The sequence below is a fragment of the Adiantum capillus-veneris genome, chromosome 26 (assembly GCF_014529385.1).
Source record: "Adiantum capillus-veneris isolate H3 chromosome 26, ASM1452938v2, whole genome shotgun sequence".
NCBI classification, from domain to species: domain Eukaryota; kingdom Viridiplantae; phylum Streptophyta; class Polypodiopsida; order Polypodiales; family Pteridaceae; genus Adiantum; species Adiantum capillus-veneris.
Window position 1 is genome coordinate 80,729,691 of NC_140956.1, and position 139,435 is coordinate 80,869,125.

At 42.9% G+C, this 139,435-nt stretch overlaps 3 protein-coding genes and 2 pseudogenes across 7 annotated transcripts; 3 read left to right on the forward strand and 2 right to left on the reverse strand.

The window, feature by feature from the left end:
- The first annotated feature begins 5,757 nt into the window (after nt 1-5,757).
- Nucleotides 5,758-68,607, forward strand: LOC147423720 (putative 3-hydroxyisobutyrate dehydrogenase-like 1, mitochondrial pseudogene; annotated as a pseudogene). Of its 4 annotated transcripts, none has more exons than XR_015186522.1 (3): nt 5,758-6,727; nt 7,249-7,320; nt 68,259-68,607. The product of XR_015186522.1 is annotated as a putative 3-hydroxyisobutyrate dehydrogenase-like 1, mitochondrial pseudogene, transcript variant X3 (transcript). The 4 variants fall into 4 exon arrangements; XR_015186523.1 differs by having other exon boundaries at nt 7,252-7,320; XR_015186521.1 differs by lacking the exons at nt 7,249-7,320; nt 68,259-68,607 and adding an exon at nt 68,026-68,252.
- LOC147423721 (uncharacterized) lies at nt 39,468-40,511 on the forward strand. The gene is made up of 6 exons (XM_086501717.1): nt 39,468-39,764; nt 39,840-39,926; nt 40,018-40,039; nt 40,123-40,198; nt 40,273-40,391; nt 40,474-40,511. The coding sequence occupies exons 1-6, from the start codon at nt 39,468-39,470 to the stop codon at nt 40,509-40,511; spliced, it is 639 nt and encodes a 212-aa protein (XP_086357843.1).
- On the forward strand, nt 40,246-41,777 carry LOC147423722 (uncharacterized). The gene has a single exon (XM_086501716.1). The coding sequence runs from the start codon at nt 40,587-40,589 to the stop codon at nt 41,490-41,492; it is 906 nt and encodes a 301-aa protein (XP_086357842.1). The 5' UTR covers nt 40,246-40,586; the 3' UTR covers nt 41,493-41,777.
- LOC147423723 (uncharacterized) lies at nt 43,768-46,748 on the reverse strand (annotated as a pseudogene).
- A 15,851-nt stretch (nt 68,608-84,458) lies between the features above and the next one.
- LOC147423724 (uncharacterized) lies at nt 84,459-90,089 on the reverse strand. The gene is made up of 17 exons (XM_086501337.1): nt 89,739-90,089; nt 89,243-89,599; nt 88,306-88,524; nt 88,093-88,185; nt 87,787-87,986; nt 87,385-87,464; nt 87,155-87,268; nt 87,016-87,059; nt 86,885-86,940; nt 86,743-86,801; nt 86,506-86,655; nt 86,371-86,424; nt 86,190-86,280; nt 86,021-86,098; nt 85,781-85,861; nt 85,596-85,674; nt 84,459-85,121 (listed from the first exon to the last, which is right to left on the reverse strand). Exons 1-17 carry the CDS (start codon nt 89,755-89,757, stop codon nt 85,036-85,038), a joined length of 1,860 nt encoding a protein of 619 aa, XP_086357463.1. The 5' UTR covers nt 89,758-90,089; the 3' UTR covers nt 84,459-85,035.
- Between the last annotated feature and the right edge of the window lie 49,346 nt (nt 90,090-139,435).

The following is a 139,435-nucleotide window of genomic DNA, read 5'->3' on the forward strand; positions in this document are numbered from 1 at the left end:
CAATCAATTTTTGTATTGGTTTGTTTCTAAAAAATCCACCTTTCTTCGCCTCATCTATGTACCAAAAATAAGGCAAACAAGAGGTTAATAGTTTATGTAAGAGCCAATCAATTCTACGGCCCCATATATATTTTTTGCCACATAGGAATCGAGACTTTAATGTAGCATGATACGATTCTATGGCTCCATTTGTGTCTTGATAAGCATGGGGAAGCATCCTCACACCTCTAGCCCACATCTTCACACAAGCAAAGAAAATGATTTCACATAAGTACCAAAGAACAATAGTACTGTTTGGTAGATATCAAGTGCTTAAGTTAGAAATCAAACTTACCAACTTTTCCCACCCAATAAGTACGAAAATATTCGATGAAGGCATTCTCATGTGCAAAATCCCTTAAGAAACCTACAACACTATCTCTTATGTTATCTAGTGCAATAGCCTCTGCAACATCACAACTGGAAAATAGTGGCTTGATTATACTTCAGAAGGAGCATACAAAGTTTGCACTACCATCGAAATGCCCATGTTCATGAGAAAATACAAAGGGGATTGACAAGCACTCTCCTCTGCCAAAAAAACTCCACTCTGCAAGCTTCAAACGACACAAAAAAGCCCCTAATTTGATTTAAAAATAGCTTTTAGAGTAGGGGACCTTCAACTTTGGAAACTGCATTTTAGTTGACGCATTTGGCATCTCAATTCGGCATCATCATCGTTATCATCATCCATGCCCGAGGTTGCTCGACATCGGGCATTGTCCAAGAAAGTATTGCATTGATCGTTGAAGAGCTTTGTCAATGTCCGCCTCTTTAGATAGTCCTATTGGGCGTCTCCCATGTCATGCTAGAATACTCCTAATCCTTTGATGGTGCATTCATCGATGTCGTGGTTGCCCTCGTAGACGTGGGCGTCTAGCTCTCCTGAGCTTAATGGCAACGAGGATAGACATTGAGCATGCTCATCTTACTGTTGAGTCCTTGCTCTAAAGAAGTTAGTAATCTCCCACTTCTCGATCTCCTCAAGATCAGACTCTCCCTATGTATGCGCAACTCTAGCAAAAACAACCCGAGGCATCTATGATTCTGATATCTCATGAATCTAGCCAATGGTCCAAAGCCCTCTTTGAATCCAATGAAAGCAGCCTCATATCTTATAGTATATTCGGCAATGACAAATGTGATGTAACTCTATCTCTGGCTCTATATGACATAAATGGCATATCCTGGCCTCTGTTAGTACTCTCCTAAATCTGTGAGTCTCAATCTCTAGCAAATGCGATGATGTGCCCATATGATCAAAACCTATCCTCAAATGTGCCTACATCTAGCTTCATTGATCCATTACAATTCCATGTTGCTATTTTAAGGTTGGCCCCATAGGTCTCACACCATCATGTGGTGCGTTTTTCCAACACCACTACTCTCCCTTCTCCGCAGAAAGGAATTTTCCCTTTCTCTCTCACCGCCTTGATATCTAGCATCAACTCTTGCATGTGTGCTACTTGTGTTAGAGCGAGATCATCATCCAAAAATATCCTAGTTTGCTTGAGTGTTGGTCTCTTCTTCAAGAATTCCTTCCTAGCTTCCAACATAGGGAAACATATAGTGAGTTCCCTTGTTGCCAACTCTCCAAGCACCTATGGCTTTATGGCTTGGGCCTAGTGTATTTTAATTGGCTAAAATTGCAAAATCATGGCTAGGTTATGAGCTTGCCTTTAAGAAAACTAGGAAAAATTTAGAAGTTGTAGTATAACATGCTTCAAATTTTGACCTAAAACTATAAAAAGGAAAAATATATTTTGCAAGCCCTTTGTCAGCTTAGCATCGAGCCAGTTGAAAAACGAAATCAACCAGTTGAAGTGAGGGGAAAATGAGAAAATGTGCTTGGAAAATTTAAGAAAATAGAGTTAAGTCAGTTGAAAAATGAAGTCGGCTTGTTGAAGGGAGGGGGAGAAGGAGAAAATTTTCTTGGAAGGGAGAAGGAGAAAATCCGCTTGGAAAAGTTAAGAAAATAGAGTTAAATAGCCTTGATCCAGTTGAAAGAGAAAATCGGTCGTTTGAAGGGACGGGGAGAAGGAGAAAATCCACTTGGAAAATTTAAGAAAATAGAGTTAAATAGCCTTGAGCCAATTGAAAAATGAAATCAACTGGTTGAAGAAAGGGGGAAAAACCAGAAAATCCGCTTGGAAAATTTAGTTAAATAGCCTTGAACCAGATGAAAAGTGAAATCGAGCGGAGGGAGAAGGAGATAATCCACTTGGAAAATCTAAGAAAATAGAGTTAAAATTGCTGAAAATGACCATTATTTTGCAAAATTTCCTCCCTTAATAGCCTTAAGGGAATTTTGTACGTTGAACACTAGCAGGCCCGCTTCAAATTATTTTGGCCTTAAAACCCGAAAGGATTGAAGGCTAAGGAAGGATGAGCCCTGTTTTGCAGGCTTTTCGAGGTCGCACGTGTTACGAAGCTGAAAGCGCCCGTTTTAGGAGGTCGTACGAAACAACACACGCATAGCGCTCCAGCCAGCGCTTTTAGCCATGCTAGCAAGGCTGCTGAGGTGGCCACGGGTGCTCTCCTGCCACGTTGGAGGAGCGCTGGAAATCTACCTTCAATCGATTTTCTGCACCATCCACTTATCTTCAAAGCACGCCCTCCCCTCCCACAATTCAACGCACGCGATATTGACAACCTATTACAGAGGCAAGGTGTTGGTGATCGAAGACGTAGGCAGTCAGGAAGGCTTACGATTAGACAGGACAGAGATAGCTCCTTTGATGCAGGCAGCCACTGATTTTGAAAGGTGCACTCTCCTTTTTAGCACTACGTCCATCGGCTTGAGAGTTTTCTCCACCATCCACTTATCTGCAGAGCATGCCCTCTTTTCCCACAATTCAACGCACGTGGTATTGACAGCCTATTACAGAGGCAAGGTGTTCATGATCGAAGACGTAGGCAGTTAGGAGGGGCTTCCGATTAGACAGGACTCATACTGCTCTTGTAAGTATCTACATATTGATTGGATGGGGTCGGTACAACAAGATACCTGGTGCAAGTATTGTGAAACAGGCCGTAGAATCTGGTATGCTATCTATTGGTGCTCCTTTCCATGTAGCTAAATCCAATAAAGGTAGGCTTGTTTCCATGGGCCCTGCTGTTGGAGGGTGGATTTCAGAAGACATCACTTTAGAAAATATCATTCTCCATGATGCAAGTGTGAATGTGGAAGGAAAAAAAGGTTTGTGTGATGAGCTGAAGCTTCTGCCATGTTCATGGGATGGGACTGCTTGAAACCCTGAAAACAAAGGTAACTGGAAGTGGAAGAGCAGTAGGAAATTTCATAATCTAGGTGTATAGTAGGGGCTATTGCTACATTTGGCTTCTTGATAATGTTAGAAAGATTTTGAAGTGATTTGGAGATGTTGTTTGATTTGTTGGGAGGGATTGCTTTATTGCCTTTTTTTGACTTACAAAGAACATAAGCATTGGTTATAGGTCCTTATCTGAAGAGAAAAGATGATGGCTAAGGGCTCAATAGTGCTATAGGAAAATGCTTCTAACTGCCCACATTCTTTGATTTTCCTTTGATCGAGCCAAAGTAGAGCCATTCCTCAAACTTACCAAGAGCAATTCCTATAATAAAAGGAAAATAAAAAATTCAGAGCAATTTGAAGCAATCCTAGTTATGGAGATAGATAGGTATAATCAAAAGCATGTGGGCAGGCATGTTCAAAGAAGTTGGCTTGGAATGTGCCTCTCCAGTCTTACGACATAAGAATTTTCACAACTGAAGGTTGGACTGAAGGCAAGTGTGGGAGATTTCCAGGTTGATGCTTAGTGGAAAAGGGAGGGATCATCTTCACACAATCATTTGACAAAGATTTGCATCCAACACCTACTTCAATGTACGACATCGATCGGAGCTTGTGGTATGTACCTCCCTTAGGGCTAGAGGAGGGATGTGGTAAGCCTAATGTCGTTTTTTGAAATGCGGCCAAAAGATTGAGCCAAGGATCCATGGATTGTCCTTAGAAGATACGAAGTGAGGGCATATCTCTAGATGCAATCACCTACACTTTCGCCTTGAAGGCATGTGGCACTGCCTTGATTGACATGTATGTTTGGAATGTCGTCTCTTGAAATGCATTTATTGCGGAATATGTCACAAAAGGACTGAGCCACGAAGCTCTGGCTTGTTTTTCTAGGATGTGAAGCGAGGGCACTTCTTGCACTACGTAAGACTCCAATACGTCTATCATGTAGAACATAAAGTTGGCTCTGCTTCTTTTTGAGTTTAATCTATATCATGCATCTTTTGTATTTGTCTTAATGTGTGTTTTGTGTCTGACAGAGAGGACATATATTCACGACAATACACGTTTTGATTGCACAAGCACGACTCTATCTCAACAACACTGCAAGGTCCGTTATCTGCATCCAATTCTCCATGCCTATGCGTTTGCTTGGCGCAACACATGAATGCTATGGAGCAGGGCACGACTTCCGTTTCTTATAATTTTGGAGAGACCACAAAGCCAACACTCCACCATACTTTTGTATGGCACTTCTGCATAACATGCACTGTATATTTAGCATTTTCACTCTGTGGCGCTTTATTGCAAGATGACATGTTTAACTATTCACATTGCATTGCTTTTATGTAGCTTGACTCAAATATTGTCCTCTGGCTTGCACAATTGGACGACACCATTACATTAGGTTGGTAGTGCAATTTAATTTTCATAGTCTGTTGATGCTTTTTGTTTGAGTTTGTCAATGCTTCCTTAAGTTTAGTTTAGCTACATGTTTTTATCAATAGTCCATGTGCAATCTTGATCATCATATCTATATATCAAATAGCCGTACGTACTTCTTTTCTCATACTTGGACAATTCAACTTATGTACTGCAATACTCTATGCACTCTTTATAGGTTTGCTTTATTCCTAGGTTGTTGATATCAATCTACGTATGTCCTTGTTTGACAATGCATCTTATGTATTGTTAGCTAATGTTCTCCTCTGCATAACCATTCTATAGCATGAAGACAATTTTTTATTCCAATGTTTTTCTCCCCAGATTTGTTTTGGACCAGGTTTTGTAATCGACGGCCACCAAGACCATCCAACTATGACAACATCTCTCTCTCTCTCTCTCTCTCTCAGCTTCTACGAGAAATAAGAGAAAATTTACTACACTTGATTCAGAATAAAAATATGGGTGCCTCAAAGATGGGTCCCCGGTCTAGAGACTAAATGGTCGATTATATTACCATGTTGAATGAAAATCTACAAATAAACTATCAAAGTAGGTTAAGGAGTAAGGTTTAAGCATAATGATTAAGCTCGAACCCTTTGTACGGTTTAATTATCCCCTTTATTGGCCCTCTGTCATATAGTGAGCCCTATGAGACACAATTTGCTTCTTCCCAACGGTCACATCAAGTCCCAATCTAAGCCATTGTTGTTGCCTATCAATTGGCTCTTGTTCCACAACAAAAGTCGAGACGACAACAATCACAACCAACCAAGTAATCAACTGCCCTCCAAAATCTATTAAAACATGTATGGTAATGAGCATTGCCTTGGTCTCACTATTCAAACCGTTGTAGAGAAAGCCATGAAATTAAAATTTTCCTGTGCGTTAGATGCTTGATGGCAATTTGTGTATGTCTTCTTACGTTCTATAGCAATGCCCACCACAGGTTGGCTATAAAAAAATAAAAATAAAAACACTTCATCACGTCGTGCAAAAAATAATTTGTCGAAATAAAGAAAAAAGGTAAGCTCTGCCAGCACCAACAATGGAAATGGCAAAGCCGCGGGTTGGATGGATAGGCACAGGGCTTATGGGCCTTCCCATGTGTCTGCACCTGCGTCGGGCGGGATATCCAGTTACAGTGTTCAACCGCACACGCATCAAGGCACAGCCCTTGTGCGAGGAGGGCGCCACCTTTGCCCCATCACCGTTGGCTGTGGCACAGCGATCCGATGTGGTTTTCACCATGCTTACAAGTGCGCGTGACGTTCGGCAAGTGATGCTTGGACCTGAGGGTGTATTGGAGGGCCTCCGTCCAGGGAGCATTGTGGTGGACAGCACTAGCAGTGAACCCTCCTTGGCCCGCGAACTCTTCGAACTTGGCCTCTCCAAAGACATCCACTGTGTAGATGCGCCTGTCTCGGGTGGAGATGTGGGTGCCAAAGAAGGAACCCTAGCTTTCATGGCGGGGGGAGCTGCGGAGACTGTGAAGGCGTTGGAGCCATTGTTCAATTGCATGGGGAAAGTCACCCATTTGGGCCCGGCAGGCTCAGGACAAACTTGCAAGCTTGCAAATCAGATCATGGTCGGTGCGAATTTGACTGGCTTGTCTGAGGGTCTGATCTATGCAGAGAAGGCTGGCCTTGAGCCCAACCTGTTTTTGAAGGCAGTTTCGGGAGGTGCTGCTGGATCCAAATCAATGGAGATTTTTGGCTCCAAGCTTGTGAACCGAGACTTTACACCTGGAGGCTTTGCAGAGAACATGGTTAAGGACCTTGGTACTGCTATCCAGGAGTCTCAAAGCATGAGAGCTTCATTCCCTGGCTTGGCTTTGGTGCAACAATTGTACCTTTCTTTGGTAGCTCATGGTGATGGCCAGCTTGGAGGCCAAGCAGTGTTCCTCTCATTGCAGCGCCTTAACAATTTGGCCTCTTCAAATGATTCTAAATGAGCAGTTTACGAAATTTCAGGTAGTTTCTACACTTCATGATAACTATGTGGATTAGGAAGCTCTGATTTTGTGCTATAATTGCATAAAGAGATTGGCGCAAGTCTCCTTAACTGCCCCCTTGATTGGTGTTCCTACCATCCTCAGGCTTAAATATTGTTTGCACCTATTGCAAGCACAGTCTGCAAGAAAAATTCACTCTTAAGTGTTTTTACCAAACTCTGGAGACACTCTTACAAGTTAATATTGCCAGCTTCCCATGTCAATAGTGAGCAAAGATTCCATAAGAATTTACCTACACTCTTCTGAGTGAATTTTTTTGTTTTATATAGAGTTATTGGAGATCGCACTTATCAAAATGTGGGAATTGATAAATGCCTCAAGTAGTGTTGTCTGATGAGGTTCTTTCACAAAGGATTATTTGTTGATGAGGGTCAATGATGCCTTTTTAGGAGGAGGGTGTGAGTTGTTTTGTTTAGGTTCGAATTGTGTATTTCACCTTCAATACATATTGAAGGGCACAATTTTTTTGTTTGTTTGAAGAAGGAGATTGCTCAATGTCCACTCTACTTTGGCCAAGTCTAGACAAGGATGCACACACCAAATGAACCTCAGGTGTATTCTTCCTTGTACTTCAAGACCCCACAAAGCTAAGGAGGATAGATATAATGTGAAGATATATTCATGTTAAATTTTGTGAGTTATAATTTCTCTGGTTTTGGTTCCTATTGTAACATCATTGTATTCACAATTGGGCAACATGTTTTAAGGGTGAATCTGGGCTAAAGAAGAGAAGAAGAAGAAGAAGAAGAGAGTTTTAACGTAGGAAACTATGCCACGAGACCACAAAGATCTATCCAATGAGGAGAGTTGAACTCAAGACCTCTTATATGAATGTGAGAGAGAGAGAGAGAGAGAGAGAGAGAGAGAGAGAGAGAGAGAGAGAGAGAGAGAGAGAGAGAGATGACTATATCCTTGTTGTGTGGATATTGCCATGCAGGTGTCTTGCATAAAGCGTCCTTGTTTGCAGTGTCACCAGGGTTTCATTGCCCCCTACCCTGCACTTTGGATGCTTACTTTTGGCAGACCATGTGGTGCTATTGCCTTTGTTCCTTTCTGCGGAGCCAGTTTCGCTTCTGGGTCTTTCTTCATTATTTTATGTTGCTTACTTTTGGCAGACCATGTGGTGCTGTTGCCTTTGTTCCTTTCTGCGGAGCCAGTTTCGCTTCTGGGTCTTTCTTCATTATTTTATGTTGCTTACTTTTGGCAGACCATGTGGTGCTGTTGCCTTTGTTCCTTTCTGCGGAGCCAGTTTCGCTTCTGGGTCTTTCTTCATTATTTTACTTTGGATGCTTACTTTTGGCAGACCATGTGGTGCTGTTGCCTTTGTTCCTTTCTGCGGAGCTAGTTTCGCTTCTGGGTCTTTCTTCATTATTTTATGTTGCTTTTCTTCATTTCTCCGTTTTTTGTTTTTTTCTTAATAATGTTGCTTTTCTTCCTTTCTTTGTTTTTCTTTTTCTCCTTGGGGATCGGTTGGTGGATCTATGAGCGGAACTCCCTTGGATATCCCCATGACCCAATAAATGGAGGGAGGTGAAAAATCATGTACCCGACCGGAACCACTTGCCAATGAGATGATTTAACTTCAAAATAACTGAAGGGGAATAAAAAGCACTTCACTGTTTAATTTTGGCTTGACGTCTAAGAGGTGGAGTCCTCGTCAGAGAGTATTGGCGTGCAAGTTGGGCGTTCCTCATTGTATTTCTTTATTATTAATCAATAGAGTTTATATGTGTCGTGAGAGACCACTCTCCATAATTGATTTACAAATGGCACACGTGCCTTCAATTTATAGGTCCTTGGGACTCAAAGAGTTGAAACGCACTATTTGTGGCAGTTTGTGTGTTAGGATTTGGGGGCTTCTATGACCAAATGATGATCTCTAATCACTTAGTTCTGCTCTCTTGTATCCCTCTGGTTTGGGTATGTGGTTATACCACATCACGAGCTCGTCACAAACCCTCCTCTTAATTAGAGAAGTGTAATAGTCTGCGATTGCATTGTGAACATAGTTTTTTCATACGACAACCTTACGGAAAATGGATATAGGTGTGGAAGTATGGAAAAAGTACAATTCACACCCCCATGAAATTCCATACGTGACATCATACGACACCCTAAATTCAACAAAAAAACATGCTACATATGACGTAAAAGTAATTGATAAGAGTCGAGATTATATAGACTAGGTAGTAAGCAGTTAAAGAAAATGGACAGCTTTTGAGAACAAGAATCCATATGGACCACTCATTTAGGGCAAAGTATGAACAATCATTTCATACTCTTCCATATGTGGACTAGCATGCAGAGAAGTTTCCAAGTAGAATATGGTCAACCTACAGTATTCGACTAAAAAAAAGACAATCATAACTTCTCTTTCCAACCGTGTCGATTTGCTATGGCGAGTTGTGCTGCTTCCCTCATGCACCAAACACAGCACTAGACGTGACTCTTGAATACCTAAGAGCTCTACACAAAGAAGCTCCTCACATTTGAAGATTGCAAGACAAGATCTTTCTCCTTAGGGAGTTATTTACCAAGTTGACCGCCTCCAAATCCAAACTTCCAAGAGCTTCACAACTCCACTCATTAGTAGAAGTATAGAAGATAGCTCTATGGATCTTTTTGAAAAGTGATGGCAATGCAAAAAACTTCCAATAGATTCAACCAATCTCGTGAAAAGTCATGTAGCTCACTATCCAAACTTGCATCTCTTGCACACATCAACATATGTATCGTGTCCAATTCCTGATTCATACCTTTTCGGTAATTCTTTGCCAACTTCAATTTTTCTACTTACACCAACCAATGTGAGTGGACTTAGAGTGCTTACTCATTGATCCACACCATAATATGTAACGAGCTGAGCACTTCACAATTAGAGAGACTGGTTTATTGTAGAGCTAATATGAAATCTTGTGCGAGTCTACCACGCTAGCCACGTCTCCTTTGAAGAGGTCGATTTCTTCTTGCGTTGCTTGCTTCGTGGCCATCATATTGCTTTGCATAGACTTTTTCTCTTTCTTCCATGAGTTCCTCCTTTTCTTGGTGCCATTGATCCATCTTGTTCTCAATCTATGAGAGCCTTGTGAAGATGGGGTGTTGACAATGCTATGCATAAGCTTCTTTTTGTGGTTGATGGTGCTAATAAATTTATCTTCCAACTTGGCTATGTCGGATGCTTTAAACTCCATGTCACGTTTTGCGATTGGCGAAGTTGAATGTGAGGTAAGGCTAGTTTCTATGGGAGAAACGATATGCAGGGGGATTGTGTGTACATGTACACGCACACCGGCGTTTGTGTGTTTTTGTGTGTATGCGTGTGTGGGTGTCACAAAGTGATGACGTGGCTACGGACAAACCCTAATTTCAGGCTGAAACCCTAAAATCCCTGCAAACCCTAAAAACTGCCCGAAACCCTATTTTGCAGCAAACCCAAAATTCTGGCTGAAACCCTAATTTTTGTCTGCAAACCCTAATTTCTACCGGGGGTGCCACGTGGCAGCAGCAGTACGGAATTCCGTGATTTGCGGCGGAATCTGCGCTGAAGAAAAGCAGCTTTCGAGCCTACGCAATTGAGAAAGAGAGAGGATGCTTTTGCTTTCAGTGAAACTCTCAAAAAGAGAGAAAAAGCCTTTTTGCTTTTTCTTTGGGACTCTTAGAGAGAGAGAGAGAGAAAGAGCAGATGCTTTTGGGCTTTCAGAGCTTTTGATTTTGAAGCTTTTTGGGGCTCTGCTTTTGGGCATCCCTTGTAACCTTTAAATAAGTGGTGAGGGCTTCACTTCTCAGGGCATCTGGGCGCTGAGTCTGAGAGTGAAACCCTAGCCACTCTCTTGTACTTTGATCTGATTAATATAAAAAGAAATACCGAAAGGGCTGCCAGTCTTCAGGGCCAATATCTCTATGCACGGAACTCCGCCGGGCCAGTGCAAATCTATTGTGATCTGTGAATTGTTTTGAAGTGGTTATTTGGTGCTGTCGCGGTTGATTCTTGACTTGGAGTGTCCAAGTCTGTTACAGTGGTATCAGAGCACGACCGATTTCTCTTCTACGGGAAATCCGATCCCCGAATTTTTTTCCCGCGGCACCTATTGCTTCAGGCAATGATCAGTCGACTCCCTCTGCATCTGGAGATGCGGACAGGGATCACAACGAAGATTCCTGCATGGAGTATGGCCCGCCTAGGCCTACTCCGGCGGAGCAGCGACAGATAGAGCGTCGTCAATTGATTGGCGATGCAACAAAGATGATGCTCAATTTTGCGAAGGACCCAAAATTTGCAAAATATATGAGCGAGATTTCTTTTCAGGCAGTGCATGAGCAGTGGCAGAAAACCACTACACCCACTCTCAAGAAACCTTCTGCTCACAAGAAATATTCAGAGAAGGAATTAGAAGAGGTGGTTGATGCACGGATCGCCCAGCTTTTTGACGCGCAAAAGAAAGCCAAAAAACGCACGGCAAAAAGCAGAAGAAAAGCACTGACTTCCCGGGATATTTGGGTCGTCAGTCAACTTTTGACAAGGCAAAGAAACGGAAGAAGCGTGTTCAATTTGAAGGAGTACTCAGTTCTTCTTCTTCATCTGACAGTTCTTCTAGCTCTTCATATTCGAGCGAAGAAGACAGAAAAGGTAAAAAGCGAAGCAAGAAACAAAGCTTCGAAAAGGGCGAGAAAAAGGCAAAGAGGGCTACATCTCGCCGAGAGACTGACAGTTCTACTGAGGACTCGTCTACAGACAGCTCAGATTCTGATGATGGAGACTTCTATGCGAACAAGAAGAATTTTTACAAAGCCAACCAGTATGACTTTCTCGAAGATAAAAGCAAGAAAGTCCGAGAGTTTAAGGAAGGTGGCCACTCTATCAAGTTTGATACTTTTTTAGGATACTCAGATGCTTCGAAGGCTTTGTCTTTTATACAACAGTTTGACATTGCTTTCGCGGGAGGACGCTATTGAGAGCACTCCAAGATTCGGAGAGCTACCTCTTACTTTAAGGGGAATGCTCGTACTTGGTGGTCCACGCTTCTTTTAAACAAGACCGCGCCAGTTAAATGGCTGAAATTTAAGAAGCTTTTTATTTCTTCTTGGTTGACGCAAGAATATGAACGAGATGTGTGAGCTGCTTGGAACCATCTTCGGATGACCAAGAAAGATACAATCAATGCTTACTGTGAAAGATTCGGGAGCTCTTTTCTACCTGCCTCTTCATTCAAGAAGATCTCGTTCAGAGAACAGATTGAGCGGTTTACCTGGGTCTACCTACAGAGATCCGAGATCATTGCTTGGAACAGAAGTCAGCTTCTATTCAGGAGTTGATGAGTCATGCGAAGCGGGGCTTTGCCATTCACTCTGGCAGTCTGACCTACCCCACAGATGAGGCCATGACACAACGAGCCGAACAAACTTCTGGGAATGAAAGTAGAAAGAAAAAGAGCAACCCAGAGAAAAAGGATGCACGACCCAAGCTTACTCCTAAGGAGAGAGCTCGCTTCATGAGAGGGGAAGTGCTTTGGATGCGAGGAACATGGACATATCTCCGCGAAGTGCCCTACAAAGGCACAAAAAGAACAGAATGATAAAGACGACGATAGGCCTGAGAGTTCGAGAGTAGGTGAGGAACGTGGCAGAATAGGCAGATAGAAAAGTAGAACTGGTACCACATGGCGTGGGACCTGCACCGAATCTAATGAATGAAAGTACAAACTTTGCCGCTTTTGGGACAAAGTGAAGGATCAAGAAGCTCTTTTGAAGGAGCCAAGGCCAACTTCTTTTCACTTGGAATTGGCGGCTCGATTTGGAATTACGACCCGACAAACTAATGCCACAGGCGGAGGTAGTTCGTCTGGCACCCGGATGGGATGTTGCCATTACACCGAGCATTGGCAAACTTCGTTTGCAATGACAGGAGTGTTCAGGGCACGCGAGTGACGTTCTACTCAGGATCCCTTGGTACCACAAGAACTACGCCGTGGTTGACTACCGGGCCGAGAAAGCGACTTTGATAAATGAAGGGCTTAGAGATTGTACTTGATGAACTTTAGTTTCTTACTCATTCTTTTGGGAGAGAATTGAACGATGGATAAAGGTTGAATATGTTGTGACCTGATCAAAAGAACGGCAAGATTTTTTTCTCTATACTCATGTCGATTGCTTTTCAGAGGGCCTGAGGATCATACTATTGATCTGATACCTGGAAGTACACCATCGAACCGGCCACCCTACCGTGTGAGCCGAGCACACAATGAAGAGATTATGAACCAAGTGAAAGACCTCTTGGAAAAGGGTCTTGTCCAGCCTAGTACTTCACCGTATTGCTCTCCAGTGTTGTTGGTTTTGAAGAAAGACGGATCTTGGAGAATGTGCATCGATTATAGAGCTCTCAACAAAATCACCATCAAGAACAAATTTCCAATTCCTAGGATCGATGATATACTCGACAGGTTACAGGGATCCTCGTGCTTTAGCAGGATTGACTTGAAGAGTGGATATCATTAGATCAGGATAGCGTCGGGAGACGTCTACAAGACAGCTTTTCGGACGACTTTTGGGTTATTTGAGTTTTTGGTGATGCCTTTTGGCTTAACCAATGCTCCTGCGACATTTAACCGGATGATGGACATGATTTTTCGAGAGTACAGGCTATTTGTTGGCACTTTCTTTGACGACATCATTGTTTTCATCAAGAATGAGGCAGAACACAGAGATCATCTGCTTCAGGTCTTTCAGGCATTACGAGATCACAAGTTAGTGATTAATGCAAAGAAAAGTGAATTTTTCCTACCAGAGATACACTTTTTGGGACACATTGTGTCAGCAGCAGGAGTGCAAATGGATCCGGCCAAGATAGAGACTATCCGTGATTGGACCGACTTGAGGAATGTCCATGAAGTTAGAAGCTTCTTGGGACTGTGTTCGTACTACGGGCGGTTCATACAAAAGTTTGCAGAGGTTGCTTCCCCTTTGCATATCTTGACACAAAAAGGAGTATCTTTCTCGTGGGGACCCACAGAGGTGACTGCCTTTTAGACATTGAAAGAGAAATTGACTACGGGACCAATTTTGACTTTGTTGGACTTGCATAAGTTATTTGAAGTATATTGTGATGCTTGTGGTCGTAGTTTGGGTGCGGTCTTGATGCAAGAAGACCATGTCATAGCTTACGAGAGCCGTTTGTTCTCTAGGCCGGAGATAACAGCACAGATTTATTAGAAAGAGCTTTTGGCGGTTATCCATGCTCTTACTTCGTGGCGGCATTACCTACTCGGAGCGGATTTTACTGTCTTTACAGACCATCAGAGTTTGCGCTACTTCTTGCCCCACAGAAGCAGCTTTTGGAAAAGCAGATGCGGTGGGCGAACATCTTGTCACAGTTTCACTTCCAGATTGTCCATGTGCAGGGACAGAAGAATGTGGTGGCATATACTTTGTCTCGGAAGCCGTTGGTTCTGGCTATTTCCGTGATACATCATAGGAGCTTTGAGGATATGGTCGATCAATATGCCACATATACAGATTTTGCAGATATTTTCTCACGGATACGGGATGGGGAGACAGTAGCTGGATACTCCCTTCGGGAAGGCTACTTGATGAGAAAGACTATGTTGTGCGTTACACAGCCGTTGCGAGAAAAGGTTATGATTGAATGCCACTGTCCACCTTTTACGGGTCACCGCGACATTGCTACCACCATGAAAGGGGTAGAGAGATACTTCTTTTGCCTGAGACTCAAGAAGGATGTGGAAGAATTTGTGCGCAGTTGCTTAGTATGCTTGAAGGTCAAGTTTGACAGGCATAAGGCACAAGAATTGTTACAGCCTTTACCCATACCCACCCGCCCCTGGGAAAATATTGAAATGGATTTCATTTTTGATCTCCCGAGAACACAAAATGATCACGATGATTTTCCGATTACATGGCACGTCTGAGACGATTGTCTCCGACAGAGACCCCAGATTTATGAGTTTGTTTTGGAAGGCAATTTGGGAGAACATTGGCACGTGGTTGCAGTTCTCGTCATCGTTCCACTTGCAGACTGACGGCAATCTGAGATTGCCAATTCAGTGGTTTTCGATTTAGTGAAGTCTTGTATCTCGGATCAAAAGACTCATTAGGAAAAGAACTTACCTTTGGTGGAATTTGCCTACAATAACAAGATACACTCTTCGACGGGGAAGACGCCATTTGAGATTGTTGAAAGTGCTGCGAAGGTTCCATCCTTCCCGAGAACAAAAGATTAGATATTTGAAGCGGATGAATATTCGCGAGATTTGGATACGGCTTTTGCCAAGGTTCGCGAGACTTTGTGGAAGTCTCAAGAATGACAGAAAAAGGCAGCGGATCGCCATCGTCGCGACTTGAAACTGAAGGAGGATGATTGGGTGCTCTTACGTTTTGAGAAGGCATGCCTAAAAAAGAAAAAGGGAAAGGAGAGGCTTTTTCCAAAGCTTAGTATGCGATACTATGGAGCTTTCCAGATTACTGAAAAGATAAATGATGTCTCCTTCCGATTGAAACTGCCAGATACTTGGAGGATTCACAATGCATTGCATGTGAGTCTCTTGAAACCTGTTAAGGGTGATGTGCCTAATGATGGGGAGCCTGATGAGCAACCCGCATTGGAAGAAAACGAGGAGACCCTTGTTCCTGAACAGATTTTGGCACATACGGATACGAAGAAAGGTAAAGTCCGAAGGCAGTTCTTGGTTAAGTTCAAGAACTTTCTTGCATTTGATGCGAATGGATGGAGGAGGAGGACCTAGCAGATTCTCCTCGGATTGTGAAACTTTACCTCGATGTTTTGGTTTAGCATAGTCTACTCCAAACGCAACTCCAAACGCAACCCAAAAATTCAGCTTGGCCGAAGATCTGGTGCAGTGGGATGCACAAGAGGGGAGTTACTCCACTCCTTTGTCAACAGATGCCTTGATTTTGATACTAAAGTCACTGATGTCTCTTTGAGCTTCAGGGATGCTGAGAGCTAATAGTATTCTGCTCGATGACTTTATGAAATGGAATTCCTGATAATGACTCTGATTTGTTCTTGACTTCTTTTTAGTGCAAGAACTGATAGACGAAATGTAAGGTGCAGCGGAATGAATGTTGTATTTTCTCAAGATTAGTGATCTTTAGTTGCTCAAGGTTCCTTTTGGTTCTTAGGGAAGGAGAGAGCCTTCCGTCTTTATGGAGAGTGCTATGATCACGAACAAAGTGAGTGGATATTGTGCGTGCAAGTGTGTGAGACTAAGAGAAGGAGAGAGAAGAGATACGACACCCGAGAGGTTGTAAAACCCTCCTCCGAAGGCCCCACTCTCGTCGGCGAGAGTGGTCTACTTTTGATTCCACAAAGGTGTACAATGATGATGCATGGACTGATGCAAACAGGGACTATGTCGATGACGATGATGATGACTTTAGGGCTGAATTTGGTTCTCTTCTATCTGCTGTCCACAAAGGGGTAATCGCTGAGAATCTGGACCACTTTGGGGGCTGAAAATGACTGGTTTTTACTGCTGTTTTTATGGCTGAAAATCACTGATTTGTCGAGGCTTGTAGGGATGGTAAAAAAGCTGAGGATAAGCAGGACAATGCTGCATTTTTTTGGCTTGAAGTCGGAGGCTGAAAACGCTAACTGGATCAGGCCTTAGGCTGCGTTTTTGTGGCTGAAAACGCTGCTGCTTGGCAGGGGATGCTGGCGTTAGCAAAACGATAGGTATGGCTGCCGGTAGGGGATGAAAACGCCAAGGGGAAAGGCTTTTCTGGCTAAGAAGGTTTAGTGGGTATTTTCAAATTGGGATTGCATATGAAGATCAAAAGAAGACCAGCTTTTTGACCCCATGGGGAGTGTTTTGCTATAGGGTGATGCCCTTTGGCTTGATGAATTCTTATGCGAGCTTCCAAAGTTGGATGGACAAAGTATTGGGGCCTTACCTTGAAAGCTTTGTAAAAGTTTTTATGGATGATTTTTGTGTTTACAGTGATAGAATGCTTCATGTGAAAAATCTTGATATGGCGTTTAAAAGGATTGATGATGATGGGGGTCAACTCAATCCTTTGAAATGTAAAATTGCAAGAGCTAGAGTGATACTTCTTGGCCATGAGGTAAGTGAGAATGGGATAGCTCCAGATCCTACAAAAGTGGAATGTTTGCTTATGATGGAGAGTCCTAAAAGTACAAAGGAATTGATGAGTTTTGTACAAAAGCTAAGGTACTTGTCAAGGTCTTTTTGTATGCTTGCTGAATATGTGCACCCTTTGCAAGAAGCCACACAAAAAAGACCCTTTTCTTTGGGCTGAGCATGAGCAAACAGCTTTTGAGGACGTCAAGGAAAAGCTATCTACATTACCTTTGATGATGCCTCCTTGTTGGGATGAAATGTTTTACTTGAGCTTGAGCGTGGGTGAGCATGCTATTGGTGCAGTATTGATGCAAAAAGGAAAAAAGCAATCTTATATGAGGCCGGTTTACTACATAAGCAAAGTGAAGAATGATGCACAAAAATCTTGGCATGAGATCGAGCAATTGGTTTGGGCATTGGTATATGCAACAAAAAGGCTGAAATCCTATCTTATTTGTAAGCCTTTTGTGGTGTTGACATCATGTAGTTTATTGCCTCGTGCACTAAGGTATCTTGGGGATAGTCCTAAATTGCAAAAGTGGATACTTAGCTTGCAACAATTTGACATGAGCTTTACTAAGGAGGATAGTGTGAGAGCAAATATGGCGGATATGCTCACTTTTAAAGAGATTCATGCAAGGAGTGAGTTGAAGAAAGATTTGGAAAAGAAGATAGCACCAAGCCCAACTATGCATGCGGAGCTTCAGGATGTAGAGGGCACCTTATACTTTGACGGGGCTTTCAAGAGGAGCATTAATAAGGGCACTATTGGTTATGTATTTGTGGATAAAAATGGCATTGAGTGCTGGTTTGGAAGCCAAGAAGTGGATGTAAAGAGTAATAATGAGGCTGAGTATGCAAGCCTTTGTTTAGGCTTGGAAGAATGTGTCAGAAGACATGTAAGGAGGCTTTTAATCAAAGGTGATTCTATGTTGATTGTGCGGCAAGTTCAAGGTACCTGGAAGGTAAATCAAGAAGGCATTAAGGGCTGGTTTTTCAAAGTGAGGAAGTTGTTAAAGTCTTTTACTTCCTTTCAAATATGGCATGTACCACGAAATATGGGCTCATGAGTTGGCGGAACAGGTGTTCACAAAGGATGTGCACGCGGTGATAATTAGAGAGCCAAGGTATCTTGGAAGGGAATCCCTCCATGAGGAAGAACATGTGTTGCAAACGGGTTTTGCAAGAAAGCGATTGGCTTCTCAACAAAGGCATGCAATCACACGAAGAGCTATGAGGTATGTCTTGGTTGGAGAGCAAATGTATCACAAGGGAGATGATGGTGTCATGAGAAGAGTTCTCTACCATGATGAAATTTTTGATTGCTTAAAAGCATGTCATGAGGAAGGATGTGGAGGCCATTTTGGAGTGGAAATTACAAGAAGGAAAGTATTGAATGCTCAACTTATGTGGCCAAGTATGAATAGGGATGTTGTGCATTGGTGTAGAAGCTGTCACGAGTGCCAAATATATCACAAGAGAAAGTTGATGTCCGAGCCTTTGATACACATTGTAAGCTATGGACCTTTTGAGAAGTGGGGTGTGGATGTAATTGGTCCTCTTCCAGGCACTAGAAATGGGAAGCACTACATACTTAGTGCAGTGGATTATATGACAAGATGGCCAGAAGCAAAGTCTAGTAGAGGGGCTACAAGCAAAGATGTATGCAGCTTTATCTTTGATTGCATATGTTGTAGATTTGGAGTGCCGTTGGAGCTTGTAAGTGATCAAGGGAAAGAGTTTCGGAATGGAGAAATTGGAGATCAAACATAGGTATGCTACTCCTTATCATCCACAATGCAATGGGTTGGTGGAGGCATTCAATGGAGTTTTACAAAAGATATTGTTCAAGGTTGTGGAAGAAGATCCAAAAGATTGGGATATGTATTTGGAGAGGGCACTGTGGGCATGTAGAGTGACTCAAAAATCATCCACGGGCTTCACTGCATTTCATTTGGTATATGGAGAAGAGTGTGTTATGCCGATTAATGTGATGCTTCCTTTATTGGAGTTCATTTTGAAGCATAGTTTGGTTGAGGAGGAGCATGTAAAAGAGAGACTGGCATCTATTGCCTCTTGTTGGATAGAGAAAGTGCCATTAGATACTATGAAGACTTGGGAAGAAGAAGGGCTGATGTATTCAATGAAAAGATAAAGGCAAAAGAGCTATGTGAAGGCATGTTGGTTATGAGGTATAATAGTGCTTTGGACAATACCTTTCAAACAAAGTTCAAGGCAAAGTGGGAAGGTCCTTTTGTGGTGCATAAGGTGTATGATAATGGAAGCTATCAGCTCAAGGACTTGGATGGAAAGATGCATAAGGCAAGAGTCAATGGGATCCGAATCAGGCCTTATGTGAGCAGAATCATGTGATGAAGCAAGAAATGCGTATGGAACACTTGAAAGTGTTCCATGCTTGTTGGGTGGGCAGTATGTGACATGTTTTGCCGAAATGGTGCGGACCACCCCAAAGCCTTTGAGATATTGTTTTTTAATGCTTTTGGGGGCCTTATATGTAAATAAAGAATGCTTGTACAAAGTGTAGAAAGGCGGTGTGTGCCAGCTGTCTCTACGCATGCGGGCCAGTTGTGCGGGGTACATAGTTTTGCTGTTTTTGTACATAGAAGTGTGGAGACTTTAAAGTGTGAGTTAGTGCTTTAAAAATAGGAATAAAAACTGAACTTTTATCAGCTTGGGGTGGTGAGTGAGGAGGGATATTCAGGTGTGAATAAGAAACTATGTGTTGCTGCAGCGTGCGGTGAAGGGTGGGGGTTTTGGTGTAGAGGTGTCCCTCTTCCCTTGCGAGAGCCTGGTGTGGTGAGTTGAGAGTGTGTCTCTCCTCAATGGGCTGATGAAAGTGGGTGCTTAGCTCTGCATATTGACCTGTCTTCATCTTGGTTTGAGATATGGCAGCCATGTTGTTTGTGGTTCCCTTTGGTGCAGCTAGTCGAGGGTAGATTATGCGTTGCAATTCCTTGCTTGTACATACGCAAAAGGGCAAGGTTTTCCCCAAGTTTTCAATCACTTTTTCTGAGTTTTTTTGCTGAACTTTGTAGGCTTTCAAAGTGAGCTTGATTTGGATGGGTTTTGGTCAAGTTGTGTATATATAAGAGCGCCTATGAAGTCTACTAGCACATGGAAGGGCGTTTGAAAAGAAGTGAAGCTCTTGGTTTTATGAGGAAAAGTGCAGAGATTTCTTTACTTTACTTTTTTTCTTGGTTTTTCTTTGTTCCTTTGGTGCATTCAAGTATAGTGGGAGTTGTAGCGGTGTAGAGGGAAGCTAGTTGAAGCTAGTGGGGTTGGGTGCGAGTGAGGCTATCAAAATTCGTGAGAGAAGATCAGCCCATATTATCTGTTGAGAGCTATACTCTTCATCCTCTTTTCTTGGTGTTGGTTTGAGGTGTTGTAGAGGCCAGCCCCCCAATCCTTCACATAAACTGGTGCCCCCACTGAGGAGAAGAGAATCCTTCTAACAGGGTTTTGATCTACAGAGTGGCATCCATTTGAAGATCAACTCAAGGCCTATGGCGGGAGATGGGTATGAAGTCTTCAAGGGTGGGAAAGGAGAATATGTGGACAAGTTCATCCGAAGGATCGAATTGATTGAATTGAAGAGCAATAGGGACGATGGTGCATTCAAGGTACGCTTGGTGAGTTTGCTACTTGAAGGTGAAGCACGTGAATGGTATGAAGATAGGCTTGAAGGTGATGTAAAGGGAGATTGGAATCTTCTTTCTCATGCCTTGAGAGAAGAGTTTGAGAAGGAGGATGATCCTGAGTATTTGTGGAGAGAGCTAAGCAAGCTGCAACAAGGAGAACATGAAGACATCAATGTGCACATAAACAGGTTTGAAGCTTGTTGGAGAAACATCATAAAGGGAGTTGAAGAGAATCAAATGTCCCCTGATTTCTTGAAGAAAGATAGGTTTGTGGTTGTCTTACATCAAAGCATTAGAGACAAGGTGGAGCTCAAGGACCCAGGGAGCTACAATGAGGCAGTAAAGGTTGCTAGAGAGCAATGGAGAAAGAAGGTGAGAAGGCATGAAATGGCAAATAGGGAAAGAGAAGCAAATGTACATCAAAGGGATGGTTATGTATCAACAAATAGTGTGGTTGAGCCTTTGCCTTTGGATATGCATGTTGAAAGGGAAATCCATGTAGAAGCTCCAAGAGTGGACAATATAGGACAAGAATCCTTTCACCAAGACATTCAAAGATTGACAGAGCAAATAGGAAACCTCAACCTTGCTATGCAAGCTATCCAACAACAAGTAAGAAGACCTCAAGGAGAACGGCCTCAAAGGAATAGAGGTGATAATATGATGTGTTACAATTGTGGGGAGATGCAATCAACCAAGGAGAGAGCCAGGAGGTATATATCCTATCCTACAAAGACAAATAGGTAATGAAGGCAATGTAAATGGAAATGTGCAACCTCTCCAAGGTCAAGGACTTGCACAACAACAGGGACAAAATCAAGCTCAAGCACCTCCACAATTTAACGTAGGAATTTTGGAGGCAGTTGAGGAGGGAGATGAAGATGATGAGGTTGATGTCTTTGCAAATAAGAGAACAAGGGCACAAAAATTAGGGAGTGAAGGCTTTTTCAAAGAGGAAAGAGCAAGGACAAAGCCAAGGAGAGATGTAGATAAAGGCAAGGCACCTATGGAAGAGGCTGAAAGTAGTAAGCAGGCAAAGGTAAGGGCAAGAAGAAGGAAGATAGGCATGGATGATTTTCAGCTTGGGAAGGGTCAATCAGCATACAATCTCTTAGAAGACTTGAAGAACAAGAGGGCAGACGTATCATATGGGCAACTCTTGCATTTGAGCTCAAGTATGAGAAGGCACTGGCATAAACTAGCTAGTGTTAGAAGGGTGAAGGTAAAGACACGCGATGCACACGTAGTGCAACTTCATAAAGTTACTGATGTTTTGCCTGTGGGGTTGATGCTTGGATACATGGAAGGAGGGTGAATAAGGCGTACATGGATGGTGGAGCCCAAGTGTGCGTTATGACAGAGGAAACAATGCAGCAATTGGGATCTCAGCTCACACGCAAATCCTTGTTCAGTGTGAAGATGGCAAATAGTAGTAGAGTGAAATGCTTGGGAGTTATTCATACTTGGAGCTTAATGTTTTGGGTCAAAGGGCTGTCATGGACATTCATGTGATGCCTGCAAAGCTTGGGGCATATCCAGTTATATTGGGTAGACCTTGGTTGATTGCTATGAGGTCACGGCAGGACTGGTACAGGGGATGTATTGACCTCTTTGTGGACAGGCCTAAAGAAAAAAGGATTAGATATGATATGAAAACATGTAAGGTGCTGGAAATTGATGATGAACCAGCTATGCATCAAGATTTATCGCCATCCACTTATGACATGTGTGACAGTTCTTCTAGTGCATCCTCTACATGTACTGACGATGAGGTTTATGATCAAAGTCTTCTTGATCTTGATGTAGATCTTTGTGGGATACATGTATATGATGAAAATTGTGATAAAGGGGATGCTATGAGATCAGAAAATGACCACGGGGCTGATCATGAGGCGAATGTACCAAAAGCTGAATTAATGGATATGCTTGCAGGTGACGTGTCTAGTCGAGAGAGAGAAGCATATAATGCATTGTTTGATAAGTATCCCAAGTTGTTTGCCAAAGATTATGCTCAAATGAGGGGAACAAAGAGTGTTGTTCATGAAATAAAGCTTAAAGAAGGTGCAAAGCCTGTTGCTCAAAAGCTAAGGAGATTGGGCACCATTCAACGAAAGATATTGGAGATAGAGGTGAGTAAGCTTTTGGAAGCTGGTTTTATCTACCTTGTGGATGATGCAGAATGGGTTTCTCCTGTGGTTATAGTTCCAAAAAAGGGAAATAAATGGAGAATATGTGTGGACTATAAGCCATTGAATGCGGCAACAAAGTGGCATCACTATCCCCTTCCCTTTCAGGATGAGATTTTGGACACTGTTTTGCAGGTCATGAGAGATATTCGGTATGTGATGGGTTTAGTGGGTATTTTCAAATTGGGATTGCATATGAAGATCAAAAGAAGACCAGCTTTTTGACCCCATGGGGAGTGTTTTGCTATAGGGTGATGCCCTTTGGCTTGATGAATTCTTATGCGAGCTTCAAAAGTTGGATGGACAAAGTATTGGGGCCTTACCTTGGAAGCTTTGTAAAAGTTTTTATGGATGATTTTTGTGTTTACAGTGATAGAATGCTTCATGTGAAAAATCTTGATATGGCGTTTAAAAGGATTGATGATGATGGGGGTCAACTCAATCCTTTGAAATGTAAAATTACAAGAGCTAGAGTGATACTTCTTGGCCATGAGGTAAGTGAGAATGGGATAGCTCCAAATCCTGCAAAAGTGGCTATGATGGAGAGTCCTAAAAGTACAAAGGAATTGATGAGTTTTGTACAAAAGCTAAGATACTTGTCAAGGTCTTTTTGTATGCTTGCTGAATATGTGCACCCTTTGCAAGAAGCCACACAAAAAAGACCCTTTTCTTTGGGCTGAGCATGAGCAAACAGCTTTTGAGGACGTCAAGGAAAAGCTATCTACATTACCTTTGATGATGCCTCCTTGTTGGGATGAAATGTTTTACTTGAGCTTGAGCGTGGGTGAGCATGCTATTGGTGCAGTATTGATGCAAAAAGGAAAAAAGCAATCTTATATGAGGCCGGTTTACTACATAAGCAAAGTGAAGAATGATGCACAAAACTCTTGGCATGAGATCGAGCAATTGGTTTGGGCATTGGTATATGCAACAAAAAGGCTGAAATCCTATCTTATTTGTAAGCCTTTTGTGGTGTTGACATCATGTAGTTTATTGCCTCGTGCACTAAGGTATCCTGGGGATAGTCCTAAATTGCAAAAGTGGATACTGAGCTTGCAACAATTTGACGTGAGCTTTACTAAGGAGGATACTGTGAGAGCAAATATGGCGGATATGCTCACTTTTAAAGAGATTCATGCAAGGAGTGAGTTGAAGAAAGATTTGGAAAAGAAGATAGCACCAAGCCCAACTATGCATGCGGAGCTTCAGGATGTAGAGGGCACCTTATACTTTGACGGGGCTTTCAAGAGGAGCATTAATAAGGGCACTATTGGTTATGTATTTGTGGATAAAAATGGCATTGAGTGCTGGTTTGGAAGCCAAGAAGTGGATGTAAAGAGTAATAATGTCACAAAAATACGGAAGCGTAAACTGACGTTTAATTGCACTTCAAATACTCAAGAGAATTAGAGGGAGCGAGAAAACTTGACACTTCATTGGGGACCAGAAGATGGGCTGGTCCCCCCCCATAAAGAGAATATCTTTATTACTAAGGGAGAATCTTTACAAGCACAGGAACGGGGCATACGCCCGTCCTCTATTCTTTCTTCTGTTCTGTTCTGACTACTGACTGAGAAAGTGTTTCCACTTTCTTACTGCTTAGGGGATTTCCCCTCTTCTGCGAGACTGGTTGGAAGCTCTCGAAAAGAGAGTCTATCTTCCGAAACAGCTCATCGGAAGCTCTCGCAGAGGAGAGTCCATCTTCCGTTATGTGTGGCCTTCATGCTCATTCATTCATGCATCGAACACAAAAGAGAAACAAGCAAAATGCACACGCACATGCTTGTTGTAATTTTCTGCACATAACCTGAAATTCTTACTTGTGCACACCCCTACACCGAAACAGAGGTCTTCTTCGCGATGGAATCGCGCCAAACTTGATGTAGACTTAGGATAAGGAGAGAGAAGAGAATTTCTATGGCTGATCTGCTGAAAACAGCCCTAATCGAGGTGATTAGGGGCTGAAAACAGAGAATTTCAGCAGCCGCACTCTGCTAAGAGAGCGTCTACAGCAGCTTCTCGCGATGAAATTTCACCAGAAGGTGTCTATGACTGTGAGATCCTTTGTTCTTGACAATGGGAGCACAAGGCTACCACATATGTCGCAAGGGGCTGCTCTCAAGCTTCAATGGAGGGCTCCACCGCGTAGAGCACGCTCACATTAGGGGGGGTAGGTGCACTGCCAGCCCTGAAAATGGGGGAGGGGGGGCTCCTAAATAGCCATCAGGGAGAGGGGGCGCTAGGAAGAGAGAGAGGGTGAGAGTGAGAGTGAGAGAGTTAGTTTGCATTGCTAAGTGTGCCACTTGGCACACTTACTTTAAAAACTTAAAAACCATTCAACTTTTGATTTTAAAAACTTCTAGCTCATTAAAAAAAAAAGTGCAACTAACTAACAACTGCTACCAATGATTCTTTTATGAGAACACCAAAGGTCTGCCGGCCCAATGCCGCACGGGTACTGCACCGCCTTTACCTGTTCACACTTGTCCGGCCGCCCGCCCGGGCACGTACCGTTGAATTTAATTTCACGAAACTTACCCTAAGGCTTTATTAGCTTTATTAGCCTTAGGGTCACTGTTCTAAGGACCCCATCTCATTCATGTGCTTGTACTGACGCGCGTATTTTTCTGAGCCTAAAATCTGAGGCTATTGCTTACCCCTTTCTGAAGACCCGATTTCCCAATCACTAGGGCTTCAGGGTAATTTCTGCTAAGGTCCCTCTGAGGTGTTCTAGCCCGCATTTAGGCTCACCTGAGGCCTTAGAACTGCTAGGTCTATTCTAGTGTGCACACAACTAATTAGATAATTCTTTTCTCGTAAATAAATTAATTATTTACAAAGTCTGACTTAGTTACATCCCTCTTGGTTCTAAACAGTTGACCTCAATTGTAGAGCGTCAACATAACTGTGCAAGATGTCAGGGTAGTCCTTAAGATCGGACTCAGTCATCCACTTTGCATCTAAAGGAGTGTAATTTTTGAACTTGACTAAATACTTTCGATGTAGACTCCCCGTCTTGAGTTGTCTCTCCGAGTGGTGTATTATCTGTTCAAGTTGAAGGATTTCCTCAGTCTCTTCGACTTCTGGAGGATCTTCTTGTACGGGCGCCACTGGAGGAGGTCCAACATATGGTCGGAGGAGACTGACATGAAAAACATTGTGGATGCGCCAGCTAGAAGGCAAATCCAATCTGAAAGTCACATCATTGACTTTATCTGTAATTTTGAAAGGGCCGTAGAATCTATGGGAAAGTTTGACAACTTTCCCTTTGCCGACCCGCTTTTTCAATCTAGCTTTCTCAAACCGAAGCAGGACATATTGTCCTTTTTCAAGATTGAGATTCCTTCTGTGCTTGTCTGCTTTTCTCTTCTGTTGCTCTTGAGTACGAAGAATTGCTTGCTTTACTTGTTGATGGGCAATATCAATATTGCGCACAAATTCATTTACGGCGAAGATGTTTTCTTTGGTCACCATAATAGGAAGTAAGAGTGGCTTCCTGTAAATAATTTCAAAGGGAGCTTTACCAGTTGAGGAATGTATGGTATTATTATACGCAAACTCAACTATTGGTAAGTACTGTTCCCATTCGGATTGTCGTTCCGAAACATAGCACTTGAGGAGATCTAAAACAGTGGCATTAGCGATTTCGCTTTGACCATCTGTTTGAGGATGATAAGCTGATGAAAAATCAAGCGTAATTCCCAAGTTTTCGAACAATGCCTGCCAAAATAGACTAGTCATGTGGGGATCTCTGTCGCTCACAATAGTCTTTGGCAATCCATGGTGTTTAAAAATCTGAGCTAGAAATATTCTAGCCATGTGATCAGCTTTGATCGTCTTTTTTACTGGAAGAAAATGTGCTTGCTTACTGAACCTGTCTACTATAGTCCAGATTGCATCATTTCCATTCTTGGATCTAGGAAGATCCATAATAAAATCCATGGCAATACTTTCCCATGGCGTGTTAGGCACAGGGAGCGGCTGAAGCTTGCCATAAACTTTATGTCTGTCATATTTTACTTTTTGGCATACTAAACACTCACGTACATGTTTTTCAATGTCCGCACGGAGTGTTGGCCAAAAGAAATACCTTTCGAGGGCACTAGTGGTGGAAGCAATTCCCCGATGCCCGGCATAAGGAGAATTATGTGCTTCATCCATCACCTTTTGTCGTAAGGGCTGAGCTATGCATATTGCTTGTTGACGATAGAGTGTATTATCCCTGATACAATAAGGTGGCTTTGAATGACCAGCTTTTCTGATAACTTTCTCTGTGTGAGAAAGTAGCGAAGACTTTGATGATCTGTCTTGATAATAAAATCAGCTCCTAATAGATAGTGTTTCCAAATGAAAAGAGCATGAATTACTGCGATTAGCTCTTTTTCGTATATGGAGGCATGCAACTCTGCGCCGACTTTCATAGGCTATCGCGTGACCCTCTTGGTTCAAAACTGCTCCTACACAATCTCCAGATGCATCGCAGTATACCTCGAAAGGTTTGCGAAGATCAGGGACGGTGAGAACAGGTCCGTGACTGAGTAGATACTTAAGCTTTTCGAAAGCTTGTTTTTGTCCAGACCCCCAATGGAATGGAATCCGCTTCTTTGTCAGGTCATGGAGGGGACCTGCTATCGCGGAAAAACCTCGAATGAAACGTCGATAATAAGAACAGAGGCCAAGGAAACTTCGCACATCATGTACTGTAGTTGGCGTAGGCCATTCTACAACTGCTTGAATCTTATCAGGGTCCATTCTCACCTGGTTGTGAGATACTATATGGCCCAAATAGTGGATTTCTTTTAAAAAGAATTCACTCTTCTTAGCATTCACAAATAATTTGTGTTTGCGTAATTCTTCAAACACTAAGGCGAGATGCTTATAGTGTTCGTCTTCCGCCTCTGAGAAGATTAAGACGTCATCAAAGAAAATGCCTGTAAAGCTTCTGTATGAGTGGAAGATTCTATCCATCATTCTGTTGAATGTAGCTGGTGCATTAGTGAGCCCAAAAGGCATCACTAGAAATTCATACAACCCGAAGGTTGTTCTAAATGAAGTCTTATGCACATCCTGAGGAGCTGTGCGGATTTGATGATAACCGCTCTTCAAGTCTATACGACTAAAGACACTGGCTCCTTGTAACTTATCAAGAATGTCGTCAATCCGAGGGATTGGAAATCGATTCTTGATTGTGATCTTGTTTAGAGATCTATAGTCTATGCACATGCGGAATGTGCCATCCTTTTTCTGTACTAGCAAGACAGGTGAACAATATGGAGAAGTACTAGGCCTTATTAAGCCCTTCTCCAGAAGTTCGTTAACCTGCTTGAGAATTTCCTCTTGCTGCATTAGACTAACTCGATAAGGGGGCTGATTTGGAGGAGAACTTCCTGGGATCAAATCAATGGTATGATCCTCAGGTCGCGAAGGTGGGAGTTCATTTGGAAGTTCATCTGCAAAACAATCTTTATATCTTTCTATTAACTTAAGTCTTTTTTACTCTAAAGAGGAAGAAAGTTGTGAAACAGACACATCTCTCTCTCTTGCAAAAATCAAGTACGCTGAAACACACTTTTTCATTTCTTTCTTGATGGCAATGTGGTTGGCGATAGGAATACGCCAATCACTTGCATCTGCAAGTACAAGATACTCCTTTCCTTTATGAGCAAAAGATAAGGTTTTCTGAACATAGTCAGGAATGGGATGCATCTTGTAGTGCCAAGGCATTCCCAAGATAACATCGCATCCTTCAAGTGAAGCTAGTAAGAAAGACTCTTGATCCTTGTAGTCGTCGACCTTTAGATTCAACTTCCCTATGATTGGAGTAGAGTTTGTGTTCTGCCCTTTGAAAGCAGATTGCGCTTGAATAGAGACTCCGAAACGATTGGGCTGCAGGTTCAGGTCGTCAGCTAGCTTGGTAGAGATGAAGTTGTCTGTGCTAACAGGGTCAAACAAAATAAGAGCCCGCTAGTTGTTGATACTACCCCATGCTTTGAGAAGAGCTCTTTCTTTTCCATCCTTGGTTGTATTTCCCTGTACATCTGGGACTGCATTGGAAGAGGGTGGTTGTGGAGGTTTGGTAGGACAGTCACCCTTCATATGACCAACTTGTCCGCACTTGAAGCATCTTCCTTCACTAATGTATGTTCGCAACTCAGCAGGAGAGAGATATCTCCCTTTCTTGGGCTGATTTGGCTTTGCTTCTGCTTCGGAGGCGGTTCTTTTCTTCTTTTGAGAAGAAGTAGAAGAGGTAGGCTGCTCATGGAGAGCCTTCTGCTTAGCATGGTAAGTGCTTTGCTCCATCTTCCTGGGAGTACCCTTGTCATGTATTCCATCAGCTATGCGGGCTGATTCCATAAGTATCTGCAAGTTACCTCGAGGGTAAAGCTTTATAGCCTTTTGCAAGACTTCATGCAAACCTGCTTCAAACTTGCGCATCTTCTCCGAATCGTCAATCTTCTTGAATGGAGTGACTTTCAAGAGAACGTCCCAAAACCTATCCACATAGCGTGGAACAGTTTCGTTCTCTGACTGTGAAAGTCGATCCCATTCTTTCTTTACCTCTTTCTCATAGTCTGGAGGAAGGAACTGTGCGTAGAACTCCTTCTTGAAAGCGGTCCAATCTTGGGGTTTGCGATCTTCCAGGATAAGGGTTAACCACCAATTGCTGGCGGTGCCTTTCAGGTACAAACTAACATGGCGAAGCTTGGATCTTTCTTTAAAATTCCCTTCAGCAAATGCAACTTCAAATTGGCGGATGAAAGCCAAAGCTTTGTCATTATCATGCCGTCCATTGTAGGTGTCGAATTTCATATCTTTATCTCTCGACTTGAATGTTTTTTGCCTGTGGTGCTTCTTCTTATGGTGCTCCTTCTTTCGATGCTTAGACTCCTTGGGGACAGGAGTCCTTTCCCTTGAATGTACTTCTTGCTGCGACGGATCGTCGAGAAACATGTCTTCCGGAGAAACTATGTCTTCCAGATCCTTCATGAAAGAGAACTGAGGGGAATCAGGGGGGTCCTGCTCTTGAACTTTTGGATTAAACCGCACATGACGTTCTGGAGATTTCTTCTGCCTCTCGTGCATGCGGGAAGTTCCAATCAAAGGATCTTTTCTTGGTCGTGGCGCCTTTGGGTTCTGCGGAATTTCTCCCGACCCCATCGGCATTTTCTCCTTCCCTTTTTCAAGAGTATGGAGAATCTTTTGGACTTCTGGATGGGAGAGAGCTTTCTGCAACTCTTCCACCTGCTGTTGAAGGAGAGAGAACTCTATCTCGCGTCCTTCCATTTCTGCAGTCTGCCAAGAGTCGTCAATCCCTTCAGGAAGAGAGAGAGGACCTTGCTCTGATACCACTGTCACAAAAATACGGAAGCGTAAATTGACGTTTAATTGCACTTCAAATACTCAAGAGAATTAGAGGGAGCGAGAAAACTTGACACTTCATTGGGGACCAGAAGATGGGCTGGTCCCCCCCCATAAAGAGAATATCTTTATTACTAAGGGAGAATCTTTACAAGCACAGGAACAGGGCATACGCCCGTCCTCTATTCTTTCTTCTGTTCTGTTCTGATTACTGACTGAGAAAGTGTTTCCACTTTCTTACTGCTTAGGGAATTTCCCCTCTTCTGCGAGACTGGTTGGAAGCTCTCGAAAAGAGAGTCTATCTTCCGAAACAGCTCATCGGAAGCTCTCGCAAAGAGAGTCCATCTTCCGTTATGTGTGGCCTTCATGCTCATTCATTCATGCATCTAACACAAAAGAGAAACAAGCAAAATGCACACGCACATGCTTGCTGTAATTTTCTGCACATAACCTGAAATTCTTACCTGTGCACACCCCTACACCGAAACAGAGGTCTTCTTCGTGATGGAATCGCGCCAAACTTGATGTAGACTTAGGATAAGGAGAGAGAAGAGAATTTCTATGGCTGATCTGCTGAAAACAGCCCTAATCGAGGTGATTAGGGGCTGAAAACAGAGAATTTCAGCAGCCGCACTTTGCTAAGAGAGCGTCTACAGCAGCTTCTCGCGATGAAATTTCACCAGAAGGTGTCTATGACTGTGAGATCCCTTGTTCTTGACAATGGGAGCACAAGGCTACCACATATGTCGCAAGGGGCTGCTCTCAAGCTTCAATGGAGGGCTCCACCGCGTAGAGCACGCTCACATTAGGGGGGGTAGGTGCACTGCCAGCCCTGAAAATGGGGGAGGGGGGGCTCCTAAATAGCCATCAGGGAGAGGGGGCGCTAGGAAGAGAGAGAGGGTGAGAGTGAGTGAGAGAGAGTTAGTTTGCATTGGTAAGTGTGCCACTTGGCACACTTACTTTAAAAACTTAAAAACCATTCAACTTTTGATTTTAAAAACTTCTAGCTCATTAAAAAAAAAATGTGCAACTAACTAACAACTGCTACCAATGATTCTTTTATGAGAACACCAAAGGTCTGCCGGCGCAATGCCGCACGGGTACTGCACCGCCTTTACCTGTTCACACTTGTCCGGCCGCCCGCCCGGGCACGTACCGTTAAATTTAATTTCACGAAACTTACCCTAAGGCTTTATTAGCTTTATTAGCCTTAGGGTCACTGTTCTAAGGACCCCATCTCATTCATGTGCTTGTACTGACGCGCGTATTTTTCTGAGCCTAAAATCTGAGGCTATTGCTTACCCCTTTCTGAAGACCCGATTTCCCAATCACTAGGGCTTCAGGGTAATTTCTGCTAAGGTCCCTCCGAGGTGTTCTAGCCCGCATTTAGGCTCACCTGAGGCCTTAGAACTGCTAGGTCTATTCTGGTGTGCACACAACTAATTAGATAATTGTTTTCTCGTAAATAAATTAATTATTTACAAAGTCTGACTTAGTTACAAATAATGAGGCAGAGTATGCAAGCCTTTGTTTGGGCTTGGAAGAATGTGTCAAAAGACATGTAAGGAGGCTTTTAATCATAGGTGATTCTATGTTGATTGTGCGTCAAGTTCAAGGTACCTGGAAGGTAAATCAAGAAGGCATTAAGGGCTGGTTTTTCAAAGTGAGGAAGTTGTTAAAGTCTTTTACTTCCTTTCAAATATGGCATGTACCACGAAATATGGGCTCATGAGTTGGCGGAACAGGTGTTCACAAAGGATGTGCACCCGGTGATAATTAGAGAGCCAAGGTATCTTGGAAGGGAATCTCTCCATGAGGAAGAACATGTGTTGCAAACGGGTTTTGCAAGAAAGCGATTGGCTTCTCAACGATGGCATGCAATCACACGAAGAGCTATGAGGTATGTCTTGGTTGGAGAGCAAATGTATCACAAGGGAGATGATGGTGTCATGAGAAGAGTTCTCTACCATGATGAAATTTTTGATTGCTTAAAAGCATGTCATGAGGAAGGATGTGGAGGCCATTTTGGAGTGGAAATTACAAGAAGGAAAGTATTGAATGCTCAACTTATGTGGCCAAGTATGAATAGGGATGTTGTGCATTGGTGTAGAAGCTGTCACGAGTGCCAAATATATCACAAGAGAAAGTTGATGTCCGAGCCTTTGATACACATTGTAAGCTATGGACCTTTTGAGAAGTGGGGTGTGGATGTAATTGGTCCTCTTCCAGGCACTAGAAATGGGAAGCACTACATACTTAGTGCAGTGGATTATATGACAAGATGGCCAGAAGCAAAGTCTAGTAGAGGGGCTACAAGCAAAGATGTATGCAGCTTTATCTTTGATTGCATATGTTGTAGATTTGGAGTGCCGTTGGAGCTTGTAAGTGATCAAGGGAAAGAGTTTAGGAATGGAGAAATTGGAGATCAAACATAGGTATGCTACTCCTTATCATCCACAATGCAATGGGTTGGTGGAGGCATTCAATGGAGTTTTACAGAAGATATTGTTCAAGCTTGTGGAAGAAGATCCAAAAGATTGGGATATGTATTTGGAGAGGGCACTGTGGGCATGTAGAGTGACTCAAAAATCATCCACGGGCTTCACTCCATTTCATTTGGTATATGGAGAAGAGTGTGTTATGCCGATTAATGTGATGCTTCCTTTATTGGAGTTCATTTTGAAGCATAGTTTGGTTGAGGAGGAGCATGTAAAAGAGAGACTGGCATCTATGCATAGCCTCTTGTTGGATAGAGAAAGTGCCATTAGATACTATGAAGACTTGGGAAGAAGAAGGGCTGATGTATTCAATGAAAAGATAAAGGCAAAAGAGCTATGTGAAGGCATGTTGGTTATGAGGTATAATAGTGCTTTGGACAATACCTTTCAAACAAAGTTCAAGGCAAAGTGGGAAGGTCCTTTTGTGGTGCATAAGGTGTATGATAATGGAAGCTATCAGCTCAAGGACTTGGATGGAAAGATGCATAAGGCAAGAGTCAATGGGATCCGAATCAGGCCTTATGTGAGCAGAATCATGTGATGAAGCAAGAAATGTGTATGGAACACTTGAAAGTGTTCCATGCTTGTTGGGTGAGCAATATGTGACGTGTTTTGGAGAAATGGTGCGGACCACCCCAAAGTCTTTGAGATATTGTTTTATAATGCTTTTGGGGGCCTTATATGTAAATAAAGCATGCTTGTACAAAGTGTAGAAAGGCGGTGTGTGCCAGCTGTCTCTACGCATGCGGGCCAGTTGTGCGGGGTACATAGTTTTGTTGTTTTTGTACATAGAAGTGTGGAGACTTTAAAGTGTGAGTTAGTGCTTTAAAAATATAAATAAAAACTGAACTTTTATTAGCTTGGGGTGGTGAGTGAGGAGGGATATTCAGGTGTGAAGAAGAAACTATGTGTTGCTGCAGCTTGCGGTGAAGGGTGGGGGTTTTGGTGTAGAGGTGCCCCTCTTGCCTTGCGAGAGCCTGGTGTGGTGAGTTGAGAGTGTGTCTCTCCTCAATGGGCTGATGAAAGTGGGTGCTTAGCTCTGCATATTGACCTCTCTTCATCTTGGTTTGAGATATGGCAGCCATGTTGTTTGTGGTTCCCTTTGGTGCAGTTAGTCGAGGGTAGATTATGCGTTGCAATTCCTTGCTTGTACATATGCAAAAGGGCAAGGTTTTCCCGAAGTTTTCCATCACTTTTTCTGAGTTTTTTTGTTGAACTGAAAGTGTTCCATGCTTGTTGGGGGGGCAATATGTGATGTGTTTTGGCGAAATGGTGCGGACCACCCCAATTCTTTGAGATATGTTTTGTAATGCTTTTGGGGGCCTTATATGTAAATAAAGCATGCTTGTACAAAGTGTACAAAGGCGGTGTGTGCCAGTTGTCTCTACGCATGTGGGCCAATTGTGCGGGGTACATAGTTTTGTTGTTTTTGTACATAGAAGTGTCGAGACTTCAAAGTGTGAGTTAGTGCTTTAAAAATATGAATAAAAACTGAACTTTTATCAGCTTGGGGTGGTGAGTGAGGAGGGATATTCAGGTGTGAAGAAGAAACTATGTTTTGGTCCAGCATGCGGTGAAGGGTGCGGGTTTTGGTGTAGAGGTGCCCCTCTTGCCTTGCGAGAGCCTGGTGTGGTGAGTTGAGAGTGTGTCTCTCCTCAATGGGCTGATGAAAGTGGGTGCTGAGCTCTGCATATTGACCTTTCTTCATCCTGGTTTGAGGTATGGCAGCCATGTTGTTTGTGGTTCCCTTTGGTGCAGCTAGTTGAGGGTAGACTATGCGCTGCAATTCCTTGCTTGTACATACGCAAAAGGGCAAGGTTTTCCCCAAGTTTTCAATCACGTTTTCTGAGTTTTTTTGCTGAACTATGTGGGCTTTCAAAGTGAGATTGATTTGGATGGGTTTTGGTCAAGCTATGTGTATATATAAGCGCGCCTATGGAGTCTCTACTAGCACTTGGAAGGGCGTTTGGAAAGAAGTGAAGCTCTTGGTTTTATGAGGTAAAGTGCAGAGATTTCCATTGTTTTTTCTTTACTTTTTTACTTTGGTTTTCTTGGTTCCCTTGCTTCCTTTGGTGCATTCAAGTATAGTGGGAGTTGTAGCGGTGTAGAGGGAAGCTAGTTGAAGCTAGTCGGGGCTGGGTGCGAGTGAGGCTATCAAAATTCGTGAGAGAAGATCAGCCCATATTATCTTGAGAGAGCTATACTCTTCATCCTCTTTTCTTGGTGTTGGTTTGAGGTGTTGTAGAGGCCAGTCCCCCAATCCTTCACAACGTCCTTTGGAGGTGTTCCCTGAAACACTTTCAACCAAGAAACATGGAAAACGTTGTGCATAGACCATGAGTTAGGCAATTGCAATTTCATGGAAACCTCATTAATCTTTTTGATGATTGGAAATGGACCATACATACGAAAAGACAATTTAGGACATTTCTTTCCAACTTGCTTAAGACGCTGTTTCATGATTCGTAGATACACTCAATCTCCTTCCTTGATCGAGACCTCCTGATGGCGCTTGCTAGCCTGTCGAGAATAGGATTCCTGAGCCTTGCTTAATCTAAGCTTCACACTCTCAGAAATCTCATCCAATGACTGACTCTCAGCATTGGCATCAGGCATTTGATTGACCGATCTAGTCAAAAGTGACTGGAACGGACGGCCAAAAGCTGCCTCATACGGAGTTCGACCAATAGGAGAAGAAAAGGAATCATTTAGAATAGCCTGAACCAATGGAAGATAGAGCTCCCATTGAGACTACTGATCATGAACATAAGATTTCAACACATCAAAAGCCAACTGATTTAAAATTTGTGTTTGGCCTGCATCCAACTGATTTAAAATTTGTGTTTGACCATCTGACTGTGGATTAAAAGCGGATGAAAAATTCAACTTTGTGTCAAAATTTTCAAAGAGTGCACGCCAAAAGTTGGACGTGAACTTAACATCCCTATCTGAAACAATGGACTTTGGCAAACCACAGAGGGGGTACTAATGCTTAATGAACAATCGTGCAACATCCTGTGCAGTAACTGTGGCTTACAAGGAATCAATATGCAAAATTTGTTGAAACGATCACCAATCGTTAAACATTGAGTGTTCCTTGAATGCAGACTTGGTGGTAAGCTAGTCACAAAATCCATAGAGATATCCTGAAAGGGTCCCTCGGGAATAGGCAGCGGAAGCAAGAGGCCTTGCTGCTTACCCCGAGGAGCTTTTACTTTTTGACATATAGTGCACTGTGTGACATAACGAAACACATCTTTCCATATTTTAGGCCAATAAAAAAATCGTTCAATCTTTTCTAATGTGGTGTTCATTCCCCTGTGCCCACGCGTGAGAGAATCATGTGCATCATGCAATATGGTTGGCCTGAGAGAGGGCAACACACATAGACACTGACGAAAAAATAACAATCCATCACGAATGAGATAGTTGTTGGGCCCTTGGGAAGCAAGAGCCTGCAACCAATACTTACCAAAACTTCGAATCTGCATACTGATTCTTCATGCTGTCAAAAGACTCACCCCGTATAGAAAATGTGGTTCTAGACTCAAGAGCCAAAATCTGTCCTTTGCGACTCAACGCATCTACAACAGGGTTAGCTTTTCTAGGGACATACTCAATCAAACCGCCAAATTGCTCAAAAAATTGTGACCACCACGCTTGGCGATCACTCAATGTGCACTAGGCATAGACTGGAGCCACTTGAGGGCTTGATGATTTGTGCGCATTGTAAACTCTCTACCATACAAAAAATGCTTCCAATGCTTAAGAGAGTGAATGACAGACAAAAGTTCTTTATCATAACTGAATAACTCTTTTCCGCACTATTGAGCTTCCGGCTAAGGAAAGCTACAGGAAGACCATGCTGCTGAAGCACGGTGCCTATGGCGACATTGCTCTCATCCGTCCATACCTCAAAGGGATCATCCCAAGAAGCAAGGATAAGACACGGAGCTTTTGTCACCGCAACCTTGAGAGCTGCGAAAGCCTCAATGGCTGGCTCGGGCAAGTCTACGCGCTGACGGCGAGTCTTTACCCCTTTCAAAACATCAATCATAGGTGCAACGATGCGTGCAAAATTCTCTATGTGCGAACTATATGCTTGACATAGACCAAGAAAAGAACGCACATCATATGCAGTTTTGGGCAAATCCCAATTACGAACCTGTTCCACCTTCGCGGGGTCTAGCTTGACGTCTTTTGTAGAAATGATATAACCCAGATAAGTGACTTCAGTAAGAAAAAATTCAGACTTCTTAGCTACAATATACAACTGAAACTCATCCAAACGAGTTAGTACCCTTTCAACATCTCTTTCATGTTGCTCCCACGATGCAGAAAAAATGAGAATATCATCTAAAAAGATGAACACACATACACCTACCATATCGCCGAAACGACCTACCATGAGACGATTGAACGTACCCACGGCTCGTGTCAATCCAAAAGGCATAACAATATACTCCCATTGCCCTCGCTCGGTGCGAAAGGCGGTCTTGAAAATGTCGCCTTTGAATACCCGTACCTGATGGTATCCACTTTTGAGATCGACCTTGCTGAAAACCTTTGCCCCATTGAGCCTATCAAGGATATACTCAATGCGAGGCATCGGAAACTTGTTCTTGACGGTCATCTTGTTTAATGCCCTGTAATCAACACACAAACGAGACGAACCATCCTTCTTGAGAACAAACAAAATAGGGGCAGCGAAAGGACTTACACTAGGACGTATGAATCCTCTAGCCACCAACTCCGTGAGTTGTCGCTCTAACTCTTCCTCTTGTGACTTGTTCAAACGATAGGGAGCCTTACTGACAGGCTGTGCTCCCTCCATAAGCTCGATGCGATGGTCCTCCGGCCGCTCGGGTGGGAGACGAGGTGGAAGATCATCCTGCAAAAAGAGATGTTTAAACTTCGTAAACAACTCCGAATACTTACCTGGAGCCTGAATGCTCTGGGAAACTGGAGCAGCATAGATGAATGCCGCTTGTGCTCCTCGTCGTAATGCACGCTTTACCTGTACATGCGAGATGAGAGGCAAGGAATGCAAGCCCTCCTCAGCACGAATGATGAGGGGAGAATCAGTGTCGGAATGTAAAGTGATCGTGTTAGCACCAAATTTAATGTGAGCGTCAAGTTCACGAAACCATTTAATGCCCAAAATCCTATCACATCCTGAGAGAGGAGATGCAAGAAATTTCCTACGAAAAGAAGCTTGTTGAACGGTAAACATCACATCAAGGCACTCCTTCGTGATGAGAGAGTCCATACCAGGAGCGAAGCCAGAAACCTCGAGAGGAGCTTTTTGACTAAGCTCTAGGCGGGCTCTCTCAACGAGAAGGGGACTAATCACATCATGCATACTGCATGGATCAAACAATATGATAAAATGCTGCCCCTTTACATGACCATAACACTTCAAGAGAGATTCATGAATGTGTGTGTTAGAGTCAGGTTGTGTTGTGACAGTGCTTGTGGTAGCTGTGGGTGCCTTTGGTTCTTTAGGTGGGACTGTCTTAGGATAGGCCTTCTTAATGTGCCCCTTGACGTGACATTGAAGGCTCTGGTTATATTTCGGCCTGCTAGATTACATGGCACTTTGACTTGCCTTTCTAGTAGGGCGTCGAGCTCCACGCAGGCCGAGCCACGCTGGCCAAGCTTTCCGTGGAGTGCAGTGAAACCAAGGAGCGTCGCCGGCCACGTCATGCAAGCGTCATTCCTACGGCTCACGTCTGAGCGCCCGTCGCCTGCAAGAACTCGCATGTTTGGGCCCGCCACTCTCTCTATTCGGCGCTTGTAGGGCCGCTGGCAAATGGCCACGTCAATTTTTTGTTTTTGTTAATCAATGCTCCCAAGGCTAAGAAGGCTAACTTTTAAGCTCATAAAAGCGAGAGTGCACACACACACAACTTCATTAGCAGAGCTCTCCCTCCCTGCCTCCCTGCAAGCAAAAACCCTTACTCTCTCTCTCTCACACCCACACACACACTCTCTCTCTATTGATAAATTGAGAGATTTTAATTGAATGGGCTTATATGAGGGCCTATTAATTCATGGCATAATTGGCTAAGCCCCAATCTCCCTTCTCTCTCTCTCTCTCTCTCTCTCTCTCTCTCTCTCTCACACACACACACACACACACACACACACACACACACACACACGATGCAAAATTTGCAAATCCCCATGGTTGCTGGCGTTTTACAATGGACACTTGTGCATGACGCGCGCTCGAAGTACAAGGTTATGCGACAGGCAATTATCCCATGGTCACGAGTTGATGATTTCGTGCACGGCGAAGGTAAAATTGATGGCTATGATATTGTGTTCAAGAAGTACACTCACCATCATCATCCAACGGATGAAAAGAAGAGGTTGCTCAATGATGCATGGATTGAAAAGATTGTGTGAGTGCCAAATGATTATCGGTAACCTCCTAGTTTTTTCAATCATTACTAGGTGTTTTTTAGCATTGGTCTCACAATTCTAACTTGTAGGTTTTGGTGTGCTTATGGTCCGCACGACGAGCGACATGTTGCTACCCCTCATTCTAGCAATGCCCATGCTGCATCATTACCAAGTGAGGCTGGCATAAACAAGAAAACTCGAAGGCGACGCAATAAAAGCCTCTTCAAGAGAGGATGTCAGTGCCATTTCAATATTAGCCGCTTGGCACGTGATCAAAGCCTTGGGTTGATCTCATATGTCCATCCCTATCATACTGATAAGGATGATTTGGTTTGTCATGGTGAGGGTTCTCAAATCTTGTTCTCTGCGTGGGTGTCGAAGGAAAAGAAATTATGGGTGTATAATCTACTCCGGCGAGGGTTGACTCCTCAACAGGTATTGGATGGACATATTAAAGCATTGCACAATCAACTCACTATGGATCCCCTCCATTCTACCACGAGAGATGATTTTCTCTCCATACGTGACATTCTCAACATATCACGAAAGATAGCGGCTGGGACAATTCAACTGCATGAGGACGATGCCGAGAGCACGAGGCGGTGGTGTCTTGAGAATGAGGCTATTGTTTTCATCTACCAAGAGCAAGACCTCACACATAGCAAGGATTTCATTCTTGGCATTCAATTGGCATGGCAAAGGGAGATGTGCAAAATGTATGGTGATAACAACCTTATCGCGATGGATGCTACATTCGGAACAAACAAATACAAGGTATGTACATCAATCCTCGACTTGCATGTCCTTTAATTGCTAGCATAATCAAATGTGCCTCATTGTCGTTTATAGTTTCACTTGTATACTATCTTGGTGTTCGATGCCCATCGCAATGGCGTGCCCGTAGCTTGGGTATTGACTTCAAGTGCCACGATGGAGGTGACTTGTTTATGGCTGTCACAATTTAGAGATTCTATGCTTGATTACCATAAATGTTGGGAACCTTCTGCTTTCATGGTGGATGATGCAGAGACATAAATTTCTGCAATTAGGTATTACGTCTCCTTCTACCATGTAGATATATACATGTTGCTCATTGTTCTTTGATTGCTCATTGCTTTCAATGTGAGTACAGGCATGTCTTCAATGTGCCTATCTACTTGTGCTTGTGGCATGTGCGGCGATGTTGGCTCAAGCATCTTGTTAGAAAGGTACGGGGTTGGCCAACAAGGGCTTCCATGTTCCATAGCCTTGGAGTGATCATGCACATGCAAGGACCTTCAAGCACGTCTGAGGTGGAAACACGAGAACGCATTCAAGGCATGCTAGCCTCCTTCTTCCTTGAATACCATGGGGAGGAGGCCTTCGTTGAGTACTTCAAAACATATTGGCTCTCAAAAATTGGTATGTATGGTGGAACACTTTCTTGGTGAAAATGCTTTATTTGCCGTTCTTGGCTTGACAATATATGTGCTTTTGTTTGTAGACATGTGGGTGCGTGCAGCCAGGACACTCCCACATTAAGGACAAGAGACAAATGGGGCCATTGAAGCCTACCATGGTGTGTTGAAGTCAAAATTTCTTGGGAGCTCGAGGAAGATGGCTGGCCGTAGAGTTGACTGGCTGCTACACAAATTAACCTCTGCGGCTCTTCCTTTCTATGGGTACGTTCAAATGATGAAAGATCAAGGTTTTCTTCGTAACAATGCCATTGAGAATCTTGTGGAAAATTCCTTTGAGAGGGCAATCAAAATTCCCGATGAGCATGTATCTATGATTGTTGGGGAGAATGGCAGGCATGCACTAGTGCAAAGTGCATCAAACCCCAAGATTGTGCTCACTGTATACAACCCCGAGAGCATATGGGCATGTTGCACATGCGCTTGGTCAGAAGTGGGAAACATTTGCAAACACCAAATAAAGGTCATGCTTGTATCAGGTGTGTCTTCTTCCTCTTTAAAGGATATGTGCTTGAAGATGTATGGAAGACACGTAGAAGATCTCCATGGTAGGCTAGCACTCTCTATCAAATCACATGACGAAGAGGGTGCCCCAGAAAATGTGCAGCACATTGGATTTTACAATGAGGGAACAAATTTGGAAGAGGAGCAGCCTAATGTTGACACAAGGAAGGGATTGAAGATTCTCTTTCAGAAGCTTGTATCATTAGTGTGTGATGACAATGACTTGATAGATGAAGCTTCTTCTATGATGATGATGAGCATTGGACAACTAAACACACTAAAAGCACGAAAAGAGGATGCCTATCAACAAACAACAGGTTTTGTTGCCACCGAAGATGCTTTTGGTAATACTTTGAAGAGAGCACAACCTTTTATAGAGAAGAGGGTTGGGAGAAGGAGAGTATCACAAATCAACAAAGAAGCGATAGTCACCCCATTCACATCATCGGCAAGGAAAAGGAGGCAGACCATGCAACAGAAGCTAGATGATCGCGCGGAGAAAGAAGAGAGAACACCTTACTCATTGGATGTAGACACTTAAGTACTCATTAATAACAACATGTTATTTCCTTACTTTAATTTCTTAATCTCGTAGTCTCTCAGCTCATGATTCTGTTGTCTAAGTGTGTGTGTGTGTGTGTGTGTGTGTGTGAGAGAGAGAGAGAGAGAGAGAGAGAGAGAGAGAGAGAGAGAGAGAGAGAGAGAGAGAGAGAGAGAGAGAGAGCGCCTAAATATTTCTTTGACATTTGAGTTGGTGTGTGTGTGTGTGAGAGAGAGAGAGAGAGAGAGAGAGAGAGAGAGAGAGAGAGAGAGAGAGAGAGAGAGAGAGAGAGCTTAAATGTTCTATTGAGGGAGACAAACACTTGCATTAAGTGTGCTAATGTGAGTAGAGAAGGATCTCCCTAAATATTGTGTTGGCGTGTGATCAGTTAATGGTATGTGATTTACAACTTTTTTTGGGGGGGGGGGGGGGGGGGGGGGGCTTGCATTTAGTGTGTGTGTGTGTGTGTGTGTGTGTGTGAGAGAGAGAGAGAGAGAGAGAGAGAGAGAGAGAGAGAGAGAGAGAGAGAGAGAGAGAGAGATGTACAAAGGAAGAGTGTAGAGAGAGCGTTTTAGAGACAAAAATGAAGACACCCCAAAAAAACATCATTGGCATCAAGCTTGAACACTAATGTAAAAGACCTCAAAGTTTGGCCGAAAGAGGGATGGATTACATTAACAACATTGTGATACAACCAACATTTCAAACAAAAGTGATTCTAAACCAAATATTACAATAGGGGACTCAAAAATGAAAAGGAATGCAAGAGTTTGCAATGCCCTTGGTCCTCTTCGCCGTTCAGAACGCCTTGGGATAGAAGGGGCACCATTGTCATTGCTCTTTTGCGCTTTAAGACGAGTAGAACGTCTAAGAGTGTACGGGTCGACAAAGGAGTGTTTATGACTTCCTTGACAACACATTTCCAAAATGTCGCTTGATGTGGTGTCCTACAAAACAAAAGCATGATATCAAAGAAGAGTAAATTTAGTGTCAAGCTATACAAATTAATTAACTGCATTCAAATGATTACCTTTCTTGTAGCTTCCTCATTAGCTTTAGGCACATCGATCTTTTTGTCGTTTACGAGCATCGACTTAGTCATCCCCAGTTCTTCATGCACAATGTATGACTTGTCAGGGGTTGGCGTACAAAGATTAATGGGTTGATCATGGCTTCCGAAAGCAGGTGGTGTACACAAATCGATGGGTGTCTTGCAATAACCTATCATGGCCACCTTGCCGTTGCGACGACACAAGCCGTATCGAGACATACTTGACTGGTAAAATTCAACATGAAAGTTTAGTTGCCATTCTCTCTCTCTCTCTCTCTCTCTCTCTCTCTCTCTCTCTCTCTCGACCTTCATTAAAAGGTGTCCGGCTCAGCCATACAAGTGCTGCACACACGCAGAGATAGAGAGGGCTGATAGAGAGCAAGCCGAGAGAGAGAGAGAGAGAGAGAGAGAGAGAGAGAGAGAGAGAGAGAGAGAGAGAGAGAGAGAGAGAATCTCACCAAACTGCAGGTCTCCTGGGGGCGTGGTGAGCTCGGCTAGCTAAGCTTGCCCTGGAGAGTTAACGAGTTGCATCACAGCAATGAGAGAAGCAATGCAGGGAGAGAGCGTGTGTGTGTGTGTGTGTGTGTGAGAGAGAGAGAGAGAGAGAGAGAGAGAGAGAGAGAGAGAGAGAGAGAGAGAGAGAGAGAGAGAGAGAGAGAGAGAGAGAGAGAGAGAGAGAGATTTTTTAACGTCTATAAAGAGGCCGAAATCGGCCTATGAGACAAATCAAAGTACATGAGGTGGGTGTCCTCTGTGTATCCAGAAAGGATAAAAGGGTACAAAAGTAAAAGTAAACTATCCTGTGTAATGTCTGGGGAGAGGTGATACAAAGAGGGTGGGGGTGGACCTCCAAAAACTGGGGGAGAGATGCAATCCTATACGGTGGGGTAAATACAATCATGAGATGCTATCCTATCTCTACTTCCATCCAGTCCCATAATTAGGGTGTAATACATGATGCATGGATGGGTAGGGTGCGGACAATCCGCGTAAGATGGCGGCTGGATCTGCAAAAGCCCGAGTACGTCGCTCCTCCAAGGATCTGTAGTAGTGCTCCTGGATCTCCTGGATCTCTCTCTGTTGTAGGCGGGGTGCCCTACGTCCATGTGTGCGTGGGCGTCTGCGAGCTCGGACCTCCTCAGCCTGCTGTAGAGTCACTCCTCTCTGGGTGGTCGAAAGTGATGGTGCTGCTATGGTCCTCTGGAAAAAGTCCGTGAGCTGCGTCTAGCGCTCGTCTCTCATCCCTAGTGCTGCCTGGAGGAGGGAGTCCCGATGTTGCTGTGCCTCTATGAGGAAGCGGCCGAGCTGTCGCTGGTCTTTGGACTCAAAGATCTGATGTAGAGTGGGCTGATCTGCAAACAAGGTCAGATATCTGCCTCTAATCTCCTCATATGCTCTACATCTGCATACGTAATGCTCCTCGCTCTCAACCTCTGCTGTGCAAAGTCTGCATATCCTCTCTGCTCTGGGGACATGTGCCGCTCTCCCTGCCTCAATCTCTACTGGTGTGATGATACTTTGAGCTGTCTGATGGCGACCCGTGCTCTATGTGGCATATAGACATCCATGTATCTCGGTCTCTGGATGAAACCATTTGCTACAATAGTGAGGAAGTGGTCTCTGTAGTACTGCCTCTTCGTGGGAAGAGGCTCTCTGGGTGTGATCCATGTCTCCCTGATGTATAGCTGCCAGAGATCCTGTCTGAGAACTCGATTCCTCTCGATGTGTGAGAGGCGTATGTGAGGGGAGTCGGGATCATACTGAAAAGGGGGCAGATCCGTGATGTCCAAGCCATGGGATGTAAACCACTCTATGACCTGTGAGTACCATGCCCTCGTGTCCCCCTCTTGATGGAGCTGTATCGATGCCTCAAAAGCTCTGCGGGTGAGTCTGTCTGGTAGGAGCTCTCGCATGCGCTGTATGAAACAAACTGTCTGAAAGAGAGCCTCTACTAGCATCGATGGGGTAGCTAGCTCTGCTCTGATGATATCATGTGGTACTGAGGGTTTGCTGTAGAGAAAACGGGAGATCATGATGATCTGTGGGTGCTCTATCTGTGTCCATAGGGATGCGGATAGCCCTGGAGCCTATACAGCGGCTGCATACATCATGGCAAGTGTGACTAGAGTGTCAAAAAGCCACCCCTTGGTGCGGGGCTCCTGGAAGTGGGCCTGATGGCATCTGCGCTCCAAGGTGGCCAGTGCTGCATATCCTCGTGTAAGCCGGTCTTGGGCTGCCTGTGCCATGGAAAATCTACCAGTGGTGCCAGTGAAAGTCACCCCCAGGTATACATATGAATCAACCACATCGACCTGTCCGCCTGCTGCTGTGAGTACTGCTCGGCTCCGCACTATCCTGGAGGTGTGAAAGATCATGACCTTGGTCTTGCCAAGGTTCACTGTGAGCCCTCGATGTGTGCAGAAATCATCCAAGGCTCGTAGGTGGCTCTGTAGTCCCTCCTGTGTCTCAGAAACTAGGATGATATCATCAGCATAAAGCATAATATGTACTGGTATACCTTCCAAGTCTGATCCCGCCCCTCCTGCGCGTAGAATGTAATCTGATATCTCGTCGATGTAGAGACCAAATAGAGTCGGGGAGAGGGGACATCCTTGCTTCACACCAATAGTGCTAGCAATGGAATCCGATAGTCCACCTGGGCAGTGCACTCTACCAGAGACCTGTGCGTATAAAGAATGAATGGCCCATATCATCTCAGATGGTATCTGTAGCTCCTGAAGGCGCTGGAAGAGTCTCTCTCTAGGGATAGTGTCAAAGGCCTTGCGGAAATCCACAAAGCAACAGTAGAGTCTCCTCTTCCGTGCTTTCGCTCCATTGATCAGGCAGCGAAGCACGAAAATGTGGTCGATAGTCGAGAAAGTGCGTCGAAAGCCTCCCTGTCCTGACGCTCGTATCCCTGATGCCTTTGCATGCGGGCTAAGCTCTGCCTCAAGAACAACCCCATATAGTTTGGCTAGTGTGTGGCCAATCATGAGAATCCTGTAGTTCCCTGGATCCAGGGTGTCGCCAGACTTGTGGATAGGCACGATGGTGTGCATAGTCCACTCCTCTGGTAGTCCCTCAACCAAGGCACGGTTGAAGAGACCTGCTATTAAGGGGGAAAGAGTGTCTGCTGCATATATCAAGTGCTCACTCTGTAGTCCAGTGTGATCTGCTGATCGGCCATGCTGAAGGCGTCGGATGGCCCTCTCCACCATGCTAGATGTGAAGAAAGTCGAGGTGGTAGGTTGAGGATCAGATGGCTCTGGGATCAGTGGCTGCCGAGGTATTTGGTACAAGCGCTCGGCATAATCATGCCAAATCTGGGGGTCCTCCAGGGGGGTGGTGGGGCGTGGCTCTCTCAGAATCTTCCATGCTGTGGCGCAGTCTGTACTCATAAGAAGGTGGTATAGCTCAAGCTTCTGTGCTTCCTCGAAGGCCCGCCGTTTACGGCGTGTGATGGCCTTCATCTGTCGTTTGACCTCGCTCTCAGTAATCTCCTCTAAGGCTCGTCGAGCCCGTAGCTGTCTGTATAGATCTCTGCACTCCCCGTCGTACCAGCGATTTTGGGGCATCTTCCCAGAGGGGGGGGTTCGGCCACTGTGGGTAGTGTGTGGAAAGCAGTTGAGGGCTGAGGTGTGTAGAACTGCTGAGAGCTGGCTAGTGAGTGTAGAGAGTGGTGTGTCTGGGTCGAGAGTGTAGATCCCCTCATATACATGTGATGAGTAAACGTGGGCTAGCTCATGTGTGAAGTGTATAGTGGTGTATGGTGTGGATGTAGGTGGTGTATGTGAGATGGGTGAGCCAGTGAGAGAGAGGGGAAAATATGCGTGGTCAGCCTCAATAGGCAGTGGTGGGATGGTGAAGGATGTGAGTAGGTGGGCTGTCTCTCTGAAGCCAATGATGTAGTCCACTGTACTACCTTCGCTGGCTACTGATGGCGGTATACAAGTCAGGCCGCCAGATGATGGCCATTGCGCCATCCCGTTATAGATAACGAGACGGTGCTGTGATCCCAAGCGAAGTAGGTGCCTCCCATATGGTGTGGGTGTGGTGGTATCACTAGAGATCCTCTCTGCCCCTGTGTCCTCCATAGTGGAGAGTAGCTCTGGGTCGTTGAAGTCGTAAATATCACACTGTCTACTCTGTGTCCTGGCATTGAAATCCCTCGTGAGGAAGACTTCACCCAGTCTAGAGTACTCCATGATCTCGTCCCTAAGACATGCATATGGTGAGTGTGTATCATCCTCCTCCTCTCCTCCGTGTGTGTGTACTTCCTCTGTCTCCCCTCCACCTGTCTGTGCAAACAAAGTAGCATACGACGATGTAGAGGATGTGCTCCTCAGATAGCTCAATCCGTATCCACATGTAGCGTGCCTCTGAATCGCGTGCTACTATCTGTATCCTGCTATGAAGTGAGCGGCGGTAGAGGACTGCTACTCCGCTAGATCCTCTAGAAGTGTTGTGCCGTGTACACTTCCTGTGTGTAGACTCCCATTGGTAATCCTGTACTCGGGGTAGGCCTCTCTCTGAACTCTCGTGTGTCTCTGTGAGGAGAACGATGTCTCTACCATGCATCACCTCTTCCAGTCTCCCAGGATGTGTCCACAAAGAGCCATTGCAGTTCCAAACTGCCATGTCTATCTCCTCGTATAGTGTCTCATAGGCTGCGAGTCCCTATGCTACGGCTTTGCCATCAATGATGACGGGACCGTGGCGATAGGAGGCCCGTTTTCCTTCTTTACGCGCTTGTTGTATCCGAGGCATGCATGCTCTTCTATGCTCTACTTGCATCCTTGTGAGGTCATCATCTAGGTAGATGGGGGGGCCCGTGAGACCTTGTAAAATTACCCTCTTTCGAATGAAAAGGGTCCGTGCTTCCTCCGATGAAAATTGGAGGATAAGAGGCCTCTTCTTGATGGGGTCTTTGCCGGCTCGCCAAGCTTTGGTGAAGGGGGTTGATTCCTCTATTTTGTATCCAAGAGTGGTACATAAAGTCTTGCCATCTTTCTCGGGGATGGAGTCCTTCACTTCTTCAATGCCGGTGACTCGTATGTTGAGGCGACGGGCATGGCACATTTTTTCCTCTTCGAGTGTGGTGTGTACAAGGAGAGCTTCTTCCTTGTGTGCATCCTCTTTTGCTTCTTTCTTGATGTTCTTCTTGACAACTTCTACCCATCCCTCTTTCGTTGCGAGAGTGTCTTCCAAGCGTTCGGTGAGGGCTTTAGTGAGCTCCTCTTTGATGGCCCATTTGGTTTCATTATTGATTTCCCCTTCTTTGGGGGTGAGGGAAGCGATGGAGGCCTTGAGGATGGCCATTTGTTCTTGCATTTCCTCCTCCTCCTTGTTCCATTCCTCTTGGGTTCCTTTCCACTTGTCGGTCTCCTTCTTGTGCTCTTGTTCTTTAGTCTCTTTCTCCTTGGTCCATTCTTCTTTTTCCTTATGCAAGGCTTCCACCTCTTTCTCAAGCTTGGAGAGGCGGTTGATGATAGTGTTGATGGTGGAGTCCACCAACTTCTTGTTCTCTTTGATTGTGGTGTGGAGTTTGTCGTCCATCTTGGCCATTTCTTCTTTGGTCACTCCTTTCACCATGTCGGGCCCGTCTCGGTGTCGGTTTGCACAAAGCACCTGTTCTGTACTTCTGAAAAAGTTGCAAGAATTGCAAAATTTCTGTGAAAAATTGCTGAAATTGTATTTTTGAAAACTTCTTTCTCACAGAATTCCTGTGTGTAATTCCTGTGCGTATGGCTGGACCTGCATTCATGGAAAAGGGCTTGCGTGTAGGGCTTGACTTGTCCAAGCTTGGTGTGAGCAGTCAAAAATGCAACAGGTACTAAAAAATGAGCCCGCTGCTGACCAGGTAGGGGCCTGGGGAGGGTGGCGCTGGCGCGAGTTGGGGGGGGGGGGGGGGGGGGGAGTGGCGCGAGCCTGTGGGCACCCAATTGGAGTGCGGGAGCCTGTAGGACAAGGGCGCAAGCTTGTGGGGGCAGTAGTGGCAAGCCCTCACCATAGCAGCAAGTGTCCGCCATCAGAACAGCAAGTGTCCGCCATGAGAGAGAGAGAGAGAGAGAGAGAGAGAGAGAGAGAGAGAGAGAGAGAGAGAGAGAGAGAGAGAGAGAGCTGGCGAGTTGGCCAGAGACAGAAAAAGTCAGAGGCGCCTAAGAGCCTTCACTGCAAGAGCGGCTCGCTGGCTCATGGGGTCCACGGCTGCTCGCGCTCGCCGTCACATGGAATCCATGGCTCGTCGCCGGCGGCTCATAGCTGGAGGGTATGTTGCCAGCGTGCATGTCGAATGCCACCGTGGAAAAGCAAGTCAAAGGCCACGTAGGACTAGCAAGCCGATAGTTAACCAAAGCCGACATTGAAAACATCTACCTTCTTTAGCATAAATCACTTGTTCTTCAGCCATGATGTATCCTCCTATAATTCCTTGTGAAGCTTTTTCATCAAGGGTTAGCTTAGGTTTTGCAGGTGCTTTAGCTTTATCCTTAGATTCATTGTTAGAGTTCTTTTCCGAGGAATTAGAGGAAGAAGGGCTAGAAGAATTACCATTCTTACTGTTCTTACCATTATCTGTGTTCTGAGAATTCTGAGAGGTCCCTTGAGAAGACTTGTTCTCCTTAGGCTTTCCTTTATTGTGCTTCATCTCTTGGGAGAGAGCGATTGCTACCGCCTTGTTGAGATCCGCGGGGTCAAAGACTTCGACATCAAACTTGATGTATTCGTCTAACCCAAGAGAAAAGCTTCTTTGCGCTCGTCATCCGATTTGCGTAATTGAGTGCCTAGCTGCAAAACACGGTTAGAAAAAGACATGACTGGCATACCATGTTGCTTGAGATTGCGCCAATACTCTTTCAATCGTGCGAGGTACTGAGGTGGCATAAACTGCGCCTTGAGCTTGTCTTGGAAATTAGCCCAACTAAAAGGGGGCGTGAAATCGTCGGCTGCCTCTAGGTGCGCGGCTAGCTGTGCCTCTTGCCATGCGTGGTACCAATTGATGGCATCACCGGCAAGGTACATAACTGCCATCAAAACTTTGCTATTTCCTGTTTTCTTAGTTGTTGCAAAATAAGCATCAAATTGATGCAACCAAGAATGAATCACCGTAGCATCCATCTTACCATCATACTTACTGAAAGTCAACTTTTCGGTGACTGGGTTGTTGGAATCCGCATCGTGGCTTGCACCACTTAAGGAACTCCCACGATCTTTAGGTGGTTCGGTCTTCGAGGCTAGTACTTCGGAAATAAATTCTTGGGTTCGTAGCTCCCTTTGAGCTTCACGCTCGGCCTCCCTTTCTGCTTTTCGTTCATCGCGCTCGTGTTCGAAAGCAAGGCAATTTGCTTCTTGTTGTACCAGCGCAACTCGATTCGCTTCTAAAGTAAGGCGAGTCGCTTCTTGTTGTTGTAGTACGTTTCTTTCATTTCGTTCCATCGTAATGCGAGTTGTTTCTTGTTGTGCCAGCATCATGTCCATCATTGACTTGACCATCATCTCCATAGGAGTTAGCACGACTCGTGGTGTAGATGGCGAAGGGGGAGGGTTGGAAAAATCTCCTGGTGGGGAGAATCCTTCGTCGTCTCTCTCATGCTCATCACCTGTATGCGAAGTATCCATTCCGCTTCGGGTGACGACCATGCACTAGGATCTTTGGTTCTTAAGTTCACGAGGAACTTGGTTCTTGAGGGTCTTGAGGTTCTTGAGGTTTCCTTTTGCTTGCAAATCGCGTTGCAGAAGGATCTTCTCTTCACCCGAGTTCTACACTTTTCTGCGAGCGCACCCCTTGGCGGCTTTGCGCTCACACCAAGGTTGCTTTTTCCCACCTCACGTCGATTGGCCAGCCGCTAAGTGCACGGTCCGCTCTCAATGAGTGAAAAGAGACACAAGGGGAGGCTGGACAAGCCCTTCTTTCTTGGGATTCCTGTCACTCCTCAACAAACACGATTAGGAATCGACACGCCCAAGTAAACTTGGGTTCGTGCGACCGCAACAAGCAAAAAAAATTCTTGTGGTTCTTTCCTTGAGTAATGCAGAACACTTCCAAAGCTCTGATACCAATGTAAGGTGCAGCGGAATGAATGTTGTATTTTCTCAAGATTAGTGATCTTTATTTGCTCAAGGTTCCTTTTAGTTCTTAGGGAAGGAGAGAGCCTTCCGTCTTTATGGAGAGTGCTATGATCACGAACAAAGTGAGTGGATATTGTGCGTGCAAGTGTGAGACTGAGAGGAGGAGAGAGAAGAGATACGACACCCGAGAGGTTGTAAAACCCTCCTCCAAAGGCCCCACTCTCGTCGGCGAGAGTGGTCTACTTTTGATTGCACAAAGGTGTACAATGATGATGCATGGACTGATGCAAACGGGGACTATGTCGATGACGACGACGATGACTTCAGGGTTGAATTTGGTTCTCTTCTATCTGCTGTCCACAAAGGGGTAATCGCTGAGAATCTGGATCACTTTGGGGGCTGAAAATGACTGGTTTTTACTACTGTTTTTATGGCTGAAAATCCCTGATTTGTCGAGGCATGTAGGGATGGTAAAAACTCTGAGGATAAGCAGGACAATACTGCGTTTTTTTGGCTTGAAGTCGGAGGCTGAAAACGCTAACTGGATCAGGCCTTAGGCTGCGTTTTTGTGGCTGAAAACGCTGCTGCTTGGCAGGGGATGCTGGCGTTAGCAAAACGCTAGGTATGGCTGCCGGTAGGGGATGAAAACGCCAAGGGGAAAGGCTTTTCTGGCGATGGCCTGCTGGGGTAAAAACGCCAATGATGGGAGCTTGATGGCGATGGCTGATGCTTGAGAAACGCCAAGGGAGGGTGAGAGGATGGCGATGATTAAACGCTGGGGCTGATGGTGGAGTGGCCTCACTAAGGTGGCTTAGGGAGGATCTTGGTGAGAGAGGGAGGGAACACCTGTTGCTTGGAAGCCTGCTGTGCTCCTTGCTCATCTACCCTATTGTGCTAACTTGGGTTTGCTTATATATTATATATCCCCAAACTGACTCTGATGGAATCTAATGGAAATGCTTATGCTTATGTGGTGTGCAACCAGAGGATATGCATCTACACTAAGTGACTGGGCATGCAGGGTCTACGAATAGACTCACAAAAGTGCTAGATCACTTCTAATCTAACTTGACTGGACTGACGGGAACCCTGTTATGGTGTAGCTTGTCGAGGGACACATAGGGTCGGATGTGTCATGTGACACGAAATGACTGCAGCATTTTGGTCTGATTGATCTCGAATAGACATGGTTGCAATAGGGGTTAGTCAATCGGACATCGATGAGGTCCTGATTGGACCTAGATGTGATTGCTAGCTACATTGCCGATAAATCATGGTCTAAGATCCGAATGAATGTTGAATGTCGTGTGATGTCTCGTCCTGTGATGTCGTGTGATGTGACTGTCGATTTGGTACATGTGCTAGATGCGTGTTCCTAGTACGTAGGTACTAACAGTCAGTGTCTACTAAGACGGTTTATGGCTTTTGTCAGTTTTGCAGGCGTAATCGCGGTCGATTACAATGCTTTCAAGAGGGGGGTATGTCACAAAGTGATGACGTGGCTACGGACAAACCCTAATTTCAGGCTGAAACCCTAAAATCCTTGCAAACCCTGAAAACTGCCAAAAACCCTAATTTGCAGCAAACCCTAAATTCTGGCTGAAACCCTAATTTCTGTCAGCAAACCCTAATTTCTGCCGGGGGTGCCACGTGGCAGCAGCAGTACGGAATTTTGTGATTTGCGGCGGAATCCGCGCTGAAGAAAAGCAACTTTTTGGTCTACGCAATTGAGAAAGAGAGAGGATGCTTTTGCTTTCAGTGAAACTCTCAAAAAGAGAGAGAGAAAAAGCCTTTTTGTTTTTTCTTTGGGACTCTCAGAGAGAGAGAGAAAGTGCAGATGCTTTTGGGCTTTCAGAGCTTTTGATTTTGAAGCTTTTTGGGGCTCTGCTCTTGGGCATCCCTTGTAACCTTTAAATAAGTGGTGAGGGCGTCACTTCGTAGGGCATCTGGACGCAGAGTCTGAGAGTGGAATCCTAGCCACTCTCTTGTACTTTGATCTGATTGTCACAAAAATACGGAAGGGTAAACTGACGTTTAATTGCATTTCAAATACTCAAGAGAATTAGAGAGAGAGAGAAAGCTTGACACTTCATTGGGGACCAGAAGATGGGCTGGTCCCCCCCCCATAAAGAGAATATCTTTATTACTAAGGAGAATCTTTACAAGCACAGGAACGGGGCGAAAGCCCGTCATCTATTCTTTCTTGGCCTTTTTCTGCTTCTGACTGAGAGAGTAGAAGAACTGCTCTCTGACTACCGAGAGGATCTATCCTCTTCTGCGAGATTTTGGGAAGCTCTCGTAGGGGAGAGTCTACCTTCCACAAAACTCATCGGAAGCTCTCACGAATGAGGGTCTATCTTCCGCTAACTGTACCACTTTGGACGTAATCATTCCTGCAATTAACCAACCACAGAAACATGCAAAACACACACACACACGCTTGCTGTAATTTTTCGCACATAACCAGAAATTGTTACCTGAGTGTGTTCCAATGCCAAATTGGAGGTCCTTTTCGCGATGGCAATGCTCCAAACTTGGTGTATTAAGACTTTGCTGAAATTCACCCTAATACAAGTGATTAGGGGCTGAAAACAGGGAATTTGCAGTAGCTAGACAAGGGAGAAAAAGAGTTTTCTACTACTTTACGCGATGAAACTTCTCCCAAAGCTGCAAGCAACCATGAGAGGCCTTGTTCTAGGTGATGGGTGCTCAGAGGCTCCACATACACCACAAGGTGCTGCTCTCAAGTTTCAATGGAGAGCTTCACTGCGTAGAGGATGGTCAACTTGGGGGGGGGGGTAGTGCACTGCCAACCTGGCAAGAGGGGGAGGGGCTGCTCTCTTATAGCCTCCCAGAAGAGGCGAGAGATGCTAGATGAAGAGAGAGAGAGAGAGAGAGAGAGAGAGAGAGAGAGAGAGAGAGAGATTGCATGGGAAAGTGTGCCAAGTGGCACACTTACTTTAAAATTTAAAAACCATTCAACTTTTGACTTTAAAAATCCTATGCTAGTTAATAAAATGTGCAATTAAGTGCACAACTGCACACATAGATGCAACAAATGAAAACTTTATATGCTCCCTAGCGCATTGCCGTACCAGCAATGCTCTAGCATTACCTGTTCGCACTTGTCCGGCCATTTGGTCCAGTGCAAAATCATTTAAGAATACTTTTAACTAACTTATCCTAAGGCCGTAAAATAATCAGGCCTTAGGGTTATTATTCTAAGGACCCCGTCTCATTCCTGTGCTTGCACTAGCGCGCGTAATTTTCTGAGCCTGAAATCTGAGGCTACTATCTACCCCTTCATTGAAGACCCGATTTCCCAATCGCTAGGGTTTCAAGGTATTTTTTGCTAGGGTCTCCCTGAGGTGCATTGGCCCAAACTTGGGCGCACCTGAGGCCCCAGAACTGCTAAATCTATTCTGATGTGCACACAACTAATTAGATAATTCTTTTCTCGTAAATAAATTAATTATTTACAAAGTCTGACTTAGTTACATTGATTAATATAAAAAGAAATACCGAAAGGGGCGCCAGTCTTTTGGGGCCAATATCTCTAGGCACGGAACTCCGCCGGGCCAGTGCAAATCTATTGTGATCTGTGAATTGTTTTGAAGTGGTTATTTGGTGTTGTCGCGGTTGATTCTTGACTTGGAGTGTCCAAGTCTGTTATAGTGGGTGTGTTGGGGGGACGGGGGGTGTGCCTCTTGATCAACGATTGGCAACATGTTTGAGTGGCGGGCTCTTTGGAAAGGTGCTCTTGTGTTGACCCTATTTTCCCTTTAGTCGAGGCACCACTTTGGAGGTTGTGGATATGGGAGGGATGGCCACCAACTAAGTTGGACTGGGATCTTGGTGAGTGGCAGTGGCCTTCTTTAGAAGATGGTGGGTCCCTCTTCCATTTTTGGAGTACATTGTCTCCCTTGGGAGGAGGATTATCTTGCGAACAAGTCCCCCGGCTCACCGTCCACGTCAGTCAGAGGTATGGCAGGATCAGAGCATTTACCCCGCTTTTCAGCGATAGTTTTGGTCATACATTTGGACCCTCAGGATCAGTCATAGGATATGCTATTTTATGTGGATGATTACGCATGCAGGATTGCCTATTGGCACTTGGGCTGCGATTACTTGTCATGATCCGACTTACTAGAAATGTACTTTGCAGCCTAAGTCTTTGCGACACTATTTCTGGGTTTGCACATATGCTCAGCCAGTGTGGAGGGCAATTTGTTGTTTGTTGATCAGAGTGGGCATTGATGTTGGGTTTGTCATATGGGGGACAATTGCATGGCTTTTGCAATTTCTGAGGTTGTTTCAGGGCTCATCGGTAGATCCTTTCTTCATGCTTACTTCATTGGGTTATCAACTGGGCACTCTACAGATGATTCGAGATGCATGTCATCAGTTGCTCTAATATTAGTCTCTGCTAGAATATCGAATGTGTGCATTAATATTGTGTGAGGTGCCATAATTAGTATGAGCTTATGAGTTTTTTAAGATGTCTTCATATTGTTCATTTTGTAAGGCCTCATTCAATTTGAGGGTTTCCTTCCTTACTAGTTATCAACATAGGCCTTGTCTAGTCACGAAGATCCCCCCCCCCCGAGAGACACACACAAAACATTTGCATCATGACTTCGTTTGGAGCTCTTGAGAACATGATGGCTTTGGGAGGCTAAGATCTCCACAATCTGCTTGTTTTTTTCTTGTAAGGCGGCAGCTTGTGAAGAGGGAGAGAGACGTAGTAGAAGAGCTAAGTATATAATCATGCATGGCCATGGCGATAGAGAGGCTCATAAAATTGAACCTCTTTCACTGGCCACTACCCTATACACACTAAAAAAGAGCCGTAAGTAAAAAAGAAAGGACCTTGTAGGCTCACCATTGCAACCTTTGGCATGTGTCCATTGCTGCAAGTGAGGTTGATTAGACAAAGAGATGGCATTGTCTCCATGCAAGAATTGCCAGAAATAACAGCCTTATAGATAAAAAAGAGGTTGCCTATTTAACTTAATTTGTTTCCTCAACTTTTTGCATACATAGTAATCAACCCCTTGTTTGTGTACCCAAATTAGGCCTTGAACTTGTGCATAGGCTTATCCCCAGTCTTGATCTTCATGTATGACACATTCCATCGTTCCTTGTGTATGATGTCCCATATTCTCGGAATAGGTCTAAATATAGACTTCATCCGTTTTGAGTTCCTTTCTGAGTTGTCTTAGTCCAAAAAGTTATGCTGGATTTCCAAAATATTTCTTAGCAACATTTGGAATAAAAAATCCTTGGGAAATCTTACAAACCCCCCTCCCCCCTTTTGCCGTCTTGCGCTTGCTATAACCAGCCTATACAACGTAGAGGGCGGTACTATTTCAATTACCTGTTAACTTTACACAGAGCACTGAGAAGGGAAGAGAACACAGTTGCGTCCACCAGCGACTAGAATGTCACTGCGCACAGGAGGCCGACACCCTGTAGGCCCCAAAGACTGGCGCCCCTTTCGGGATTTCTTTATTCAAATTAAGGTAGACGATCTGACCACTTAGTACAAGCTTTCACAAAGCTGTCCAAACCTGGCGAGGGCTGAAAACACAGGTTTTCCATCTGATTTCGGCAGCATAACGGCGCAAAAACCCCTGTAGGTCAAAAGCACCTGTCTAGGACGGATTCCCTCGCTATCTGGAAGCTTTTTGGTGAGCTGTCACAGAAATTCAGCGGGCTGTAATTCCCTGTTTTTCACTGCCGGGTGCCCAAAAGCCTGTACACGCATCCCAAGGCTCTCACGAGTCTCCCCGGTGTTCCCTTGCAGTTTAGGTGCAAAACCCTAAACCTGCAGAAAAACACAGCAAGCTGTAATTCCCTGTTTCGGATCGTTTTTAGCGGAGCGAACACGCCTACGCGTGTCCCAAGGGCTCCCGCACACAATGGGACAGTTCCCCTGTGAATTGGACGAGTTTTCACGCTAGAAAACTCTCCAAACTCGCATTCTTTCGTGATGGCATTGTGCATACCTGTGGGGGATTAGCAATTAGCTAATCCGGTTCCTGTTCAGAAGGCTCTTGCCTTGGCAACCCCCAGCACTGTACATGTTCATCTGAGTAGCCCAACTAGTGGGGCATTACCATATGTGCCAAAGGGGAGAGAGAGATGCACGAGAGCAAATCATCGCGCTACATGAGACAGAGGAGAAGGCAAGCTTTCCATTAAAGCTGTAGACCTGCACCCACTACTCACACACACACACTGTAGGTCACTTATTTGTAAAGAATCAGCCCCCTCTCTCTCTTGGGTGCCTCCTCTAGCAGAGGTGTCCTGCAGGCAGCTCTCCTCCTGCCAAGTGTCCAGTTTGCCCCTTTGAGTTAATTCTCTAGTTCCCATTGACTTATAAAATTATAAGTGACTTTCCGAGTGGCCGAGACTTCATTTGGCGCACACAGGCTTCCATACTCATCAGAATTCAGTGCTAATTGGTCCGACCAGTCCCAGACCGACCGACCCAGACTCCCTCTGTGAGAAACCTATTCGGCCGCGGCCGTTTCACGTTGGCCATGCAATGTCCACTTGCACCTTTTCAAGGGTTCCGGGAAAAACAAGTAAAAATAAAAATAAGTAAAATTATCTAGTACTTATTTATGGAAGGCAACAAGAAAAATACACCTCCGGGTGACACACCCCACCCTTGAAATACCGCAAGCGATCTCGCTTGCATGCCAATAGTACGTGCGGTATCTCTTGATATCACATATATTCTATGATGGGAATCCAAGATATACATGCTTCCGGAAATGTAGCGTTGGACGATTAAACAATCCCACCATCTTGGCTACGACACATATATCAAGCATAGAAGTCTTCTAGTGTACTCTCAAGCACAAACTTCTCTAGCTAAATTCTGTATGGAAAGAGTAGATACAATTGCTTAACTACTCTCTTGAGTGTCGCGTGACACATCCCAACCCTATGTGTCCGTGGACAAGCTACACCACAGCAGGGTTCAGTCAAGTCTAGATTAGCAGTGATCTGGCACTTTTGTGAGTCTATTCGTAGACCGTGCATGCCCAGTCTCTTAGCATAGATGCATATCCTCCGGTTGCACACAGCATAATCATCGGAATTCCCATCAGAATCCATTAGCATAAGTTAGGGGAATTTTCCAGTGCATTTAGCCTATTTTCCTATTTTTTGGTTATTTTCACTTATTATTTTTAAGCGACTTTCCAACAAAAGTAGGTAGGGCAATTTTGCTAAGTTAATATATAAGCAAACCAAAGTTCACACTTTCTGGCAGAAGAGGCAGCAGGAGCTTCCCGCTCAACAGGCAACTTCTCAGTAGTACCCCCCCTCATGACCCCATCGCCATAGACGACCTCTCCCTCCCTGGCGTTTCCAAGATCTGCCCTCTCCATCCCCTTGGCTGCCCTAGCGTTTTCTCCATTGCAAGAATCGCCAGCAAGTAGAGAAAAGGCGAGCGTTTTTACCTTGGGATCATCAGCGTTTTTGACCATCCACTAACGCCAGAGAACTCAGCCCATTCAGCGTTTTCCTCAAGCTATTTGCAGCAGGTCAGCATAGCCCGGTAAGGAGTTTCTTTAGCACTTGAAAACCTGCAGTTTTCAGGCAGAACCTCTCTGCTGTCCCAGTGTTTTTCAGCAAGAAATCTCGCCCCAAAAACGCAGCCAAAAGCAGAGGACATCAGCGTTTTTACTCAGCCCTAAAGTCCCTCAACAAAAACAGAGAATCTCAGCCATTAAGACAACAAGAAAACAGTCATTTTCAGCCCCAAGGAAGACCCCGAATTCAGCCCTAGAAGATCCCAGAATTCAGCCTTAGCCGTCGTCATCACCGTCGTCGTCATCGGCATAGTCCAACCTGCATCTGTCCATTGCATTTGCATTGTACGCATTTGTGCAATCAAGTAGACCACTCTCGCCGACGAGAGTGGGGCCTTCGGAGGAGGGTTTTACAAACCTCTCGGTGTTGTATTTCTTCTCTCTCCTTCTCTTAGTCTCATTCATTTGCACGCACAATATCCACTCACTTTGTCCGTGACCACAGCACTCTACAAGACGGAAAGCTCTCTCTTTCCCTAAAGAACTAAAAAGGAACCTTGAGCAATAAAGATCACTAATCTTGAGAAAATACAACATTCATTCCGCTGCACCTTACATTGGTATCAGAGCTTTGGAAGTGTTTTGCATTACTCAAGGAAAGAACCACAAGAATTTTTTTTGCTTGTTGTGATTGCACGAACCCAAGTTTACTTGGGCGTGGCGATTCTTAATCGTGTTTTGTTGAAGAGTGATAGGAATGCCAAGAAAGAAGGGCTTGTCCAGCCTCCCCTTGTGTCTCTTTTCACTCATTGAGAGCGGACCGTGCACTTAGCGGCTAGCCAAACGACGGGAGGTGGGAAAAAACAACCTTGGTGTGAGCGCAAGGCCGCCAAGGGGTGCGCCCGCAGAAAGGAGTAGAACTCAGGTGAAGAGAAGATCCTTCTCCAACGCAATTTGCAAGCGAAAGAAAACCTCAAGAACCCCTAGAACCCAAGAACTTTAAGAACCCTAGATTCTCACGAATCAAGGACCTCAATAACCTGAAGACCCTCAAGAACCCAAGTTCCTCGCGAACTTCAGAACCCAAGATTATAGTGCATGGTCGTCACCCGAAGCGGAATAGATACTTTGCATACAGGTGATGAGTATGAGAGAGGCGGCGAAGATTTTCCCCACCAGGAGACTTTTTTGACCCTCCCCCTTCGCCATCTACGCCACGAGTTGCACTCACTCCTATGGAGATGATGGTCAAGTCGATGTTGGACATGATGGCACAACAATAAGAAACGAATCGAGTTGCATTGGCACAACTCGCAAGCAAAGAATAAGCACAAGAAGCCAAAGAACCGCGAGCGCGATGAAAATCGCCTTGCTCAGGAGCGTGAGCACATTGCTCTTGCCGCAAAACAAGAGGAAAATCGACTTGCTTTCGAACGCGAGCGCGATGAACGAGAGGCTCAAAGGGAGATTCGTCATCAAGAATTTATTTCCCACATCCTAGCCTCGAACACCGAACCACCCAAAGATCGTGAGAGTTCGTCAAGTGACGCAAGCCACGACGCGGATTCCAACTATCCAGTCATAGAAAAGTTGACTTTCAGTAAGTATTACGATAAGATGGATGCTACAGTTATTCATTCTTGGTTGCATCAATTTAATGCTTATTTTGCGACAACTAAGAAGACAGGAAATAGCAAAGTTTTGACGGCAGCTATGTACCTTGCCGGTGATGCCATCAATTGGTACCACGCATGGCAAGAGACACAGCTAGCCGCACACCTAGAGGCAGCCGACGATTTCACGCCCCTCTCCTTTAGTTGGGCTGATTTCCAAGACAAGCTCAAGGCACGGTTTATGCCACCTCAGTACTTCGCACGGTTGAAGGACGATTGGCGCGTTCTCAAGCAAAATGGTATGCCGGTTATGTCTTTTTCTAATCGTGTTTTGCAGCTAGGTACCTAACTTCGCATGTCGGATGATGAGCGCAAAGAGGCTTTTCTCTTTGGATTGGACGAGTATATCAAGTACGATGTCGAGGTTTTCGATCCAATCGATCTCAACAAGGCGGTAGCGATTGCTCTCGCACAGGAGATGAAGCACAACAAGGGAAAGCCTAAGGAGAACAAGACTTCCACAAGTACCATGCAGACTCAGAATGGTAAGAATGATAACTCTTCTAACCAATCTACCAACAGTCTCTCATCAAAGAATTCTTCCAATGAATCTAAGGGTAAGGCTAACACAATTGCTAAACCTTTTTCATTGTCACATTAAGGGTCACATAAAAAGAACATGTCCTAAGCTTGAATCGAATGAATCTAAAGAACCCACAACACCCACTACACGTGTCAATGCAATGAATGATAACACGATTGTGTCCAAAGTTTCTCAAGACCCTCCCATTGATAATTCTCTCATTAAATGTTATGGTCGTACGTCGGGGCACCGTTTTGTCATATTGTTTGACCCAGGTAGTATGCATGATGTGATCAGTTCCTCTCTTGTTGAGAGAGCCCGCCTCGAAGTTAGTCCGAGATCTCCTATCGAGGTCTTTGGCTTTCGTCCTAGTATGGACGCTCTCATCACTGAGGAATGCCTTGATGTGTTATTTGCAATTAAACAGACTGCCTTCACTAGAAGATTTGTTGTTTCTTCTCTCTCAGGATGTGATATGATTTTGGGCATTCGATGGTTTGGTGATAATGACGCTCTCATGGATTTTCTGACTAACACTATAACTCTCAATGCCAAAAGTGATTCTCCTATTGTCATTCATGGAAAGGACATTGCTCATTCTCCATCTCTCATTGCTACTATGCAGGACAAGATTGAAAGGATTCGGGATAAGGAGATTCTCTCAATCTCTTTTTCTCCACAGCATGACACACAGGATTTGCATGATTATGTGAAGCATGATAATGATTTGCATGATGATTTGGATGAAAAAGACAAGCATGATGAATTGCATGAAGAAGATGTGATTGTTCACAAGGATGATGTATTAGTAGATGCTTTTTCTAGCGACGCTAACCTCATTGTAGATTCGGTCAATCACCAAGAATCGATCTTGGCTTTCGAGTCGAGGTCCACAAATCCCCCACAAGAAGATTCGATAGATTCCGAAGAAGCGATCTTGGCTCTCGAGCTTTGGTCCAAAGAACCATCACAGGAAGTATTGTGTGTTCGCATGATTGATATGCGAACAAGAAGATTCGATAGATTCCGAAGAAGCGATCGTGGCTCTCGAGCCTTGGTCCAAAGAACCATCACAGGAAGTATTGTGTGTTCGCATGATTGATATGCACGCATTGTTCGAGTGTTTCATTCTTGAAGGTTTCCTGTACTTTAGTCAGCATCGTTATGTGATCCCTTTTCCTAGGCATGACATACTGTATGTTGAGCACGTTTCTCTCATGGATGAGTACGAATGTATGTGGATTGTTCATGAAAAGGTGAAAAGTTTGTATGTAAGGAAGTCACATTCCATGTCGCTTCCTTGGCATGACACAGTTTCTGAAAGAGCACATGATAGTATGAGCACCAAGCATGGGCATTTCCATTGTGATTCGCCACAGTTGATTGAGTAACGCTACATAGCAAGTTAATTAACAACGACAGGTTTGGCGCCACGCCATTAGGAACTTCCATAAATGCAGGATACTACCCTAGCTAGGCGAACACCAAGGCAAGGGATTTCGATCACACAGAAAAGATTCGAGCGCATTGTTTGCATGTGTTTGATGAACGGGTTGTCACTCTGTCTCTATGTTCATCTACATTGCATACACAGTCTTTAACAAAGACAATATTTTTTTCCTTCACTTTATATGGAATGGGTTTGTTCATGGTTTTGTGTTGGAGATGGTTTCAGGAATTTTCAGCCATGGAGATTCTTGAAGACGGAAGAAGCAGGACCCTAGACGAAGTTGAAGCATCGAAGGAGCCACAGAAGACTTTGAGTCGCTTTCGGCGCGGCCCAAAGAAGCAAGCGTTGCAGACCTTTATGAAGTTCAAGTACCGCACGACCCACACATCAGAGTGGGCCGGCGAAGAGTCCCTTCCAAGATTCCGGATGCTGTTGGCGATATCCCTTGACGCCATACAGTTGGGTATCAGTACCTCACTTTGAAAAGGAGGGGATGTCACGTGACACATCCCAACCCTATGTGTCCGTGGACAAGCTACACCACAGCAGGGTTCAGTCAAGTCTAGATTAGCAGTGATCTGGCACTTTTGTGAGTCTATTCGTAGACCGTGCATGCTCAGTCACTTAGCATAGATGCATATCCTCCGGTTGCACACAGCATGATCATCGGAATTCCCATCAGAATCCATTAGCATAAGTTAGGGGAATTTTCCAGTGCATTTAGCCTATTTTCCTATTTTTTGGTTATTTTCACTTATTATTTTTAAGCGACTTTCCAACAAAAGTAGGTGGGGCAATTTTGCTAAGTTAATATATAAGCAAACCAAAGTTCACACTTTCTGGCAAAAGAGGCAGCAGGAGCTTCCCGCTCAACAGGCAACTTCTCAGCAGTACCCCCCCTCATGACCCCATCGCCATAGACGACCTCTCCCTCCCTGGCGTTTCCAAGATCTGCCCTCTCCATCCCCTTGGCTGCCCTAGCGTTTTCTCCATTGCAAGAATCGCCAGCAAGTAGAGGAAAGGCAAGCGTTTTTACCTTGGGATCATCAGCGTTTTTGACCATCCACTAACGCTAGAGAACTCAGCCGATGCAGCGTTTTCCTCAAGCTATTTGCAGCAGGTCAGCATAGCCCGGTAAGGAGTTTCTTTAGCACTTGAAAACCTGCAGTTTTCAGCCAGAACCTCTCTGCTGTCCCCGCGTTTCTCAGCAAGAAATCTCGCCCCAAAAACGCAGCCAAAAGCAGAGGACATCAGCGTTTTTACTCAGCCCTAAAGTCCCTCAACAAAAACAGAGAATCTCAGCCATTAAGACAACAAGAAAACAGTCATTTTCAGCCCCAAGGAAGACCCCGAATTCAGCCCTAGAAGATCCCAGAATTCAGCCTTAGCCGTCGTCATCACCGTCGTCGTCATCGGCATAGTCCAACCTGCATCTGTCCATTGCATTTGCATTGTACGCATTTGTGCAATCAAGTAGACCACTCTCGCCGACGAGAGTGGGGCCTTCGGAGGAGGGTTTTACAAACCTCTCGGTGCTGTATCTCTTCTCTCTCCTTCTCTCACTCTCATTCATTTGCACACACAATATCCACTCACTTTGTCCATGACCACAACACTCTACAAGACGGAAAGCTCTCTCTTTCCCTAAAGAACTAACCCTGTATCGTGGTCTATTCGGTGGACTAGAACTTGGCACAAGATCTATAGTATGATCCTCAGGTCTCTCAGGAGGTAACTCCCCCGGCAAAGAGTCCGAAAAACAATCACTGAAACCACTCAAAAAAGTTGACCTGTCTTTATCTAAGGTAGACAAATTAGATACAACTTGAGGTACTTCTTTTGCAAAGATCAAGTACGCAGAAAGATGATTCTTTATTATAGATGAAATAGCAGAAGCAGAAACAACTGGAACAGACTCACCTCTAAGCTTTACATCAAGGACATGAGTCTTTCCTCTATGTACAAGGGTAATCTTTTTGTTGTAAGTATCCACCATAGCATGCAACCTGTAACACCATGGGATACCCAGTAACACATCACAGCCCTCAAGTGGCATAATATGAAATTCTTCCGCATCCACATAGCTCTGAATGTGCAGACGAAGCTTTCCCAAAATGGGAGTAACAGGCTCTGAATGACCTGGGCATGCCAAACCTGCTTCCCCTGTCATACCCATCTCCTCTGCACGAATGCCCAACTTTGATGCCAATTCTGGTGATATGAAATTTGCTCGGGCTCTTGGATCAAAGAAAACCAGCACTGTCTGGTCTCTAACTTTGCCCCAAGCTTTGCATAGCTCCGTGGCATCTGTGTTTGGCTGGTCTCCAACCAAATCTGGAACAAGTCCTGCACTCGGCTTTGGCTTCTTCCCTTTATGGTCTGATTTGTCATCCTTATCCTGTGACTTCTTCTGTCGGCATTCATTTGTAAAATGTCCTTTCTGTTCACAAATGTAGCATTTCTTTGCCTCCCTAAGAGCTTTTCTTTCTTCAAAAGTTTTGCCAAAAAAATGCCTTTTTTGTCCTTGTCCTTGTCCCGAAGAAGATTTAGACTGCTTCTTGGACGTATCAGCTTCTTCAGTGGAGGGCTTCTTTGTGGGAGGCTCAGAAGGCTTTGCTACAACATTGCCCTTGGCTGAAAATTGTTTGCCCTGTGACCCTTTCTTGTGTCTATTAAATCCATTGGAATCTCCCTTTAACAGATTGCTGGCCACTCTTGCATTCTCAATCAACTGAAACATATTCATGACAGTAGTCTTCATGCAGTAGTCCTTGATTTTCTTGGGTAATCCGCAACAGTACTTCTCAATCTGTTCTGACAATGGCACAAACCTGTAAGAGGTGACTGGCAACAGTGCGGCTCAAAACTGTTTATTGTACTCTTCCAGATTCGCACACTGTTTAGCATTCAACTCGTGCAATTCTGTCATCACATCCACTTTAAAAGTGTTTGTCAGCCATGCAGGCGCAAAAAGGTGTTTGAATTGGACCCACGTTGTTGGGGCTTGACCCTGGTTCAACAATGCGGTCCACCATTGAAGCGCATTCCCTTTCAAGAAAGTGGCAACCTTGCGTATCTTTGAAGATTCCGTGAAGTTTTCTCCAGCATAAGCTGCATCGAACTGCTGTATGAAGGTCAAAGCCTTCAATTGATCCTCAGTTCCTCTGAAAGTTTCAAACTTCACTCCCTGCCCACCTTCCTTGTAATCCTTAGGCTGACTTAAAGGAGCCACATTATCATAAACAGGAGCCTGTAACAGTGGTGCTCCATGATTGTTCATTTTAGCACTTGCATCAACTGTTTTCTTTGTCGTATCTGCATTTTTTACGTATGGCTGCGAAAAACCAGCCATACCAAATTGTGTTCCAGGCACTCGAAATTGGCCATAGGCACCCTGAAAACCTGGTTGGACACCCATGTTCGCATACATAGGGTTATCCATGCCTGTTTGCATTGTCCTGGACACATTCCCTGGCATATAACCTGTGGAAGGTCCAGCCATAGCTTGAAACACTGAACCACCTCCAAAATAACCAGGATAAGTAATTGGTAATGGAAGGGTCTGAGGCATAGCTTGTTCATTACTCCCTTGACCATTCACAAACGGTTCTTGTCCAGCTAAAGCAAGTTGCTTTGGATCATTGGACACCACTAGTTGCTCAACCACATGGGCTTTCCCTCGAGCATCATGAGTCCTCTGCGCATTGGAAATCTCCTTTTCCTGCAACTGCTCAGTCATGCCCTGTGTAGGAGGCTGAAAACCCTGTGTCGGAGCCTGTAAGAACTCTTGCATCCTTGGGTTGTTAGCCAACTGCTAAAACATGTCCATGCAGCAACGCAGTTGAGTTCTAAACAACCTGTCCTCTTCTTTAAGAGTTGAAGGAATTTTCTTTGTGCCATGTGAGGAAGATCCCTCTTCAGGTACTTGGTCTCTCTTCTCTGCCATAACCACAAGCTCTGTGTTGCTTTCACCCACAACAATCCACGCTGCACTTTTTGAAGAAAAAGTGACTATCCCGTCGATGGAACCATATAACCGGCCTGTACAATGTAGAGGGCGGTACTATTTCAATTACCTATTAACTTTACACAGAGCACTGCGAAGGGAAGAGAACACAGTTGCGTCCACCAACGACTAGAATGTCACTGCGCACACGAGACTGACACCCTGTAGGCCCCAAAGACTGGCGCCCCTTTCGGTATTTTTTAATTCAAATAAAGGTAGACGATCCGACCACTTAGTACAAGCTTTCACAAAGCTGTCTAAACCTGGCGAGGGCTGAAAACGCAGGTTTTCGACCTGATTTCGGCAGCATAACGGCGCAAAAACCCCTGTAGGTCAAAAGCACCTGTCTAGGACGGATTCCCTCGCTATCTGGAAGCTTTCTGGTGAGCTGTCATAGAAATTCAGCAGGCTGTAATTCCCTGTTTTTCACTGCCGGGTGCCCAAAAGCCTGTACACGCATCCCAAGGCTCTCACGAGGCTCCCCGGTGTTCCCTTGCAGTTTAGGTGCAAAACCCTAAACCTGCAGAAAAACACAGCAAGCTGTAATTCCCTGTTCGGATCGTTTTTAGCGGAGCGAACACGCCTACGCGTGTCCCAAGGGCTCCCGCACACAATGGGACAGTTCCCCTGTGAATTGGACGAGTTTTCACGCTAGAAAACTCTCCAAACTCGCATTCTTTCGTGATGGCATTGTGCATACCTGTGGGGGATTAGCAATTAGCTAATCCGGTTCTTGTTCAGAAGGCTCTTGCCTTGGCAACCCCCAGCACTGTACATGTTCATCTGAGTAGCCCAACTAGTGGGGCATTACCATATGTGCCAAAGGGGAGAGAGAGATGCACGAGAGCAAATCATCGCGCTACATGAGACAGAGGAGAAGGCAAGCTTTCCATTAAAGCTGTAGACGTGCACCCACTACTCACAGACACACACACACACACACACTGTAGGTCATTTGTAAAGAATCAGCCCCCTCTCTCTCTTGGGCGCCTCCTCTAGCTGAGGTGTCCTGCAGGCAGCTCTCCTCCTGCCAAGTGTCCAGTTTGCCCCTGAGTTAATTCTCTAGTTCCCATTGACTTATAAAATTATAAGTGACTTTCCGAGTGGTCCAGACTTCATTTGGCGCACACAGGCTTCCATTCTCATCAGAATTCAGTGCTAATTGGTCCGACCAAGACTTGCCTATTCGGCCGCAGCCGTTTCACACTGGCCATGCAATGTCCACTTGCACCTTTTCAAGGGTTCCGGGGAAAACAAGTAAAAATAAAAATATCTAGTACTTATTTATGGAAGGCAACAGGAAAAATACACCTCCTGGTGACGCTTGCACACCATGTTAAGGTCAAGTCACTTCTAGTCAGTTTTGACTCTTGTAAATTGTTTTAAGAGTCCCTAAAAGCACCCCGAGTGTTTGTGGACTGCTTGGCTCTTTTGTGGCATGCCAAAATCTAGCCTTTGCGATCCCCCCTAGGTTCCTCACACGATTCTTAGCAGCTGCCAGCACTTTCTCTCTCTAACAGAGAGAAAATTGCAATCAGGAGACGAGCATTGTTTGAATGTTTCAAAATGCTTAATTGATTCAAAATTTCGATGTGATTGCCGCTGCTAGCATGAGGGCTTACAAGCATTCTCTTACTAGCTTAGAGAGAGAAACGACGAACTGATTTCTTGGGCCTAGTCTACTTGTTGCTTGAGAGAATCATTCTTCAGTAACCAGGTAATGCACATGCAGCACTTTCTCCATTTTGCTGCAGGTTGCAAATCTATGTTATGCTTGAAAGACATGGTTGGTCACTAATGTGTACACGTGTGTATGTATGCCTTAATAGAATAAAATGGAGAAGATTGAGATAGTGGTGTCATCGTTACAAAGTGATGACACTGATGTTTGAATTTTGTGGTAATCACTGTCCTAGAATTAGCTTTAGTTGTATTGTGGTTTACTTGATTTGTTGAAGAAAGAAAAATATGTATGTGTCGGACTACCTATACCAAGAATCTCCTGATCTTTAGCAAGAAGTGTCTTCATCAAAGCAGAGTTTGTGCTTCGAGATGATTTACATTGAGGTGCAACAGTAGTGCTGTGATTGTTGCTTGGGACTGTGGTGGTGTGTGTGTGTGTGTGTGTGTGTGTGGAGGGAAGCTTTCAAGTGATCACATGGCAAGAGTTTTTCTCTTTCCATGTCGTCACAAATACCATCCATTGTCTTTTGCAGGTCTTTGCGCTACTCGGTCATAAGTAAGCTTGTACACATTGGGCTCACCATCCTGTATGGTTTAATGCCTTTTCAATTTCAATGTGCCTATTAGCAGAAATGGTGCTCTGGTTATGTTGAATTTTCAAGACCCTTTTTCGATTTTAAAAACAATGTGCCTACTAGCACAGACCGTGCTTTTACTGATTTGAGTTTTCAAGACAGTATTTAAAATAGAATTGAGGCTACTACAGGTGAAGATCATTACCAAAGCTTTAAAGAGGACGAGCCGGATATCTTCCGTGACTGTGAAGCTCAAGGAGAGAAAAATCATGAAGAGTATGAGAATGGAAGCATTCTTGGCAATGAAGATCTAGCGAACCACGATCATGAGCAATTATAGGCTAAAGATGTGCCTATATTTGACAAGATTTTCCAAAGAATTATTTAAGTGCAAGCATTATGGGGTGAACGTCATATGTCTATTGATTTTCAAGATTGGATGCTAAAACTTTAGTTTGGAAAAACATATGAATCCCCCTTCTTGTGAAGCAGACATAGAGTTTGGGAGGTAATGTTGGTGGAATCAATGCCGTGACATGATATTCTCATGTAGGAAAACGTCTTTTTCAGTGTTTTTCATACCATGCATAACATCATGAGCTTCTGCTCCAGATGCACCACATACATAGCTAGGTACGATTGGGGGTAGGGGACCGCCGGCCCCCCCACTAGGCCAGCGGTCCCCTTCTCCCAATCGTACCTAGCTAGGTATGCGATGCCTCCCTCACAGAAACTCATGATGTTGAGGTAAGTCACAATTGGGAATTATTGTGTGAATTTGTCTAAAACTTCTTGTGCTACAAGATTGTTTAAAAAGTATCCTCTTGTTGATGATTTGTGTCATCATTGCCTCGAGCAACAAAAAATTCACAATCTTATCTCATCTAAATTTGGTGAATTGAAGCTTCATTATGTCCACCTAAAACTTCTTGTGCTACAAACTTGATTATCACTATTATGGGTTGGGCGAAATTGAACTCCCCTATTAGCTAGATTCCCCCCCCTGCACCTCCCACCTCAAACCCCAATCTTAGCCTCAGGCTCTGTTGCCGAGCAACAAGGCATCACCCTGCACGGCCCCCCTTCTCTTGCACCCCATCGCGAACTCCCTCCCCATTGTCCCCCTACCCTGCCCGCACACGAGAGAGAGAGAGAGAGAGAGAGAGAGAGAGAGAGAGAGAGAGTTGCTCTCGCAGCCTACGCCCAAACAAAAACACACACACACACACACACAGTCAATCGCCTCCAATCAGCAAACACATAGTTAATCTCCTTGGGCATCTTCAATTTTGTATTTGTTTACCGTGGTGCATACATAATCACTTGAGTTTGATGCAATCAAAATTGTTTTTATGTAAGGATTTTTTTCCGCACTATTACCTTGATTATCATTTGAGTTTGATGCAATCAAAATTGTTTTTATGTAATGATTTTTTTCGGCACTATTACCTTGATTATCATTTGAGTTTGATGCAATCAAAATTGTTTTTATGTAGGGACCAAGTGAAAAGAGGGATTGTTGAATCTTAGTTTGGGTTACTTATTCACACGTAGTATTTGAGCATTACACATTTTGAATCAATTGAACCAACATCTCTTTTAAGATGATGACATTTACACATGGAGTTTTGGAATGTTCATTAGGAAGAGGATGGGGTCTATGAGTGCCTCTTTATTTGGTAGTTTAAGAGAGTCAAGCGTTTAGTATTAAGAAAGTAATCAAAGAACAACTTTTGAATTCAAACAGGCAAATCGACTAGTTTATTCGAATTCAATTTTTTTTTTCCGAAATGAAATTTAAAATCTAGTGGACAAAACCATATCATGTAGCATATCTATGAAAAGACCTTGACAAGTAAATCATAGATCTATAATATCCATTCATATCAGAGATCATATGTAGGGTTATGGAAAGCCCAAAATCATAAAAATTGTCCTCCTTTTTTGGGGGAAAAGTGCATCCTTTGATCACTCTTACAAATCTCTTACACACCCACCATTCTTGCACACATGGCGTACACCTATATCAAAATGCTAATCACCTCCATAATCTCATGGAAAATAAAGAGGTCTTCTTAAACCCTATCCTCTTTACAATATCTAAATTGAAATGTCCAATATGAAATCCTTAGACAATAGATTATGGACAAATACACAAATACTTTTATATGAATATTTATTTTATATTCAAGGACATTATTTGATAACTATGATGTACCTTGTCACACAAAGAAGTTTCCATCGTTTTGGTCTTTCTTTCTCATAGAATTGTTGTGTCTAGAATAAATAAAAGTGTTTCATAAGGCTTTAATGTAAACTTAATAATGTAAAAATAGTGAAAAAAAATGAAGCTATTAAAAAACTCGCCGTCAATAATAAAGCAAATGATCCTAGTCTACTTCTAGGCGAGTTTATAAAGCAATTAAAAAACTCAAATTTATGAAGATATTTAAAAACTCAATTGATCCGACTCTACTTTCAGTCATATTTTTGTTTTTAGCATAAAGTCCACATGAGTCTCCTTTGCTATATCATAACACTTTTTTAGGTTTACACCTACCTACTAAAGGCAAGACACCTATTCAAACGCATAAATTAAGAGAATATATAGCATACATGTTTAAAATTAATAAAAGCTGGATAAAAATATAGCAACTGCATTGATCAAGAGAAACAAAATCCGTTGTGCTACTTCTCTCTTGATGGTGGCCTTCAATTTTGCCTTTGCAGATTTATGGTGATTCCTTTCTCATGAATGAAACTCCCATATGGTTAGCCATTCCCATAAGCTAATTGAACACTCCACGATGGCTTGTCTTTGCAAGGAACAATACTCCTAGTATTCCTTTTTTATGCCATTGTTGATAGTTAACATCACTAAAATCATCCATTATTTGTTCTTGGGTGCCATGATTGCGGAGTGGATCTCTTGTTATAATCTTTGATATGGCAAAAACTATCCTCGTGTTTTTTAATGGAGAACAATACGCATGTAAGAAGCCCTCTCTTATGGGAGTTGGTAAATGCAAGTACATCCTATTTGTTTGACTTAATGATGGCACATGTAGAGATAAGTGGTTCATACATAAAGCACCAAACAAACATTATAATTTTCATGGAAAATAACATCATCTAAAATTTCTCCTCTATCTAAAGAAAACATACCTCTAAAGTGAACATTAATTTTAGAATGCAGACGCCTTTGTGAAGCAAGTTTGTAGATACTAAAAAGAAGTTATACCTGCCACATGCATGAGCTGTGAAGAATTTCACCTAATGATTTATCAACCTTGACTCTTTAGGATGGATTTGTGCTACTTTTAGGGCCTCCTTGGACCAACCATTTCTCTAGCATAGTTGAAAAAAGAGTGGGAAATGTCAATCAACAAGAGTCTCTGATCTTCCACTACTTTTGGAACCCTTGTCTCAAGTAAAACAAATGGAAGACACCATTGTAAAACTTTTTGGTTTTCTTGGATGCTTTATAGTTTTCACAATGCTTGGAGTTCTTGATGAGCAACCACAATGTAAGGTTGAAGAAGTGCAACTTAGTGCTCTTAATTAAATATCATCAATTTTGCACTTCATGCCATTGGTTGAGTTTGTTCATAAGCAATGAAAATATTTAATGAGATAATGTGCATTGTTGATACATAAGATCCAATGACATGTCATAACCATAGAGCTCATATAATCTCCATAAGCTTGATATTCCATTCAAATGTGTACTCTTAAATATCTCTTTGTGTTGAGGTTGTGAAGTTTCTCAATGGGTCAAGGCAAGGGCTTAAGCTTGATGAAGATATCTTGGAAAAATGTCTTGTCTATAACAAAATATTATCCACCATCCTTGAATATCCCACTCTTTCCTTGAGCTAGCTTGTTGCTAGTCATCATCATTATTATTGTAGGAACTATAGTAGTGAGCATTGAGTCGTCTAATGCTTTATCAATCAATTGAGGAGGGTAGTTGAAAGTAACTTTAGTTGCCTCTACATAAAATCTTTGTAGATTTCTCATGAATGAATCCAAAATCACATAGAAAGATATTCTAAACCTTCAATAATCTTCTTACAACTGAAAGAATCAAAGAAAATATGTATAGGTTACAAAATAGATCTCTTTCTAGTCTGAGGGTTCAAAACTTTGATTTCCACCATGCCTCAAATTTGGTTGTGTTGTTTTTGATGTTTGAAACAATCCCAATCAAGTAGTAGTGCAAATTTCTGTGGATTTGTTGGAGATATATCATCACCAAACGGTGGCGTCCTAAATTCCATAGCTCAGTTGTATGGCTCATCCTACATATGAATTTGAGTCTTCTTATATTTTTTTGATCCTATTATGGTCCATTTGCCCATTTTTTAATCCTTTCCCCTTCTTATCAATCTCTAGGAACTATACTAGTATATATGTGCCCGTTGCCTCTCATTCTCATTTATCCGATTGTAAAGTAGTCTCTTGCGTTATTGAGTCGTTTCTCTTTTGTCATTCTTTTATACACTTTCTTGTCTCTCAGGGTGTGTCTCTTCTTGTGATGTTCCTCTCCTCGTTTTTTAAGGATCTCCATAAGAATTGGAATATGAAAGGGGTGAATCAAGAGTTAAGTATGTGTATATTTTTATACTAACTAATGCTAACGTAGAATGGAGAAAATTTTGAGAAATTCTTTGTGCTTTTGAACAACCCACAACACAACTTGCATATAGGACTTGAATCTATCTTGATATCTAGCATCAACATCTTGGTGTCAATCTGTGAATCTCGGATTCACAGATAGGCTACCACCTTTTCATCATAGCAGAAAAGGAAATCTCGCTTGCTAAAGTTAAAAATACTTGTAGCATATCAAGTAGAAAACACAATGTGGGATAGTAATCCTATGAATGCATTGTTCAAAGTAGGGTACTATTTTTATCCATGGTTTATGGAGAAAAGAGATATTATGGCCACTTGCTAGTGAAATTACATATGCATGTCTTGAGGGACTAGAGAGACTTGAAAGATTCTTATTTTTCAACTTGAATGGATGTCTCCTTTTTCTACTCGAGAGATATACTCTCCCCATACAACTGAGAAATATTGAGGATTTCTCTAGGAGATCTATGGTCATAAAACAAGGAGATCTTATACATAACTATCTTATACATATTGTTGTATCTCTACTTCATAATCTATAGAGGGAGCTATTGGTACCTTTGTTGTCCACTTGATCGTCTCCTTGTGAGGAGTTGGTCTTGAGAAAGCATGAGAAAAATCATGCCATTTATTATTCTTAAAACCTTTCATTCAGCAGGTCCTCACACTTTAGTGGTAGTTTCTAGGAAATCCAAAGAGAATTTTTGCACCTTTGCATATAAGAAACTTGTCATGGACCCTTATACATGGGCGTCTTTCACTTGTTCACACACACACGCACGTGCGCGCGCACGCACACACACGCACACACACACACACACACACACACACAGAGGTGCAAGACTTAGCGTACCACTTTACATAGCTGGGTACTAAGTCATTTAACATGTGCCAAAAAATTGCTAATGTAGACTCCACTATATGTGCTTTGTGTGGCTAACTAGGATTGAGAGGCTAGGAAAGACACTAAACTGAGTGAAAAATGTTAAAATCCTATGTTTGGTGCATTCATAATCCTAGATCTATCTGCATCCTAAGTAAACTAAAGAAATCAAATTAATTGAAATGGATGAAACCCATACACAAAAAATAGTATAATATTTAGAACGTTTCAATTAAAAATTATTTCAATATTTGAACATGTTGAAACATTTTTCTCAAAAAGATCTATTTAAACTTAATCGCACATGACCACATTCCTTAAGTATATGTATATAATTTTTTTGGAGGATCTTGCAAAGTGAGCTCTACATCTATAGATATCTTCTATAGAAAATATAAAATTATAATTACCCTGGTATCTTTATCATGATGTTTCATAAAAAGTACACACATGGAATATTTTTTTATCAATAAAATCATTTTAAGTCCCTTGATATATGCTTAACTGATGTGCAATTCAAATTTTGAAACATATGAGCGATACTAAACTTTATTGTTACGACCACAATGCTATGCCAAGCCAGATCAAGTAAGTGTTTAAACAGAAAATGCACATTTTGTGCGATCAATTGATAATTGTTACTTTTTAATGTGTTTTGTGTGGATAGTAATTCTTGAATCTCAAAAGTGAGTGCAAAGTCTATGGTAATATGCCATAATCTTTGCATAAAATGCCTATTTTTAGGCAATTAAAGTCTGCACAAATTGTTAAAAGTTAGTACACCCGATCTTGTACAAGCGGAGAGGCGGAGAGAGAGAGAGAGAGAGAGAGAGAGAGAGAGAGAGAGAGAGAGAGAGAGAGAGAGAGAATAGAGAGTATGCTTTGACAAGTGCTTAAAGAAAATCAAAATTTTCATCTCATTTGCTTCACTAATGTGATGCTTAATTGTGAATTATTATGGTATTTCCTAGACGTGGTTGTGCTAAAGTAAGGACAACCAACCTAAGCTATGATTCAATGAGACCAAAATTTGATCCTAACAAAATCATTGTGCAAATTGAGATCTATTACATTAGCAAGAAAATTAGGAAAAATATGCAAAAATTTATCTAGTTGACAAAACTACTCAAATGAAAAAAAGTTTGGCCAAGTAGTTTTCCTTGAATGAAAACTTATAGTCATCCAAGAAAATTTGATATACAACCTTGACTTCTTCTCGAGCTCTCTATTGTTAGATGACAACCTTGCAAAGAGGAGGAGACATAGCAAAAGCTAAGTAGATAATCATACATGGCTATTGACAAGAAAGGATTCATATATGAAAGGAAACTCTTCTTTCAATTGTCTGCATTGAAAAGAAGCAAGGAGGTTGTAATTCTTGAGAAGAGGTGTGCCTACATCGTAGGCTCACCATCCCAATATGTGGCATGAGTTTGTAGTAAGTGAGGTCAATCGACGAACTAAGAGACGGTGGTATTGCGCATGCAACTATTGCCCAATTTAACAGCTCAAAGAGAAAACTTGCTCGTTTACCTAGTTTGGCATCCTCCTCTGGTTTATGCATGCATATGAAATTATCGCTCAGTCTCTATCTCACTCTTAAATTGCATTGGTTACAATATTCCTCATTTTGAAGTCATTTTAACACAAAACTATAAAGATTTCTTGCATGTTTTGGAATCACTCTACCTTTGGACATCTTCTACTCCACATCGATTCATTGACAAAGTCACACAGTTCCCATTTCAAGATCATTTTTGGACCATTTTGACTCTCGCAAAACATCAAAGTCCCTTAGTACATGGGGTTGTAAAAAAATTATGAATTTTAGTGAAGAGTGGAATGCATAATGTCAAAAATAACATGAAGAAAAATTTGTTAAACATAAAAGAAACAAGCTACAATAATGAGTGTAAATATATATATGATGCAAAGCAAGGAGAAGGATAAGGAATAATCTTATTAAAAAAAAAAGAAATCAACACATTATTTACAATAAGTAATAGTCTCTATTGTTGGGGTGTGGGCTTTGTCCCATGACCAACTATATTTTTGTGGAATTTGAAGGTTTCTACACCAAATTACACTAATGTTTCCAAAATTTTGTAGGTTTTTTCACCTTCAATTATAAAATTTAGAGGTAAATTTCAAAAATTGTAGGTGGGATTACACTAAACCTAGGTTTTTTTTCGAGCATTGGGACCAACCTCTCTTTCTAGGAAAGCTAGCATTGTACTTGCATGAGTTGTACTAGCCCCTGTGAGTTCTTATTTGAAGAGCACATCTTGTAAGCATTTCATCTTAATGCAAGTGTGGAGGTTGGAGACACCCTTGGACTAGTTTTCATTTTTTCCTTATTCCATTCAAGCTTTCTTCTAGAAGTGGAAGTAATAAAGAGGAGTTTGAGTGTTAAACTTGCTCCTAAAGCACACACTTGGAGAAAAGTGATTCTATGATTGGTCTAGAGCATGGAAGAGAGAGAGAGAGAGAGAGATGGGGGGGAAGGGGTTCTAAAGCCAATCGATGGTAGTATAATAACAATTTCCTACATGCCCAAGGGTGCATTTCAGGGGCAAGGTTGGAAGCTCTTGGTGAGCCCAATGAGCCACTACCCTTCATAGAGTGATTGGAGTTGATTAAGAGAGCTTTAGGCTTGCATTAGAGCCCAATGAGATTCTACCTTCCATAGATTGATTGGACTTGATTAGGAGAGCTTTAGGCTTGTTTTAGAGAAATTAGGTTTCAATTAGTTTGATCCACATTGATCAAACTAATCCACTTTCTCATTGACTCATCGGACCGATAGTTTGATCCATGTTTTCCTCTTTGATTTGCATTTTAAAAATCACATGGAGCTTCTGCCATATGTTTAAAAGCATCCCTAATGTCAAAGTATCCCTGTAGCGCTTGTGGATATTTGCTTTGACTAGCGCGGGATTTGCGATTGGAACTAAAAAAAAAATCCTTTATACCAAAGTTTTATCTCAATTGACTTAAAAAGAACAAAGTCTTTTTTTAAAGTAGCAAAGTGTATGGCACCTGCATGACCCTCCCATTTGTATTGTGCTTCGAGATGCCTATTTCTCTTTTGGAGCATGTTCTCATGTAGCATGTACATATGTGAATTTTGAAACTCTAAAAATGGCTCAACCCTCTTGAGGCTGCTCAAAAGAGCATTCTATTATTACAAAGGCATGCAAATTTTGTCTGCGACGAGAATTCCAATGAGAAAAGCATGAGAAAATGTCAGTTCTACCTTCTGCAGTGTTCATGTGGAGCATCATGTAGCTCCATCCATCCTGCCTAGCAAAAGTGGATGCTGACAACAATGGCATGTCATAGATCTTGTCAGTTGAAGTAATCTTGGGTACTCGAGATTACTTTTATATAAATTAATCTCAAGTACCCAAGATTACTTTTCGCTCGCGATGCTTCACAGATCAAAAGCAAACATAGCGGCCTATTCATCACAAAAATGCGCACGAGTGATGTTAAGGCACGTGTGTGGGAAGGTTCAGCTTGTGGGGGAGGGAGGAGCATGACCCCCATAGTAAGATAAAAAATATCCACTGTAGATCTTGAGAGGTGCAATACCACCGTTGATGCCACCCCTTCATGCCCGTGGCCGAGTTTGTCCATTCCACAATTACCAAGGCGACTATCCATTCTTGTTCTCTCTTTTTTTTTTGACACACCAGAGGGCCCACAAAGGGGAGGTGCTTATCCCTTCCAAATATTAGCCATGTTACATGGTCGGGCAAGGGCCATGTGTAGGCATCACCATGTCCACCTAATTGATGGACCACGTGTCGGGAATGACGGAGAGAACTCGTAGCAACGAGCTAGGAACTTCCTCCTCGGGTGACCCACCCCTGGAGGAGGATGCACTCGAATGTCCAAGGGCAAGAAGCCCTAGCAATGTGAACACCAAGTGAGCACAAGGTGTCCCTCTAGAGTGTGACTCAATGGGGGATTTGAACAACAACCGGTAGGTTGAGAGGCCAAAGCCTTACCATTAGACCAACTCTTTGGGGACTCTTGTGCAATGTTTTGAAGAGGGCGAGCTTAAAAATTCTCAACCTGTGTGTGTGTGTGTGGGGATGAGGACCAACAATTGTGTATGTCAGTGATTTGGTTAGGAAAGTATTGTTGAGGACACAAAGTGAAGGTAGCAGCTGGTCTGAAGACAATTCACGTCATCAACAGCATGTGAAGTATAGGTTTCCAAGGAGTTGAAGGGCTGATGCTCATGCATTTGATGTTAATTCTCACGAGTAGAGCTGAATTCATTGGTCATACAAGCTTGCACAAAACTCGTTAAGAGCGATTGTTCTGGCGGACGATCAATGAACTCTCTTCATTGGCCAAGTGATCACCATCATGCTTCATTGGCCTTCTATTTGGCCATTCCCATCCAAGGGTGGCTTCTTACTTTGTGCATTGCATAGAGTAACATTAAAGGTGGCTCTACCATCTAATTCACAAGAAGATTTAAACATTTTCTCATGTAGGAAAACAAAGTCTTTTTTAGTGTTTTTCATATAGTGCATAACATCATTAGCTTCAGTGAGGGAGGCACCGCATACCTAACTAGGTACAATTGGGGGCAGGGAACCACCGCCCCCCCCACCGGACCGACGGTCCCCTGTCCCCAATCGTACCTAGCTAGGTATGCAATGCCTCCCTCACAAAAGCTAATGATGTTGAGGTAAGTCACAATGTGGGAATTATTGTGAGAATTTGTCCAAAACTTCTTGTGATTATGTAGTACAAGTGGTAGGGAAACACAAGGAACTTTGAACAGCTTCCTATATGGCTAGTACAACTAAAGCTAGGCTTTAGAGAAAGGGGTTCAAAGGCATCATAATATATGGCGGTCTTGCATGTGGATAGTTCATGTTCTTTCGCTCAGAACGGCATGTCCGCCACTTCCGTTAAAGTTTCTTATAAATGGATGAATTTTCCCCAAAGGCCTAGAATTTGTGTCATGTTCTCATTCATATGATGCAATTTAAGCCCTTATGGACAAAAAGTAGACATTTATTTTACTAAACCCTGGCAATATCTATAGCACTTTCTTTTAAGATGCATACTCCTGAGTGTGACCATCTCTCTGTAGGTGGAAAAAATCATTAATTAGCTATTGTGTACACTGTATGCGTTAATTAGTTTTTATTTTCATTTTGGTGCACAAAGAGATGCCCGTTATTTTTAAGTAAAATAAATCGAATCAAGCCAAATGAGGAAACTATTGTGATGTTGTTGCCTTTGCTCAGCACATAGAGCTTGCTTCAAACCATACAACTCTTTTATTGAGCATGCACACCTTGTTTTCCTTCCCTTTTTGAACAAAACCATGTCGTTGCGATACACACACTTCCTCATGAAAATCACCATTCAAAAACACAATCTTTATGGTGCATTAGATTACCAAGTCATAGTGTGTGTATAAGTGCCTATACATAGGCACCGAAAGAGCTACAGATATATGGTTAGAAGCATCTAGAACTTTCTAGGAGAAGCACTTAGTACAAGATGCTAGAAGTCTCTCTATAGATGCCTTCAGCATCTACAATATTCTATGGAGAGGGCATATTCAGGAATCCACAATAATTAAGGGTTTGTTCACACATGGCAGATGTACACTTCTATCCACATTCTCCCCTTGAAGTGTTACATGGACACGATGTTACTTACCCCCCAACCCCCTCCCCGAGGTGATACATTGCATTTTTAACTCAAAATCAAAATGAGACGGTCCTACCTCAATGATGGTAGTGCCTAATCCCAAACTTTTATGCATAGGGAAGGTCTTACCCGTTAGGGCAGCTTCTAATTCGTTTACAAAGATGTATGACCAATTTTTGCCCTTAGGACATGTCATAAGGGTCGCATGATAAAGGAAGATTGTTCCCCAGTGCAAATGAAAAGAACCATCTCATGTGAAGGTGTCGTGATAAGATCGACGTTGTGTAGACTTTGATGGTCACTTTCCATGGAAGGAACAAGTTCCATGCACATATAAAGAAAACAATGGAGATTTCTTGGAGAGAACAAAATGAAATTCCACATTGATTGTATTGAATAGATTGAGAGCGACACGTCATGACTATGAAGGTGTAGGGAATGGTCCTTGCTGACCATTCCCTGTCTTCAGGGTGACCGTCCGCCTATTGCCATTGGTGGGAGCGTTGAAAACAGGGAATGGTTAGTAGGGGACCATTCCCGGCCGTCAAAGGCCCAGGGCGAGGAAGGCCAGATAGTGACGTGCAAACGTATTCCACACATTGAAAGCGACGTACTGGAAAATTACGTGCAGTGAAAGTGACATCGAAGATTACAGGGGCTGATGTGCATGCCAATCATTGGCTGTTTTTTTAAAAAATGTTACGCCTATTGATGTGTCAATTATCCAGCATCTCAAGCAAAAAAATTATGAAGTTTATGTCAAAGTCGACGAATGGGAAGCGCAGAGATCAAGAGGAGAGAGAGAGAGAGAGAGAGAGAGAGAGAGAGAGAGAGAGAGAGAGAGAGAGAGAGAGAGTCTCCTGAACCAATCAACCTTGGCAATGAATAACTGAATGTGTATACAATGGAGGCAAGGGGTTGCTTATATAGCAAGCCTAGTAAATTTCCCTACCCAAGAATTTGACAAATAAGTAAAATAAATACCTAAAAGCCAAACTAAATAATGGGATCATATTGGGCAGTTCAGTTGAGATGTAACACCCTCTCTGCAGCTCATAGTGGACATCAATAGTGAGACCAAGTCCATGAAGAAGCTATCATGGACACCCCAATAGAAGGCCTTGGACTACTGGATACACCTCAGTGTTGCTCTCCTCAACTTTGTACATGAAAGTAATGCCATCTTGGGCATCGGTGCCTTTGTAGAAACTTTGAACTGTAGACCATACTACGTCCAATAATCCCCATTCGTGAACTGTGAACATATCACGTCCAAAAATATAAAACTCCAAGATAAGAACTATTGGAACAAGTCCTGTCCATAATCTGACCAACAACAATGAATTGGCTAGCCCATCCATAGTGTTTTAGACGTTTGATTGGTTCCCTGCCAGATGCATGTGCATTGAACTCCAACCTACGAGTCCAAACACCAATAACTTGAACTCCAACACAAGGGTTCCAAATTAATTATAGGGAGCAGTCATTGCCCCTCTCTATCACTCACAAGCCTCTCTCTGGCTGAAGCTAGTGGTGACACCTGTCATTTGCCTAGAAATCTAACGTCGAGGCCATTGTGGGCTGCCACCACGTGTGCCATGTCGATCTGCTCTGCCAAATCTTTATTACTGTAATCTCTATCCAGCTTGCCCATCCATAGTGTTTTAGATGTTTGATTGGTTCCCTGCCAGATGCATGTGCATTGAACTCCGACCTACGGGTCCAACACCAATAACTTGAACTTCAACACAAGGGTCCAAATTAATTATATGGAGCAGTCATTTCCCCTCTCTATCACTCACAAGCCTCTCTCTGGCTGAAGCTAGTGGTGACACCTGTCATTTGACTAGAAATCTGACGTCGAGGCCACTGTGGGCGCCGCCACGTGTGCCATGTCGATCTCCTCTGCCAAATCTTTATTACTGTGATCTCTGTCCAGCTTGACTTTGTCCTTTTCTATCTGTGAGTTCTTGATTTTGCCTTTGGCTTCAAACTCTCGAGCCAAACAAAGCGTCGAATCACAATCATGAATGTGGTCGTACCTCCCGGGTACCGAGGCAGATAGCTGAGTACTGGTACTGCCATCCTTCTCCAACTGACCTTTGTCGCTGTCCTCTAGCGAACTCCTCCATTTGCTTTTGTCTTCACAAACTCGAGCCAAACAAATTTTTCGGGTCTCTTGATAATTGTGCCAATGCATGGGCCGCTAAATGGATGGTTGATGATCTGTTATCCATAGCTTTTGGTTGTCTTTGGTCGATGTCGTCGTACCTCGAGCAAGGGGAGGGCCATGTTGAAGTTGCAAGATCTAGAAATCTCCAAAGCCTTCTCGCACTCCAATGCGGCCTCATGAAAATCTCCAATCTCCTCATCTCTGCCAAGCCGCTCCACACCCTTTGCTATCCCTCTCTTCAATTGCAAAGTTGTTCGCCTCGTTGTGTCCCAAACCGCTTCACCAGTATGGTTTTCACACTTCCCAAAGCCAATCAAGAGACCTTCTCTTGATGCCCCCCTCTTGGGATCGTAGTCAATTGTCAAGCCGCTGGACACATCGTCTTGAAACGCTTTAGTGGGAAAAGGGGAGCACTCCTGGCATTTGCAGCTTTTTGAAATGCCCTCGGACAGCTAGTCTCTTCCCTGCACACTACCGCTGCTAGTAGCATTTTAAAACGCTTGGCGGCACAAGGCTGGCGGGAAACTCCATCGCAGGGTGTGTTTTAGAACGCCTCCGGCAGGGAGGAAAGGCACCTAGCACGCGTTGTCGGGCAGTGTGCGTTTCGAAACGTAGGGAAGGGGAGGGTGGGGTTGTCGGTAGTGGCGTTTTGAAACACATGGGAGAGCGGCAATGGGGGGAGGAGAAACGCCAGTGACGACAAGGGAAGACGTCTCCTCTCTACTCAGAACTGCTCCGCCCCAAGGGCTCCAAGATACACAGAGCTCCACCATAAGCTCTTATACCATGTCAAAGTTGATGATACGGAAGCGTAGAGACCAAGGGGAGAGAGAGAGAGAGAGAGAGAGAGAGAGAGAGAGTCTCCTGAACCAATCAACTTTGGCAATGAATAATTGAATGTGTATACAATGGAGGCAAGAGGTTTGCTTATATAGCAAGCCTAGTAAATTGCCCTACCCAAGAATTTGACAAATAAGTAAAATAAATACCTAAAAGCCAAACTAAATAATGGGATTACATTGGGTGGTTCACTTGAGATACCAAAACTTTAATAATTTAATCGTGAGTAGATGTACGATCGAGATTACATGCCCCCCTCCCCTGGACTTTGACGAATCCTTACGAGTATCACAGGTGAGATTGTAGACACTCACAAGGAGGCGTGGCAACAAACGTAGGATTGATGAGAATACCACAGTGATCGAAAGAAAAATTACCCTATTGTGTCGGATATATGATGCCCAATGAAAGAGTCACATGAGAATTTGACTAGTCGAAAACAATTTCCCAACTCATGTTTGTCGCCTATACAAAGACTTCAAACAAAGAGAATATTCATCATCATGTTTTCATATTTCAATACTCCTTTTCAAGAGGTGTTTCCCTTCAAAGTGATTACAAGGACAACAATTATTGGAATTTAGTTCCTCCGGAGTATCGAAGTAGTCACCATGTGGAGTATATTCCCTTTGTATGAGGTTAGCAAGGCAAGGCAATTTTTTGCTTGGATATATCTCTCTTTCTGGAAGTATTGAGGAGCAACCATAAGGTTGCAGAAGAGAGACAACCACGGTTTACTCCAAAATCGATTGGTCTTTCCCAATAGATTTCACTTGGGGATTCAATTAATGGCGATTCTTAAGCTGTGTATCACTCACCATTACATTATAAGCTTAATCTTGTGTGGCTATCATAGCTACATACACAAATGATTGATCCAATTGAAAGGTTGTCACATTCAAGTCATTGCAATGGGAAAACCCTTTGTGGAAAACTTATAACAAGGTTGAAAAACACAATGGCCTACATAAGAGAATAAGAAAAGAGTATGTAAGACCCAATACTATTGTGTGCCTCTTTGTAAAAACAAGGTGAAGAGGCACTAAGACCTGCTAAACCAAGGGAGGAATGAGATTTATGAAAAGTAAGTTTAAATGAGTGTCCAATCACATGAAAATGTTCCTGTGTTTTAACATAAAATTATATTATCTATTATACATATATAATCACAAATGGTTTATATATTAGCTAAAGCACTTAAATAATGAAGTGAAAGATGCACATTGCACATTATCAATTGAAAACAAAATAAAAATAAAAATATATATTATATTATTCATTGTATATACGCAAGCTAAATTCACAAGAGTCGATGGCAAAAATCTTGTACTCTTCTTCCACCTCTCTGTTCATTCACAAGGGATGGAGGTAGCTCTATAAAATTTATTATGTACGATTTTGACGTCCGATGAGCTACAGTGTAGTGGTGGTATTGTTGAGTACATAGCTGTAGGATTCAATTTAATCACACCAATCCATGTTTCATGCTGAAAAGCAAACGATAGAGCTACTCTTTCGAGGGGGAGAAGACTTGCTAATTTTTTTGTGAATCCAAAGAAGTATATTTTTCTTTTGTGTCGATGGATAACCTCTATGGTGAAGGCACATTCCTTTTTTAATGTCTTTCGTCAACTCTCGTGAATCCAACCATGATCTCGAATGATTTATATATAAAAAAAGCTCCACTTAATTAATAAAGTGAAAGGTGCACATTACACATTATTATTTAAAAATAAAACAAATAAAATAGAAGCGATAATATAAAAAAACATATTAAAAACTAAAACAAAAGAGCATATTAATGTTGTCATTAAAAAAGATAGATATAATAAACATAGAGAATAATAAAGCAACTTAATAATTTAATAAAATAAATCTTGATGAAGTCTTTAAATAAAAAAACTCTTTACAAGTGAGCTCAGAAAGTATAAGAAAAATAAATTGAATCAATACTTCACATCATATATGGATCAAACTCCTATGCAACCTCTTTAACCTTTTGTTCTCTAGTATTTTTCAACATGTATAAAAATGACAACTTTGGAAAATAGCATTTGAAAGGAAATGCTTTCTTTCTCTTCAATTTTCAAAGAGACTTGTCAAGCAAACAAATTTGATCGACCGTAACCCATATCGATACTAAGGCCTTTAGTAGGCCAATAAGAGAAGAATATTAAAGTAATCTATCTTTCACATGGTCGACAATTACATATGCCAACACTTAGCCAATGCTCCTCTTACAAGAAAATGTTTGGCAATCTTAGCTTCCCATGTGGCACTAATCAACGAGCTTAACCCAATGGTCTCCAATTGCTCCTAAGAATTCCATGATTACTAGGATCTTATGTAGGCGAAAATAATTAGAAATGAATGGTCTAACTTTTTTTTATTTTGGGGGTGGGTATACAATGAGTTGAAGGCCTGGAAGATAGTCTCAATAATGGGTAAAAATTAATGCGACAACATCATCCATTGAAAGCCAGACAACTATGGGTTATCTACTTCAATGGAAATCCAGCAATATACAATTTGAGGGAAATGTAGAACTCTACAGGTGGAAGGGGAGTGGGCAAGACTCAAGAGTGCTGTAGAGAGGGCATACTTCTCTGGCTTACCCTTCAAAAATTGCACAAAAGAGGAGATTTTGCTCCAACCTCAAAAAATCAACGGACAATGGACATTCCAGTGTGAAAAGGGTCACTTGAGCTAGTTTTCTTTTTCCTTGCAAAGAGGTAATTTTGCATTTTCAGCCTGCCTTGCGAATACCCACATAGAAGCTTGCATACATATTCACTCTGTCCATGTACTGCTCGCTTGTACTCAGCCGCTCCACTGCACACCCACAGTTCAAAAAAGGTATTGCTTTACTGCTTTCTTTCATTCTTTGCTCATAATTTTGTGTATGTGTGTGTGAGAGAGAAGAAGAAGAAGAAGGGGAGAGAGAGAGAGAGAGAGAGAGAGAGAGAGAGAGGTACTCATGAGTGTCGACGATCATGTGTATCCTCTCTCAAGGAGGGGTGGAAAAAGAGGGGTACTCACGAGTGTTGACGATCATGTTTATCTGCTCTTATGGAGAGGGAGAGAGAAGAAGAAGAGAGTTTTAACGTCGTAGGAAACTATCCCAAGAGACCTTAAAGATCTAGCCGACAAGGAGTTGAACTCAAGACCTGTTATGAGAGAGAGAGAGAGAGAGAGAGAGAGAGAGAGAGAGGGGTGTGGGGGGGGCAGGGAGCAGAAGAAGAGATGTCGCAGAAACATTCCCAAGAGACCTCATAGATTGAATCCAAAGACGCCCATTTGACTTACCATGAAACCCAGACCTCTCAATGCATCTGGCATATTCCGGACACCTTGAAGCACTTCTCCATATTACACGTCCTCCAACCTGAATGTCCCACATTGACACACATATAGTCATTGTATAAACATTCACCAATCTTATGGATTTGAAGGTTTAGTTATTGAGGGATTGATAAGACATGAGTACTTACCACCACTTGATCATGCAATGCTGCACATAGGACGTCAATGTCCGATTGCTCCAACCAATCAACATGATCCATGAGGATAACCTGTAGTCACAAGGAGAGACTAAACTTTTTGAGTTTCGGGTTTTCTATTTGCATGGATTATCTTAAAGTCTGAGATCGATAAATCAGATGAGTTTATAGAGACGCTGACATAATGATGCAATAACATTGCAGAGCATGGGAATCGCACCCATATCCTACCTTAGAATACTTGCGCTTTCTCAGCTCATCCACAAATGAACCAGTGCAAATCAGCAGCTTCTTTTTTGCCAACTCCACCTACATGAGCAAAAAGTGCCAATGTGAGCATAAGCTTAACATTCACAACTATGAAGCGATAAACTCAGGGGCATGACATTAGAATGCATACTTTAAGGTTGTTAAAACAATCCTCCTCTAAGAAACGAGGGCAACATCCAGGTGCAAATTTGCCTGTCAAGCAGCACCGGTAGAAGTAATTGCTGCAAATTGACGAATAAAATGCTGGTTAGCATAATTGTTAGGATTGTGCCTCATGAATAGGATCCATTACAATATAGGCTATCATTTACCTATCACGTAGGTACGAATGTTCAGCTGTAGAGTTTAGACACCGGACTATATAGCTATGGCAGGCAAAACATGTGAGCTTTATGATGTGCACAATATTGAATCAAAAGCTTGTGGAAAAGCAGATTGCTACTTACTTGTAGATGTTGTCCTCTTTCTGGATGAGTTTCAACTGACCACGACAAACACCGGCACAAAACCACAGGACTAGCCTATTAGTAACAAGGAAGGCAAACAATCGAGTTATGATACTCGCTTGCACTAAGCACTTTCCAACAGTTGTGAACCTGCATAATTGAAAATGTGAAATGAGTCTTTGCTTTGCATTCTTGAATATGTCAAGACGCTTTTGCTACCGTCCAGGATGGGCATACCATAGTTCCCTTTGTTTCTCAAGGGAAGGAGCATTGACAAGGCTGTCTATCCATTGCTCCTGCATCATTGTTACATTCCACTTTTGAAAATCTCTTTCAAAAGTGCAACTTTGAATGGACAAGATGTGTGCGAGGGCTTTACCTGTCGCATGAGTTTGGCAAGAAACTTTACGGCCCGAATCAGCCTTCCCATCCCCCCTACATAGAGAGTTCAACATCAGAAAACAATTTGGAAAAGGAAATAAAAAGGTAATCCATGGCCTTTCTACTCACCATGATAGTAAAGGCCATTTTTGAAATAATAAGATTTGTTGTGCCTGGTGAGAGACCCATATCATGCACTGCCTTAGTAAAGTTTGAAAACAGAATCTTGAATGTTGGTTTCATTGTAGTCACACATGCGTTAAGTTACCAAAATTTTGAGGCTCCTTGGCTCAAGAATGGCCCAAGCTCAGTTTGCAACAGAGTAGGGAATTGTGGATGAATACCTTCACCAAACATACTCCAGACATCTGAATATCGCAATCTGCACCAAAACAGAACATAAATGTTACTGCAAATTTTTCCGTAAGTCAATCTATGTCAAATGAAAGATGATCCATGACAAACATAAATAGCTTTGACAGAATTTAAACACAATACCTCAAGATTGCCGCCCTTTTTAGCTCGAGAAGGTAGCTTTGTGCTGGATTAATGTCCACAGACACCACCAGACCAGCTCCCTGTATATACAAACCATGAATGTATACCTTGTGATGATTCTTATACACATACAAAACACCTAGCACACACAAAATAATCTGCGGGCATTGCCCTTAAAGTAAGTGCATTTTCAAGTAGCTGGAGTTGTCAAGCCTTCTCTCTAAGGTGCTAAATTGCAGATTGAGAAAACAATAACTTTCCATCGCATGTGCATGCTTCACTTTGTGATTACTAGCAGTTTTGACTCTTTGTCTATTCTTTCCTCTTTGGAGAGCACACTCTACTTTCCTCAGGACAGAGCCTATGCACATGTATGCAACTTGTCCTCATTTGCGTGATTACCTGATGGACAATATCAAGCGCATTGCAGCCTCCTGATGTAAGAGTCAAGACTGTGTCCTGCGGCCGTATGTTCAAAACACCTTCATCTACTCGAGGATCTTCCCATGATAGTGAGTAGAGAAACGTAGGGGGGAATTTTGAGGGCCGTTTCCCATCCAGCTCATCAGAAGCACGAGCAGGAAACCGTGACAGATTATATCCTTATACATGGGAGCAGTTGAAAACTAATCAGTAAAGAAGAAGACGTTCTGTATGGCAAAACATGTACTTCACCATTGATTATGGTGACATGGCAAAGGGACGTACTGTCACATGTGCGAAGGTGTCCAATCCAGGCATAAGATGGGGCTTTCACAAATGGCATGTATGGCACATGCTCTGTTCCATTATGTTCAAAATCTGTCAACAAGTATGCTGTCACTATGTAACTTTAAGGCACATTAAATGCTACTGAAGCCTCTCAACTGTGTATGTGTGGGCGTGCATGCATGCATGCATGAGGAGAGAGGGAGAGAGAACCTGGTTCCAAGATATGCTCAAGGTACTGCCTCCTCTCAGGCCCAATGTCATATCCAAATGTGTCAAATCCAACTCTCCAGAGCCACCGAGGCACATATGCATGCTGTCGGCTTGGTAAGTCAAACTTAGATGAAGTGAAGTAGTCAGTAACCCCTATGAAGCCATTCTGATCCAACATCTTGAGACTTCTGCCAATGACAGAAATATAGTCTCTTATCCCTGTTGAAACAATAAAACAAGACCATTATATGAAGTCGCTCCTTCCATTTACAGGGTGAAAATGATTAGACATAGACACTGACATCAACGAGAAACAAAGCCCAATAATGGCATGCATAGCTTCATAATAGTCACCCTGCGTACTATAAAAGTTGCTGTAAGGACCAGATCACATTCAATGTTTGAAATTTAACCTCTACATATAAACTTTGAAGGTGAGAAACCTATAAAATTAAGAAACATTTAGTGTAAAAACCTTTACATTTAGTCAATTTCCCTCTACTATTTCTCGTATGTAGGTTTGCCAAGTTTTTGGAAAAAAGTTTTTTCAAGCATTGCTAGTAGCATAATATTGACAACCCGACAATGTCAGAAGGATCGACGAATTAAGATCCAGGAGATCTACGCATAAACCCTCTATATGTCACATGTGTTCAAGGCCTACTTTAAAAATCCCTAATTCGTAGATTTCTTATGGTTATAAAACACCATCTGCCTAATCAATTTGTGTATCTTCCCTTTGATTGGTGCCCTTCTATATGATGAGAATGTGCAAAAAATAACCCCTTATGTTGAACATGCATGCTATATTTACATATTCATGAGTAATCTTCCCCCTAATGAAACAGTCCCTCTGTTGTAACACATCATGACTAATGAAAATTAATTTGAAAGCCTATGTTGAAGCGTAGTTCATTCACATCATGTGTGCCCTTACTTGAGAGTGAGAAGGAAAATGTGATAATTGTTGCAGCCTGTGAACCCAGTTCTGACTGGAATGCAGAGGGATGGCAATCGACGCATTCTACATTTCTCCATCTACTGAGGCGCGTTACTTTTGTGCAAAGATGGTTCGCCACTGACGGGGACGTAGCTTTTGAGAAACAGTTGACAATGTAGATGCGAGAAAAGGAAGAAATGTCCATGAATTGGGACATGAGAAGCACATTGCTCTCTGAGCCATCCCCAAAGTCCACCCACACCAGCTTGCTCTCTCCTGCCTCTGATGACTCCTTCAATCGAGCTGCACATGCAGCTAGAAGCAGAGCTTGGCTGGTATTGCAAGATTTGCGATCTGCAGAGAACAATTGATCGAATCAACCCACTTACTCGGGCTAGGTTAAAATTAGCTTACATGATGAAAAATGGAAAACAAGAAAGTGGCGTCGGAAATGGAAGTAAACAGATTAACGCAGAGAAAGATCAATGCTTACCAGTTGCAGAAGGCCACATGATGGAGACGGAGAGAAGGAGAGAAGCTCCGCAGACTCTCTCTCTCTCTCTCTCTCTCTCTCTCTCTCTCTCTCTCTCTGTGTCTGTGCGTTATTTGCTGCGGCGGGAGAGGAGAGCTAAGCAAAACGCAACACACACACACACACACACTCTCTCTCTCTCTCTCTCTCTCTCTCTCTCTCTCACGCACTCTCTCTCTCTCTCTCCTTCTTCTAAGTTCTCCTTCTTCTCGTGGGCCGGCAATGGACGTACTACCCGCTATGTATGCGGTAATCGGGGGCGCGCAGCTCGCTCATTTGGTTGCGCGCGCGATCTTTAATGGGTGCTTGCAAAAATACGCAGACGCCAATATAGTCTCTTTCTCTCTCTCTTATACACACGCACACTCTCTCTCTCTCTCTCTCTGCCTCAGGGCCCCCCCCACCCCCCCCCCCCCCCCCCGGTCTCTCTCTCTCTCTCTCTCCCTCTCCCTCTCCCTCCTTCCCCCAGAGCGCGAAGATTCGCTCATTGGTGCCATTGTCCGGAGAGAGGTAAGCGCATAAACCCGGCATATCTTGTGCCCTTTTTGCTCAAAAACAGTGTAGCAAGTTTTGCCTTTTTGTCGTTCCCATAAAGCCACCCAACGTCTCGTCTCATGTCACTTTGCTCATACTGATAACTTATAAAGTAATGGTCACACGACACTTGGTTATCAGTCGTAATGCATCGTTATCAATTATTTTTTGAAATATTTGTGCCTCACGCATGATCACAATCACACTTGCACCTGTTATCTATCGTATATGCACAAGACCTGTTGTAACTATGCCAATTTTGATAATTGCATCAGTAACAACTTACTGATAAGTATGCTTCGCTTGACCACATCCTACTTCTAAGGGAGAAAAGGGATGGATCTATGGTGCGGGATGCATGTGTGCATCTATGGACGCATTTGTCATCGTCCCATGTATCGACACACTTCACTAAATCGTGCCACCAACTAAACTTGGAGGGATCCTCTATCCCCATTTAGTTGAAATAACATCCTTAGGGAATCCTTAGTCCTAGCAGCTAATGTAGCTCGTTCACCACACTATCAAAGGGAAGGTTATGGGTTCAAATGCATAAAAAGGGGAGGGTAGGGTTGTTTAAATATAAACTTTGACTCGAGTTTACTCCAACAAGTTAAGAGTGCATCTACATGCTGAGCTGGAGGGGGTAATGCGTGCGTCACGTAATTTGTACGCTTTTGTCTTCAAAAAGCTTGCTGCAGTTTTCAACGTTGTTGCGTAGCTCCGAAACAAGGAATGCTTTGGTTAACTCTGCCAAAAACGGTAGAGTTGAACTTCTAAAGGCTTCGCTAAGCAAATCCTCACAAAATAGATGATCTCAGAATTACCCTTGCCCTTCCCTCCGTGCGAATGCGCTCTAATACGGCCTTCCATTCCCATTATTCATCTCCAAATAGATTAAATAAAATCATAACCAAATTATTAAAAATAAATGTACAAAATCAATATGGAAACGAAATAACTCTCTCTCTCTCTCTCTCTCTCTCTCTCTCTCTCTCTCTCTCACACACACACACACACACACACACACATGAAAACATAAAACAACGCACACGCACATGAAAACATAAAACGTACAAAATATTAGTGAGAACTTAGGAATTTATTGAACTCTTTATAAATATATCAATCAAACAATGATACAATAAAATGGTACAAGCTATTAGCTTAAACAAGGTGAAGACTTCACGATGGCCTCAAGAAGGGATCATTTTTTGTTGTAATATTGAGTGATTATTAGAACACATTTCACATGTTAATGGTCTGTGTTCAGGGAAAATATGTCTCGGCTTAATATCACATCGTTTTCAATTTCAAAAATGTCAGTTGAGAGCAAGGGGAAAAGGAAAAATTCCATCCCAAAATAGAGAAAAATAGTGTAAAAACTTGAAAAATAAATCTAATTTTTCAAAAAATTCTCTTGGCAAATTTAAGTAAAGGAATTTTATATATCTGGAGAAATAATTTTTTCCAAACACTTTAATGGAGAGAGAGAGAGAGAGAGAGAGAGAGAGATACTTGTATACACACTCATTTTCATAATGAAAGTGTTCAAATGAGTATAGTAAGGCTTGAAATGATATCGTACGTCACCAATCAAAGTTAATGTGATGGTGACCATTGGGTGGTGAAGAGAATTGCAAGTTTTCTCTACCACTCCCCTATGGTCTTCTTTGCCAAAAAATCTATCTATACTATATATGAAGCACCTTAAATTTTTTGAGGAAGGAGAGACCCCCATGTGTCTATATGAAGCACCCTAAAATTTTTAAGGAAGAAGAGACCCTCCATGTGTCACATTCTGCTTCATTTCAAAGAAAACCTTGCAAAACAAAAGTTTAAATTTAAAATCTATATCTATATCTTCTATATCTATACTATATATGAAGCACCTTAAAATTTTTAAGGAAGGAGAGACCCTCCATGTGTGTCACATTCCCTTCATTTCAAAGAAAACCTTGCAAAACAAAAGTGAAGGTTTAAATTTAAAATGCAAAAGTAAAGGGTAACATCGTAAACATTGTAAGAAGTGACCGGCTTTTCAAAATGTAAAGTCAATAGACTTTCTACTTTGCATAGAATAAATATTTTAATTCAAATTGTTCAAATGTACATAACAAAACAAGTGAAAGGATCACGATAGCTTTCAAAAACAATAAGAAAGTGATAAAATTGTTTAAACTGGTATCAGTGTTTGGGAAAGGATTCCATCAGCTTAATTTTGAACCGATTGAAAATCGAGACTAGCTAGCTGTAAACCATGGTAAACGGAAAAACGGATGAAATATGTGAGAAAGTCGTTCAAACATTTTACAAATCTCAAAATTTCTGCTAGTATTTCTCGGTTTTTTCTTTGTGAGGAGGAAACTCGATCAACAATCGCTTAATAAAAGAGACTTTCTTGAATGTTAACACTAATTGGAATCAAGCTATAAAATGCAAAAAAATATAAAGCCATGTGAAGTTGTGAAATATAAGGTGAAATAAAAAGAACTAATTTATATATGTGTGTTAACCCTCACGGCTCACGGACACCCTATCACCTACGATGGACGTTGTAATCTACGGCGGACATTGTATTATTTATTTGGTAGAGTCAGGTACCGGGCTTGTCGGTCCAATAGGAAAAGGGTAAGAGTGAACGCGATGAGAGGCGCACTCTAACTTGAACATTCAAGGGATTAGTTGGCTAAGTATGGGCGCCCAAGTGTGAATGGGGCGAGCTCATATAAAAGTCAACTAAACCTAAAATTCACTCATTCTCTCATTTGTGCAATAGAAGAGTGCTCTTGCTCCATCTCCATCTCCATCTTCTTCTTCACCTCCTTGTGTGTGTGTGTGTATGTGTGTCTGTGTGTGTGTGTGTGTGTGTGTGTGTGTGTGTGTGTGTGTGAGAGAGAGAGAGAGAGAGAGTGTGTGGGCGATCGAGCATTACGAAGGCACGACGATGGTGAAGCGGTTGAGCGCGGCGTAGCAGCGTCTCCTTCTTCTTCGCGGCGAGGAATCCTCCACGAAGCAAGCGTAGAGCGGTGAGTGACACACCATCGCCTTCTTTGAGCTTACTAGTTTAGGCTTGTTGTGTGCTTGGAGCCATTTGTGGCTCGCACACGGTGTATCGGCAAGTTCCTTGCATTGACACGTGCGACATACGCGCACATTTTTGGCGCCGCTGTCGGGGAGTGCCATACATGAAGCTCGAGTAGCACTCTGTGCTTCTCCGTGGTGCAATTTCTATTGTAGGAAAGGTAAGGAAGGAGTGTGTGTGTGTGTTGAGAAGAGGGATTTGATGTTATACTGTGTGTTTTTTTTATTAATGGAGTTTTCAAAGGTTCTGTGTTTATTCTCTGTGTATTAAGGTAGTTAGTTTTCTTTGTTAATAGAGATTTCAAAGGTTCTGTGTTTATTCTCTGTGTATTAAGGTAGTTAGTTTTCTGTGTACAGTAAGTAGGAAGGAGATTAGTGAGAGTTAATAGAGTGTGTTAGTGTGTAAGAGTAAGTGTATTAGTTAGAAGTAGGTAGAGAGTGTGAGTGTGTGCTCTCGCGCAGGCCGCGACGGCCTTATCCTTTTATAATTAAAAAAAAATTGAAAAAAAATATTTTTTTTTTAATTTTTAAAGGTAGGACCGGGATCGGGAATATCTCCCAGACCCAAGCCCAAGCTCACGCTCAGGCATAGGCCTCAGTCGCCTTTTAAAAAAACGAATTTTAGCTTCACACGTAACTAAAAATTGATTTTTGAGGACCAACGGAACGTCAGATGCCCGAAAATTGTGTTGTAAAGCACACAGCGACCCTTTAAGTGATACGCTTGTTTCGAGCTATCGCACACTTCAATAAAAAAAATCAAACATTAAAATAACATTCAAAAAACATCAAAAACAAGAAAAAATCAAGTAGAAAACGGGGTGCAAAACACCCACAAAACAAAGCAAGTAACCTTTGAGGGTACTTGCCGACACTTGTAGGGTACCCAAAGCACATGTATTTACGCTCTGGTCGTGTGCTAGAGTCCGAACAACTAGCTAGTGCTTCGATTTACGGGGGTACTCACTATCCTTCCACGCTAGGGTCTACGCCCTCGGCGGGGACCCAAGGTAGTGCAACCCAAGACCCAAATATAGCGGCTAGCGACTCTTCCTCTGACTACGATATTATGGAAGATCATCTTACACAAATCCCCGGGGGAACAAATGAAACAGTGCCTAGCTGGGCCCAACAACCTGGAACTAGTGTTTTTAGCCGTTTGATGGAAACTTTTAGTAGAGCTACGTGCTCTGAACCTACAGCTAGTGAAGTAAACGAAGGGGGTGGGGAAGTAGAATCACCATTCACATCTCCTGTAGACCCCACACTCCCTCAGAGTGTCCACGTGGATATTCTACCTACCTCATTTAATGAGGGCCCTATCGAGCTACCACCTTCCAAAGTCGCCTCTAAGGTAGCGGTGACTAAAAGTCAAAACACGGAAAGCAACATTGCATCCACCTCACGGAAACCCTCTAGTACACCAAGTTTGGACGGGGTATTTCTCAATGAAAATTGGGAATATGACCTACACACGGAGACTTTGACCGACCTATACATGGGCTACACATACCATTTGGGTTGGTTAGAAATTGTACAATCCACATCTAGTGCCACTAGTCTGGAGGAACAACAACACATGATCTGCAATGTCATCCATAGGATTATCCAGTTCGAGAGGCAAAATCAAGGAATAAACATACCTTCGACGGGTCCTATGCGATTTTTAGACACGGGCAAAGGGAAACAACCCACTCTATCACAAATGGAGACTCCCCCAGTGAGTCCCATCGATCCCCCATATGTTGTTTCGCCAGAGGTCTCAATGCAATCTGAGCCCACAAGTGATAGCTTTACTTTTCCAAGTCTAGCTCATCTTTCCCTGGATGACACCACAGATACCATGCCTACCCCAATGATGGGCATGCCAAGAAACACACCATGGACCTCGTTTGTTAGTAAAGCACCGCTACATGGTAGCTCAATGCCTGCAACAGTACCTACAAGTGTGTACCAATCGTATGCACCTATGGGTCCACGTACTCATGTAGTCCCTACCCCTCCCATTGTTTCAACTACCTATGCTCCACAACCACAATACACAAGTTCTTATTTCCATGGGACTATACCAGCTAGCATTAGCATGTCACATCCGACGTTTGCTATGCCTAGAGCCACTTATATAAACTATGGACCACCACATGGCACAACATCGTACCCAACGTGGAACCCAAGGGCTTCCTATGCGCCAAGCCCAATGCCAATACCTACTCCACATGTAGTCTCTAGAGCGCTTTCACCCACGGTACCTGCTCACTTAGGTGACTTGGCAACATTTGCTCAAGCTATTGGTCGATCTATTGCTGAGAATATGCGTAACACGCCTGATACAGAGCCTAGAAGTAAGGCAGTACAAATAGCCAAGCTCACACAAAAATTTAGTGGAGACGGGGATGTGAGAAAGCATATCGAAGTGTTTGAACAAATATGCTATTCTCTAGGAGAACACAATGACCTACATAAGAGCAATTCTTTAAGCTTAACCTTAAGTGGAAAGGCTGGGGATTGGTATAGAACCCTAAGGGTGGAAGAAAAAACGATTTACCCTACTCTTAGGAGGCTGTTCTTAAAAGAATACATACGAGAGGGACTGCTTTGGGGTGTAGCCTCTCAGCTCCTGAAAGCACAACGAGAGGAAGGAGAGTCAGTAAGAGACTTTATAAGTCACTTGAAGCATTTGAATTCTCGTTGTAATCCAATGAGCGCTTCAACAATAACCAATTGCTTGATAGATTCATTAAGGGATTACGACATGAGGATATCTACAATGGCCTAGTCATTAGAGGTATCACCACTTGGGAAGCAGTCACCACCAATGCGATCCAATTGGAGGATAATTTAATGATTCAAGGAGAAAGAGTGTCTGTTGAGCCTAAATCTATTAGCTCGCAAGCATCAGGGCATCAGCCAATGACCCTAAAGCCTATTGCTAAGGAGCCAAAGATATCTGAGATGACTTTAGCAGATCTCACCAAGGCTATTCAAGAGAGTCTTAGAGACAATCGTGCTCCGCAAAACAATCATATGTATCCAAGAAGGGAGCAACAATGGTGCTCAGTATGCTATGGACCGCATAGTACCATTGAATGCCCTACTTTTAGAGTAAAATTCAATGGGAACTGCAATGCATGTGGGAGGTATGGTCATCAAGCTATGGATTGCATAGTATTTAAGCGTGCGATGGCCAATATACCAACCTTAGCATGGACAGACACACCTCGAGTGCCTGCCTTGATGCTGGCCCCACCTCTTGAACAAACATCACAACACATGGTCCCTAGGGCCCAAAATGTTGTTCAAACAACACCCTTACCACCTCCAGTGCTAGGACCGCAACCACCACATCCGAGAATCACTTCTGTGAATCAAGTGGGTTGTGAGTCATCTATTTCTTGTTTGGAAGGCTATGAGGAAGATATAGATCCTAATATCGCCTATGGGATGGATGTGCTTGAAGAAATTCCACAATACTACATGGAGGACTATTGGGGACAAGTCAAACCTGTCTATCAAGTAGCTGCTCTTGCGGCAAGAGGCCAAAATATCAATTACACTGCTAAGAGACCACCTCTTCAATGCTATGAGTGTGGAGGTTCACATCGTGTAGCCGAGTGTCCTATTAGGCTACAAAAGAATGCCACACTAATGCAAACCAATCAAGCGAGCACGTCTACAATGCCGATACTCATGTGTAATCGATGTGGCATAGATCATTTGATTGCCCAATGTCCAAATAGTCCAAATGCACCGAAGATCACGCCATTAAACTTGATTGAAGTTACCGAGGAGCCATCACCAAGTACACCCGTGGTACCAATAAACGTACTCACACGATCGATGCTCCAAAAACAATATATTCTTGAGGAAAGAGACACGGCATCAATTGCCCAATCTCAGAAAAAGAAGAAAACACGAAGAAAGAGATCGCAAAAAGTAGCGAAGTCAGACCCCAGTTCAAAGACCAACATAGGGACTAGTGACGACCCCGTATATATGAACGACGTTGAAGAAGATTCTGATTCAGGTGAAACCATGGAGACCAAAACGACCATTAACATAGAAACCAACAAGGAAGATCTTCATGAGCCACAATGGCCAGGATCCAAAAAGAAGATAGGAACTTACCCAAACCCTACAGAGGAGATTGAGCGGGTCAAGCAATTAAGGATTTTGGTAGAAGATACCCAAAGGGATCTAGAACCAGCACCTAGGAAGATCCAGATTACAGACACCGTGTTCCCTACGCAACAACAACCTCACCAAGTCCATAGACCCTTGGACATACCTAGTGTCATCCAAGAAGAAAGTGACTTAAAGTCATGGGAAAGTGGGCGTACTCACTTCTTGATGGAAAGAATGTTTACAGAGGGACTACCTGATCCTATCGAAGAAATGGAGATCCCCTCTTCCCCACGTCAAGGGACTCAAGGGCAAAAGGTGCCATTAAACATTGCCAAATTGATGGATTTCACGTCTTCAGAAGTTAGAACCACCATCATGTCCAAACTATATAAAGACCCCGAGCTAGTTTCAGCTCTTCGAGCCTTCCTCAATGGAGAACTGAAGTTTGGGCTACCACAATTTGCACAGATGAATGGAGCTGGGGAGATGCCAATAGAGGAGGAACACTTAGATCCACAACCCAACCTAGATGAGAACCTTGTTATAGAAATACCTGTTAACAAGTTGGGACAATACTTTGAGGGTGATGAATCCAATGCGACCATACCAATCACTACTAAGGGATTAACTGTGAAGGGAATCCTTGATGGTGGCGCTGGGGTTAGCATTGTGACTAAAAATTGCTGGGAAACTATGGGAAGACCTCACCTTGCGACCACAACCATAGTAGTGAAGATGGCCAATGGGTCTATTGTTAAACCTATTGGGATGCTAGAAGATCTCAAGATCAAGGTCTTTGGACATAAAATAAGGATTACCTTTATTGTTATGGATTTCTCCAAACACACTATGGCATCGGAGATGATCTTAGGACGTCCTTTCATGAGGGAAGCAAAAATGGTGCATGACTGGTCTAAAAACCATGTCTACTTGCAGTTCCAAGATTCTGTCATTCGAGTGGATCTTGTAACGGGTCGAGCACATCCTCTAGAAAACAGGTTTATAATTGATCATAGATCTGACACCACAGTTCACTCGGCCCCATTGCAGTATTGTTACACGTGTAAAGCGCACACTGATGTTGGGCAAGATTCTCCTTATATGGATGTACTACCTGGGATGACTGAGTCGGACAATGTGGATTGGGTCCACCTAGCAGCAACCATAGACACTTGGGGGAATAGGGGGACGACATGGGTAACACCTGAGGGGGATGAAATGCCGGTACCCTTAAATATGCTACAAGCAATGCATATAGCTTCTGACAAGACTCATCCTAATATAACGAAGAAAACATACAAGTGGGTCCCTAAAGCTTCTTTAGTGACGATGGCTAGTACTAAAAAACGAAAGCCTTATAAGAAACGTACCACTCGCCCCAAGAAAAGTAAGAAAACATGGCGCTGGATACCTAAACGATTATTGGAAGCCCAAGGCTACTATCGAGGAAATGATCAAATTTGGGTGCCAAAACCTTAATTGTGTTCTTACCTGTCACCTGATCCATATGAACCCACTCTTGTAGCTCCAAAACAAATTGACAATCGCGGAAAGAAAAAAATCATAGAATGCTATACACCCGCTCCAGAGCTAGTTTGGGTACCAAAGAAAGAACAATTTGTTCCACCTAGCTCAGGAAGGGGGGAGTCCCATGAAGCTTCTAGCTCCTCATATAATGCATCCATAGAGGTAAAATCTTCTCCACAGCCTCCACCTAAAATAGTGGACCTCCATAAAGCTACAAAGGAATCCACACTTCCCAGCGTTCAAGAATCACCTGATGAACCACTTCAAGTCCGATCCTGGGAGAGTATCTTACCACCCTTGCAACTCGATGAGGAACCTAAGGTAATAGAAAACTACTGGCAAAAATCCTCACCTATTATCGACTGGAACAATTGGTTTCAAAGGGTGACGAGCACATTTCAAACGATATGATCTACCCAAGGAAGGGGGGAATGTTTGCTGACAGTCATCATTCACTCACTCCTCTCTCAACCTTGTTTCCCTGACCTCTCAATTTTCCAATCTTAGGGAATGTATATATAAAGTCTTATACTCACAAAAAATGAAAAAAATAAATAAAGAGCAAGAGCAATTAGCAAACGAGTATGCACAATAAAAGTCAAAACATTGACCAGACCTACACATTCACATTCGGTACACTGAAACAGAGACCTATGTCATTAAACACCTTTGATCCTCATCACTCAAGTGACGGAGGGTAGGTAGAATTAGTACGATAGGAGTGTTTCTCTTTGAGAGTTGAGTGATTAGCAAAGTTCTTTTTTCCCACTGATGTGCCTCCTAGAGGTATTCCTTGTGTTTCCTAGTGTGTACAGGAGCGTGTTGCTGTTGTTAGGATTTGGACCTTCATGGGATTTTTCTCTCATTCACACTTCAAATCAAGCGCGATCATCAACATAAACAGGTGTTTCTTGTCCATTAGCATTGCCCCTTATCTTTTTTTGCATCTATGATTGTCTGCTTTGATTGTGATTGGTAGCATAATATTCAGCGCATTTGCTTAGTACCAAACATTAAATTCAATGAATTTTTTGTCATAATCACTTGTCTAGATTTAAAAATCAAGCAGTCCGACTAAGCTAGTTTGACCAAGTTAGGTGTTAGAGATCTTCTCTTAATACCATGGGGAATGCCTTCCTAATAATCAATGGTTACTTAGGTTCTTAATCCGATTTAGGTAGCATTGTGTGAAATATACTAGGGCTTTCTAGTGGGCTTGACCGTATTGACCTTTAACTTAAGTATTATAAAGGGAGTTTACTTGTGTGATGAGCCTGGGAGGTGTATCAGTGTTATATGACCCCCCAAAGTTACAAAATTAAAATGCTGAAGATGAACAAACAAAAAATCAAAGTGCCACATTGTAAAATCTTAAGTTGGAAGAGAAATCTCAGCTTGATTGGGTACTTCACTCACATGTATCGCCTATGGTACTAGAGCCCTAGAGGTTCCCAGTGTGGGCGCTTTTCCTTGAAAAGCAAAAAACTCAAGGCATACAAAATAAGCACACACATCAAAATTGAATCACTGTGAAAAGACTTTGGGGGGTCAAAGAAAAGATAATCAGTCAGGCGATGATTTCATGAGAAATTCCTTTTATCGTAGCTTAACTACAGGTCTTTTAGGTATAGCCTCTAGTTAGCCCTCGAACATGAAATACTTGGCTCTCGCGATTAAACAACTTAATTGACCAGAGAAAATTAAGAAGCTTACCCATGGTATTCATAGTCGATCTCTAATGCCTTTCGACCGTTAAATTAGCGACCCCAGACTTGTTTAATTTTTTACCTTTACATCTGTTTATGCATTTGATTATATTGCAATTTAATGTTTATTGCTGACAAATTGTTTAAAATTATATTACTAATCAATTTGTCTGCCTAAAACTGCATATGCTTTTTAATCGCTTATGAGAATGCAATTACTGTGCCAATGTTGTTTGATTTTGAAGTGACTGAAGAAGGCTAAGGACATTCATCTCAAATGCTCTTCCACCTCGACGAACGAGCTTTAACTCAATAGCTTCCGAGGACGGAATCTACATCAGGAAGGGGGGCATGTTAACCCTCACGGCTCACGGACACCCTATCACCTACGACAGACGTTGTAATCTACGGCGGACATTGTATTATTTATTTGGTAGAGTCAGGTACCGGGCTTGTCGGTCCAATAGGAAAAGGGTAAGAGTGATCGCCGATGAGAGGCGCACTCTAACTTGAACATTCAAGGGATTAGTTGGCTAAGTATGGGCGTCCAAGTGTGAATGGGGCGAGCTCATATAAAAGTCAACTAAACCTAAAATTCACTCATTCTCTCATTTGTGCAATAGAAGAGTGCTCTTGCTCCATCTCCATCTCCATCTTCTTCTTCTTCACCTCATTGAGTGTGTGTGTATGTGTGTGTGTGTGTGTGTGTGTGAGAGAGAGAGAGAGAGAGTGTGGACGATCGAGCATTACGAAGGCACGACGGCGGTGAAGCGGTTGAGCGCAGCGTAGCGGCGTCTCCTTCTTCTTCGCAGCGAGGAATCCTCCACGAAGCAAGCGTAGAGCGGTGAGTGACACACCATCGCCTTCTTTGAGCTTACTAGTTTAGGCTGGTTGTGTGCTTGGAGCCATTTGTGGCTCGCACACGGTGTATCGGCAAGTTCCTTGCATTGACACGTGCGACATACGTGCACAATGTGTATGTGTAGAATTTATTAGAATTATGCAAGGTGAAGCTTCACTTTAACATTCTAAAACAATAGAATGCAAGAAAAGTAAAGACAGGATGTGAAATGAAAGGTAAATCTCCATCATGCACTCAAAACTATGAAGTCCCCCTAGCCCAGCCCAACATTAAGGGTTTCTAAACAACATTAAGGGTTTCTTTAGAGAGCCAAAAAGGGTAATTTTCTATACTATATATGAAGCACCTTAAAATTTTTAAGGAAGGAGAGACCCTCCATGTGTCACAAAAACCTTGCAAACAAAAGTGAAGGTTTAGATTTAAAATCCAAAAGTAAAGGGTGACATTGTAAGAAGTGACGGGCTTTTTAGAATGTAAAATCAATAGACTTTCTACTTTGCATAGAATAAATGTTTTAATTTAAATTGTTTAAATGTACATAACAAAAAAAAGATAATTTTAGTGAAGATTTTGTTATTTAATAAGAATTAAGTTTTTAAATATATATATTTGGCTTTATCTTTTCAAGGAGTTGACCAATATTGATATTTTTTTGAGATTTTTAAAAGTCTATCTTTTTTTAAGAAATCGAGAAAAAAAAAGCTTGCCTCATGTCGACTTGGTGATGTCTTGCTTTGAGGACATGCATGCAAATAAAAAGGTTGATTCACTTTATTGGCTGTGTGTGTGTGTGTGTGTGAGAGAGAGAGAGAGAGAGAGAGAGAGAGAGAGAGGTGTCTGTATGTGTATGCACACGTGCACATGCATGAGAGAGAGAGGGAGAGAGAGAGAGAGAAAAGACTTTATCGTTGAGCTCATAGTTGGCACAATATCTCACCAAGGGTATCCTTCAAGCCCTTCCAATTTCCAAGATATTATGGTTTTCTTCGTATTATAGTGTAATTTTAAAATGATAGCTAACGTTTTTCACCGGTAGAAAATGGACGAAACATTTGATAAAAACCAACCCTCACATTGGCACCCCAAATGAGGAGAGAGATTGCCTAGTTGACGGACTTTTACCAGTTCTCTAAGTGTGGGCCATGCTTAGAAACCTATAAATTCTCTAAATTTTGACAGGCAAGGGTGCCTATTAAAAATCAACCACAGAGAGAGAGAGAGAGAGAGAGAGAGAGAGAGAGAGAGAGAGGATAATTTTTTAGCACCCAACGAATGATGCAGCAAGGAGAAGTAGGGAGAGAGAAAGACATAGCAAAATGTTCAAGGGTGTAGGAACAATTTAAAAAGACACGAAAAGTTGCACGAGTCTTCAACAAAAGTGAATATCTAGGGGGGGGGGAGAGAGAGAGAGAGAGAGAGAGAGAGAGAGAGAGAGAGAAGAGAGAGAGAGAGAGAGAGAGAGAGAGAGAGAGAGAGAGCGACCAATCATAGTCCATGCAAACTACTATCCACCCTGAGTGTGTGTGTGTGTGTGTGTGTGAGAGAGAGAGAGAGAGAGAGAGAGGTTTTGATACGGGAAGGTGTTAGGTTTAATGGCCATGTGGCCGACCACCCATCACTAACTCCTACTAACCTTAAGTGTACATCTATACACTTGTGTGAGCCACTAACACTAAGTACAATGTGTATTGTGCCTTAGTGCATAAGATAGAGAAGAAAGAAAGGGGACACACGGTGTGTGTTGGCTCTTCCCCTCCAACCTATGTGTGTGGCTATGGTGGTGTATGTGTGTGTGAGTGTGCGTGCGCATTCCTCTTCCTCTTTCGTTGTGCTCCCGACTCCTCTCATTCATCTAGTATCAGAGCGGTTTTATTCCCAAAATCGCTTCTGCGTGCGCGCACTTTCAAGAGTGCAAACTGGGTTCCGACTTTGGCATCAACAAATTCAGCATTCTGAGAGCGTTTCCACCAGGCGTCCTTTGGTTCATGAGCTGAATTTTTCAGCCCTCCTTTGGTAGTTTGTGTTGCAGAGCTTTCATAGCCAGTTTATAGGTACCATTGTTGCAGTCTCTTCCATCTACGAGAGCCCACAACTCATTGGGGAGTGTGTAGGCTCTTTCGGAGTGGCCTCATATACACACATAGAGTGGGAGTTTGACGGCATTATCTTCTTCGACTACATGTACAGGTACAGGTACATAGAGTGGCTTAGTTATCTTTCTCTATGCTTCTCAGTCTCGATTTCCCTCTGTTACGGCATCGGCATCAACTCACAGGCTACAGGTTTCAGTGCTTGCGATATTCTGGTTCCAGTGGGAGCAGTTTTTTATGCGTACATGCATATGTTGGCTATTTTGACAGTGTTTGAGCTCTTTTGAGAGCAGTTTGACTCCCCGCAAGGATGTTTCTTTGCATGCACATGATTTTGACGCATGTTTGAGCATCGTGACAGACTTGACGTCTTTGTGGATACTGCCATTGTACGCTTTTGTGGAATCATCTTTTGGTTAGTACGATAGTCCCGACCATTTTTAAGACTTGGTCCGGATGATAGCCATTTCTGAGACTTGGCTATACGTTTTACTGCATAACCTACATTGTTGAGGTTCGATAGCGTGAGGTTTTCATTGAGCTGGGGTATTCTCAAATGTGGAGATACCTTTAGGGATACAAGTAGCTGCGAGGAAACCATTGGCTCTGTTACACTTGGTGACAGTTACTCTTGTGACATTGTTGGCGTAGGTGATATTGCCATGGTTATGGTAAATGGGGTGAAGTTTATTATCCATAATGTGTGTCATGTTCCATACTTGACAACATCCCAATGCAGTGTTCTTTCTGTAACCAAGTTACCAACCGTTGCTTTGTGGCATAGCCCGTTAAGACATATGTCAAAGATATGTCAAAGAAGGGAATGGAGACACTCTCTCATTTGGGCTACTTACCGTCTTTGTCATTTTTTGATTTTCCCTTTTGTGAGCACTATCAATATGGAAAGCAAACACGGACACATCGTACACATTCTTTTGACAAAGAAAGAAAACCCTTAGAGCTTGTGCACAGTGATTTATGTGGGCCTATGCCTTCTAAATCCGATGGTGGTGCGTCCTATTATGTTACATTCATTGACGATGCAACACAGTATGTTTGGGTCTACACCATGAAGTCTAAAGATGAGACCTTTTCTTGCTTCAAGAAGTTCTTATTTAGTGTTGAAACTCAGTCTGAACATAAGTTGAAAGCTTTGCGCTCAGACAATGGTGGAGAATATGTCTCCAAAAAGTTTACAGACTTCTGTTCAAGTAGGGGAATTCAGCGTGAGTTTACAGGTCCTTATACCCCTGCACAATATGGTGTTGCGGAATGAATGAATAGGACCATCCAAGAGCGGATTATGTCTATGCTATCACATGCTAATTTACCACAAGCGTTTTGGGCTAAAGCATTATACACAACTGTGTACTTGATCAATAGATCACCACATGCTTCATTACAGTTTCGTGTACCTTTGGAGTTATATGAAGTGCGCGTGCGAGAGCGTCTGTGTGTGTGCAGCAATGGAGAAGAGAGGAGACACAGGTTTGGGTGGACTCCAAACACAACAGTGTTAGGGTTATGAGTCCTTATTCTTTTATGTAGAATGAATGGTCAGTGTTAGTTCCCGGTTAGTCTCTGAACGCCCAACACTCAGGCGCGGCACATTGGGATTTACCACCCCAACAACCTCCCACTTAAAAGACAATGTGCCTTTAATCTGGGGTGACAATGTATATATACATACAATACATGTAGACAATGACCATGATCATCTACTCAATGCCCATGAGTGTGCGACAATGTGCAAACCTCTCTGAAGGTAAGCCCTTTGTGAGCAAATCATCAAGATTCTCAGTGGTGTGAATCTTGGCAAGCTACAATCGCTTGTCCTCAAGCACCTCGCGAATGAAGTAATACTTCACATCCACATGCTTTGTCTTTGCATGAAACACTGGATTCTTTGCCAATTGTATAGCACTTTGGCTATCACAATGTAACACAGTCATCTCAACATTGATTCCCAAGTCTCCCACCAGCCGACCAAGCCATATAGCTTCCTTGCAAGCTTCTGAAGCTGCAACATATTCAGCTTATGTAGTAGATAAGGCAACACAATCTTTCAAACGAGATCTCCATGAAACTGCACCTCCAGTGAATTCAAAAACATAGCCTAAAGTGGACCTTCTCTTGTCCAAGTCTCCTGCATATTCTGCATCCGTGTAACCCATTACACATGCTTCCTTTCTTCCAAAGTAAATGCAAATGTCTTTTGTACCATTCAAATATCAAATAACCCCTTTCACTATCTCCCAATGTTTCTTGCCTAGATTTGACATACATCTGCTAACAACTCCCACTGCAAAAGCAATATCAGAACGTGTAGCAATCATAGCACACATCAAGCTCCCAATTGCAGATGAATAAGGCACTTGTGCCATTTCAACCTTTTCCTCTTCGAACTTAGGGCAATCATTTTTAGAAAGTTTCACATATGAGGCAATGGAGTACTCAATTCCTTCCCCGTCTCCATATTGAAACGCCTGAGCACTTTAGCAATGTACTCAGATTAAGACAAATAGACCAATTTCTTGCATGTGTCTTGCTTAATGCGCATGCCAAGGATATGGCTTTCTTCACCCATGTCTTTCATTTCAAAGTTTGCATGTAGTCCATATCGCTACGTTTGTAGCCTTGAGAGAGCATGAATGAGTAGAATTTACGATAACACTCCCTTGATGACTGTTTTAGACCTTAAAGAGTCTTTTCTAACTGACACACCAAGTCTTCATTGCCCTTCTCAACAAAACCTTCTGGCTGCTGCATATAAACTTCTTCTTGAAGATCACCATGCAAGAACGTCGTCTTGACATCCATCTAGTCAAGTTCCATGTCATCTTTAGCAAGCAACACAAGTACACACCGCAAAGCAGTCATCTTGACAACCGGAGAAAAGATCTCATCAAAGTCAATACCCTGTTGCTGCTTAAATCCTTTAGCAACAAGTCGTGCCTTGTACTTGGGTTTATTATCATGAGGTGTAATTTTCTGCTTGTACACCCATTTGCATGGTAATGCCTTTTTACCTTTAGGCAACCGAACCAACTTCCAAGTTGGATTCTTATGCAATGAGTCCATTTCTGATTGCATAGCTTTCTCCCACTTTTCCTTGTCATCCATTGACATGGCTTCCTTATAACAGGATGGATCTCCGCAATCTGTCAACATAATGTAGTCAAATAAGGGAGTAAATCTATCAGGAGGCCTTGAAACTCTTGTAGACCTTCTGATAACTGCTTGAGTTGGTTGTCTCTCTGCAACATCTTGTACTACAGGAAGATTCTATACTTGTTGTTTGACATTAAGCACTTCAACCCTATTGTGGATAACTCTCCTGACCTCCACTGTATGCATGGGCTTCTTATGCATCTTTTCTTCATTGAAGTATACGTCATTACTGCGAACTATCTTTTTAGCTTCAGGATCCCATAACCGAAATCCCATCTCGCCAAGATTGCCATAACCAAGAAATATGCATTTCTTTGACTTAGGAGCCAACTTGCTTCGAAACTCCTTTGGAACATGGAAATACGCTTCACAACCAAAGATTCTAAGATGCTTGTAAGAAGGTGGCTTCCCAAACCAAGCTCTTGAGGTACCTTCTCATCTAAAGCCTTGTTAGGAGATCTATCAATAAGATGGGCAACAGTTGCTAATGCTTCCGCCCAAAATCCATTAGGCAACTCTGCATTAGACAACATGCTACATAACTTCTCTTGTATGGTATGGTTCATCCTCTCAGCGACACCATTTTGTGGAGGGTTATATGGAGCAGTCAACTCTCTTTTGATGCCTTGGAATCACAAAATTTTGAAAGGCTTTAGTGACATATTCACCACCATTGTCTGACCTTAAGCACTTGACTTTCTTGCCATACTGATTTTCATGTAATGCCACAAAATTTTAAAATTTTGAAAGAACTTCATCCATCTTCCTGAGAGGATATACCCACACTTTCCTTGAAAAGTCATCAATTAATGTAACAAAGTACAATGAACCTCCCATGGATATGTTAGGCATAGGTCCACACACATCACTATGCACTACTCTAATGGCTCACTTTTCTGAGTGCTTCCCCTTTTGTATGGTGACTGTGTTTGTTTACCATAAAGACAATGCTCACAAACTGAAAAGTATGAGAAATTGAAGCCAAGGAACATAACCAAAATGAGACAAGATTTTTATTCTCTTTTGAGACATATGTCCTAATCGACGCTACCACAAAGAAACACTTGGCTGCTCAGTTACACAGATTACATGGTTTTTAACATTGGATACATGTAGCAAGTACAAAGTCCTAGACTTTGAACCATGTGCTACCACTAAAGAACCTTTGGTGATCTTCCACGAACTATCACCAAATGTGCAGTAATATCTAGTGTCATCCAATTGTCCTGTACTAATCAAGCTTTTGGTAAGCTTCAGCACATGTCTCACATTCTTGAGCATAAATAAAGAACCATTCTAAAATTTTAGCTACACATCACCGACACCAACTATGTCGTAAGCAAAATCATTGCCAAGACGAACACGACCTTTACGGGTTGCATCATATGTACTAAACCCCTCTCTATGAGGAGTCACATGAAACGATGCACCTGAGTCACTAACCCAATCCTGTAAAGCATAGTCATCAGTGGCAATCAAAAATATTGAATCCATGGCAGATTAGAGATAAATGTCTCCATCAAAATCTTCAACAAAAACATTGTTGATCTCTTCAATCTTTATACTGCTTTCCTCAGTCTTGCCTTGTTCCTGCTTCTTGTCTTTACCTTTCTCTTGTTTCCACTTTCGACAGTCTTTCTTCATATGACCCTTTTTGTGACAGTGATAGCACTCAATGTCTTTTTGGCCACGTGATTTGCTACGAGATTTTCCTCTCTGATTTTGCTTGCCTTTTTCTTGTGATCGACCACGAACAATGAGAGCATTGCTAGTACCAAGAGGAGTATCAAGATTCTTTTCTTGCTAACCTCTTCAGTAAGCAGACTGCCCTCAACATCAGCACATGTTAAACCATTAGGAGGTGTTGAGTTACTTATGGTTGTGCGAAAAGTATCCCAACTTTGTGGTAACATAACTAGCAAGAACATTAACTTTGACCGAATTGTCAAAATTGACTCCCTGCGCAGAAAGCTAATTGAAAACTATGTGGAACTCATTGAGATGGTTGCACATGGGTGTGCCCTTATCCATCTTCAAATCAACTAACTTCTCAGCCAATAAACCTGTGATGCTGCACTTTGCTTCTCATACAGGTCACATAACTTCTTCCACAGCTCATAACTAGTCTTTTCCATGTTCACATTGAAGTACACATTCTTTGATAAAGTCAGCATGATGGTGGACTTGGCAAGCTCATCCAACTCCTGCCAATCATACTCATCCATATCCTCAGGCTTTATCCCCTTCATCTTTATCGGCCGGATCTGCTTCTTTTGTACTAAGACATTGTAAATTTGTTCCTTCCAAAATGGGAAGTTAGTGCCATCTAACTTCTCAATGTTGAACAAAGAGTTCTCTGATGATGAATCTATCACTCGACAAGGAACAAAAGTGATAGATTCGCTCCACTAAAGAAGATGATAGAAAACCTGAAAAATTTCAGCAGAGTCTCCTCTACAAAACTAACTTCTGAACCCAAAACAAATGTGTACAATGACTGAAATGCTAATCAAGGGGGCTAAACTGGGAAGATAGAATCTCAAAGAATTGTCACTGTCAGTGTCTCCAACTCTAGAAGAGTGTCTCTAGCCAACTGAACACTATCAAACACATACGCATAAAGATGACAGCAATGCCAACAATGGCAGGTCAGCAGATGCACACCAATCATGCACTAATCGCATAAACATACATCCTATGATTTGCAGAATTTTGTCCACACTTGTCATACAAAGTGAGCTTATACAGCCCACGGCACAAAAGGCCAGATGCAACAATTTCATCACCAAAACTAAGATCATGAACTGTACATCTGTCATCCACAAATTTAACTACATGTCCAGGTCTAGCAAGTGCGGATACAGACAAGAGATTCTTCTTGATCCCACGTACATAAAGTGCATCAACAAGTGTGAAGGAACTGCCATTTGCAGCAGTAAGCACAATCTTTCCAACTCCCTGAACCGGATAAGAGGCATTGTTGACACAAGTGACAGAATTCCCATGAGGGACAAAATCGAGAGAGGTGAACAATTCATGATGTGAGGTAATGTGCTTTGTAGCACCACTGTCGAAATACCAGACATGTGAATCTACAGCAACTGACAAGCATGCATCCTAGACAGCAAGATTGTAAGTGCACTCTGCGCTAAAAGCCCATTCTGCATCAACATCAGCATCACAATCTCCTTTCACAGAAGACTCAACAATGGCTGCATCTGTGTAGTATTTTAGCCTCATTGCGACTTGCATAAAGACCTGTTAGAATATCCCAAGCCTGTTTTGCTGATGTTGATGCAGAATGGGCTTTTAGCGCAGAGTGCACTTACAATCCTACTGTCCATGATGCATGCTTGTCAGTTGCTGCAGATTCACATGTGTGGTATTTTGATAGTGGTGCTACAAAGCACATTACCTCACATCGTGAATTGTTTACCTCTCTCGAGTCTGTCCCTCATGGGAATTCAGTCACTTGTGCCAACAATGCCTCTTATTCGGTTCAAGGAGTTGGAAAGATTGTGCTTACTGCGGCAAATGGCAGTTCCTTCACACTTGTTGATGCACTTTATGTACACGGGATCAAGAAGAATCTCTTGCCTGTATCTGCACTTGCTAGACTTGGACTTGTAGTAAAATTTGTGGATGACAGATGTACAGTTCATCATCTCAGTTTTGGTGATGAAATTGTTGCATCTGGGCTTTTGTGCCGTGGGCTGTATAAGCTCACTTTGTATGACAAGTGTGGACAAAATTTTGCAAATGCTGTTGCAGATTCAAGGGCTATTTCAGATGCAAAACTTTGGCATGCACGTTTTGGTCATCTGAATTTGTCACTTTGCTGCGTTTGCAAAAATCTGATATGGTTGCTTCTTTGCCACCTCTGGAAGCACCTGTCAAACATGTTTGTGAAGGCTGTATTTTGGGTAAGATGCAGCGTTCTAAGTTTCCAAAGGATGGTTCAGTTCAGGCCACATGCAGGTTGCAGCTTCTGCATAGTGATGTTTGTGGGCCCAAGCAAACTCTGTCCTTGGGCAATTACCTGTACTTCGTGACTTTCATTGATGATTACTCCAGGCATGCATGGGTATTTCCTCTTAAAGCGAAGTCCAAAGTTTTTATGTGCTTCAAACAATTTTTGGCTATGGCTGAAAATCACTACATGACCCAAAGTTATCGACGCACTATATATCGACGCCCGTACCTTTCCACGCGGATATCGACGTTCTTTTACCCCGTCGATATACGCGTCGAAATGTCTGTCGATATGCACGTGGAAATACGTGTGGAAATACGTGTGGCAAAGCTTGATTTTCCACACGTATATTGACGGACATTACCACGTGTATATCGACGGACATTTCGACGCTAAAAAATTAGGGAAAAAAAAGGGGAACCTGCGCGCAGGGGCCATTTTCGCCTTCAATGCGTGCGCTCAGATCTTGGCCGAAACCTGCTGCGCAGGTATTATGGAACTCTTCCCCCCCCCCCCCTCTCTCTCTCTCTCTCTCTACATCGTGTGTGTGTGTGTGTGTGTGTGTGTGTGTGTGTGTGTGTAGGAAAGAGATAGATAGAGAGATAGAGAGAGAGAGAGAGAGAGAGAGAGAGAGAGAGAGAGAGAGAGAGAGCGGTGTGTGTGTGTGTGTGTGTTTGTGTAGGAAAGAGAGAGAGAGAGAGAGAGAGAGAGAGCGATGTGTGTGTGTGTGTAGGAAAGAGAGAGAGAGAGAGAGAGAGAGAGAGAGAGAGAGAGAGAGAGAGAGAGAGAGAGAGAGAAGTGTGTGTGTGTGTGTGTGTGTGTGTGTGTGTGTAGGAAAGAGAGAGAGAGAGAGAGAGAGAGAGAGAGAGAGAGAGAGAGAGAGAGAGAGAGAGAGAGAGAGAGAGAGAATTAATGTATGCGTAGGAAATTCAAATTAAAGAGAGAAATGAAATGAAATGTTATATTAACGTCTTCAAAAGGCCAAAGTGACCTATGAGACCAGAAAGTTACAATGTGGTGGATCTGATACAAAGTCAGAATAACAAGATGACAAAATGACAAAATAAAATATTATGGAATCCTAAACTGCTGGGTGTGGACTAAGCAGTTAAAACAGCTACCTAGGATAGGTAGATCATAAAAGATCCAGCATCTGTCGCGCTGGCGGACTTCATCAATCTCCTCCATGGTCAGTAGTCTGACGAGGCGTTGTGCATGTTGAGCCAAAGTGACCTGGATCTTCTGATGCAGCCTCTGTCAATATATGTTGTGTAGTCTGGCCTCCGCAGTCGTGGGTGTCTGGATCTCCCTAGCTCAGTCGCTCATTCGATCAGTAGAGAGATAGGGAAGTAGATAGATAGATAGTTCTATTATCATCCTCGGAGGTCAAATATGACCTATGGGACCAAATGAACATGTCACGTGGTGTGAGTGGAGGTCATAAGTGACTCTCGATGCTAAAAAATGGCTGAAATGAGCGTCGCAATAGAGAGGCCACATCGTGGTTGGGAGAGGAAGGTATGTAGGGAGAGCTCATGGCTGAATATATGGGGAAAAGAGGACCTAATGTGGTCAAAAGCTGAGCACTCAAGTAGTGTGTGGTACTCACTCTCTCGCACTTGACAAGGGCATAAGGTGCAAAGTCGATGATAGTCCTCGCCAGTGCCCCAACATCCTATCTCGCAGCGTAGAGAATGGGAGCTAAGACGAATGGAGGCAATGGTGCGGATCGCACTCAACGGGATGGGCGCAAGGATGTAGGGATGGGTTCGGTTACCTCGTTCGGAGAAGAAGAGAGATTTGTAGTTTGGGGCAACGTGTGTGGTGTAATGGCTGAAGCGAGAACCTCCAGATTTCTCCCAAGCCATGATACGTTGGCGTTGTAAGAAGGCCTCATTAACTTGGGAGTCGATCGACGCATCCTTGACCAAGTGACATGCATCCCATCTTCCAAACCATTTCTTGATGTCAAGCATCCACCCCGAACTTAGTATTTTCCTCTTGCATGTCTTTTGAACCTTTTGACTTGCTTCATATGCGATTCTAGGAAGTCGATGCAAAGGGCTATGTTGTGTCTTACGCATGTACTCCACAACCCTTTGCATGCCCAAGACCTCAATGGGAAGCGATCCGGCATCAAGAAGTAAGAGCATGTTTGTGTCTTGACTTGGAGAAAGTTGGTGAGAAAACGCTTTTGGACATTCTCAAACTCTTTCCAAGTAGACTTCCCGATGCTTCCAACCCACACCTCCACTCCATAAAGAAGCACCGGTGTCATCAATGTGTCAAATAGGTACTTTTTGAGAGCCCAACACTTGATCTCTCCAGCATTGCACATGTTCTCAAATGCATAATAAGCCCTCTTTCCGGCTTCCAAGCGACGCATTGCACAATCCTTCCATTTATGATTGGATGGAACCTCAAGGCCAAGGTACTTGAAGTGATCTACCACTTCAAGTTGCTCATTGTTGTATACAATGCATGGATTTTCATCATTGAGGGTCTTTACAAGCATAACCTTGGTTTTGGATCCATTCACAATCAGCCCTCTATGTGGACAAAAGCGTTCCAAGACACTCATAAGCTTTTGTGCATCTTCTAAGGTATGTGCCAAGAGCACTACATCATCGGCATAAAGCAAAAGCATGATCACCGCATTTCCGATCTTAACCTCTTCTATGCCTTCTTGCTGCATAAAATCAAGAACCATGCATTCCAATTCATCAATGAGTAGCCCAAAGAGGGTTGGGGAAAGTGGACATCCTTGTTTGACACCAATGGTGCTTGCAAAAAATTCTGAAATTCCATCTCCTATACGTAATCGACATATCACTTTTTGGTAGATGCGAAAGACTGCATGCATAAATTCTCTCGGCACTTGAAGGCTTTGCATACGTCTCCAAAGATTTCCTCGCGGTACCATGTCAAAAGCTTTCTTGAAATCCACAAAGCAACAATACAACTTTTTTCCTTTCAATCGAGACGCTTCCATAAGAACTCAAAGAGTGACAAGGTGACCAGGCGTTGTGCATGTCGAGCCAAAGTGACCTAGATCCAGACAGAGAGAGAGAGAGATTGATAGAGAGAGAGAGAGAGAGAGAGAAAGAGAGTGATATATATATATATATATATATACATAGAGAGAGAGAGAGAGGGAAGTAGAGAGCGAGACAGAGAGAGAGAGAGAGAGATAGGAAATACGTAAATAGAGAGAGAAAGAGAGATAGCGAGAGCGAGATCGAGAGAGAGAGAAAGAGAAATAAAGAGATAGAGAGTGATATATATATATATATAGCGAGAGTGAGATCGAGAGAGAAAGAACGAGAGATAGGATACGTAGACAAAGAGAGAGAAATAAAGAGATAGAGAGTGATATATACATATATATATATATATATATATATATATATATATATAGAGAGAGAGAGAGAGAGAGAGAGAGAGAATTAACTAGAGATAGCTACAGAGGTAGATAGAGAGAGATAGATAGTAGATAGAGAAAGAGGGAGAGAAAGAGTTAGGTTGGCTTACCAATTGTGTGAAAAGGACAGAAACTCTCTCTCTCTCTCTCTCTCTCTCCCTCCCTCTAGAAGAAACTATGGAACTAAAAGAGGCAAAGGGGTTTTGCCCGCTACATGCATTGCCATGTACACCTGGGAGTGCACGTATGTGTCTACCCATATAGGATTTGACCAATAAAGATGAGATTTTGACCCGGTGGTCCTGATCTTCGTACACCTCTGGACCGAGGTGTACGGAGATTGGGCAAGACTAGAGAATGCGAGGTAGTTTACATTGTGAGGAAAGCATATATATTAAAACAACATTCATAATCATTGTAGATGGCAACGTCATCAACTAACATGGAGGAACAGATTGCATGCTCGTGCACGCTCTGCAAGTATCAAATCCTACACAAGCGTAGGATATGTAATGAGCATGTGCACAAGTACGGAGAGTTTGCTAGAGAAACCGTACAGAATCTACGATACAACTCCTACGGAACGGGCATTGATTTTCGCGACATAGCACCTACATCTAAGAGAGAGAGAGAAAAAGGATTATACGTGAAGGTCCGACCAATATAGAGCCAAGGATGGAAGCAAAAAAGGGCTTACAGACAGAAGACGACGGCATGGAGGAGATGTTGGATGCCTTCTTCCAAACAAGCAAGGAGAACGCTAACGAAGCAACACAAGAAGCCGTGTGCCTATCTCCTGAAGACATGTTGAGGAAGTTGGCATGTCAACCAATCTATGAAGGTGCCAAAATATCTGTGCTTTGTACTTGTCTGGCGTTTTTGAATCTTCAGTCAGTGTACGGGTGGTCAGATGCAAGCGTCACTGCTTTGTTTAGGTACGTAATTTACAAAAGAGATTTTTCGATTGCAACGGTGACGTGCTTGGAGAGCTTTTTAATTTAATGTGGCTTAAACAGGTTGTTGCGGGAGCAACTGTTGGAATTAGGGTTGCAGAGAAACACACACAGCTTGGAGAAGACGAAGGAAGCTCAAGGCACACAATAGAGAGTGTGTTACTTAGTGTGCAATGGAAAGATAGTTAGCCCTAGAGTGATGGGCGTATATACAATGCACGGGGGGAAAAACCTCCTAAAGAGAGAAAAAATGCCCCGGCAATCCTAGTGTATTCACACACATCACTACCACATGTATATGGTAACAAATCCCCCCTGGAGTGATGCGGTGAACGAGAGCTGGCACATGAGTAAAGGGAAGTGCCATGCCCTGAGGACAGGATCAGTCCACAAAGGGGAGTAAGCCCAAAGCTTTGCGGAAAGCTTCAAGCTTCTCACGAGACAATGCCTTTGTGAAAAGATCTGCAAGGTTGTCTTGTGTTGGCACATAAGCCAAGCTGATCTCTCCTGCTGAGAGCCTCTCCCTGACATAGTGGTAATGCACCTCAATGTGCTTTGTGCGAGCATGAAAAACTGGGTTCCTCGCAACTGCCAATGCGCTCTGACTGTCAGTGTAGATAGTGTTGGCAGTGTCCTGTCCAACACCCAAGTCATCCATAAGGCGTCTGAGCCATACACACTCAACCGTAGCTGTGAAGACTGCCCTGTACTCAGCCTCACAACTCGAAGTGGCCACAGTAGGTTGCTTCTTGCTCAACCATGATATACATGAACTGCCAAGCATGAAACAAAAACCACTTGTGGACACTCGCGTGTCAAAACAACCAGCCCAATCTGAGTCCGAAAAAGCATGTAAGTCTGGCGGCAATGATCCCCCCTTGGGATAAAACAAGTGAAGATGTAAAGTGCCACTAAGGTAGCGGAAAATCCTCTTGACAGCCTGCCAATGCTTAGACCCTGGGCTATGCATAAATCTGCTGACCTGTGAGACTGCAAACTGAATATCTGGCCTCGTGTTGCATACATAAATGAGGCAGCCAACAGCAGTTTGGTAAAGAGTGACATCAGCAGGATCGCCAGCATCATGTAGACTCAACTTCAAACCTGTTTCCATGGGAGTGGCAATAGGTTTGCAATCCTCAAGTCCAAACTTACATAGCAATGTCTCTATGTAACTTTTCTGACACAAGGCAATACCACCATCACACTGCTTAAACTGTATACCCAAGTAATGATGCAACAGCCCCAAATCTTTCATCTTGAAAGTAGCATTCAAATCAGCCTTAAATTCAGCAATATGTCTCTCATTTGGTCCAGTGATCAGCAAATCATCAACATAAAGAACCACAATGAGAAATACATCATCCTCACGCTTTACATACAATGTGCTTTCTGTTGGACTGTTACGAAAGCCTCGTTTAACCAAATGAGTGTCAGCTTTCTCATACCAAGCACGAGGAGATTGCTTCAACCCATACAAAGCCTTCTTACATTTGCACACTTTGTCCTCTTGTCCTTTTATGACAAAACCGCGAGGCTGCATTACATAAACTTCCTCAAATATGTCACCATTCAAGAAAGCAGTAACAATGTCTGATTGATGTACATCCCAACCAAAATGAGCTGCCAATGCACATAGAAAACGCACAGTAGTCATACGACAAGTGGGAGCAAAATTCTCTTCATAATCTATGCCTTTTTGTTGTGCATAACCCTTTGCAACAAGTCGAGCCTTATGGCGATCGATCTCACCATCCGGCTTGCGTTTCAACTTGTAAACCCACTTCGTACCAATGGCCTTTTTGCCAGGAGGCAAATCACATAAAGTCCATGTGTCATTCTCTATAAGTGCATCATATTCTGATTTCATGGCAGCAATCCAATTTTCTGAATTCTGTGCTTCATCAAAAGACAGAGGCTCCTCAACATTATGTAAACTAGACACAGCCAAAGCATAACAATCTGATGCATAAGATGCATGGCGAGAGCCTGAACGAGTATGACTAGATAAAGGTGCATCCAATTTACTGTCACGCAAAGTGTGCACCAGCCATTTTGGCATACCTCTAGCCTGCTCATTTTCAGCCCTTTCCTCATCAAGTACATCATGTACATCTGCATCAGTAATAGGCTGTTCTAAAACATTTTCAGAAACCCCCATAGGCTGTACATTTGCCTCATTGGAACTTACATTCGTATTTCCACCACTGAAAAGAGGCAACAAAGTGTCATAAATGTCCTGTGAGCTTACATTATTGTCTCTAGTACATGACAGCAAGGGCTGAACAGAGTCTTCCACAAACACTACATCCCGTGAAACCAGAATACGTTTTGTTTGCAGATGATACAACCTGTAACCTTTGCTTTCAGCACTATAACCAACAAAAATACATTTGACAGCCTTATCATCCAATTTTCTGCGCTGCACTTGTGGAACCAAAGCATATGCCAAACAGCCAAAAACACACATGTGCTCAATAGAAGGTTTTCTATCATGCCATGCTTCATATGGAGTAATAGACTGCAAAGCTTTCGTAGGACACCTGTTAAGTACATAAGTGGCACACATGATGGCCTCAAGCCAAAAAGAATGCAGCAAAGCTTGACTTTTGACCATACATCGTGCCATTTCCGTTAGTGACCTGTTTTTCCTCTCAGCAACACCATTTTGCTGAGGTGTATAAGGCACTGTACATTGGTGTTTTATCCCACGACTAGCCAAAAATGCATTAAATTCATGAGACATATACTCCCCCCCTCGATCGGAACGGAGGGTGCCCATAGTACATTTCGAGACATTTTCAGCCATAGCCAGAAATTGTTTGAAGCACATAAAAACTTCGGACTTCGCTTTAAGCGGAAATACCCATGCATGCCTGGAGTAATCATCAATGAAAGTCACGAAGTACAGGTAATTGCCCAAGGACGGAGTTTGCATGGGCCCACAAACATCACTATGCACAAGCTGCAACCTGCATGTGGCCCTAACTGAACCATCCTTTGGAAACTTCGAACGCTGCATTTTACCCAGAATACAGCCTTCACAAACATGTTTGACAGGTGCTTCAAGAGGCGGCAAAGAAGCAACCATATCAGATTTCTGCAAACGTAGCAAACTGGCAAAATTCAGATGACCAAAACGTGCATGCCAAAGTTTTGCATCTGAAATAGCCCTTGAATCTGCAACAGCATTTGCAAAATTTTGTCCACACTTGTCATACAAAGTGAGCTTATACAGCCCACGGCACAAAAGCCCAGATGCAACAATTTCATCACCAAAATTGAGATCATGAACTGTACATCTGTCATCCACAAATTTGACTACAAGTCCAAGTCTAGCAAGTGCGGATACAGGCAAGAGATTCTTCTTGATCCCAGGTACATAAAGTGCATCAACAAGTGTGAAGGAACTGCCATTAGCAGCAGTGAGCACAATCTTTCCAACTCCCTGAACTGGATAAGAGGCGTTGTTGGCACAAGTGACTGAATTCCCATGAGGGACAGACTCGAGAGAGGTAAACAATTCACGATGTGAGGTAATGTGCTTTGTAGCACCACTGTCGAAATACCACACATGTGAATCTGCAGCAACTGACAAGCATGCATCATGGACAGCAGGATTGTAAGTGCACTCTGCGCTAAAAGCCCATTCTGCATCAACATCAGCATCACAATCTCCTTTCACAGAAGACTCAACAATGGCTGCATTTGTAGTGGAACCAGCATTTGCAGTGGAACCACCCTCTTTCTTCTTAGCCTCTTTGGCCTTCAACTTAGGACACGACTTGATCAAGTGATCATTGGCTTTACAATAATGGCAACGCATCATCTTTTTGCCCTTATCACCAGAATTGCCAGACGAAGTGCTGCCAGTAGAAGCATTAGGAACAGAATTTTTGCCACTCGCAGCAGAACCATAAGAAGTGGCTGCATTACTGTTACCACCCTTTCTTTGAGAAGCAATAAAAGCCTGTTCAACTGCACGCTGCCTAGTCCTATTTTTTCTAGAAAGTGACTCTTGCAACAGCAATGTGCATAATGCATCAAACTTGACAACTTCAGGATTTCCTTGGGTCATGAGTCTCCAAGTACTAGCAAAAGTCTGGTAGGAATCTGGTAAGGCATCAAGAACAGTCTGCACAAGGGAACTGTCCGAAATGACTTCACCTGCAGAAATGAGTTGCTCATTGATATCCTTGACACTAGCAAGGAAAGTGTCCATATCATCTTCCTCATGCATAATCTTCGACTCTAGCTCTTTACGCAGCAAAGCAATTTTAGCCTCATTGCGGCTTGCATAAAGACCTGCTAGAATATCCCAAGCCTGTTTTGCAGATTTTGTTGAACGGATGTGAGGAATAATGGTGCGCTTCACAGACAACGCAATCAATGCATGAGCCTGCGCATCCTTAACATCCCAACGAGCTTGTTCTGCCATAGGCAAAACAACTCTAACTGCTGCAATCCTTGCAGCAAGACCTGCAACATCCTCAATATCGCCTACATCTTCAGAACCAGGACGTACATCAATGCCCTGCACAATGTTCCAGACACCTTTTGACACAAGAACATGTTGCATCATATAAGCCCACATAGGGTAGTTGTCCCCATCCAACCTGTCCTCAACAACAAACATCTTGAACACATCTGTGTTGTTGTTGTCAGCCATGGTAAATGCTGCACCTGATGTGAAAACTGCCCGAAAATAGGAGAAATGGAGCGGGAACAACTTGTGCTATATAGCAAAAACCGTAGAAGACTATAAGGCACCTGTTATGCAGAAAACGGCACTGACAGAAAATCTGCACAAAATGACGAAATAGCCTGTGCAGTACTGCCTGTAGTGGAAACGGAGGCCGAAATGAGCCCAAATCAAAATTCTGAGCAGACCAAGCTCTACGAGCTATCCCAAAATATTTGTTGACCTGCGAACGCTCGCCAAAGCTCACTGAAATCGGAGAAAGTGAGCAGGCGTTTGCTGGAGCAGCTAGCGACTAAGCCCGGGAGGACGTGACCTGCTCTGATACCAATTGTTGGAATTAGGGTTGCAGAGAAACACACACAACTTGGAGAAGACGAAGGAAGCTCAAGGCACACAATAGAGAGTGTGTTACTTAGTGTGCAATGGAAAGATAGTTAGTCCTAGAGTGATGGGCGTATACACAATGCACGGGGGAAAAAACCTCCTAAAGAGGGAAAAAATGCCCCAGCGGTCCTAGTGTGTTCACACACATCACTACCACATGTATATGGTAACAGCAACTTCTCCCCGTTGGCAATGAAATGCCCCCCTCCAAGCCAGACGCAAAGCAACTATTGACCTCATTTGGCTTGGACTACAACAAGATTCATGCATGTCCAAATGATTGCATTCTTTTTCGCAACGAATTCGCAGATTTTCTTTCGTGTCCTAAGTGCGGAGCAATGCACTACAAACAAGATGCAGTTGGCGAGACAGTGCCAGCTAAAGTGTTGCGGCATTTCCCTATTATTCCTAGGATAAAAAGCATGTTTCGTTGTGGTTCCATTGCAAAGTTGATGCGGTGGCATTCTACGAATAGATCCACTGACGCAACATTTAGGGTGCCCGCTGATTCAAAGACCTGGAGGAACATTGAAGATACCTGGCCACATTTTAAGAGTGAACCACGCAATTTGCGTTTCGGCATGGCAATGGATGGAGTCAATCTATTTGGTTTGAGAAGCTCGTCATGGAGCACTTGGCCTGTGTGCCTTATCAATTACAACCTCCTGCCGTGGCTTGCCATCAAGAAGGGTCATTTGATATTAAGCTTGATTGTACCTGGTAAGTTCAAGGCAAAAAACATGGATGTTTATCTAGCTCCACTAGTTGACGAGCTCCAGGAGTTCTGGCATGGGATCGACATAGCAGATGCGGTTGAACCAGTAGGACAACAACATGCAAAGATCCATGGACTTCTTATGTGGACTATGCATGATTGGCCAGGATACGGAGAAGATTCTGGTAATGGTTCTTGATTTACAAAATTCTCGCTATTCGCAAGCACTTTGCCTTGGCCCGATTCATGCTTTAATATATGCAGGGCTAACAACTTCGGGATACAATGCATGTCCAATTTGCGGGCAGTCTTTGGATGTGCGCTATTCTGCCTCTCTTCGAAAGACAATTTATCAAGGCCACCACCGTTATCTTCCAGATGGCCATCACTTGCGCGAAGGTCAACTTGGTCGCGTCGAATGTCGTCTTATGCATGTACAAAAGTGGCGTCGCCGATGGGAGCAACATGAGGGGCAACCTGTTCCAGGAATGAAACGTGTGTCCATTCTCCATACGTTGTCGTACTGGGGTGATCTACTAATTAACCATTTGCTGGATCCAATGCATATATTCAAGAATGTGGGAGAGCTCCTCTGGAAGACAATCATGGGAATGAAAGACAATCGAGCTTCACGAGATGATTTGCAGTCAGTTGGAAAGATGCCAGAGCTGTGGCCTTTCACCAATGCAGCTGGCCAAACAAAACTTCCAAGAGCTCCATGGGTATTGCTAAAAAGCGAAGAGTGACAAGTTAAAAGGGTGATTTCAGAGTTCAGGATGCCAACAGGATATATGCGATGTCTCAAGACAGCATTCACCCGTGACGATCAACTATCAGGACTGAAATCGCACGACTGGCATAAGTTCTTGCAATTCATTCTTCCAATTGCGATCAAGGGGTGTTTAACGGAGGAAGTGCGGACCTGCATATACAAGATTTCAGAGCTAGTGCGGTGGATCTCTTCCAAGGAGATACGGGAGGAATCTATTCAGTCGCATGGGCTAACTCCATTAAGGTAGTTTGCATGATTGAGAAGTATCTACCCACGAGCTGCCTAACTATCCAAATGCACTTGCTCGTCCATGTAGTAGATGAGGTTGCAGTGGCAGGTACAGTCTACAGCCGTTGGATGTTGTTTCTAGAGCGGTTCATGAAAACACTTAAGGGTTTCGTTCGCCAGAAAGCGTGTCCAGAGGGGAGCATGGCAGAAGGATGGCCGGTGCAAGAGTCTCTTGTCTTGACGACCGAATTTCTATCCGTTTCTGACCCGGAAATGCCTCGACTGTGGAGCGATGAGGAGGATGCAAGACTGGTGGGAGAGGAGCCGCAAGGGCAAGGGATGCCGAAGAAAATGAATGACGCCATGCGAGAAAAGATCATGAAGTTCTGTATACTAAATTCAATGCCGATCCAAAAATGGCTTGAAAGGTACGAAGAAGAGAAAGAGAGACGCAATAGGGAGCGACACGATTTCAAGTGAAGCCGAACGCCTAGAGGCTTACCCTTGCCAGACTATCTACAATGGCATGGTTGGACAAGACAGTGAGAGCAGCTCCACAGATCGGAGAACCAGTATCTCTAGAAGAGGAAGAGCTGGCTATTGGATGTGACTGGAAGTATCATACATACATGGCACTCTGGTCGCATGGAAAGCATTTCAGAACACAACAAATTGATAGCAGAAGAAACACATTTGACAGTGGGGTAATGGTTAGTTTCATGCAAAAGAGCAGGGCCAGTGCCAGAGACACGAATGAGAGCACTAGCAACCTGGATTACTGTGGTCTGGTGTCAGATATCCTGAAAGTCAGCTTCAGGCGGTTTGAGATGTTTTTGTTGGATGTGAAGTGGTTCAAGGTGATTACTTCTGGTCGCAATGCAACAGTACGCAGAGATGGAAACAAGCTTGTGCAAATAGATTCTACAAAGGTTTGGACAGATGCGAGCGACACATTTGCTCTCCCCGAACATTGTGAGCAAGTTGTCTTTGTACCCGACCCTCGAGAGCGACAATGGTGGTTTGTGGTTCAGGTTGCTCCAAGAAATAAACAAGTATTTGAAGGGCAAGAGCTCCTGGAGGAAAGTCGGTCAGACGACGTCCATACTACTGTGACATTAGATGAGAAGGACGAAGGTATGGCAGAGGAAGTTGACAGATATACGAGGGATGACGCAGACCAGGCAGAATTGACACTTGTAGATGAAGATGCAATGGATGAAGACAATCTACCAGAACGAGTTGGGGCAGAGTTATGTCTGCAATTAGAGATAGACGATGATACGGTGCAAGATCTTATTGATGATGCCTCACTCGTCGAGGCCTAGGCCTATAAGTGTTTGTGTGAAGACATTGATTTAAAATTAAGCTTAAAGTTAATTTAAACAAAGGTGTTTTATTTTACTTTCTTTGTTCAGGACTTTAGTATGGAAGACCAGTTTCCAGATCCTGCTTCTATGAGTGCAGATGTATTCATGGGCTTCGTCACACGGATGACGCCCAGTCAGATGGCAGAGGCTTCTCAGTATTGGGTAGCAAGAGGCACGGGTACTACGCCTCCGGGCTTCACACCCGAGGGTCCGACGCCTATGGGGGGGACACCTATGGGGGGGACGCCGGGGGGGGGGGGACGCCTACGAGTACGACGCCTGCGAGGTCTCCCATCACGGTCGCTTCGACACCCAGGGGTGCGGCAGAGGCAGATACATCCTCATCTCCACAGCACAGGCGCACTCGCCGATCTCGGCGATCGTCAGGTGGAGATGGTGGTTGCTGTCGAGAAGGGTCCACAGATGCTTTGACCCCTCCTCGCTCACGACCCCGTCCTACCCAGACACACCTCTTGGCACACCTCGGACACCTTGGGGGGCACACGATCCTTGTGCCTCCAAGCTCTATACTGTACGGGCAAATGGTTCTGTTGACATGGATAGAGTCGGGACTGAGATGAGACAGCGGATTCGCCAGCTCGCAGAGCTGTAGTTTTTGACTAGCATTCTGACGCCTTGGCTTGAGCAGGATGAGGACAACGTCGATTATATAGTGGAGACCATCATGAGAGAGTACCAGCCTGCTCCGAGTTCAAAGGCTGTTCCGAGGAGGTGGATCGAGGGTGTTGCACGGGACACCATGAAACATCGACGAGATGCAGCTCGGCAGGCTTTCAGGACCGGCTCGCCGAAGTCTTCGAGCATCCCACACGAGACGTGGCAGCAGATCAGGGAGGATGAGCGGACAACGGACACGCGGTTCAGACAGCAGCGTCAGGCCGCGCAGATACGACAGATGACCAGGGGGACATCTCATCTTGGCAGCGGAGGCTTCGACACCTTTCGCTTTGAGTTTGTGAATTTCTAATCCAATCCTAGCTATGGCGTTTTTTAAAACGTGATGAATCATGTATTCTTATTACTTTGATTTTTGTATAAACGCAGAATCTTGCGATGCATCGAGCCCCAACACGCCAAGAGGAGACAGATGGATATCGCAGAGGTATCTATGAAGTATTGAATGATCTTGATGCTTCAGGAGAGCCTGTAGACTGGGAGGCCTTAGAGTTTCACTGATCGCTTGAGGTGAGACGTTAATATGTGTGAGTTGATTTAATTAAATAAGTATATGTGAAGTAATATCAATACTAATTTTGTGATTTGTCCTATGTGCAGGTTGTGACCCCTAGTCATCAGTGGATTTCATATATATGCTTTGTGAGACACAGATACACTTCTGTGTCTCTTTTTTGTATAGACATATATGGTTATGGTTATTGTTCAGACAGTTATTGTTTTCCTTATGGTTATGGTTATTGTCATTGTCATTGTATAGACATGGTTATTTCTCCTATTCTTGTATAGACATGGTTATGGTTCCTGTTCTGTTTATGGTTATGTTTAACTTTCTTGTTATGCTTATGGTTATTGTTAATTTTGTTTATGGTTATGGTTATCTGCATTATGGTTTTGATCAAAGTGGTTATGGCCGGTTATGGTTTTAATTTGGTTATGGTTTTGCACAAATTAAGTTCGTTATGGTTATGGTTATGGTTTTAAGTTGGTACGGTTATGGTTTTGCACAAAGTTCATATCATTTCTTTCATTGGCCTTAAATCTCATGTGAGATCCTACATGGATAGCATGTAGGAGGCGTATACATGATATGGTTTTTTTTTTAAAGTTTATGTAAAAACCAAGGGAAGTCTGCCGAAATTTCCGCGGGAGCACGGTTGATTTTGATGTTGCTCGCTTTCTTGGACAGAGGATAGGCAGTCTAGCTGTGGCTGTGTCCATCTTTTCACTGGTCAGGCCCGGCTACCTATCCTCTGCCCAAGAAAAAAAAATTCTGTTATGCTCGTCGCTATATGCGTCGCTAAGCCCATCGATATATGTGTCGATAATGTTACCTTTCGACGCTTATATCGACCCATATAGCGACGTTTTTGTAGGGACGCGTATATCGACGGGCTTTTCGACGAGATGCATCGAAACCTGCGTCGAAGGTATCCTTTTTTGTTGTAGTGAATGTCTCAAAATGTATTATGGGCACCCTTCGTTCCGATCGAGGGGGAGAGTATATGTCTCATGAATTCAATGCATTTCTGGCTAGTCGTGGGATAAAACACCAATGTACAGTGCCTTATACACCTCAGCAAAATGGTGTTGCTGAGAGGAAAAACAGGTCACTAACGGAAATGGCACGATGTATGGTCAAAAGTCAAGCTTTGCCGCATTCCTTTTGGCTTAAGGCCATCATGTGTGCCACTTATGTACTTAACAGGTGTCCTACAAAAGCTTTGCAGTCTATTACTCCATATGAAGCATGACATGTTAGAAAGCCTTTTATTGAGCACATGCTTGTTTTTGGTTGTTTGGCATATGCTTTGGTGCCACAAACACAACGCAAAAAATTCGATGATAAGGCTGTCAAATGTATTTTTGTTGGTTATAGTGCTGAAAGCAAAGGTTACCGGTTGTATCATCCGCAAACAAAGCGTATTCTGGTTTCACGGGATGTAGTGTTTCTGGAAGATTCTGTTCAACCCTTGCTGTCATGTACTAGAGACAGTAATGTAAGCTCACATGACATTTATGACACTTTGTTGCCTCTTTTCAGTGGTGGAAACACGAATGTAAGTTCCAATGAGGCAAATGTACAGCCTATGGGGGTTTCTGAAATGTTATAGATCAACCTATTACTGATGGAGATATACATGATGTACTTGATGAGGAAAGGGTTGAAAATGAGTAGGCTAGAGGTATGCCAAAATGGCTGGTGCACACTTTGCGTGACAGTAAATTGGATGCACCTTTGTCTAGTCGTACCCGTTCAGGTTCTCGCCATGCATCTTATGCATCAGATTGTTATGCTTTGGCTGTGTCTAGCTTACATGATGTAGAGGAGCCTCTATCTTTTGATGAAGCACAGAATTCAAAAAATTGAATGGCTACCATGCAATCAGAATATGATGCACTTATAGAAAATGACAGATGGACTTTATGTGATTTGCCTCCTCGCAAAAAGGCCATTGTTACAAAGTGGGTTTACAAGTTGAAATGCAAGCTGGATGGTGAGATCGATCCCCATAAGGCTCGATTTGTTGCAAAGGGTTTGCCCCTTTGCTCCCACTTGTCGTATGACTACTATGCGTTTTCTATGTGCATTGGCAGCTCATTTTGGTTGGGATGTACATCAATCAGACATTGTTACTGTTTTCTTGAATGGTGACATATTTGAGGAAGTTTATGTAACGCAGCCTCATGGTTTTGTCATAAAAGGACAAGAGGACAAAGTGTGCAGATGTAAGAAAGCTTTGTATGGGTTGAAGCAATCTCCTCGTGCTTGGTATGAGAAAGGTGACACTCATTTGGTTAAACGAGGCTTTCGTAACAGTCCAACAGAAAGCACATTGTATGTAAAGCGTGAGGGTGATGTACTTCTCATTGTGGTTCTTTATGTTGATGATTTGCTGATCACTAGACCAAATGAGAGACATATTGCTGAATTTAAGGCTGATTTGAATGCTACTTTCAAGATGAAAGATTTGGGGCTGTTACATCATTACTTGGGTATACAGTTTAAGCAGTGTGATGGTCGTATTGCCTTGTGTCAGACAAGTTACATAGAGACATTGCTATGTAAGTTTGGACTTGAGGATTGCAAACCTATTGCCACTCCCATGGAAACAGGCTTGAAGTTGAGTCTACATGATGTTGGCGATCCAGCTGATGTCGCTCCTTACCAAATTGTGGTTGGCTGCCTCATTTATGTATGCAACACGAGGCCAAATATTCAGTTTGCAGTCTCACAGGTCAACAGATTTATGCATAGCCCAGGGTCTAAGCATTGACAGGCTATCAAGAGGATTTTCCGCTGCTTTTTCAGACTCAGATTGGGCTGGTTGTTTTGACACGCGAGTGTCCACAAGTGGTTTTTGTTTCATGCTTGGCAATTCATGTATATCATGGTTGACCAAGAAGCAACCTACTGTGGCCACTTCGAGTTGTGAGGCTGAGGACAGGGCAGTCTTCACAGCTACGATTGAGTGTGTCTGGCTCAGACGCCTTATGGCTGATTTGGGTGTTGGACAGGACACTGCCAACACTATCTACACTGACAGTCAGAGCGCATTGGCAGTTGCGAGGAACCCAGTTTTTCATGCTCGTACAAAGTACATTGAGGTGCATTACCACTATGTCAGGGAGAGGCTCTCAGCAGGAGAGATCAGCTTGGTTTATGTGCCAACACAGGACAACCTTGCAGATCTTTTCACAAAGGCATTGTCTCGTGAGAAGCTCGAAGCTTTCCGCAAAGCTTTGGGCTTGCTCCCCTTTGTGGACTGATCATGTCCTCAGAGCATGGCACTTCCCTTTACTCATGTGCCAGGTCTCGTTCACCACATCACTCCAGGGGGATTTGTTACCATATACATGTGGTACGCAGCAGTCAAATCAAAAACTGAACCTGGACGGACACTAAACGTGGAGAGCCTGGCAAATGCATTTCACCTCACAATATAAGGCCATAAAAGCGCATGGGTGAGGTGGTTAACCTATGTGACCCTCAACCTGGTCTGCAAGGCCACCGGTTTGGAACCCAACCGCACGCCTCGTTTTTCCCGTTGGCCGAGTTTACTGCACCTCGTTTTTTGTGCGGCTGTGTTTAGTGCGCCTCGAGATTCTGCCCCTCAACTCGGACCCTCGATCCCATTACTCCACTCCCCCATTTAATATGGGTGTCACTTAGTGCCAAGGCTTGTCCTCAACCAGCTATAGGCATGTCTCGATCTGCAGCCCTATACGGTTAGCTTACACCGACACCTGCAAACAATAGCTTGATCGGCCTCGCTCTCGCTACAGTGCGCCTACGATTTGATAAGCCAGTTGGTGGAGCTCATGAAATGTTAACTATCTTTGAAGTTAACAATCTTTAACTTGCAATTTAACATTTCACTGAATCGTTTCGTAACGTATGTAATTTTGAAGAATGTTGATAAATCTTTTAAATCTTTAAAGTGATGATCAATCTTTTAAACGTTAAATCTTTCAAGAAGATAAGAGCTTGTATTGTTAAATTTTTCTTGTATATGACACTCATTTTTTTCTACTACATGACACTCTTTCGTAGCCATCCATCTACTGTTCGGGAAAAATGTGTCTCAGCTTAGTATCGTGCCGTTTTCAATTTCCAAAATCCTGATTAAGCACAAGGGGAAAAGGAGAAATTCTGCCCCAAAATAGAGCAAAATAGTGTAAAAACTTAAAAAAATAACCTAATTTTCTAAATTTTCCTCTTGGCAAATTCAAGGAAAGGCATTTTGTATGTTTGGGAAAATGATTGTTCCCGAACACTACATGATCCATCTAAAATCGACACAAGGATATTTATGGGGGGGGGCGCACGAGAGTTAGGAAAAATGTGTCTTGGCTTGATGTCGTGTCATTTTCAATTTCAAAAATGCCGGTTGACCGCAAGGAGAGAGGGAGAAATAAACCTTAAAAAAATAAACCAAAAAATAAACTTAATTTTCTAAAATTTTCTCTTAGCAAATTTAAAGAAAGGAATTTTGTATGTTTGGAAAATTGATTTTTTTCGAACATTGGGGCATTGGGGCGTGTGCGCAGAGAGAGAGAGAGAGAGAGAGAGAGAGAGAGAGAGAGAGAAAAGGAAGGGTATTTTGGGGTATTTTTGTGCTCGTTGTTGAAATTGTTTTATATATGACAAACATACATCCTATTGTGATAAAGATTAAACTATGCAAAATTTGGAGCAATCCATCCACAATTGATACAAGGGTTTTTTCTCTCTTTTTTTTTGGGGGGGGGGGGGGGGCATTTTGACACTCAATTCTTTTTATATGACACTCAAATTTCTTTAATGTATGGCACTCATTTGGAGCCATCCATCAGAAGAAGAAGAAGAAGAAGAAGAGAGTTTGAACGTCGTAGGAAACTATCCCGAGAGAGAGAGAGAGAGAGAGAGAGAGAGAGAGAGAGAGAGAGAAGGGTATTTTGACATAAGGAGCTACACACACACACACAAGGGTACTTTGACATTGTCAAAGTGGACGATGCGGAAGCGTAGAGGCAAAGGAGGGGGGGGGGAGAGAGAGAGAGAGAGAGAGAGAGAGAGAGAGAGCTCGTGAACCAATCAACCTTGGAAATGAATAATTGAATTTTTATACAATGGAGGCAAGGGGTTGCTTATATAGCAACCTCAGTAAATTACCCTACTCGAGACTTTGACAAATAAGTAAAATAAATACCTAAAAGCCAAACTAAATAATGTGATCACATTGGGCAGTTCACTTGAGATGCCAAAACTCTAACACCCTCTTTGCAGCTCATAGTAGACATCAATAGTGAGACCAAGTCGATCAAGAAGCTACCATGGACACCCCAACAGTGGCCACCAACTGGATACACCTCGGTGTTGCTCTCCTCAACATTGTACTTGAAAGTAATGCCATCTTGAGCATCGGTTGCCTTTGTAGAAACTTTGAACTATAGACCACACTACGACCAATAATCCTCATTCGTGAACTGTGAACACATCACGTCCAAAATATAAAACTCAAAGATAATGAACTGTTGGAACACATCCTGTCCATAATCTGACCAACAACAATGAATTGGTGCACTCATCCATAGTGTTTTAGACGTCTGATTGATTCCGTACCAGATGCATGTGCATTGAATTCCGACCTACAGGTCCAAACACCAATAGCTTGAACTCCAACACAAGGGTCCAAATTAGTTATAGGGAGCATTTCTTGCCCCTCTCTTCCACTCACAAGCCTCTCTCTGGCCGAAGCTAGTGGTGACACCTGTCATCTCTGTCTAGCTTGCCTTTATCCTTGTCTTCCCGTGAGTTCCTGCTTTTGCCTTTAGCTTCAAACTCGCAAGCCAAACAAAGCGTTGAGTCACATTCATGACAATTGTGATCGTACCTCGTGGGTACCAAGGCAGCTAACTGAGTATTGTTATTGCCATCCTTTTCCAACTGACCTTTGCCGATGTCCTCTAGCGAACTCCTCCATTTTCTTTTGACTTCACAAACTTGAGCCAAACAATTTTCCGGGTTCCTTGAGAACTGTGCCAATGCATAGGCCGCTAAATGGATGGTTGGCGATCCATTATCCATAGCTTTTGGTTGGTTTCAGTCAATGTCGTCGGGCCTCGAGCAAGGGGAGAACATATTAAAGTTACAAGATCTGGTAATCGGGTACCTTCTGGCACTCCACAAAATGGCCGTACAAACCAAGCCGCAAAAGATCCAAGCCGATTCAATTCCACTACAAAGGGGACTCCACATGCAACGGGCTCCGCACAATCTGCTATCCCACTATGAAATCCGAAACTATGTTGCTGATGCTTGGCACGTTTACCTTGTGGTAGGCCTCGAACAAATCCAAAGCTCCACAAGAACTCCAAGCCGGTCGACTCGTCAGCAATGCCCAAGTTGCAAGATCTCCAAGTCTCACCAAAAAGCTCCAATGGCCCAATCCCCAAGGCCGTCCAAGAATAGGCCACAAAACTCCTTCTCCGCTGCCCAAACTGTCGCCAAGCTAGGCCGCTGGCCTAGCATTTCAAAACGTTGGCCACTGTGGGCTCGTTGCCTTGGCGCAACGTTTCAAAATGCTTGAGGCTGTCACACTGGCGTCTCAAAACACAGGTGCATCGCAGTGCAATCGGTAGAGGCCTGGTCCCGACAACGTTTTAAAACGTTGTCGCAAGGCAGGGGGGAACACCAAGTGGCACTGAGGCAAGGGGTGGTGAGTGCCGGCAACGGAAGTGGTTGCGTTTTAAAATGCAAGGGTAGGAGAGAGAAGCAACGACAAGCGAGTTCCTCCAAAATGAGCTCTTGTCTAGGGCAGCTCCGTCACGCCAAGGCTCTTCACACGCTAAGCTTCACCAAGAGGCTTTGATACCATGTCAAAGTCCACGATGCCGAAGTGTAGAGACCAAGGGGGGAGAGAGAGAGAGAGAGAGAGAGAGAGAGAGAGAGAGAGAGAGAGAGAGAGAGAGTCTCTTGAACCAATCAACCTTAGCAATGAATAATTGAATGTGTATACAATGGAGGCAAAGGGTTGCTTATATAGCAACCTCAGTAAATTTCCCTACCCAAGACTTTGACAAATAAAATAAATACCTAAAATCCAAACTAAATAATGGGATCACATTGAGCAGTTCACTTGAGATGCCAAAACTCTAACAGACACAAGGGGGGGGGGGGGGGGAGAGAGAGAGAGAGAGAGAGAGAGAGAGAGAGAGAGAGAGAGAGAGAAAGAGAGATGAATGAGATAAAGTTGCAATCTATTTTGTGATTTTTGTTTTGTGGTAGCTAGGACAATGATTGCAAAAAAAGCATCGTATACGGTGCGCTCGGAGTTAGTGCAAAATATTGTGTCCAATTTGCAACAACAGAATGTTTCTTTTTCAGAATGTTTGAGCCTTAATTTTGAGCCCTTTTTCTCTCTCTTGTTAATTGTAAGTTCTAAACATGATAAACCAACTTGATATTTTAAAATTTATTGTTAGATTGTACAATTTTACCTTTTTCTATGTAGCAAATAAGACGTCCAATTAGCTAGATTATTATTGAGAGAATTTGCTAGTTGGGATCTAACTAGCAATTTCTCACTATGTGGTCATTGACTTACCATACACTTGCCATGTAGGAAATGTGTACTTAGTATGTGGTAAGTCACTTACCATATAGTGAGAGACCTGCTACTTTAATATCTAGCAAATTCTCACACGTGCTAGTTTAATCTAGCAAACATCTAGCTATATTATTTTTTTGCTACATGGGAGTTGGTCCAAAGCTCCTTGTGATTCTCACGCCTTTGAGCTGTGCGAATGGGTAGCTTCCCTCAACGAACACTCTCCTGCCCTTTGGGTATGTAGCAGGCTGTGTGAGTGGGATACCGCGTGCTAAAGCCATGGGGACACAATCTAATTGTCTTGATGTATGCATATTATTTTTCATTAATGAATTTCTTTTTAGAGATGTTTTTTCCTTGTTATAAGCTGGCAATTGAGGACTTTGTTTCTAGAGGGAATGAGATGGGATGTAGGTCAAGGTTTCTATGGCTAGGTCAAAGATGCAACTGATCATTGTGTCTCTCCGGCCAGTCATAAATTATCTCTTTAGAAAGATGGTTCTTGCAAAGCTTTGAGCCATAACAAGATTCCACTGCTTCCATGTCTTGAGGTATCATTCTTAAGCAAGTTACAGCTGCTACTACTTGGAGTCGGATCACTTACAATCAATTGCTCCGGCTTTAAAGGTGGAGCTTGCCAAACTGGCAACGTGTATTTAAACGCTTTTGTGCATCCATACTTGTACATTATTTTTAGGCATCATTCCTAAGCAAGTTACAGTTGCTACTACTTGGAGTCGGATCATTGCTTCCATGTCTTGAGGTATCATTCCTAAGCAAGTTACAGCTGCTACTACTTGGAGTCGGATCACTTACAATAAATTGCTCCGGCTTCAAAGGTGGAGCTTGCCAAAATGGCAGCGTGTATTTAAACGCTTTTGTGCATCCATACTTGTACATTATTTTTAGGAAACTCGAGCTTTTTGCAGCCCTTCTTCATTGTATTTTATGACTTAATTTTTAAATTATTAGTAAATTTTTTGAAGTGCTACACACAGTTCTCAACTTTTTATTTTCAGCTTTGCTAAATGTCATAGATGTTCGTGAAAGTAGTTGCACTTGTTTTCATTTAATTTGTGTTTTCCTTAAAAGAGTGTTGTACTGCTTGGTTAAAGCAACATATTGAAAATAGTCTTCTAATTGTGGTCCTGTTGTTTTTATGTTGCAAGGAAATGGAGCCTACGTATAGCGTTAGTGTTGGTGGCATAAAGTGTGCATACTTTGATAGGGTTGACAAGAACAAAGAAAGTCTGGTAGATGTAGTGACATCGTTTTTTGATTACTGGGCTTTCATGCATGATTACACTCGCACAGTTATTTCGATTCGAACTGGCAAGTTTCTCAAGTGTTGAGATCCTCAAAGAGCCGCAAGCGTCATCTTCTTCTTATCATTTTCCTTCTTCTGACCACCGTTTTTGAATGTGTCTTTATCGGCGTATCTTTCATTTCAGTAAAGCCACTTGATATGCATCGAAGATCCATTTGAAGTATCGCATGACCTAGGGCGTGTGGTTGATAAACATAGCATTCGGATCTTTACCGACATGGCCCCAAACTTTGCCAAAAAAGGTCAAAATTGGACCAATTAAAATGAAACCCCCCAAGAGGCCTTGTCTGCTGAGGAGAGAGAAGAAAGGGATTTGATTAAAAGAGATAAGTGGGCCCCATTTTAATAGCTACAACACCTACACAATTTTCAGAGAGCTCATTTTGAAGCAAGACCCTCGGTTTCAAGTGGCCATAACTCTTTCATCTTTCATTTATTTTTTGCCTATGGATAATCTATGGACATCTCCACGAGGGCTGCAAGAATTATGCGTCAGGACACAAATCCATGTATTGCACTTTTTGAACCCCACACCCGGTAGAAGGCTCTGGCTGCGTAGCGAACAAATACAGCAAGATAGATGAGTTGATTGGGGAATTTGAGCTTACTAGAAAAAGCAGATCTTCTCAAACTCAAGAGGTTGTATTGAGGGTGCTAGACAATGAAGGGAATTGCCTCTGCATATTACATATTCACACTGTCAATTCAGCCGGAAAGTGGTTTCATTGTGCTTTTCGAGCACAAAACAGTGTAATAGCTCGCTAGAATCGGAGGGCCGGCTTATTAGGTGAAGTATAGTATACATGGTGCACTTGTACGCTACTTTGTCCCAACCAATTTACCTCTTCTCTGCACCATGTTACGATGTAACAAGCTTTCCTGGCACTTGTCATTTTAAACATACCAAGCGTTATTTTTTAGTTTTCTTTTCTTTTTGGTTTTGAAAGCTAGGAGTACTCTACTCTCAAATTGATTATTTATTATTGACTCTGGTCAACTGTGTCAACCATAGTTTTGTTTCATTCTTGGTTGGGGGCTACTCGCCACTCCAGGAACTAAGTATGTGCTACGCAGATTTTTACAACATGATGTGTATTTTTCATGAAGATTTTCTCCATGAGAAGCTTTCTTGTGACAACGCATTTTGCCAATGTAGCACGCATTTTTTAGCTCTGATGAGAAGCAAAAGCACAACATGGTAGCATCCACTTTAGAGCTTTTAGCTAGAGGTTTGAAGCTTTTTAATCAAATCTATGTACATGAAAGTGGTTGCATACATAACATCAATCTCAATTTCCTCCTACTAAACGCCTTGATAGTCCTCGCACAGACATGAGATAAAAGCCAATGTCCATAATCTAGCCTCTATCATTGCAGACAACTGTAGGAAAACGGTATTCTAGCATCACAGTGAAAAAGAGAAACGTGATGATATGAGCCTTACAGAGAGTATTGCTCAAAATGCTCGTGGAGATTGCCTTTGACAACATGTGTTGTGTGTTAGATTGCACAAAACACATGGGTATGGGTAGAGATACTTGGTAGATTGGGGCCTCCATGTACAGCTTCATCTTCCTTTGAGGAAGAAAAATCATTACAGCCATTGGTGACCCAAAATTGAGTTCTAATCCATGGGAGCTTTAGTGTGTGCAATTAAGGGTATACATGGGCAAACAAAAAAAGCGAAGCCCCTATCGGGCATCACCATGTGAAGGGTGCCACTGGAATCACCTTCTCACATTGAGCATGAACGTTTGATATCATTAGAAGTATGCATATTTCATATAATAAGATGCACCACCTAATGTTGTATCCATTGACCTCTATTGGAAGGGTCTGGTGCCAACCAATGATGACCATCAAAAAACATTTATTCTATATCACATGGTCCCCAAAAATTATTTTGGAGCTTGGTTTGGAAAGTTGGAATTGCACGCATGTCCTACTTTACATTCAAAGCTCTCTTTTGCTTGTAACTAGCATTGTACTTATCTGTTAGTGTTTTGTGCATACTGAGCTTTCTTATCTGTTAGTGTTTTGTGCATACTGAGCTTTGTTTTTGCCATCAAGATCCCTAACACAAGGTTTGGATAGATGAAAGGATAGGTTGCAGTTATCGATACTCTACCATGCAGTAAAAGACCAAGCACATGCCTAGGCGTTGAGAACCATATTTGGACTATTAGCAAGTAAGCACTTGGGGTTTAACAAAAACTCCCCTTCAAATAGAAGAAGATCAAAAGGTTGCATGTATAGGACACATCCTTTGCAAAGAGAGGATTTCTTGAGCTCTGTGTTCTTTCACCTAAAATGCAAGGTCCAAAAATGTCATGAAATCAAATTGGCTTGTCACCTTTCTTTTAAAGCTCTTGGAAAATTCTTGCACCATCTTTTGTAATTTAGGTTTTTTTTAATAAAGCACTTTTTGGAAGAAAATCTTGCTGCCATGCTCTTTGTTTCACGTCGTGTTTTCCTTTACAAGAAATTAGTAGAGTTGCAATGTCAAACATATTCTTTAAAAATTGTATTCCCTTGCTTATAAATTGATCACAAGACATGGTTTGGAAGATGCATGCATAAGCTATTGCATTCAAGCAAAGTCTTGCACTATATTTGCTCAAAATAGTCTAAAGCATTACACTACATGTGAAGAGAAGCTAGTGAAGGAAAAAATTCTTGTATTGTTCGAGATACATCTAAGGTGATCAAAAGTACAAAGTCTAACACAATCTAAATCGGAGTTCATGTTAGGAAAAAAATTGATATGCTACATCCACTCAAAGCATTTGAGTTCTTGTTCAATTAACCTTCTTGGATATACCCTCCAATCAATGCATTCAAAGATGCAACTCTATGAGAATAGAGACTTACACAAAATACTTCAGTCATAGGCCTGCACCACCCTTGCCACATGTTCACACGAGCACCACCTACTATTACACTGCTCTAGCACAATCGTTCCCAATGTTCACAAGGGTGATTGTATTTGGAGGTATACCCTTGTATTGCATTTATTGTTGGCCTTGTCAATTCTAAGAATAGCTTGGAAAATTGCACTTCATAAAACGACACTTGAGAGGGAATCTTCTAGGGAAAGGGCATTCCTTCGCATCCTTGTTCACAAGGTCATTGCCTAGAAAAACATAACGCTTACAACTAATGCTTTGGTATTTGTATTCCTATGTTATGGTTGTCGTTGTTCACACGTCCTTATAGGATATCAACGTTCGATGCATTTCCTCACGCAGCTTGTTCAAGACATTCTAGGTCTTATTTACTTAGTCCTTTATGATGATCATACTCGACAATTAGGGAACACAAAGGGTTGTCAATACTAGAAAGAACACTTTGCAGCAAGGCAAATGCACCGGACCTAGCGTACACATCCACAACAACAAGAACAACAACTCTTAATGTTGTAATGGACAATAAATGTTACCAATAGAAAGTCTTTTGCGAGCATATGGTTTATTGCACATTGTCAAGTCCTTCTCATGTGTAGTTGGTATGAGGAATTCATTGCAAGATTTCACACACACACACACACACACACACACACAAGGAGTAGTAGTAGTGATGATGTTGAGACGAAATTGTGCCTTTGCTAGTCATACTTTCTCTCTCTCTGTCTACTCATAGTCCAACAAGTGTGCTCCTCCCTCTTCCAAGAGTGGTGGGTCACAAATGCCACACTTTCGATTAGTGTTGCTACACTTTTCTCCCCACCAATAGCACTCGACAATAAAAAAATGACATATTCTTTGTTAGGTAGCCGCATTTTTTTTTGTCTTATCATTCATTCTACTTACCCTCAATCGCTTGACAACTTAACGTCATCCTTTGCATGCTTAGAGGGAAAGTGTGCGGGTTTTTACTTAGATGGACGCTTGAAGGTAATTATGTGTTTTGGCAATCCAACCTTCTCATATTGTTATATTATTTTTGTTTTGTGGTCTTTGAGCATCTTTTGAGTGCTTCTATACTTTTGGAAACAACAATCCTTGTTATAATTTCATTTGAACCTGATTCTCAAGGTCACATGGATGCAGTAAAAAATTTCAGTACATACTCTATATCTTCATGTGCATCCACTTTTGCTAGATTTGTTTGCCATGAAAAACAAAGGACTTTTTTTTATTTTCTTATTGGTTTCAATTAATTTTTTCTCTCTCTCATTATCCATAAATTTATCTCTCTTCACAATAATGGACCTTCAAGAGAATAGCACTATGTAACTAGCCAACTTATACTATAGACCAAGTGGATTGTTTTATATAATACTGCAAAAGATGTTTCAAGCGTCAATGATGGGTTGATCACCTTGTGTGTGAAGTGATGCTTCACATCATTGTGCTTTGTTTTTGCATGAAACATAGGATTCCGTGCCAATTGGATAGCACTCTGACTATCACATGGCAAAATTGGAACTTCAGTAATGCTCAGATCTCCCACTAGACGAGTAAGCCATATAGATTTTTTGCTAGCCTTTGACATAGCAACATACTCGAATTCTATGGTAGATTGCGATGTACAATCTTGTAAACAAGATCACCATGAAACTATACCACCGGTGAATGTAAAGACATAGCCTAATGTAAACTTTTTGTTGTCTACATTCATTGCAAAATCTACATCCGTGTTATCAACTACCATGCCTGTTTTCCTTCAAAAAAATGCACAACTCTTGTGTGCCTTACCAAGATTTATCATAAATTTGCTAAGACGCCCACTGCACATGCAATGTTTGTATAAGTCCCAATCATGTCGTACATGTAAGAATCAATAGTGGATGGATAGAGGATACTAGCCATCCAACCTTATTCTCATCAAATTTGGGACAATCTGCTTGGCTTAATTTCATTTATGGAAGCAATGAAGTAGAAATCAACTTCCCCCTCTCCATATTGAAATGCTTTAGCACGCAACAAAATGTACTCCTTTTATGACAAGAACCATCTTTGACCTATCACACAGAATGCGCATGCCAAGTATGTGGTTTACTTCTCCCAATTCCTTTGTGTGAAAGTTCTCATGTACATAACTCTGCCTTTAATGCATCTACCTCAAGATTGTTCTTCCCAGCTATGAGCATATCATCCACATAGACAATCAAAATAAAAATACTACCATCCCTAACTTTCTTTGTATAGAGACAATGATCAATTTTGATTTGCCTATAGCTTTGAGACTTCATGAATGCATCAAACTTATGATACCATTCTCTTGGTACCTACTTCGACCATAAAGGCTTTACTTGAAAGCTTACACACCAACTTTTCTTTGCCCTTACCAACAAAATCCTCTAGCTATTGCATATACATGTCCTCGTGAAGATCATTATGTAAGAATGCAATTTTGACATCCATTTGAACCAACTCCATGTCTTCTCTAACAACCAAGGCAAGAACTGTTTTCAAAGTAGTCATTTTGACAACTGAGAAAACACTTCATCAAAATCCATACCTTCTTGTTGCTTGAGACCAATGGAAACCAATACTTACGCTTGGCATCCTTGAGCATGACCTGCCTACTAGAAACTCAAGTAGCCCATTGTAATGCAACATGTTCTACAAGAACTGACTACCTTATTGGTATTTGAACATATTAAATGAAGTGCCACTACTTTCTCCTTGTTTGGAGCTACTAGGTACTACACTTTTCACACTTTATTCACATCGTATAGTGGGCAGTTTGTTGTCACCTTTGCTCATGAACATATGGATTGGATGAGAAGAAGGTTGAGAAGAAACGGAGAAAGAAGAAACCATCTAACTGTCCGCCTTTTCAAAGTTCATTGACACGGGAAGCTCTTCCTCTTCAGGTGGAAAACTCACCAAAGCACGCAAAAGAAGAGACCGTCGACGCACGCATGCAGCTTGGAAGGTATTCTAAGCTCAAAAAGTTCAAGGAGGTAAAGCATCACTTTCCTCT

Coding starts and splice junctions, on each gene's coding strand:
- LOC147423721 (XM_086501717.1), top strand. CDS start 39,468: ATGGATCCCCTCCATTCTACCACGAGAGATGATTTTCTCTCCATACGT. Junction 40,040..40,122: donor ACATAAATTTCTGCAATTAG/GTATTACGTCTC, acceptor ATGTGAGTACAG/GCATGTCTTCAATGTGCCTA. Junction 40,199..40,272: donor TCAAGCATCTTGTTAGAAAG/GTACGGGGTTGG, acceptor AGGACCTTCAAG/CACGTCTGAGGTGGAAACAC.
- LOC147423724 (XM_086501337.1), bottom strand. Junction 86,425..86,505: donor AAAGAGGACAACATCTACAA/GTAAGTAGCAAT, acceptor TGCCTGCCATAG/CTATATAGTCCGGTGTCTAA. Junction 85,862..86,020: donor GAAAGCGCAAGTATTCTAAG/GTAGGATATGGG, acceptor TTGTGACTACAG/GTTATCCTCATGGATCATGT.
- LOC147423722 (XM_086501716.1), top strand. CDS start 40,587: ATGGCTGGCCGTAGAGTTGACTGGCTGCTACACAAATTAACCTCTGCG.